Source organism: Pseudorca crassidens, chromosome 1 (genome assembly GCF_039906515.1).
Source record: "Pseudorca crassidens isolate mPseCra1 chromosome 1, mPseCra1.hap1, whole genome shotgun sequence".
Taxonomy (NCBI): Eukaryota; Metazoa; Chordata; class Mammalia; order Artiodactyla; family Delphinidae; genus Pseudorca; species Pseudorca crassidens.
Window position 1 is genome coordinate 144,176,575 of NC_090296.1, and position 141,702 is coordinate 144,318,276.

Sequence of the window (141,702 nt, forward strand, 5' to 3'; positions counted from 1 at the left end):
CTATCTTACATAGCGCAGGGGTGCTGTGGATGGTTAGGCCTTCTCCTATGACCTGGCTCTTGATCCCCACCTCCACTCCCCATTCCTGGCTCTTCCTAGGCCACAGTATTTCAACTCCTAGATTCTCACGGATGGACCCAGGCCAAGGCCCCATGGCTTCCCTGGACCAAAAATGAAGCAATTTGAGGCTTCTCAGGCCTTAGTCCCAGCACAAACCCTTGGATTTTGTTCTGTGTGCCTTGCCTAAGGAGACAGCTTGGAATCTCTTAGCCTATATCCTCCCCTTGTCCCAATAAGCCAGGAAGCTTCTCCCTCCTTTGCTGAGTGAGGAAGGGCAGGCTTCCTGGAGCCAGGGCCAAGCCGCGACTAGGAGAGCGGAGCCCTGTGGCTCCAGGTATGCCTCCCTGCATCCTTGCTGTCACTGCACAAGATGCTCCATTCTTTTCTTATAATCATTCCTTGTTTGTATCATTTTTAGGTGTCATCAGAGCTCCTCACTGACCAGTTGAGCAGGTAAGCCTGCAAGAGGTCCCCAAATGGGAATAGCCGGCAAGACCACAACCAACTCCAGTGATGCCTCCACCTTTTGGAGAGCCCAGTGGCCTCCAAGATCTGGTCCCAGAAGAAAAGGAAGAAAGCCATGGGGAAGGAAAGGGGCCTTCTGCAGAGCTAACAATTCTAGAGTGAAGAGGAGCCCTCACCCTGGCAAGCACACTGAACCCACCACCTTGTGTCAAAGACTTGAACACATCTTAAGTGGGGCCTCCAGGTCCCAAATGCCCAGGTAAGGAACACAAGGAGGAGGCTGCCCTCCTTTCTTTCCAGAAGAGTGGGTCTGGACCACAGGCAAATGGGCACTAAATGGGGTTCCACCAAATGTCCAAGACCCTTGTCAGAGTATGAAGGCTGTTCTGGCAACAAGGATCCAATAATGGAGCCATCCAGGCTGCACCCCCAGCCCCCCATGCATCATATCACCCTTACCTACTCTGGGAGATATTCTGACCCCTAAAGAAGGGATCCCAGGGACCAAAATAGCCATGTGGAACCCAAACCTTATTCGACCACTGAGATACTGACTAGAGACAGTAATCCATCAGCTGCTCCATCAGCCTGACCTGGAGGATAATGACCTGGTGCAAAGCTCCCAACTATCCACAGTGGACGTGGGCAAGAACTAAATCTTTGTTATTTCAACTCACTGAGATTTGGGGACTGTTGTTACTGAAGCATAACCCAGCCTATCCTGACTGAAACATGGGCCAAAGGCCAACCAGCACAGAACAAGTTCAATATCACTATTCCCAGTGACCCATGCTGCTTTGCTTCCCCATCATCCACTTTTAATTTGGGGTCCAAGTCAACACCTCAGTCCTAATACAATGAAAGAGTAAGGATTCCACATAATCCGGCCCAGCTCGAAGACTCCAAATCTATAATCTTCTCTGAGTCAAAGATGCCAACTCTTCCGGATTTGGTAGATTCTGGTTCAGTGTTAGAGTCAGGGTTAGGCAGCTACAGGTGGCAAACTTTAGGCTGCCAAGCAAATGCCAGAAGTCGAACCATGACATATGAACTGATGTCTGATGTCAGACTACGGAGCTCGAACACTTCTTGCCAGGTTTGACTAAAGAAAAACTAACTTTACATCTTCTGTGGTTTCATCTTGGAAAAGGAGAACTCCCGTCTGTGGGTCCTGACTTGACGGCCCTGCTGGGTCATCATCTTCAGCTTCACGTCCTAATGCATCTTAGCGGTACTCCTCTTCTCCCATCAATTTTCTAACTTGCTATCTCATGCGATTTGTAGCTTCTAGTTATTTTTGCTCCCCACCCTTGCCAGCTCAAGCCTCAGCCCACGGCCTTGGCCTGTCATCACCCTTCTCTCCTGTCATTTAGACTTCTCCTAACCCCACCATGCCCAGGAAATTCTCCTGGCTGATAGAGGCTGGCTGATCGGTACAGAGGCCTCACCCTACACACCCTTAGAGATTTTATACCTTACACATCTTTACTGTCTTATATAGCTCTAATTTGACCCTTTCAACCAAGTGGACAGGGAGGGGGAAAGGATAAATGAATGTTTATGAGTCCCTGCAATGAGCTAGTTGCTCTCCTTCACTCACTTCTCATTCAAGCAGGATGGTGAGAGGTTAAAGGCACAATCTCTGGGACCTAATTGTCTGGCATTGAATCTCTGCTCTGCCGTTCACTAGCAAGGGGCTTGACCTCTCCAGGCCTCAGTTTCTTTTTTTGTAAAACAGGAATAAGTTGTGAGGGCCATTAACAAACAGTAAGATTACTATGGTTACTAAATGAGTTACTAGACACAAAATGCTTAGAACAGTGCCTAATACAGAGTGCTCAACGCATGTGAGTTATTATGATTCACTTCTAGATTCTCTAAATGTGCCAGACACAGCAGATACAAAGGAGAGCAAACTAGACCTACTCATTCATTCAACAAATATCAATTGGGAGGCTGCAATGCCCCACACTGAGATGGGAGCTGACGATATTTGTCCCTACCCTCCTGAAGCTCAGAGTCTGGTGAGAGAGGGCGGTGGACACTACACAAGTAAACAGCTCAAAATACACACCAGCAAGGCGTGGTCTAGCCCGGGAAGGGAAGGAATGAGATGCCGTAATAGAAACTGGGGGAGGCAGAGAAGTTGGGTGGTCAGGCAAGGTCTCTCTGATATTTAAAGTACAATCTGAGGGACTTCCTTGGTGGCACAGTAGTTAAGAACCCGCCTACCAATGCAGGGGACATGGGTTCAAGCCCTGGTCTGGGAAGATCCCACATGCCGTGGAGCAACTAAGCCCGTGCACCACAACTATTGAGCCCACGCGCCACAACTACTGAGCCCACGCGCCACAACTACTGAGCCCACGCGCCACAACTACTGAAGCCCGCGTGCCTAGAGCCTGTGCTTGGCAACGAGAGAAGCCACTGCAATGAGAAGCCCGCACACGGCAACGACGAGGAGCCCCTGCTCACCGCAACTAGAGAAAGCTCACGTGCAGCAACGAAGACCCAACGTAGCCAAAAATAAATCTATAAAAAAAAATAATAAAGTACAATCTGAAGATGAAATGGAGCCAAAACACAGAGGGGAAGAGTAAGGTGACTCGTGGGGAGATGAGGTGAGAGAGGCAGGGGCCAGGTTGCTCAAGCTCTGTTGGCCGTGGTGTCCTGAATGCAACCAGAAACCACTGGATGGTTGTAAGCAGAGAAGCAGCAGGATCCCATCTGCATCTTTCTATGGGAATATTGAAATTCCTCTTTTACTAAGGAGGAAACTGAGGTTCAAAGTCACATCGTTGGTAAACGGTACAGTTGGACCTAGAACAGTTCACATAAGGCCAATCTCATGGAACTTGCCAGTTCGCCCTGCACTGCTCATTCACCCCTGTCCCATACAGAGGAACCAAGTGTACAAGGTAAGAGCTTATTACCTCTAAAAGCCCTTCACCTGCTCGTGGGGTCATGGTGCCTGCCTTGGGGGCCTGGTGACAGTTTTCACACCAGTGGCTTCTGCAAACGAGCTGCTTCCCCGCACTTCTTGCCACCACTTTTTCCATCCCCCACAGTCACCAGAGTTGACACCCAAGCCAATAACCACAGGTAAAGGTGTTTCTCCCTGGGACACAGAGTTAAACACACAACCACAGAGATGCATCTTGGGCCCAGAATGGAAGGGGCCAAGGTGCCAGGGATAACAAATCCCCCAAGAATCCAGCTCCAAGCTTCCCCGAGAGAAACCCCTTCCCAAAATAGGCAGAGGGGTCAGGAACACTCGTGCAGACAGCTGATCCACAAAACCCCACTGTGCCCACGGCTTTCCCCACCTCAGCCCCTTCTATTTTTATCAGGAGGGTGAGAGGGGGTTGCCAGGTGGGGCTACACAGCTGTTTATGTCTGAAATTTGAAAAGATGCACAGTGTACTTGGGAGAAGGCGTTTGCAGTTAAAGGAATTTCGGAGGAGAATTTCAAACCCAGCGGGGTGAATAGGGGCCTTGTGCTCTGGCTTTTGACTCTGGAAAAGCCACGTTTCCAACTATGGCATGCAGAGGGGCCAGTGATGGGGAGAAAATTTACGGGTGTGAGATTTGGACAGGCAGTGGGACCCAGCTCACCTGGGCACAGGCAACAACTGATCTGCAGACTGAGGGTACTTGGGGAGGAAGCCCTCTGCCCCTCCACTGTAATTTCTATTTATTTATCCCCCAGATATTCATAGAATTTCCTTGCCCTCTTAGTCTTCTCTGATTCACCCCACTCAATGCTAACCATTCTCTCCTCTGCATCTGTCATTTATCACCTCTCAATCAGGGAGTTTTACTGAGTATTAATTTTCTTATATATACATATTTGCTTGTTATGGCTTTAAGTCACTCTCATTTGTCAATTTTCTGTTTTTGAATTCAATTGTAAGTGTCCCTTTGGTAGCTGTATGGCTACTATTCCTTTGACACACACACACATACACACACACACACACACACACACACACACACACACACACACAACTTAGGACCTGGTCGACCATTTTACTCTGTAGGCACAATAGTGGGACTCAGTGGTCCTATTCCTTCAATTGTGGAAGATGGGAGGCAAGAAAGAACAACAATTAAACGACACCACCCCCTAAGCTGAATGAATTTTACCATGTCTCTTTTCTTCATCTCTCAAAGGTTAAACTGGCTCTGACACAACTCTGTGGAGAACTTCTAGCCTGAGCTATACATGCCCTTATTAAGCCAGGGATCCTCAGGAAGGCTGGGGTGACTTCTGCAGGGCTGGACTTCTGACTTGATCTGGGACCTAAGGTGGACTTGATGCCATGATTCCATGGTGAGATCTGGCCAGTGTATATAAGAAGGTCATAGCTGTTGATCTCATTTATTTGGGCCTAGGAGTAAGTGCCACGAAGCATCAGATTCATATTGTATTTGTGCTTATAGCTGCAAAAATGCAATGGTCATTCAAAAAATGAATTTAAAAATTCATTAGCTACAAGGTCCTAATAGCCACAAGATGCAGCTGTCATGCAATCAAACTCTAGTTTTGTCTACGGCCGATGGAAGCTCAACGTTTGATACTTGTCCACATTTCTTTTTCTCTAGAACCACCTTACATGCATCGCTTTTCCTTGGTGTGTCAGGGTCTCTGGCATTCCTTTCCTGTTTCTGCGCATCCTTGCATTTCTCTCCAGCAGCCTCTCTTCCTCCCCCTTTTCTGCCCTTCTACTCTCTCCCTTAATTAGTTACAGTATGAAATTAAAGTATATTTTAGCATTTGTCGACTGGAATTTAATGTTCCCTGATCTTATATTAAAAGCAGACGTGTGGAATCTCAGGCCGAGCATTTCCCCAAGCCCGAGCCCCACATTCCTCTCCGCCTGCTGGCCACCTCCTTCTGGATGTCCCTCCACCTCGGAAAACCCAACTTGGCTACAGAGGGGACTCCCTGTCTTTTCTCCGCAAGACAGCTGCCCTTCCAGACTGCCCGGCTCTTGACAGGGACTCCCCATTCCCAGTCATTCAGCTTCAGAAGGTTGAGGCCATTCTTTTTTTTTTTTTCTTTTTTCTTTTTTTTAAGTTCCCCATGGAGTCTTAACCACTGGACCACCAGGGAAGTCCCGAGGCCATTCTTCATTCTCGCTTCTCTCTCTCTCCCTCAAGGTCCAGTGTCTCTGATTCTTCCTTTCAGATGTCCTTTCCTGTCCATTCTCACTGCCATCACCATAGTATTCATCCAACCACTCATAGATGAATTTTGCTTATCCTTCAGTGTTTTGACATGTACTATAACTTCTCAAATTAATCATAATTTGATATTCCATAAAAATCTAGATATTTGGCTTCTCAAGGAAAACAACAATAATAACTACTATTACTACTACTACTACTACATGACCCAGCAACACTGAGCCTGAACTCCTGAATGGCAACATTTAGTTGGAGCTGGCTAGTGGCTCTCCCTTTGGGTGGGCCACACCCTCTCCAGTTTGCCTCTGGTTTGAGTGAAAGAAGCCTGACAAAAAAGAGTACTCGGGCTTCCCTGGTGGCGTAGTGGTTGAGGGTCCGCCTGCCGATGCAGGGGACGCGGATTCATGCCCCGGTCCGGGAAGATCCCACATGCCACGGAGCGGCTGGGCCCGTGAGCCGTGGCCGCTGGGCCTGCGCGTCCGGAGCCTGTGCTCTGCAATGGGAAAGGCCACAACAGTGAGAGGCCCGCGTTCCGCAAAAAAAAAAAAAAGAGAACTCATGTGAAGATCACATTTCTATCAAGTAAAAAATAGACAAAACTGGTCTGTCAGTGAGGTTAGAACAGTGATCTTCCTGGGGCGGGGGCCGAGGGGGGAAGCGGGCAGGAGACGGTGTACTCACTAGAACACGCACAAGGGAACCTTCTAAAGAGCTGAAAATGTTCTACATCCTGATTTGGTTGTGATTAGAGTGGTGTTTGTCGATGTAAAAAAATTACATAGAATAAAGTGCATACTTAAGATGTACTTTATTCTATGTAAATTATATATCAAAAGAAAGAAAGGGGGGGGGGAATGGTACAATGCCTAGCCTAGTACCAAGCACATAGGTGCTCAATAAATGACTGATATTGACATTTTCTTTAAGTATGAGAGCTCTGAAGCCAGGTGGCCTGGATTAGATGCCTGGTTCTACCATTTAGCAGCTACATGAACTTGAGCAGCTTACTAAACTTCCCTGTCCTCAGTTTCTTCATCAGTGAAATGCAGGCAACAAGACCTCACAGGATCATTGTGAGGTTTAACAAAGCCCTTAGCACAGGGCCTAGCATAGGGTAAGTACCCAGTAAAGATTACTGGGAAATAAAGAAAATTCTGACGCCTGCTACAACATGGATGAACCTTAAAGACATTAGGCTAAATGAACAAGCTGTCAGTAAAGGACTAATACTGTGTGATTACAGTTATACGAGGTACCTAGAGTAGTTAAACTCAGAGACAGAAAGTAGAGTGGTGGTTGCCAGGCGCGGGAAGGAGAGGGGGCATGGGGAGTTTACTATTTAATGGGTACAGAGTTTCAGTTTGTGAAGATGAAAGAGTTCTGGAGATGGAGGGTGGGGACGGATGCACAACAATGTGCATGTACTTAATACCACTGAACTAAACCCTTAAAACTGTTAAAATGATGAATTTTATGTTACTTATATTTTACCACAATAATAAATATTAAATATCATAAATAACAAATAAACAAACCAATAAATATTATCACGATGATGAGGCTGCGCTAGCCCATGAAGAAACTGAAATCGCATTTTTTTAAACTGGGGATTTTTGAGACCAGTCAGAGAACCCGCCAGCATTTTTAATGCCTATTTTTATGACTCTTTCAAGATTAAAATGTTAACAAGTAAATGTCCTAAGAATGAAAGATCATCTACTTAAATAAGACTTTTTCTCATATTCTGAGTTTTCTTATATATTCTGGTTTTCTCCTCTTGAAGGCATACACATTAAAAAACCAAATAGATCAGGAGAAACAACCAAAATGTCAAGATGACTATTCTCCAGCACCGTATATCAAATGAGTACCAAGTTTTGTGGTGAAAAGTCATGCCTGTCTTAGCAGATCATTTCCAAACTATGGAGTTGCTGTCTGTTCCTCTTATATTTCATTTCTAGCAAGCATTTGTTTGTGGGGTACCATATTTGTTCATTTTATACATATTTTGTATCTGTACTATTATGTGTAAAAATCTAGGAAAAATTTTCCAGAATGACACAATGTTTACCAGTGAAAGAAATGAAAACATCAAGCCCAGTGTGACAAGGGCTGGGCGGTCAGTCCCCAAAGACTCTGATGGCTGGAATAAAGGGAAAAGCAGAGAAGAGCCAGCTCAGCTCAGGCCCAGTTGTAGGACGTGCCCCATAGGATGCAGGGTGGGGAAAAGGAAAGATGGGGAGGCTTTCAGGAGCTTTGGGGCCTGGAGTTACCTAGGGAAGCATCCTTCTACACCTCTTCTTACCCCAGACCTGCTTGAAAAGTGTTTTTGTAATTGGTGACGATGATGATGAAGATGATGATGACAACTATGACGGTAGAAACCAACACGGTAACACCCCACTTCCCTCTGAGTTTGTCACTCGCACGGTGTTAAAGAAATAAAACGGCACTTTTCAAATGTTCCATTAGTTCTCAGAAGACTCCACTCCCCGGCCCAGTTCTGCAATAAGAACGCTTTTCTCTACCATGTTTCTATGGCCCTTTGCTTCCAGAAAGGATCACAGCGTTTTCTACACACATTACATATAGTATTAATCATTGCCACACTCCTATGAGGTGAGTATTTTTAGCTTCTTTTACAAACCCAGAAACCAGCATACAGAAGAGAATGCACTTATTCAGGGACATCAAACTGCAAAGAAGGGCAGCAGGGAAGAAAACTAACCACCTTGCACCTTGAGCCAGATCATTTGCTAGGTGCTGACATCCTAGCTCATTCTAATTCTCACAACAATTCCATAAGGTAGCTCCATTTTTCAGATGAGAACACCAAGACCCAGGCAGCTTACAAAACTTGCCCAAGATCTGTGTGCCAGACATGGGATTCACATCCAATGCTCTTGAACATACAGGGAACCTTCCCCTCCTCAACCCTGTTTTGTTGCTTGAGATACACAGGAAGCCCTTTCGTGGTGGCCAGCATGAAAACGGTTTGATGGTTTCAACTGTCCACAAGTTTCAATATCAACCAAAAGCATAAGCTCAAAGACTCACCAATCTTTGGTGGTGCCAGTAGGAGCAGAATGCCCAAACGGTGAGAGGGAAAGGTTGTCTTGGCTCTGCCCTGGTCAGTCCACAGCTGAGCTTGGGCATCCAATGCTGGGAATTACACATTTGAGGGGCATCCACAAACAGGAGTTTCCAGAGAGTGAGGAAGCCAGAGGAAACTCCTTTGGGAAATAGTTGAAGGACCTGAGGGCATTCTGCTGTGAGGAGAGACATAGAGGGATGATATGAAAACGCCCTTGGGCTAAATGAAGCCTGTCCTGCAGAAATTGAGACAGATGTGTTGTCCCAGAGAGCAGGCTAGACCCCTTACTCATACAGGGGTATTGGAAAGATGCTTCAGAGGAATTCTGAAAACACCTTACACTTGGACTTAGTGAGGCATTTACATGGTATCACCATGTAAGGGACAATAACATGATGATACAGTTAGATGGACTGGGAGACTGGCCATCTTCTAACAGTCAGTTTAATGGAGGGTAGAAGCCAGCCTCCAAGATGCCTCTCGGCGATCCCCATGCCCTGGTATTCACACCCTTGTGTGTCCCTTCCCACACTAATACAGGGTTGGCCTTATGTGACCAATAGACTACAGTGGACATGACCATGTGTGACTTCCAAAGCTAGGACAAAAAAGCATTGTGGCTTCGCCTTGTGCTCTTGTATCACTCACTGTGGTGGAAGCCAGGTGTCATGCCATGAGGCAGCTCCACCAGCAGGCCCTGTATGGGGAAGATCTGAAGCCTCCAGCCAACAGCAAACACCGACTCGCCAGCCATGTGAGTAAGCCACCTTTGACCTGGATCCTCAAGCCTCGGTCTAGCCTTCAGATGATGGGCCTGCAGCTGACATCTGACTGCAACCCCATGAGACAGCCCAAGCCGGAACTGCCTGGGCGAGCTTCTCCCAAATTCCTGACCCATAGAAACCATGAGGGATAGTAAATGAGTCTTAAGCCAGTAAGTTTTGGGGTGATGTGACACACAGCCATAATTACTGGGTTATGGAGCCATGGCATCCTAGGAGGGATGTCTCCAGTGCCCTGCCCTAGAACTCAGTCTCAGGCTGAGTGAAGATCCAGAAAAAGTTGTCTTCAACCTTCTCTAAGAGCCCTTCCTAGCTCAGAGATTCTCTTGTTCTGTAATGAGTAAACCTGCTGAACAATGCCAGCACAGTGCCTCTCAAACATCAGCAGGTATAGGAAACACCTGGGGGGGTCTCATTAAAATGCAGATTCTGAGTCTGGGGTGGGCATGAGTGTCTGCATTTCCAACAAGCTCCCAGCTGGCTGTGCTAGTCTGTAGACTACTCTGAGCAGTGAGAGGTTAGAACCTGCCTATGACAGCAGACCAGGTCAGGCAGCCTGGAAAAGGCAGCTACAAAGTATTTGAGCAGAGGAGAGATAACCAGGATCAGAAATACTACACAAGGAGTTCCCTTGTGTAGACTCCTGCATTGAATAGGGGAACGTCCATATGCCACCAAGGGCTTTCAGACACTCATGTCCTTTGATTCTCTCAACACGGTCTTTAAAGTATCCAAATGCTTTCCCATCATGCTGGGTTTTCTGCAGCCTGTAAAGGTAGGCAGTGTGGAGTCATGCCAACCTGCACTCATTCACTACCTGGGTGGCCTCTTAGTCTCAGCTTCTTAGTGTGTAAAATGGTAATAAGAGTCACCTGCCAGGCCGTGGTATCAAGCAGTGTCTGGCACACAAAAGGTGCCTATTATATGCTTCTTAGTTTCGTTACAAACTAGATGATCAATAAACATTCATTCCCTTCATTACAAAGATTAATTACCTAATTAATATTTTTCCTTGAATTGAATTGTCCTTCACTAACCCCATGTGTCCTGGGATATATGTCAGATATGGCCCCATTTCACAGATGAGGGTGCGGTTTGTTCTCACCAAGAGCATCTGATGAATGAATACTGACATGAGAATTCATGACCCTCCTGTTGGAATTTTAAAGTTTTTTTTTTTCTAGAAGGGTCATTTCCCCTGGTCCCGACATTAGGGCCAGTAACTAATAAGATTTCATCCCATTTCTTTGAAAGTTGCTGTTTCCACCTAAGGGGTTCTGGTCACTGTCCTGTCAGCAGTGCCCAAAGTGCTCTGCAACTTAGAGACCTGACTCGGAGAAGCCAACAGACTCAGGTAGAACACTGGTGAAGCCAGAATCGCCAACCAGTGGAACACCTTAACCCCAGCTCCCCGGACCAGCGGGTGGAGTGGGCACCACGCCCTCCCTAGGCTTCACTGTCCTGTGCAGGGAAGGGTTGGGGGCCAGCTCCAGAGAATGTGCTGGGCCAGGGCCAGTCCTGCCCCGCAGAAGAGATGGCCAGTAAAATACCCACACAATTCCAGAGGACTCACGCTGGGGAAAGTGAGGCACTCCGACTCCTTTTAGCCAAGGAAAAGCTGGGTCTGTTATCTCTGTAATGGGCAGCCCGCAAAGATCCCACTTCTTGTCTTTCTCCATTCAGTCCCTGCCCAATCAGGGGTCTAGCGGCTTCTACCACACTGACCAAGGCCACTAAATCTTAGTGTCAATCACCAGCAGCTTCCTCCATAAGGACCCTGAAGGCCACCAGCCAGCCTGGGTCCCCCAAAGTGCTAAGGTTGAACCAGCAGCTTGTGTAGCAGCAGAGAGTATGACCTTGGGTTTGAATTCAAACCCCACCTTGACTGGTAACTCCATTACCCTCTGAGCCTCAGTTTTCACATCTTTTTTTTTTTTTTTCTTTGCAAGGGGAGATTAGTTGTAATATTTACGTGTATTTACCTCATTGGGCTCTTTGAGAAAATTAAATGAGACATTAATGTGTATTAAACAACCAGCTCAGAAGGTCTTCAAAACCTGTTAGTTCTTTTATTCTTTTGCGTGGAAACAAAATTAAGGAGGGTGGTCTCTGCAGCTACTGGAGAATTCCTGCTTCATTTGAGATGTCCTTGGTCTCTCCTAGATTTTGAAAACCCTCAGCCTTTGGTCTTGAGGCTCCCAGCCCCAGCACGCCTCCCAGCTGTCCCCTAACTTCCTCCCCACCGCCACCACCATCCCCGCTCCGCACTCCCCTGCCATCTCGCCGCACCCCATCCCCAAAAACTTTCAGCCAGCTCTTCAGGAGGGCCCTTCCGAATTGTGGCCTGGGAGCAGGGGGCCACGCCCCTCCCTATCGCATCTTGAGGGGCGTCAGCTGCAGACCCCCGCGCGGGCGCCGGGGAGCCCTGTCCGGCCGCGGCGGCTGCAGAGCCGGGCCCGCAGGGGCTGCCAGTGCGGGGACAGCCCTCCCGGGCCCCTCCGACTGAGGAGCGGCCGACCGCATTGCAGACGCGGGCGCTCTAGCCCTTCCCGCGCCGCCGTCCTCCGGCGGGCGCCGGGGCCGCCGGGGCCGCGCCGCGGCGGGGAGCGCTCCTCTCGCGCCCTGCGCGCCCGGCGGCTTCCCTAACCGCGCGCCGGTCCGCGCCTCTGCCTTCCCCTCCCTTTGTCGGCCGCCCCTCGGGTCCCCCGGGGGTGGGGTTTCCCTTCGCGCTCGCCCCCTCCCGCCCCGCTCCTGGGCCTTCCCCTCCCCCGCCCGCCCCTATGTATGTGTCACCGCGCGCCGTGCCCGCCCGCCCACCTACCTTCCCGCTGCTCCAGAGGGGGCTCTCAGAGCTGAGGACGCGCGCGGCGCTGCTCAAGTCTCTCTCTCAGCACCCTCGCCGGCCGGCATCTGACACGGGTGCCAGGGAGCTCCGGGCGCCTTTCAGTGTCCCTTCCCTAGGCCGGCCGGGACTCCGCAACCCAGACGCTGCCGCTGCGGCCACCGCCCGAGGGGACCTGCGGACAGGACGCCGGCAGGAGGAGGAGTGCGCAGCGCCCTCCCAGAGCGTCTCCGCCTGTGCGCGGCGAGACCCGGGCTTCCTGGCCCCAGGAGACCCCGCTGCCTCGCCAAGTGTATGGGACTGAAGTTCTTGGAGAAGGGAGCCCAACTCTTCAAGGTAACCGTCTCCTGCCCTCCAGAGAGAGGCTCTCCCAGGGCGCCTGGCGAGTCGGGAGCGGTGCTGTGGCTGCCCCCTCTGTGCTGGAGGCTGTGCTGCCTCCGTCTCCCCCACCCCCCTGGGAGGTGTGTGCTGGGGGCCCCGACATCCACCGGCTGCGTCCGCAGTGGACTTGAGCAAACTTTCTGGCTGTTGCAGACTCAGAGTGAATGGGGCAAAGGGACACGTGAGGAGGGACTCTTGTCTCCTGGTCCCCAGAATTAAGGGACCCACTTTTCAAGCCCCAGGGTCTGGGAGGAGCCATAGTGGACAGAGTAGCAGCTCCAGAGTCAGGAAACTGTGGGTCCAAATCCCGCTGTGCTATTTTTGAGCTGGGGGAGTTGCTTCATCTTTCTGAGCCTTGGCCTGCCCTCTGTCAGTGGGGAAGGAGGAGGCCTCTTCAGCAGCAGAGTGGCTGAGGAATAAACGAAATGACACGGCAGTGTGTCAGATACCCAGCAGGTGCCTAAGTAGAGGCTGAGAGAACCCTTTGGTCCCACTTCCTTGGCCACTGGGCACCCGGAGGGGTGGGGGAAAGCCAGGAGGAATTGGCAGAGCCTGGGACAGGGCTCCTGAGCTGCCAGCAAGGGAGACAAGAGCAGCGCTCTGAACATGCCACCAAGAAGGGGCATTTCTCAAGGAAAAGGAGGGGAGGGGAGGACACATGGCCATGGGTTGCCTTTCCATCTCTGGATCCCTCTGCAGAAGAAGCCAGTGATGGTGGAGCAGGAACCCTTTCTACCCCTGGGGTTGGGTAGGCAGTTGTCAATGCCAATGGAAGCCACATTCTAGGCTACAGCAAACTGTAGGGGTGGGAGTCATCTCCTACTGGGGAACAAGATCCAACCCAAACTTCTTCATCATTCTCCTCCTTGCAGTCATAGCGGGGTTCTGATGGGGTTTTTCTAGGGTTTCACCACTAAGGAACCCAGGTCTCTGCATTTTGATTGATGTGTAAATTCCAGTTTTGTGGGGGGGGGGGGGAGGGTGGCTGGCTACCAGGAGGGAAGGGAGGAAGATGCAAAGCTGAATTGGGTTAGTGTGGCATTTTGGTTCCTGGATGCTGCGGTGGGCGGGTAGCTGACAATCTGAAACACACTCATCTCATCTCATGATAAGTGAAAGTGAACCTAGAAAGGTGTGATCATTCACTAAAGGTTGCACTGTGACTTAGGGGTAGGGGTAGGACTAGAATCTAGGTTTTCTGAGGCCATAGTTGATCACGAGTACTGATTGAAGGGTCCGGAGGTCTGGGATCAAATCCTCCTCTCTCTTCCTTGTCTTCTGGGCTGCCAGGGAGAAGGGGCAAAGGGGCTTAGGAGGCTCTGTGAAGATCCATGTTGGCGTGTTGGCCTGTCAGTCACTGAGCCAGGAAGAGACTACTCAGGAATGGAAAAGCAATGGGGGAGAAAACCCAAAAGCTCGTTAGGGGTGGGAGTGTGGGGCTGGGGAGACGCTTCTAACCTGAAAGAAAAAATTACAGAACAAAAGATCTCTCCAGTTTAAGAAGTTTTGGATGGAGGAATTATCAAAAGGAAGAAAATCTCTCTCAGAGAAATGCTGCAATTCCTCAGGTTACATCAAGTTGTGTTTAAATTCGATGTATTTCTGTGTAGTTTCTAGCTAAATGCCTGGTATATTCATTCATTCATTCTCTGACATCTGCTAAGCACCACCTAGGTGCCAGGCTCTGTGCTCAGTGCTGGCCCATAGCGGGTCCTCAATAAACAGAAGCTGTGATGTGACCCAAGCAAAGCTCTTAGCACAGTGCCTGCCACTGGACAAGTACTCAAAGCTGTTCGATATTATTATTATTACTGATTTTAATCTTAAGTAGAAGTTTTTCCTTCCTAGAATTTTCAGTGAAAATCATACTTAAATTGGCATTCTTCCTTTATTATTTGAAAGCCCTCTGATCAACACAAGAGCAAAGAAGCCAGAGGGGAAAACAACATATATTATTACTTCTTTGGAGGAAGTCTGTGCGCTTGAGGGGTGAGCTCCTGCGCTGTCTGGTGTGAGCCACACCTGTCCCCATGCCTTTCCTCACACCCAGGCACACATTTTGCCCCTGTCACCCTCTCACACACACACTCCTATCCCAGGCAGCCTGTACCCCCGCCTGCCAAGATGGGGCACTCTCCATCCTCACAGACCCAGAATGGCCTGTCAGACTCCCCAGTCTGAGAGGGAGTCCAAGAGAGAGCTCGCCTGCTGAGCTGGTGGGAAAGAGCCATGTGGGTGGGCAGGCAGCCTGCCGGCCAAGGCAGACCCGGGTTCAAATCCCGGCTCGGCCAACTACTAGCTACATGACTTTGTCAAGCAAGGTTTCCTTGACAAAGGAAACTCAGTTTCCTCTTCTCTAAAAAGGGGATGAAAACCTCCGATTGGGGATTTTTATGAGAATTAAAAGACCCAGTGTGGGTGCCTTGTTTGGCTCTCAGCAGGTACCACAAACCTGAATTCCTCTCCTCTAGTGGTTTCTAGGCCCCTTTGGGGTCCCAGTTCTGTCTTAGTAAAAGACCGTGTGTCCAACTTTTGGTGTGGATTTTTTTAATGATCCCTGCTAGAACCTGGTCCCCCCAAGGCCCTTCTTGTTGGATAGTAGGAAGACCTCAGCTGAGCCAGGGGAAGCCCGCAGGACCCTGTTCGGAGTGTCATTTTTAGTCCGCTCGCACATGAACATCTAGAACAGGAGTGGTCCAATTGCTGGTTTTGAAACCAATTTCGTGGAGGTTTAATGAAATAGGAAAGAATAATCTCATAGTGCCTCCCATGTCATAAAGGTAAGTATTGCTTCTGGAAACTTTTCTTTCTGATATATACTTATGCAGGTCTACATAAGTGTATATATGTTGATAATATATATGTATACACACAAATAGACACAAATTTGATATTTGTATAATGTATTTCTTACTGCGGGTTGTGATCAAAAGAATTTGGGAGACTCTGATCCTGATGATATTTCTGTCTCTGAGAAATTCCTGCCTCGTGGCTCCAGCTGGCAGGCGCTGGGGCATCCTTGCTGCCCCTATAGGAACAAAACCCTTAAGTATCATGGGAGTAGAGGCAGCGAGGGATGGAAGCTGGAGGTGGGAGTGAAGGGCAAGTTCAAGGAAGAGGACAAGCCTGCTTACAAGTGGAGCAGAAGAAGGGACAGGGCTAATGGACTGCCCTGGTAAAGAGGGTCTGTGGATGGGAACACATCTTGAAATGGGAGCCGGGAACCATCCTCTCCTGCTGTTACCAGGCTGCCTGTGGGCCATGCTTTGGGTCCTGATGGGAGCTTTACTACCACCCTCCTTCCTTAAGAAAGCCCTGTTGCAGGGGGCAAAGGTTGGGCTGTCCGTGTGGCATCTCCCCTGGGGAGGCTGCTCTCCTTCCCCTGACCTAACAGAACAGCCCCATCCCTGCCAGGGGGTCTGGGCCCCTGGGCACGGTGGGAGCTGGAGTGGTGACTGAAGAGGATGGGTTGCTGGGGGTGGGCAAGGGTAGGGGTAGAGGGAGGGAGCGGGATTGAGGCAAAGGGAGGACCAGAGAGACGGGAATTTGTAGGGAAACCGGTGAAACGGTTCCTTTTTTAAAAAGTTGAATCCAGGGCAAGAACGGAAACGGTAGAGTTTACTTTTAAAAACTCAGAGCCTTCTTGTAAGCGGCCGAGTATGTGTGTGTGTGTGAGTGTGTGTATGTGTGTGCTGGGAGGGCGGCCCTGTGGGCTGGCCTGGGCGTGTAAGAGGCGACTTTTCTCCCTCTCAATGGCCTTACAGTGTATCCTAAAGAAGCTTTTTGTTAAACTCATGAATAGGTGAATTTGGGGTGTGTGATGCTGGGCACCGTGATTTGGATATTTGGTTACCTTTGAGGTTACATGTTTTTCCTTTTAAGACACACACCCAAAAAGGGAGCCACCTCTGCTGCATATGGTCTTGGGGCGGGAGGGGGTGTACTTCCCGTCTCTCTGTAATTGATTTGACTTGGGGAGCAAGAGTAGGAAGGAGAAACTCAAGACTGGGCAGATCTTAATGTCCAGCCTGGGAGACAGCCCCTCTCCTCAACCCCTGGACTCCGGGCCTCTGAGGTGGAACATGGCAGTTCCCAGGCCACAGATGTCCAGGGCTTCAGGGCCAGTGAGGACCCTTATTAAGAGATGGCAAAGGGGACCAAGGCCTAGAGAGGAAAAGGTATTGTGCTCCAGGCCAGCCTAGTGCAGATCAGTGAGGATCTGGAAGGGAACCTAGGCCTTCAGGCCCTCATCCTGAAACATACCATGCCCGTGGAAACTACTCGTTCATTCATTCATTCATTCTTCTTTCAGCAGCACTTGTCACATGCTAGGCACAGCACTAGGTGTGGGTAACACAGCAGTGAATAAAACGATTCACTCTTCCTGCCCTCCAGCCACTCATGGTCTAAAGGGGAAGACAGGTTATAATCAACTTGACCCTGACCCCTCATTTCTATAAAGCAGTGGTTCTCAACTGGGGAGCTATTTTGCCCCCCAGAGAACATTTGGTCATGTCTGTAGACAATTTTTGTTGTCACGGTGGGAGAGGAGCGATACTACTGGCATCTAGTGGGTAGAGACCAGGGATGCTGCTAAACATTTACAATGCACAGGACAGTGCCTTCTCCTCAACAAGAGAGAATTATACAGCCCCAAATGTCCCTAGTGCCAAGATTAAGAAACTCTGCTCCAGATCTTCATTTAGTCATTGGGTCAGGCCATGCCCAACTGTGTGTAACAGCAGGAAGGTAAGCTGGGGGTAGGAGGGCAAGAAGGGAGAGTTTGGCAGGCAATAAAGAGGAGACAACAAATGAAAAAAGAGCCAGGGGCACAGAGGTAAAGTAGAGAGAACTTGGACTCTGGTGGCCCAGATATAGGTTGAAATCCGAACTATGAGCACTTAGACAAGTCATCGTCTCTGAGCCTCAGTTTCTGCACCTGTGAAATTGGGCTTGTGAGACAGCTGAGAGAATTCAAGATAAAGCAAATAAAGGACTTGACACAGAGTAGACCTACAATAAAATAGCAGCTGTTATGATTATCTGAGGTTTTTAAAGGTCCCACTATGGAAAGTTACAGTATCAGCAGGTACGGACATGTGATCATGAGGTCAAAGAAGGTTGCTGTTTGGGACACGGTTGCCACAATAATGCCTTCTGCTTCTGGGGGTGCAGGGTCAGCACCTCTTCACACACACAGCTCCCAGCAAGGGGTGAGAAGATGGGAGAATGGTTAGCTGCAGCAAGAAGCCCAATGTGTGCATCCTCCAGTGTGTGCAGGGGGAAGAGCACTGACTTGGAGTCACGTGAACTGGGCACTGACTGGCTGTGTGATGTGGGGAAATTTTTTCACCTCTCTGAGCCTCAGGTTCCTTATCTGTAAAATGGATATACTAAGCCCTGCCCTCATAGGTCGAGATCCAGTGAGAAATTACTGTCCAGGAAGGGGTGCCTGTGAAGCCCAAGCAGGACTCTTTTGTATCTGGTGTGCATTGTGCCCAAACCAGTGCTGGGCACAGTCTGAATGAATGAATGAACAAACCAGTGGACCACTGCACTATAAACTCCTCTCAATTCTTGACAAGGAAAGTGCCAGCAACACCCAAACAGGCATCCTCCACTTTGCCACTCTATCCCAAGAAAGCCAGAAGCCAGGACCTCTGGTTCCCGCCAGGTCAGGTTACCGCCCAGGCAGCAGCGCCCTCTAGAGGGAACTTCAGGTACAGCCTTTGAGCCATTGAGCTGTGACAGTCCCAAGAGCAGGATCCCCATGGGGGGAGGGAGGTAGGAATGGGACATCAGAACTGAGGAAGCTGCTGAATAGAGGAACAAATCAGGATCAGGAACTTGGAGACTTATCTCAGTGCAGGCACGTCATTGAATACCTCCATTTTCCTTTCTTTAAAATGGAACCATTACTCAACCACATGGAGTTGAAATCACAACAAATTAAGGCCTAACTGAAAGCCACTAGCCAAATGGGTGGATTTGGGAAATCAGCAAACTTCCCTGAGGCTTCTCAGAATCATGAAGCATTAGAGCACAGGGGGACTAAGGAGACATTTAAATCACCTGGCTCCTTCATCATGCAGGTGAAGAGACTGAGTCCCAGAGAGGGGAGGGCCTTGGACTGGGAGGGCACAGGCTGCTCTTGGCAGAGCCACGGCTTTAACCAGGCTTCTGAGGCTCCTCCCTCCACATCATATGTCACGTCCAAACCAGTAATAGGAGGTGCTAGGTCACATAAACACTGTGCCATCCCATCCAACTGTGGACACATTTTGTCCTGGGACCACCCATTACCCACCCTTGGGCCACCTTCTGACTCTGTCCTTCCAGGGTCCTTCCTGGCCCCAGGGTTGCTTTGGGGAAGAAAACCCTTTAGAAGAGAAATGTCCAAGGCAAGGGGGGAGCCCAGACTCCCGTCTCTCTCAAGAAACCTGGGCTTCCTTGTCCTGGCCACCACCCTGGGTCATATGTAGGGGTATTTTCCCCAACAAACCCTAGATCTTCCCTGACCTTCCCTCCACTACTTCCCTTCCCCATCAAGGGTGCTCCTTCCGCCTCCCGACCAAACCCCCTCACTTTGACATGCTTATTCAGATGGTTCAGGGGAACACCTCGATTTTAGGATGACTCAGGGATGTAGCAGATGTTTGCCAGTTTTACGAGGCACTGAAAAAGGGGTCTGGAAGGCTGTCACCAGAGGTAACCTCTGTCCCTAGAATCAGAAACATTTAAGGAGCTTTTGAGAAACAAGGGTTCCCAGGCCTCATGTGCCCCCAGAGATTGTTGATAGTGGGGGGCAGGTTAGTAATCTGCATTTTTCAAAATCTCCGCAGGTGATTCTAATGCAGTCCTGATTCTGAACCCCTAGTTTAAAGCCCAAAACAGTTCCTCCTGTTGTGTTTGGTTCTAAGCCCCTCCCTCTAGCCCTGCCTCTCAAGGTGACTTGTCCTACCTTCCCTGCAGACAGAACTACAGCCTCTGGCCTCACCTTTGTCCTTTAGGGGAGTGAGAAAGTGGAAGCCTGCCTCCCCTCTCCTGCCTGAGACAGGGGCCCTTCTTCCTTAACACAATTGTCCTTGACCCTGGATTAAAGTACCTTTGTCCCAAGGGGCAGAAAAAGCTAGGCCAGGGTTCCCCAAAGTAGAACATTCCTTCCAGGGATGTCAGTAGCATTGCATGTAAAAAGGATCTCATCCCTAAGGGTTAAACAGAATAAAAAGTGCCCTTTCTTGCAGGACTGCTCAATATGCTAAGGGGCATTGGAAATCTCCATCAAGTTCCTCACATTGAATGTGACCAGAGGACTCTTCTTCCCTAGAGCAGAGTGAGGGACTCAGTCTAGAGATGCTGATCTAGGCAGTCAGCCAGGTCTGATGCTGCAGCAGGAATGAGGCTGCTGCACCAGGGCCCCAGGGCCAACCCGGGACAAGGGAGACCCCACCAAGTAGAGCTTAAAACCCTAAACTTCAAATGCAGTCACTGACCCAACAAGCCCTCTCCACCCCCAGGGCAAGGCTGGACCCAACCTCTCCTTTTTCACCTCCTACCTGCTACCTTCCGTTTAAAGGGTGGTCATGTTGGAAGCTCATTTTAGTTCCTTTTTTTTCCTGGATTTAAAAGAAAAATGGGGAGAGAGGTAGAACATTCAGTGTGGTTTTCCGGAGGGTGGGGCCCTGGCTCCTTGACTGAGTCCTGCATCTGAACACTTTCTCTCTCCAGACCTGACTGCCCTTGCCTCCTACCCCATCCGCTGCAGGCCTAACCCTGTGTGCTCTACTGGCTGTCCGACTCCAGGGGGCACCAGTCTCCCAGAAGTCTCAGTGAGTAGCATCCCCAGGGGGGAATGGCAGCCCCAGAGCTGAGCAAAGAGGTGCCCTGTCTACCTACCTGTCTCTGTCTCCTGTCCTCACCACTCCGTCGGTGGGCTTCACCCCCACCCAGGCCCACACAGCCCAGCCAGGGGGCTTCTCCAGCCCTTTCCTCAGCCCTTAATTCCCCTTAGGGCAGCCTCATTCTGGGATTCCTACTTGCTTCCTAAGCCCAGCCTGCAGTGGCTTCTGCTGTAACTCGCTTTGGTGATGTTTTAAGAGACAGGGTCCCCCTGGTGTGAGGGAACCTGATTGCTTAGATTGTCTTCAAACCCATCCCTGAGGGAGAGGACTGCTATGTAGCTGGGTTGGGGATTGGAGTGGCTTTGTTAGTCAAGGAAGCTCCTAGCACTGACTCAGAGCCTTGGCCTCCTACTGCCCCCTCGACCCACCTCGGCCTCCATCGCTCGTCTCTCAGGAGCTCCCTCTGCCCTCTCAGTGCCTGGGAGCACCCGGGCTTTACCCACGGGGGTCAGCAAGACTCTTATATACACCAGATAAGGCTCAGGCAACTTCAATGGCTGGAAACTGGCAACTAGTCTGGACTACTCCTCAGTCACTGCAAGTACCCTGTGGGATGACCTACCCTTAGATGCAGGCAGCAATCACGCCTGCCTCAGCCCTCTGGGGATTGCAGAGGCCCTTAGAAGGCCGTAGAGATGTGGTCCTCTCACACTAAGAATAAAGCCCAATCCCCTTCTTTGGCCCAAGGCCCTCAGGAGCTGTCTCCCTGCCATCTCAGCATCCACGATTCACTCTCCCCTCATCCACCACCCTCCAGCCACTGGCCTCCCACTTCGTTCCCACCTCAGGGCCTTTGCCCACATGGTCTCCCCTGCCAGGATGCCCTTCCCACATCACTTTGCGTAGCTGGTTCATTCTGGTCATTCAGGTCCAAATGTCACCTCCTTGGTGAAGCCTTTAAGTTGGCCACCCAATTTCAAGAAGTTGAACACCTCTACCCCAACGCCCCAGCAATCCTTTGTTGCATTTTCTCTGTAGCTTATCACTATCTAAAAGTTGCTGCTTGGTTGTTTTCCTTGGTGGTTGTCTGCCCCCTTCCCAGCCCCTCCAACAACAAAAGCTGCATGGGACAGGAGCCCTGTCTGTCTTGATCATCTTCTGTCTCCAACACCTAGAAAATGCTTAGCATTCAGTAGGTGCTCAGTCAAAGTCTGCTGAGTGACTTCAATCCAGTAATTTTCAAACCATGCTCCACAAGGAGTCGGCATGGGGGCGGGTGTCTCTGACACCCCTCAGGGGCCACGGAAGTGAGTTGAGAGGGGCAGTGATTGTGAGGGTCTGTGTCAGGTTCTATGAGAACAACTCTGATTTTATGTCTTTTGAAAGCCATCGTGTGGTGCATCTTTCTCTTGTCATAGATATGAAAGCTGGGACCTAGAAAAGAGTATGTCCTGGCTAGAGGTGTGGCTGTCAGAGCTGGAACAAGGGCCCAGTCTCCCAGCTCCCAATGCTCTATCTCCAGAACATGGTGGCTGTCTAAGAACAGTCCCCACTGTCCCAGCCACCTTAGTAGCCCCATCCCACCCTGGCCAGGGCCCAGGGACTTTGCATAGTCACCTGGGCCAGCTGATGTTCTGCCATCAGCGGGACCCAGCTGAGGAGAGGAATGGCCACTCCCCTTCCAAGCTTTCCTTAGCAGTTCATGATGAATTGAATGTCTTGGGGAGCAGCTGCTTCTAGAAATAAATTTACATTTTTAGGTTCTACCACCTTTGGAGCTTCAAATTCTATCATTGGACCACCCAACATGGACCATGGGCTATCTTTCATCTCATTTCCTGTACATCTTTCAAGCTGCAGGGTCCCAGCACTACCCATGACATGGTAGGAGGTAGGCCAGGCACCAGGGAGAGCATAGAGAACAAGACGAGGTTTCCTTGGCCTCAGAGCTCAGCGTCTTCATGATTCTGAAGACCTCAGTGGGCAGCTCTTCTGCACCTTCACTGTCCACACTGAGCAACATTACCCCCGACCAGCTCTGCACCTGTCCTCTCAGGCCCCGCCCACTCTGGGCCTTCCTTGAACTCCAGCTCCACCTTGTCTTTCTTTTGTGGTGGAGAGTCCAGCACATTGTCACCTACATTTTATTCCCAGTTCCCTTCCTGATGACATCTAGCACTTGGACTCACCAAGAAATCCATCAGGCCACTGTCTTCCAGGGGTGGAGTCAGGTCAAAGGGCTCCAGGCCCAGTTTGGCCAATTCGCCAGCAGTGTGACCTTGCCAGAGTTGATTAGTCTTGCATGCCTCAGTTTCCTTATCTGCAAATTGGGTATAATGACTCTCCCCTCATAAGTTTATTGGGAGGATAAAGCAAGATAACATAGCTAAACCAAGGTACGTAGCACAGAGCAAGTGCTCTCGAAACACTCTCAAAGCTGTTCATCATGAATATCCCCGGACCCGTTCCTGGTGTCTCAGAACCTGACGTTTTGTAGCAGTGGGTTGGCTGATCATGTGACTGCCTCCTCTTGCCCAAACGGAAGTTCCTCAGTTGCTTTCCTGCCCACTTATGCTCTTAAGGTAGTCATACAAGCTTGGAGCAGGAAGGGACCTGAGGGATGCAACAAGAGCCTTATGTTCCCTGCCACCTTGAAGCTAGCACAAGTCTCCCGACACACCTGGAAACTGCAGCAAGCCTACTGTTCCATTGTAATGACCTCATCTTAACGATTATATCTGCAAAGATTCTATTTCCAGATAAGGTCACATTCACAGGTACTGGGGGTTAGAGCTTCAACATATCTTTTGGGGTGGGGGAGAGACAAAATTCAGCCTATGGCATCCTTTATTGACTTGCTGTTATATTTTAGATCTATGCTTCATTTGTAAGATACAAAGGAAGTTCTATCAGGGAAGGCAGATTAAATAAATGATATATCTTCCAATAGGTCAGTGCGTGTAAGCTAACCAGAGACTGGGCAAGTTGAGTACAAAGGATATAAATGCCTTCCCATGACCTGAACCAAACTCTCCACGTACGCACACTTCATGCTGCGTCAGCAGGAAGCTCTTTGAAGTAGGTCTAATTATCCCTATTTTATAGATAGTGAAACTGAGGCAAAGTTGTTAAGTGGTAGGGCCAGGACTTGCACTCATGACTCTCTGATTATAAAGTTCATGGTTTCCTGGCTATTCTGTGCACTGTGCCTCGAGAGAAGATGAATTTCCCAGACCAGACCCTGACATCTAGCATAAGAAAGAGAAGCACCAGGGCTTGTTACCCAGTCTGGGGCCTGTCCTTCAGGGGGTGTGTGTAAAGCCCTGTTTATTCCTGCACACTATGCCCTTGAACTTCATGGGGATTCCTTGGCTCAGAGTCAGGGCCACCTTCAGGAGAGGGAGCCATGAGCTGGAAAGACCTTGGGCCCAAAGTCTGTTGAACACTCACTGTGACAGAAGAAAATTCTGTTTCCCAGCAGGTTTCCAAGACTTCTAACACATAGACAACTGTCTCCCTCCTCCCTTCCTCCCTGAGACACTCCTCCCCACCTCCCCACACCAACCCTAATTGGCTGTCACCTTGGTCACTGGGGAGTCCATTGGCTTTGACCCACAAACTCCAGTTCTCCTAACGGCCTGGCAGGACTGGAGCTTATTTTCTACTGCGATTGGCCTGAATGTAGATTCTTTTTTTTTTTTTAGGAAGGACATAAGCTCAGCTTTTTATTTATTTTTTTGGCTGTGTTGGGTCTTCGTTTCTGTGTGTGGGCTTTCTCTAGTTGCGGCAAGTGGGGGCCACTCTTCATCGCGGTGCGCAGGCCTCTCACTATCAGGGCTTCTCTTGTTGCGGAGCACAGGCTCCAGACGTGCAGGCTCAGTAGTTGTGGCTCACGGGCCTAGTTGCTCCGCGGCATGTGGGATCTTCCCATACCAGGGCTCAAACCCGTGTCCTCTGCATTGGCAGGCAGATTCTCAACCACTGTGCCACCAGGGAAGCCCCTAGATTTTTTTAAAGGATATAAAATTTCATTTTATTTTTAGAAACATTTTTCCTTTAAAAAATAATAGAGAACAACATAGAAAGTTTAGGAAATAAAAATGCTCAAAATGGAAAAAATTAAAATCTACTGTAAACTCTCCCCCAACAATGACCAGAGTTAAATTTCTATTTATTTTTCTGGTCTTTTTTCTGTGAATAGGTATACATAAGTACAGAATGGAATTGCATTCTACATATTATTTTGCAACTTGATTTTTGAGCTTTATGATATAGTGTGAACATGTTTCCAAGTCAGTAAACAGTTTTCCATAATTGGACTATTCTACATGCCAGGCTCTCTACTGGACACAGTAGGGAATACAAAAGGAGAAATTAAAAGTTTTCCCTGACTTTCCGGAAAGCCCACAAGCTAGGTTGGAGAAAGTGATGTGTGCTCATCATGTGATGCAGAGAGCCCTAGTTCCTTGCCCTCGTACAGCTGATTGTGCAGCTGTGAGTGAATTTTTCCATCAAGGGAAATTGGCATCAGGCTATCCTGGGTTGGAGGCTCAGCTACAGTGCAGTGGTGGTCACTGGGAGAGAGCATGCTTTAGTAAGAAACCCTGCAGGCATTCCGCTGATGGGTCTGTGTTCCCAGTGAGCCAGAGACAAGGAGCTCAAATTTGCTGCTCCCAGAGTTGGCCTCCGTCCCCTCATTTCTCTGAGTGAGAGCATTTTGAGGCACCACACGTGTATCTAGTGTTTCATGACATGTATTTCTCATACAACATGGCCCTCCTAACAAGCAATTCATCTGCTGCTCAGATAAACAAACAACAGCCCCACCCAGTAATGGAAGAAAGATGATTGTGTTCAACTCTTTAGGAGAGAATGTGGGGGGCTCCGCCATGACACCTTCCTAAGAGATTTTCAAGGTGAATTTTGATCGTACCTGGTTTCCATCTTGTGTGTGGTTTTAGAGCCCAACCCCATGAAGGTACAGCTCCTCTCTGGGGTATGTGAAGACGTCCCAGGATGCTGGAGACCAGGTGGTACCCGGGAGAGCCCTGAGTATATGAAGGCCTCCTTGGATATAAAAAACAGTCCAGAAAAACATGGAACCTGTCCAATAGAAATAGCATGCAAAGATCTCTAGATGGTTCCAGTTACGGATATATATTTGCCTCCTCAAAAGGAAAGACAGTAGTCCAGTTCATAGAGACAGAAAGTAGAATGGTGGTTGCCAGGGGCTGGGCGAGAGGGGAGGAGGGGAAATGGGAGTTGTTGTTTAATGGGTACAGAATTTCAGTTTTGCAGGATGAAAGGTGTTCTAAAGATGGATAGTGGTGATGGTTAAGAAACAGGGCTTCCCTGGTGGTGCAGTGGTTGGGAGTCCGCCTGCTGATGCAGGGGACACGGGTTCGTGCCCGGTCTGGGAAGATCCCACATGCTGCGGAGCGGCTGGGCCCGTGAGCCATGGCCGCTGAGCCTGCGCGTCCGGAGTCTGTGCTCCGCAACGGGAGAGGCCACAACAGTGAGAGGTCCACAAAAAAAAAAAAGAAACAATGTGAATGCACTTAATGCCACTGAACTGTAAAATATATGAACTTGAAAATAGTTAAGATGGTAAATGTTATGTTATGTGTATTTTATCACAGCTTTTTTAAAAAGGAGGTCAATTTGTTAAAAAGGGAAAGGTAACTTTCTTGTGAGGACAATGTTGTTGAAGAAACCCTGACTGGGAGGCAGCAGATGGCATGAATCCCTAGAAGGTGCTTTCATGAAGCTCGCTGCTCTGGCATCCTGTCGGGAGGCTGTTGGGCACCATAATCCTGACAGCCTTGCAGGGCACAGTTACACAGCCAGGAACAGCTGGCAGAGAACGGGGGACACGCCAGGGACAGCTGGAAAGGGAGGAAACGGGAACGGGGTGGGGGCAACATCATCTCATGTCGATGTTTGCACCTCTTCGCCGACTATTCTTGAACAAGTCAAGAGTCAGAGAGGTCTGTGAGGGGCTCAGAGAGCAAGCTCCCTGCCTCTCGTGAGGTCTTATTCTACAGCACCGAAGCGCCTTGGTGCTTCGAGTCAAAATGCGAAGCCTCCCCGTGTAGGAGGCACACAACTAATGTCCGTTCTTTGAATCGTGCCTTTAAGCTGAGGCCACAGATTGTCAAAGGTCTTTGGGTGACAAGAACAAACTCGTGACAGTCTGCGTCCTCAGCACCTGCCCCCATCCCTGGCACGGGCATGGGAAGCAGAGAATTGGCTAGGAGCACTGGTTTTGGAGTCAGACTAATCTGGGTTTGAATTCTGGCTCGGCCGCTCCTTGGCTGTGGGATTTACGGTAAGTCATTTACCCACGCTGAGCCTCGGTATCCTCCTTTCTAAAAATGGGACTAGTAACGGTGCCCCTCCCAGGATGACTGTGAGCCTTGAATGACATTATTTGTTTGTTCACACTGCTGCTGCGCGCCGTGCCCGGCCTGGGCTCAACCTTCAACAGACAGCCATTTTTAGAGGAAGTAGTTATGGTAGGTGCTCGTGGGTGAGGGAGGCCCAAGGACGGGCAAGCCCAGTGGGTGAAATCTCCCTGCAGAGGCAGACAAATGCTCTAGGAGCATGTGCTCCTGCTGTAATGGAGGAGGTGAACCTGATCACCATGGGAACTTCACAGAGCAAGGATCAGCCAGCAGAGATAGTGGGGGCTGTGATTTCCTCCTGACACACACCTTAGATCAGGTCATTCCCCAAACCCCCGAGAGCCCCCCATCACCTACAGAATAAAGCCAAAGTCATTAGCCCAATCATGGAGGCTCCTCAGAATCTGGCCCAACTTTGTTTCTAACTTTATTTGATCCTTCACCAGTTGGATCCACTCCTTTCGCCATGCCTTTGTTCATGTGGTCCCTTCCTCCTAGAATGCCCTCTCCCTACCTCCACATGCCCAGAGTGTCCTCATCTTTCAAGGCTCAGCTCAAAAGCCACCTCTTCTTCAAAGCTCTCTCACGTCCTCCCAACAGGAGTGATTTCTGTATCGCAGCTTCTGGAGTCCTCTCATTGAGAGAGGCTCCCCTCTTGTATTGTAGGATTTATTCCCATATCTTATCTCCAGTCTCCCACAGTGAGCCCCAGGGGTGGATTCACACTGGTCCTTCCTTAAATCCCCCTCATCACCTGCTGCAGAGTTTTCCACATGGTGGGTGTTTGACAGAGGAAACGAGAGAAGGAGGAGGGCCAAGAAGTCCTTGGAACTTTTCCAGATGAAAGGCAATTATTCCTTCCACATGAGGGCCAAAAAAAGAATGCTCGGCTCTTCAGAGCACATGCACCAAGAAGGGAAAGCAGTGTCACTGACGGACGGCTGTGGGAAGAAGAGGGCTTGTCCACTGTCTCGTCCACTCAACCCACACTGAACCACCCTGGGCAGGACAAACTAACCTGATGTAGCAGAAAGGTGCAGTTTCAGGAGGTCTCCAAGACCTCCTCTTGGTCCAGTAATTCACTAGAAGGACTCAAAGAACTCAGCAAAGCTGCTATGCTCACAAGTTACGGTTTATTACAGCAGACGAATACAGATCAAAATCAGCAAAGGGAAGAGGCACGCAGGACAGGGTCCCAGAGAGACCGGGCATGAGCATCCAGATGTGCTCGCCCAGGGCATTCTGTGCACAATGCTTACTTCTCCCAGCAACAATGGGTTACAGCATGCATAGAGTGTTGCCAGCCAGGAAAGATCACTTGAGCCTGGCTGTCCAGGGTTTTCACTGGAGGTTGGTCATATAGACGTGGCTGACCACCCACATGGCTGACCTTAGTCTCCAGCCCCTCCAGAGGTCAAGTTGATATCACATGACCCAAGACCCCCACCGTAAATCACACTGTTAGTATAGACTATCCAGCATGGCCCAAGGCCCCCAGCTAAATAAGGGCTTAGAGATTACCTTCTGGGAGCCAGGTCTGCAGCTCCCATTGGCTCTCAAAGAGAAGCATGACCCAAAAGGAGCTAAGTGGATGTTCTCTATGAAGTCTTCCCAGTCCTGGAATCAGGGCATGCAAACTAGAGTCAAAAGAATGAGGTTTGATTCCAAATGACTAGACCCCAGGACTAAACTCCAAGAACGTGCATCCGCCCCTAGAGTTTAAGAGGTTGGGCTAGTTGCCCCTTGTTTCCTTTCAGCTGCATCTCAGGCACCTGGCCCTCGGCTTTGTTCAGGAATTTGGCTGTAACCCCAAATGCCTGGTGGCCCTTTCTGGCAAGGACCCTCGGCTTCTAGAAACCATTACTGAAGATCATTTTTGAAACCTGGGCTCAGTTTCTACCCAGAGAGGCCACCAAGGAGTCATGCTTGGTCCCCTAGCCCCTTCCCAAACTCCTGCAGGAAGGAGCATTCTGTCCTGCCAGGTTGGTGGTCAGCGCCAAGTTGAGGGAACTCAGTTCTTGGCCCAAGATTCCTGCCCCAAGAAAGGTGCTTGTGCCTGATGGAAAGTTTGGGCTGAAGGATACTCTTCCAAACTCCCAGGCCTGATATTTACACAACGTCTGAAATTAATGCAGAGAAAACCTCCAAAGTGCCCGGGCTGGAACGGAAGGCTGAGAACAGGAAGGGGCATGTCCCAAGTACCAGGTTTTTTTCCACAAAGAGAGCAGGGCAAAGCTCAGTGTCCCCGGGTGAGTGAATCAGGATCCATTAATCTTGCCGTGTACCACTCTCCACTTTAAACTGGTTTTACAAGGAAATTGCAACTGGGAGTGGGGAGAGGTGGGAATAACGGGGAAAGGTTGGTGGTGTTGAGCTGAATTCTTCCCTCTGGTGCCCACCCTGGTCCAGTCATAGGCTTCGGGGCCAGGTTTGGCTGCTTCCATCCCACCCTAGGAAGTTCCATCATGGCTGGCCTTCCTTCCCAGCTCTGGACTTGGCTCACTCCCGGCACCTTAGAAAAGCAGCCTTCATCAGGCTGCCAGCATGACTCTGAGTTCTGTTTTGTCCCTGGATGCTATCTCCTGGGTCACCCACCACTCCCTGCTTCGTGGTCCCTGGGCCCATCCTGACCACTCCTGGTCCCCTCTTAACAGGAGAGGAGGGTGGATGAATCTTTCCAGGGGCCATGGCATGCTCTAGGCTACCCCTGTTCGCCACATTTGGAGTTACCCTTCCTCCTAGAGCTTCCAACATATTCCAGGACTGCAGAGGCAAGAATGCTTTGAAATCACTTGCAACAGTTATGATCAGTCTTAAGCTTAACACTCCTTCCATTCCAGAACTTAATCCAGAAAGAACATTGCCCATTCATGAAGCACCATTCATTCATTTATTCAGCAAATATTTGTTGAACACCTGCTATGTGACAGGCACTGTTCCAGGCACCTGAAGTGTGTAGATTAGTAAGCGAAACAGACAAAAGTCCCTGCCCTCATGGAGTGTATATTCTAGGAGGGGAAACAAACAATAAACAAACAAACAGAAAATGGCAATAATTTCTAATAATGATAATGATATAAATAAACAGTAATAGGGTGACATGATAGGGAGGCACTGGGTAGGGGTGAGGGAACAAGGTGGTCAGGGAAGGGACCTTTGAACTGAGGCTGAAATGATGAAGAGTGGCCAACTAGGGAAAGATCCAGAAAAGTGTACCAGGAAGAAGGAAGTGCAGGTACAAAAGCCCTTAGAGGGAAACAAGTTTTTATGTTCAAGAAACAGCTAGGGGCTTCCCTGGTGGCGCAGTGGTTGAGAGTCCGCCTGCCGATGCAGGGGACACGGGTTCGTGCCCCGATCCGAGAAGATCCCACATGCACTGGGCCCGTGAGCCATGGCCGCTGAGCCTGCGCGTCCGGAGTCTGTGCTCCGCAACGGGAGAGGCCACAACAATGAGAGGCCCGCGTACGGCAAAAAAAAAAAAAGAAAAAAAGAAAAAAGAAGAAACAGCTAGAATGTGGCTGGGAATAGAGGTAGGATGAGGTGTGTGCAGGAGCGAGGGCGTATCATGTAGGATACTTACAGGCCATGGGGACAGGCTGGACTTCATTCTAAGGACATTCGTCCTGTTCTGCCATGAAATATAGGCCAAGATCCCTTTTTTTTTTTTTTTTTTTGCGGTACGCGGGCCTCTCACCGTTGTGGCCTCTCCCATTGCGGAGCACAGGCTCCGGACGCGCAGGCTCAGCGGCCATGGCTCACGGGCCCAGCCGCTCCACGGCATGTGGGATCTTCCCAGGCTGGGGCACGAACCCGTGTCTCCTGCGTCGGCAGGCAGACTCTCAACCACTGCGCCACCAGGGAAGCCCAGGCCAAGATCCCTTTTGCTTTAGCTGTCCCTCCTGACCTGAGCTCAGCATCCCTGACTCATTCAAGGTTCCAGTGCGATACAAGCTCCCTTCCTCTATCTCCTCCTGCCACACCACCCGACAGGACCAGACTACTCAGGGGACATAAAGACTTCTGTTTGATAATTTAAAGGAAATTAGAAGTTTAGAGCAATTTGTCATGGGAATCATCATTCCCTGCCTCTCCTCCTAACTGGAAATTAGCCATTTCCAGAGGCCTCATTCATGGATATTCTGGCCAGAGCTGCCAAGAGACTTCCCCAAGCTCACCCAGATAGCAAGTGATGAGTCAACGGTATGAATTCAGGTTGTATTTTTAAGGTACCCACCTTCTCCCAAACCATATTGTCTCCCTGGAAACTGAGAAGAGGCCATTTGAGGAAATTGCATGGGGTTTAAAGTAGACCCCAGAGAGAAGATGAAGAACAGAATATATCTTGTCACAATAGATCCAGGTCAGTTATTACTAGCAAGGACCTTTATTGGTGGGTGAAGGGAATCACGACAGAAAGGCCAGAGAGAGGAGAAATTGATGTTTTCTAAAGTCTTTTATGTGCTCTGTGCCCTGAACCAGGGTCTACTCCTTCCAATTTCCCATTGTGCACATCACCCACCTCCGCAGGGAGGGCCTTTACCTTCAAACCTACATAGACCTTCAGCAAGCCAAGGCCAGTGCTGTTTTTGTTGTGGGACCAGCATCCTCCTGGCCCCTGGTAAGGACAGGGAGTTTGGCCACAGATTGACGTTGGCAGAAATAGCTCATTGGGCTGATGTCTGAAGCTGAAATTCAGAAAGGGCTTCCTTCCCTTGAGTCGCCTCTCCCTGCAAGGAGTTGGCCAGTTCTTCTAGCTGGTGGAGGCAAGGGTCCTCACGTGGCAGGGTGGGACATTAGAAAGGTCCAGAACACCCAGCCCAAGGGAGGGCTCTACTGACTTTTCTGGTGAGTTGGCTGATAGGAGGCCAATTATTCATGAGCAAGTGATGTTCATGCCTTTGCAGACACTGGCTGAGACATGGCGCATTCAATCAAGAATGACTTGATTGGAGCTCTTTTAAAAACCAGCCCTGAAGACCCCTGGAAAGAAGTTAGCAAGGGCTGCCTGCAGCCCAGCAGAGCAGAATTGGATTTGTGCAGTGGCCATCTTTTTTTGGACCCCCTCAGGCAATTTGCCTGAAGGACTTTGGGGAAGAGCTGCCATGTTGGGCTGCAGGGGCCATTCCTCCATTGGACTTCTAGGCACAGAGGGAAAGACAGGACTCGGAGCTCTGGCTGGGGACCTCCCTGCTGATGGAAGGTCCAAGAGTGGGTCAGGACTCTCACTTGGGAATTCACCTTCTCCAGATTGGACCCTGTGTTAATCTTTGTCAAGATCCCCCCAGCCCTGCCCAATATTCCAGGTGCTCTGTAGTCCTGGGCAGAGCTGGAGTAAATGTGGATTTCCCTCTGATGAACTAATTAGGGACTCATTTTACGCTCTACCAATCCCTAAAACCCTCTGGATCTGAAATTCAATGAGAACATCCCCTATCTTCCCCTTAATTTAAATATGTTTGTTGACTGAAGAGTGAATGAATGAGTAAAACTAATGAATGTAGAGGGGCTGGGAATGTTGAGAAGAAACATGGAATTTATAGCCATAAGACATGGGTTCCAAGCCAAGTTCAGCCACGTACTATCTGTGTGACTTTTGGCAAGTTGTTTAACCTCTCTGAGCAGTCATCTCACAATCTGTAAAGTGAGGATAACAAAACCAACCTTTGAAAGGTTTTTTTAAGCATGGCGTTATGTACCATTATGGTCAGAGTATAGTTCCTGGCACATAGTAAGCCCTTCATAAAGGTAGTCTTCAGATGGTCCCTGAAACCACTGTATAAGCTGATTCTGACTGTAAGATACTCACTGTTGCTGGAGGGTGGAACCGGGAGGGCTGCCCTCAGTCAGTGAACATGGAGAAGCTCTGAGAGTGACCGGTCTTGTGTCACTGGATACGACCCCAGCAGCATTAGGATCTTACTTACAGTCCAGAATTTTACTCGAACCCACATCCTGTGCCCAGGCTTGGTGCGAATGCAGGAATGAGCCTAGGTTAACCTAGTTGGTGGGGGAGGGGGTCCCATGGTTTGTTATCATTGCAGATCAAAAGACCATCCTCATGGGGCATCATTTAAATTAGATCGAGGCATAAACTGTATTTGGGTGTAACTTCTTATCAAGTCAGCACGTGTTGGTTGTGGAGCTACTACATGCAGAGCCCTGTCCTCGGCGACCACGGCAGGTGCTCAGTGCGTCTATGCTAGACTGAATGCCGTGATGGGTGTGCATGATGCAGCTGTTCTCTTCTCCCTCCTCAGTGAGGGAGGATTCAGTTGGACAAGACTTAGGAAAGGAGACAAAATTTACTGAGAGCCACACAGTGTCTCTCATTTAATCCCCACGAAAGCCCTATGCGATAGATCCTATTTGATCAGCACTTTAGAAGTAAAGAAACCAATCCTTCAAGAGGTTAAATAATTGGACCAAGATTTTATGTTTCCATATAAGTATCAGGACTGTGAGTTAACAGCATCTCTGTGACTCCACAGCCATCTTCTCACTACACAGCCCTGCCCTCCACCCAAGCCATTCCACCCAGCCACCCACACACCCCCATAAGTGCTTGGTCTGGTAGTTTAAACCAGCAGTGGGAAAGAAGTCACAAGCTGGGATGTATTCGTTAATTAATTGGTGGTAACAACAAGGAATGACAAGAACATGGGCGGAAAGGAGATGGTTTCAGGCCAGGGTACCTGGAAGTTCCCAGGAGGCAGCATTTGCACTGCGTTCAGAGAAGGCTATGATTAGGTCAGATGTAGAGCTGTTCTACAGATGCAGAGTATTCTGGAAAGAACAAACTGTGTGAGCAAAAGGAAGGATGGGAAAGTGCAGGGCCAGACCCAAGCCAAGGGCACTGCTGGGAGATAAGCCCATGGCCACATTTGCAGAGATACCAGGTATGGACCTGTGTCGTTTCTTGATTTCTTTATTTTTTCTCCCAATTCCACCACTTGAGCCTTGCTCCTCTCCTTAGAGCCTCCCCTAATTCCTCTGAGACTTAGGCAGGACCCCCACAACCTCACAGCTCCCCTCTTTGCATCCTGCTGCCCCTCACTTCTTCCCCAGCACATTGAGGGCACAAGGGACATCTTTCCAAGTGGGCTTGAACTTTCCCAGATAATGCTGTTCTTGGTGCAGGGGCAAGTAACAGATGATCTGGTTCTTAACCATGGGGGAGGCTGTGATGTGACTGTGAGATGTGACTCACTCTGACCCCATATCAAATAGTCTCTCTTCTGAACTGTGTGGAGCTGGCATTTAGAATCTCAGAGAACTCCAGGGCCAATTTTCCCACTCTGCCCCATGTCAAAGATGGAAAAACTGACGCTCGGGGTCATACAGTCATTCTAGGCAGGGTCAAGGTTAGGATCCAGCGCCCACTCACTGATGTCTGCTATCTCTGGGTATAGGTTTGTCTCCATCCGCTAGGCTATAAGCAACTCAGAGGAAAACCCTTCCTCCCCACCTCATTGTGCCCTTCTGTCTAAGCACAATGCTGCTTGAGGCCAATCCTAGACAAAACTATGGGCTTGAAAGGTCGATCTACAGCCCCCCACCCACTGCCAGCAGCCTTTTTCAGAGGACCCACTTAATTGCCCAGAAAGCAGGAAAACATTTGCAGAATTTACTATGCTTTGGTGATGACCAAGCAAGTAACACAATAGGAATAAGGAAGTCAACTATATGGGAAAAGATATAGATGGAGAGAGAATACAGAAAAGGGAGAGAAGAGAAAGAGGAGGAAATACAAAAACAGTATTAGCATCCATGAAAATTACCTTCACAGTGTTCCTGGGGTGAAGCTTGCATTCTGATACCAGTTTGCAGTTAGGAAAACTGAGGGCTTGTATATGTTCTCCTGGAATCAGTTTCCTGGCTCCCCTTTTGCACACCACCCCCCACCATGTCTATTTAGAATATGTGGAAAATTAGCAGCTGCAGCTGGGGTCACTCTGGCCAGATGTGTCCTTGGTGTGGGAGCCCTACCACTTCCCCTATGCTGGGTTTAAAACTCCAATCTCAAGTGCATATGCCACCACTTGTATGCATGGATCCATGAGTGGTAAGAGAAGAGGCACCACTGGGAAGTTAGCCTGCAAATAAATGATGTGCTGGAGGCTGGTGGCTAGGGGAATGGCTGACCTTGGTCCTCTTGAATCTCTCCTCAGGACTTAAGTCACAGACACAGAGCTTCTTGGGTACTGACAAATCTTACTGGTCAACTAGTCTACTAAATTCCAGCATCCACCCATTCGTTTAACAAGTAGGTGTCAAAATACCATTTTTTGTTGTTCCCGACCCCCAACCCACTCCCCACCCGACCCGCACTGTGTGAATTAACACAGGAGGACTTTTTTTTTTTTCAGTTAAGGCTTGATTTTAACTTTAAGGAGGTCACAGTCTGCATGATGAGGCCAAGCTAACGTATGTAAAACAATAGAGAAAAATAAGTGCCAAAGTGGCTGTACAAGCAGTCACAGTTGGGAGAGCAGAACTGAGGGGCAGGGCCTGATGAGGCTTCACGGAGGACACAGGGGCCCTGCAGGGTCAGGGAAGGGGGAGTGAATACATTCACTTAACCAGCAAACATTTGCTGAGTTCACACTAATGTGGCTGTCAGGCTGGGCCTGAGAATATGACATGGAGATGACTGTGACCCCACCCGGCCCTCAGGCTGGCAAACTGGCCTTGGTTTCAGGGTCAGCTTCAGAACTCATGCAGGACAGCAAAACGAAGGACGAATAAGGCTTCATTAGAAAAGGAGAAGTGCTCATTACCCTTCTGCCGGCTGCCTTCTTTATTTAGTGTTAGTAACTTCCAGGAGTGTGCTGGTAAGCCCACTCTCAGAAAAGGAAAGAAGAAAAAGAAAAGCCCTTGTTTGTAGTGTTTCCTGATTTCCATGGTGTAAATACTCCCATCGTGACCAATTTCAAGCATTGGCTCTACCTGGAGCCCTGGGAAGGGAAGACCGTGGGGGGGTCACACTCCTGGGCTGCACCTGGACTATGACCTTCCCAAAGTCACACACTGTCACACACTGTACTGATGCACTAGCATTAATCATTACTGCTGTGCGCATCACAAGCAAGCAATGTATGTCTCTAGCTGAGATTTATTGACTGCAAAATAGTCTGCCTCAAAGGGCTGTGTCCCTCATGGGTGCTCAACAAATGTGGGCCTCCAGCCCAAGCCTCCTCCCTCAGAGGCCTGGGGTTGAAGGAGGTGACTTCTAAGGTTCTTGGGCCTCCATTTGTTCATTCATTCATTCATTCATTTGGTAGATATTTCCTAATTGCCCTCTCTCTTTGCTGGATATTCTGCTGGGGGCCAGGGAGACAGTGAGGAACAAGCAGACACAGTCGCCGCCTTGTGGAGCTCACAAACCTGGCATTAAGACAGCCAGTCCTGAGAACTCGGGACCAGAACGCTGGTCCTGGCTCCATCTCCAACTTACTGTGTGGCCTTGAGCAAATCACTTACCTCCTTTGGCCTCGGTTTCTTCACCTGTAAAATGGAAGAGTTGGACTTGATGTTCACTAAAGTCTATCCCAGCTTTGACCTTCTGTGGCTCCAGGGAGGGAGGAGAAGCCACATGAGGAACATTTGAAGGGACTAGGAATGTCTCCATAGGAGAACAGCAGATGGGAGAGCAGATTAGACCCCTGAAGATCTGGCATGAGTCCCATAAAAGAGGAGTGGGCTTGTTTAGTGTGGTCCCTGAGGGGAGAACTCATGGGTGGAAATTGTAATAGGGGTGGGTCACCTTGACTCCGTCTTGAAATATATTGAGCACAATTGGAGCTGTCCAGCCATGGGTGGGTCACCCCGTGAAGGAATGAGCACTTCCTGTTCGATTAGAGGCTGAAGACCACCTGTCCCGGCCACATAGAAAGGATTTCCGGCAGTGAGGTCATGATTGTAAAACCCCAAAGCCATCAGTTCTGAAGGAACCAAAAGCAGTCATTTGGTCCATCGTGCTATGTGGAAGAAGCAAATAGGATGCAAAAAGATTACAACTCCATGAAAAGCAAGTAGATGCCTAAGGAAAAAGACCAGAAGGAAAACTATCAAAACACGAATAATGGTTGGATTAGGATCGAGGATTATGGTGATTTATTTTCTCTAGTTTCTTATTTTCCAAAGTTTGGTAGGGTGGTGATGTTGTTTTTGAAGCAAATGCAGTTTTATTCTTTATAGAAAGTCATCTAGTCCAACCCTCATCCCAGGGCAAGAAGCCACCCTGTAACCGCTAAACGCTCTCCAGTCCCCACGTTCTGAGGGGCTCACCCGGGCCTGACGCTAGGGAGGTGGGAAGAGAGTGGTGCTGGTGGATGCCTGCTGAGTGCCAGACCCTGGGCTGGGTACCAAGCCAGAGACACAGCCCCCGCCCTCCAGAAGCAGGGCCTGCCTGGCACCTTATCCTACTCGGTCTCTGAAACAGCGGTGGAGGTGGGTCCTGTGTTATTAGAGCAGGAGGTGGCCGAGCCAGGACTGGGACCCAGGTCTGGGGGTCTCCACTGCACGTTGCTGGAATAGGAATTCAGGGCAAGCAGGCAAGCTGCCCATTCAATCCCATAATCTGATGGAATAAAGGTCAAAGGCCCAGCAGGGTTGGCAACCATGGGACAGAGTCTAGCTGAAGAGGAGGTGGGTTTTCCTGTGTTCAGCTATGGGTCTCTCTCTCTCTCTCTCTCTCTCTCTCTCTCTCACACACACACACACACACACACACACACACACATGCACACACACACACACACATGCACACACGCAGCCTCAGCTCAGGTTCAAAGCACTAGCAAGCTTATTTTCTCCCATCAAGCCTCCTAATAATTCTCTGCTAAAAAAGCCGATTCCTTGATGATGAACCCAAGCTCACACACATGGCTCCCACAGAAGCTCCATTCACACACCCCTGCCTTCACCCAGGATCCACTTCCCACTTTCCAGGCTCCTCTTTCCCTCCATTTCAGATGCCCCCTTACCCCTTCCTCAGTCCCAGCTACCCAATCCCCTCGCCACAACTAACTCTGCCTCCCATGGAGAAAGGCCTCCCTGTTGAAGGACTGGCAAAGTCCATCTCATCACATAAAGGCTCAGTGAGTCCTGGAGACACTTGGAACCCAGACAGAATGGAATTTCTCCCTATTTTCTTTACAGCTGAGAAAACACACGCAAACACAAGAGCATATTTATTGCGATATTTCTATCCCAAAGTTTGTCTTAAAAAAAAAGAAGAAGAAATAAAATTAGTTTCTCTGCCCACACTCCGCCTCCCCCATGCCCACTCCCTGCCCTTTTCATTCCTGGCCGAGGCCAGGGAGAAAAACAGAGCAGACCCAAGCCCCACAGAGAACCATTGCCTCCTGGACAATGTCAGGCTTGTTCAGAGAGTGAGAAAAGAAGCACAACTCCGAAAACATACACAGAACTTCTCCGTGAAGGGTGTTCCTGAGGGAAGAAGAACAGGCGGCCTTGTGTCTGGACACGGTTTCCCTGAGGCTCTGGGAAGAGGGGGGCCCGCAAGTCTAGCCCCCTCCTCACAGTGGAGGAGACACCTGACCGTTTTAGCCTCCGGGGGAATATTTCTTGGCCATGACGGATCACACTGGACCTGAGAGAGCCAGAACCTGGAGCCCCAGAGATTTTTCTTTTTGAAGACAGCCTCTAAGGAGAAACATCCCTGAGGAGAAGCAAGGAGCTGCTTCTTAAGCCTTTGGGATTTCCCAGACTTCCCACTCATTTTGTGCCTCATGGCTCCATCTCTGGGGCCCCAGCAGCACCCGTACAGACGGCCCTTCATCCCTCAGGTGCCCAATGTATGTGGAATGAATGAAGAATAGCAGTGGAAAGATCACTCAAATGACAGACTGGGGTCACCCAAGAGGGTCCCTAGAGTCCTGGGCCCTGCCCGCCCCTCCCACACAGATTCCAGAGATGGGGACCACGGGAGGCCCTCATCCTCACATCCATCCGGCCCCAGCTGATGGTGACTGAGCCAATAGCGACGCCTGCTGGGCCATCAGATGCTGACAGAGTCAAGGTCAGGGACACTGGCCGCAGCCTCAGTTGGGCATTACTCTTAGCCTCTGAAAGCTCCCTTCTTGTCTTTAGTTCCAGGCTTCCTCCCTCCTTCCAGCGGAGCATGCAAACTCTCATTAAACCAAGACTAAACGCTCACAGACTGAGAGGAGGGTAGGGAACGTGCCAATGCAGGTCCATCCAACAGAACAGCTCAGTAAACATCCTCGGGCACGTGTCATGGGGTGCGAGTCACAGGTGTCAGCAGTGTGACTGCCCACATCCTGGCTGCACGTTAGAACCTTCTGGGGAGATTTTAAAATGCCTGAGGACCAGGCTGAAGCCCAGGTGATCTCAACGTGCAGCCAAAGCTGAGAACCAGCTTTGATCTCTTGGAACTTCAGATGGGTTTTCTTGGGGTCTAACTGCACTCGCCCACTTGGAGTCAGGATCCCAGTAATGCAGGGGTTGCCCTTCAAAGATTAGTATACTTAGCATGACCGTTTTCCAGCAGATGGCAATAAGGGAAGTTTGTTTCTCTAATTCACATGAAATCATTGTTTGGGCCAGCAAGAGGGCTCCAGGGATCCTGGGCTCTCATTTCTCTCCTAAATTATTAACCTGTCCATCCCACAGAGCTCTCTGGGTGAGCATCCTTCCCCTGACTTGAACCAGGCCCCTGAATTGTGCCCCAAATCTTGGAGCATCCTCCATCCTAAAACGCACAAGATTCCTGAATTTGAAATCGGTGGCAGGTCCAGATTTCATCAGGGAGGTTGGGTAACTCATGTCACTTTTCTGGGCCTGGGGAATTGTGTTAGTCAGGGTTCTCCAGAGAGATAGAACCATTTGGATGTGTGTATACACATAGAAAGAGATTTATTCTAAGGAATTGGCTCACATGATTACTGAGGTTTTTGGCAAGCTAGAGACCCAGGAGAGCTAGGGTGTTGTTCCAGCCTGAGTCTGAAGCCTTGAGACCCAGGAAGAACCAATGTTTCAGTTCGAGTCTGAAGGCAGTTTGAAGGTCATCAGGCAGGAGAAATTATCTCTTATTCGGGGGAGGTTCAGCCGTTTTGTTTGACTCAGGCCTTCAACTGATTGGGCGAGGCTCACCCCCATTAGCTGGGCAATCTGCTCTACTCAGTCTGCCAATTTAAAAGTTAATCTCATCCTTGAGACTTCCCTCGCAGTCCAGTGGTTAAGACTTCGCCTTCCAATGCAGGGGGTGTGGGTTCGATCCCCGGTTGGGGAGCTAAGATCCCACATGCCTCACAGCCAAAAAACCAAAACATAAAAAGCAGAAGCAATATTGTAACAAATTCAGTAAAGACTAAAAAATGGTTCACATCAAAAAAAACGAAAAGTCTTTTAAAAAAATGTTAATCTCATCCCAAAACACCCTCATAAACCCACCCAGAATAACGTTTGACCAAATATTGGAGCCCAGTCAAGTTGACATAAAATCAACCATTGCAGGGATCCTTTAGGATGAGCCTTTGTTGGTCAGAAGGTGAGAGGTTCCCTAGAAAATGTAGGAGGAGGTTTCCAGCCTCACACCGGTAATTAAACTGAGAAATCCGTGAAGGTTTTGTGAGGAGGGGATTCTTGCAGAAGATATCTCTCGAGTCACAGGCAGCTTCCTTACCTTTTTTTTTTTTTTTCATTTTTATTGGAGTATAGTTGATTTACAATGTTGTGTTAGTTTCTGCTGTACAGCAAAGTGAATCAGTTATACGTATACATATATCCACTCTTTTTTTAGATTCTTTTCCCATATAGGTCATTACAGAGTACTGAGCAGAGTTCCCTGTGCTTATACAGTATAGCCTCCTTATCCCTATGCAATTTCAGATCCACAGGCCAGGACTTTATCACACTCGTCATGTGACACATGACCCTCAACCTCACTGTATCTGAACCTCCGAATAACTCCTCTCTTCCAGGTGAACTATGACCACTTTACTCTTCGTGTTTCTGACTCTGAGAGTCATCGCAGCAGCCATCTCAGTAGAAGTTTCAGGTGAGGACATTCCCACTCATGTCTCATCTCTCCAGCAGGCACTGAGGACTGGACCCTGGGGATGGGGGACCCGAACCTAGTCCTGCCAGTCCTGGTGCTTACTCTGGGCCATCACCCTAGAGGCCCCTCTTATCCTCCTCCAGCCCCAAAGCTCCCTAAAGAATGAGGAATCTGTAGGGCCAGTGAGATGTGTCCGCTCAGATCTGTGCTCCCTCTGGGTACCCAGAACGCCCAGAATTCCCTGTCCAGCTGGACCCAAGTCACTTCCAGGGCTGCATGGTTCGTTCCTCTGGGTCCATCCTCCCATGGAGGAACCACGCCTCCAGTCTGAGAGGTGAAGGGGTGGCTGTTTGAGTGTAGACAGGGCTGGGATGTGAGGACTGGGGTACACACAGACCCCTCAAAATGCAGAGCTGTGGTGGGAAGAGAAGGGGCCCTGATTTCCCCTCCTCCAGCTTAGCCAACACATCTCAATGCAAAACTCTAAGGAATCCAAGAATTCTAAATTTGAATCCGGCTTTTCATTTTGAAAAGTATCACTGTCAAATAAGAAGATAGAACATGTTTTACTTAACAATCTGTTGGCTTGATTTATAGCTTTTAAATATTTAGACATATGGTCCATGGGTCTCCATCTGTACTCTTGCTCTGGGACCCCTGGCTATAACCTGGGGTGGTTTGCCCACACAGCCCACCCAGTTCACGAGGGTTGGTTGAGAGCTTTCAAAACTGTAGAGCCAGGCGCTGCTGTCACTTCCAGCTGTCCCCAGACAACCACCATCACTAAAACCACACTGTGTCACGTGCTAGGGTTGAGTATCAGAGGGAGGTTTCTGTGAAGGGCCTGGTGGTGACCGGCCAGGACATCAGAAGGTTAGAGTTCACCCCAAACATTCCTGGCTCCCCTTTCCCTGCCTTGTTATGTATCTGCCACCCACAAATACCTGAAACATTTTTATTTTCAACCTCTAGATTCCTGGAAAAAAAAGATTCAATAAGTGTATGAATCTCCATGAAAGGTGCTATTTTTTCAAAGGCAACTTCTTGCCAATTCCAGGAAGATCTTTGACTTCTAACAGGATTTGGCAACACGCTGCATCTTCCCTATCAATGCTCTCCATGTGTTTTTGTGGAGTCTAATCATATCCCACCCCACCCCAGTCTGACCCTTTGCAGACTTAAATGTCTGATCCTCTCTGGTGCTTCTCCAGCTAGGCTCCCGATCCCCCAACAGCAGAAGAGAATGATTCATCCTTCTGCAAGGTCAGGATGGAGCCTGAGGCAGACCTCCTTATAGCAGGCCTCGCTATACTCCTTAAGTATTTGATATTTTTATATCTTAGCTTAAAAAGTTGTATGGATATTTTTTCCTCCCTATAATAATTTTTTCTATCTCCAGATAATTTTTTGCCAATTTTTGAGTCAAGCTGTCACTCCAGGAAGATGGGTTCTGTTTATCCTATGGCTTGGCATCACTTTGGGTACCCCAGTTTCAGAAACAGAGAAGTGGTCTCCCCTCTGAAGCTTCCCCTGCCCTCCTCTGCAGCCCTTTCTGGCTCCATAGTTCCTGTCTTGAGGCACAGAGACCAGAGGTCTTGAGAAAGCTGCTCTGGAAAGGGAATTCCCTATGGCGCAGGATAGACACCAGCACACTCGTGGGACTTTGTCATTTCCAGAAACACTGACAGGGAGGCTGGGTGGTCCTCTCTGGGCACTAACAGGTCTGTCTCCCACCCCCGTGTCTCCCGCACAGACCCTGACAACTCGCTGAGTGTCAGCATCCCTGAACCGTCCCCGCTGCGGGTCCTCCTGGGGAGCTCCCTCACCATCCCCTGCTACTTCATCGACCCCATGCACCCCGTGACCACCGCCCCCTCCACCGCCCCCCTCGCCCCAAGAATCAAGTGGAGCTGCATTTCCAAGGAGAAGGAGCTGGTGCTGCTGGTGGCGACTGAAGGGCAGGTGCGGGTTAACAGTGCCTACCGAGACAGGGTCACGCTGCCCAACTACCCGGCCATCCCCAGCGACGCCACCCTGGAAATCCAGAACCTGCGCTCCAATGACTCTGGGATCTATCGCTGCGAGGTGATGCACGGCATCGAGGACAGCAAGGCCACCGTGGAGGTCGTGGTGAAAGGTGAGAGCCTCCTCCCACAGGGGCCCTGCTTCACCTGCAGGAAGAACCAGAATGGCATCCTCTGTCGGGCCAGGCTGTCTGGCTTTCAAATCCCGGCTCCTCCCCCTGACGGTTTGCACCTCAGTCAAGTTACTTAACTTCTAACACAGAGCTGGTAACATCACTCTCTCTGGAATTTAAATGAATTAAATTCTTCAGGGCCACAGTCGCATGAAAATGACAGTCTATTCTTCCCATCAATCCTGTGATTCGGTTGCCTTGTGATCATCCCCATTTTACAGACAAGCAAACTGAGGTTAAGTGACTTGCCTGAATGAAGTTTCCCTGGAAGTGAGCCAGAGTAGTCTCCTGACTCTCTACCCAGGTGTCTTTTCCCTCCCCCATCTCCAGTTCCAGAAGCCAAAGAAAGGGATGAGGACACCCTGGTTCCCTTGCTCTCGATGGACCAAGGAATGTGGTTGTCCTTGGTTGGCTCTAGGACTTCAGTCGGCACCAGATTTTTTCTGCTGGGTGACTCTGCCAAAGACGGTCCACTCCTGCCTGTGCCTTAAACAGGATTCCCACTAGGATGCCCCTGGGCTGAGGGTGCATGGAGCTCTAAGTGTCTCTTTCTGCAAAGCAAATATAGGGACCTGGAATGACAAGAAAAAATTATAAGGAGGCAGATTTTAGTTCAAGTCAAAGAACTTTCTGATTATCAGAATTATCACAGGTTTCCAAAAAGATGCCTTGTGAGGTAGTGAGCTCCCCATTACCGGAGGTGTTTCAGGAAAGGCAGAAGGACCACATGCAAATGTGGAGACAGGAGCCACCCATCAGCTAGGGGCCCGACCAGATGTCTCTACATCCCCTTGACTCCTGCCCTAATTCTGCAAGGGCCTGGGTGACGGGAGGCTGTGCCTGACCTGCTCTCTTGCCGTCTCGTGTCTTGCAGGCATCGTGTTCCATTACAGAGCCATCTCCACACGCTACACCCTGGACTTCGACAGGGCGCAGCGAGCCTGCCTGCAGAACAGCGCCATCATCGCCACGCCCGAGCAGCTGCAGGCCGCCTATGAGGACGGCTTCCACCAGTGCGACGCCGGCTGGCTGGCAGACCAGACTGTCAGGTGAGCCCCAGGCTACCATAGGAGTAGGGTGGGTGATGGGCTGGAACGTTGAACAGTACTGAGCTGGTGCCGGCCAGACACAGAGCCCAACCTCAGCTGGGGCTGAAGGGATGCCTTGACCAGTTCTAGGTCAGGCCCCGATAACCTGTCCCAAATCCTTGGTCTTCTGTCCTGCGGTGGAGTGAGTGGCCACTAGCAACTTTGCGCTACACAAGCATTTTCTCCATGCAAATTACACATGATTATTTTTCCTACTCATTTTTCCCTTTGCCATGATTTCTTCACTTATATCTTTTTAAAACTTTGTTGTTTATACATTTTTGTAAACCACTTTACATTCAGTTTGTCTTTAATAAGGCAAGCCATATGTAAATTAAGCCTCTTGATGCATTTTTCCCTGAGCACAGCTGCTGAGGAATAGGTTGTGCAGCAGGACAGTCAGAGCCCTGCCTTCAAGGGACTGCAATTGTGTGATCAAGTCTGTAAAAGCAAGATGAGACACTTCTTTGGGGATGGATCAGAGCTCTAAATGCAAAAGCCAGAGCCACAAAGCCACAAGAAGAAAACAAAGGGAAATCCCTTTGTAATCTTGGGGTAGGCAAAAGATCTTAGGACACAAAACCCATTAGCCATTTTTTTTTAAAGCAAAATAAGACAACAGCCTAGCATAGTGCAAGAGCCCACACCTCAGCCTCAGAAAGAGCTGGGCTCAAATCCCAACTCTGACACTTGGAAGCTGTGTGACCTGGAACAAATTGCTTAACATCTCTGGGCCCCAGTTTCTTCCAGTTTAAAATAGAGTTGTAATAGCACCTCATTTGGTTGATGAGAGACTCAAATGTTACAGAGCAAGGGTCAGCACACTACGGCTCATGGGCCAAATCCAACCCACCCCTTGTTTCTGTAAACAAAGTTTTATGGGGACACAGCCACTCCTGTTATTTTGTCTGTGGTTGCTTCATTCACACTACAATGGCAAGGTCACAATGAAGACCCTATGGCCTGTAAGACCTAAAATATTTACTATGTGCCCTTTTACAGAAAAGATTTGCAAGCTCCTGATAGAACATGTTTGGTACCAATAAATATTCAGTAAAGGGGTCCGCCTTTAATCACCAGTAACGGTGAAAACATATCTTAATAAAGCTGGGGAAAAAGCTGTAGAAACAAGTAGCCCACAGATCTAGGCAGATCTCAGCAAACACATCAGTAAGTCACCGTTTCCTCCCACAAGGGAGGAGGATACAAGGGCACGGGCCACTGGCCCCCTCCATCCCCTGACTGTCACATCCCTACTTTGGGTTCCTGGTAGGTACCCCATCCACACTCCAAGGGAAGCCTGCTATGGGGACAAGGATGAGTTTCCCGGTGTAAGAACCTACGGCATCCGTGACACCAATGAAACCTATGACGTGTACTGCTTCGCAGAGGAGATGGAGGGTGAGGCCACCCCCCCCCCCGACCTCCCAAGAGCCGGCTCCCCAGTCCCTTCATCCTGCTGACCCTCAGGATCACAGGGGCCTCCTCCTGGGCAGGGCATTGATCCAGGACATCACACCCTCAACACCCCCTTCCTCCCCGCCCCTGCCCTGCCCCCCTGCCCTGCCCCCCTCCCTGGCCCCCAGCCTCATCATGCCCAGCGTGGGTGGGGGAGGGAAGACTTAAGGAAGGAAGGGTCTGGCCCCCTCACTCTCCACGTTGGGGGAGGGCCTCAGTGGCCCGAGGTACCTGCAAACTGGGCCATCACTAGGCCCAAGAATATTTATAACTGGTCTCTCACCTGTGACTGTTCCTCCCAGCCAGGACCCCCGCTGCTTGACCAGCCCATCGCTGTCCCAAGCTCCACTGCACAATTAAAGCCCAGCTCAGCCTTGTCACCCTCACAAAGGACCCCCTCCCACCCAGGCCACTCCAGGGAGAGCCTATCAGAAATGTCATTCCCAGGAGAGCTGGCCTCCCAGCCACCCTCTCAGCTTTTGTGCTGCCAGCCCCCAGCCCTATCCAGGCCACCCCAATGGGCTAGTTCTGGAGAGCACCAGGGGCAGCGAGAAGAAACCTATAGTCTTTCTCTGGTTTGTAAGGGGAGTTAAGTTTGGTCACAGTCAGAGCTGAGCAAGTTACCCAGGCAAGTGGATGACACCCCTTCCCCCATCAGCACTCATTCACACATTTTGACATTGCAAACTCTGCACCTCCACCCCTACCCCGAGATCACGGCTGCGCCCAGGAAGGAGAAGGGCTGACAACCTGGCCCACTGTGAGGCAGGGAACGTCCCCAGCTTCCTCACCACCGTGACCCCTTTCCTCATTCTCACCCCAGGGCCCAAGCTGGTAGATTAAGTAACGAATATTTGTGTTCCCACTTTGGGCTAATTAAAGACACTGATTAGGGCCAACCAGAGCTGCCACTGAACAGGGACAGACAGAACAACCCCCGGGAGCGATGCCCACCACCCTATCCCTCCCTGCAGCACAACCTTGTTAGGTTTTCAAAAACAGTAAAAAGAGCCCACAGTCCCCCACCATTGACCTTATGGACACTTTGGGGCCTAGAGACCCCAATTTGGGAAACACTGCTATTAGGGTCAAAGTCTGATGCCTGCTTTTCCCATCAGAATGTGGAATTGTAAAAAGGAGTGCTCCAGCAACTTCCCTGGTGGCCCAGTGGTTAAGACTCTGCACGCCAATGCAGGAGCTGTGGGTTCGATCCCCGGTCAGGGAACTAGATCCCACATGCCTCAACAAAGATCCCATGTGCCGCAACTAAGACCTGACGCAGCCGAATAAATAAACATTTTTTAAAAAATCAGTTTAAAAAAAGGATTGTTCCAGTGGGCAATGCTTGACTCATAGGAGAGATGCCCCGGTGATAGGAAGTTCCATAGAAAAGTGTGGGCGAAGATGCTTTCCGGCAGGAGTTTCCTCCCGGGCCTCACATTTGCTCTGCACTTTCCTCACTTCTTTGTCTTTTTGGCAGCTTCTTTATTGGTCCCTGTTTTAGGAAACTGACATCACCCCACCCAAAAGCCCATAGGAAGTGGAGGGCAGGATCTGAAATACAGACATGTGGGACCAGGGCTTTGAGAAGTTAGAAGCCAAACCCCAAGGAACCACATGGATCTCCCTGGGGACATGGGGCAGGCGTGGGAGGGAGCGCCTCACCCTGCCGGATGTATCTTTCGCAGGCGAGGTCTTTTATGCAACATCCCCGGAGAAGTTCACCTTCCAGGAGGCAGCCAATGAGTGCCGGCGGCTGGGCGCCCGGCTGGCCACCACGGGCCAGCTCTACCTGGCCTGGCAGAGTGGCATGGACATGTGCAGCGCTGGCTGGCTGGCCGACCGCAGCGTGCGCTACCCCATCTCCAAGGCCCGGCCCAACTGCGGGGGCAACCTCTTGGGCGTGAGGACTGTCTACCTGCATGCCAACCAGACGGGATACCCCGACCCCTCATCCCGCTACGACGCCATCTGCTACACAGGTGGGCTTGGGCTGGAGGCCGGAAAGAGGATCGTGCCACCGAAATTCGGGCCCAGAGGATGAGATCTTAGAGTGGGGGGCTGGTTTCTACCCCCTCCAAAGGACCACTGGGTACCTGAACCCCTTGTCTTAGCACCCCCTATTTTCACGGGTTCCTAGGGGAGCTAAGGTAGAAGCACTGAAGGCTGCAGCGTACCCAGCCTTAAAACTAAAACTAAACTAAAACTTTAAAAAATGTTTTTATCTTATATTTTACACAGTCTAGGTTATACTTACAATTAAGTGCTAATTATTGGAGGGGAAAAAAAACAATGAATAATTTGGAGTTGAGTAAATTTAATGACAAAACTGGTGCTAGCACAACAACATAGCTCATTTCATGTTTAACTTCCACAGCCTGATCTTACATGAAGAGGGTTACTTGTGCAAAAATAATTAGAATTTCCCGCAAAACTTCTCTTAACCTTTCAATATTCCTACCACTCTATTTGAAGTTCTAGCCTCCTCATGGTTGCTCTCTTTGTTAATTACTAAATGGCTTGTTTCTGCCAGACCCCCGTTTGTTCATGACTGAGGCAGGCAGTTCTCTCATGGCACCTTCATCAACTTCATGAGCTCCTGCATCCTTGGGAAGATTTTTCCATTTCTCTTTGTAGCGGATTTACATTGTCCGGTTGGCTAGTTATAACATCAGATGGTCAACAGGTACTCACAAGATAGGTAAGGAGACAACTGGCTGGCATTAATCAGGAAGGGATGTTGGAACAAGATGGCTTTACAAGCAGTGAGCTGATTGGTCAGTCTTGTGCTCTGGTGACTGCATTCTCTTACAGTCTGGAAATCGTGGGCACCCCTATAATAAATACTCAAATCGTTGAGGACCACTGCAATGGGCCTAGCCAGGTACCAGGCACACAGTAGGTGCTTTCCTTCCTTAGCAGAGGAGGAGGCAATCAGTGGCTCACCTCCCCCAAGCCAGCCCCAGGCTGAGCACTAATGCCTGTCTTTAACCCCCGGCCCCAGGTGAAGACTTTGTGGACATCCCAGAAGATTTCTTCGGGGTGGGTGGTGAGGAGGACATCACCATCCAGACGGTGACCTGGCCTGATGTGGAGCTGCCTTTGCCACGAAACATCACCGAGGGTGAAGCCCGAGGCAGCGTGATCCTCACAGTGAAACCCGTCTTTGACATCACCCCTACCGCCCTGGAGCCCAAGGAGCCCTTCACTTTTGCCCCCGAAGTAGGGGCCACCGCCTTCTCTGAGGCCGAGAACAGGACTGGAGAGGCTACCCGGCCCTGGGCCTTTCCCGAAGAGTCCACACCTGGCCTGGGCGCTCCAACGGCCTTCACCAGCGAGGACCTCGTTGTGCAGGTGACCGCAGCCCCAGGTGCAACCGAGGTCCCTGGGCAGCCACGACTGCCAGGGGGTAAGTGCCCGGCCCTCAGGGGGGCTGCATCGAGGGTAGGTGGAAAGAGCTTGGCCTGGGGGTCTTCTATACCTTTAGCTTAACCTGGGATGTGGGACAAGCCTCCCTCCTCTCAGACTTGACTCTCCTCATTTGTGAAACAAGGGGGATGGGCCAGACCAGTGATACCCACGCTCTTTTGTGTGTCTATGGCTCTTTTGCCACAAAGCATTTCCTTCCAATGAAGTCATAGGTGGTATATATCAACAGGTAGAGGTGAAGTGTGATGGAGAATGGGGGCTCTTTTTCCCAGGGGCCCTCCTAGCCCCATCAGGCACTTCCATAGAATAGAACCGCTTGAGGTCGGCTGCACTGGGTGACCCCTGGGCCTCTCACAGCACTGACCCTCCAGGACAGGGGTCAGCAAACTGGCCCGTGGACCAAATCCAGCCCATCCTCTGTTTTTATATGGCCCATGAACTAAGAGTTAAGAAACTTTTTAAATACTTGAGGGGGAAAGTCAAAAGAAGAAGAATATTTTGTGACATATAATGAAAATTATATAAAATTCAAACTTTAATGTCTACAAATAAAGTTTGATTGGAAAAAAAACCACACCCATTTGGTAACATGTTGTCTGTGGCCATTTAGGGCTATCATGGTAGGATTAAATAGTTGTGCAGAAACCATTTAGCCCACGAAGCCTAAAATGTGTTCTGTCTGGCCCTTTCCAGAAAACGTTTGCCACCCCAGTTCTGGGATGATGGTGTTTCAGGTGCTTAATAAGTGTCTGGATTATTGGAATGTCACATCACATAAAGCCCAGCTGGTCCCCAGACTCAAGTCCGTGATCAGGAAGGACGTAGTGGGGTGGCCTCCTTAAGGACCTTGGTGGTGTCCCCTCCTGGAGGAGGGGCAAATGGACACTGCCATCCACCATCACACCCACGATACCACCAAGTGAGATTTCAGCCTGAATTGCCCAGATTAATACAGTATGTTGAGAAGGAAGAATTGTTTAGAAGTTTTGGAGTAACACCAACCGTAGCTGAGTCCCAGGGTTGGCCCAGGGCTGGAGAGACCCTCACTGTCTCCACGTGGCCACCACATGGGAAGGTGCCAATGGACACATGAACAGCTAACCCAGAACAGGACAAGAACAGGGGCAGACTCAGATTGGGGATCCACAGCTGTGACATAAACTGGCCAGTCACCCAGGGGAGTGTCAAAAGCAAATGTGTGTCCAGCTGAATGCAATGGGGGAGGCAGAGTAAGTAGGGGCTCCAGGATAAGCTGTGTGGAGCCCAGACCCTTTGGGAATCTGGCAAAAGCTATGAGCTCACTCACCAGAAATACACCCGGTGCACCCACACAAACTCTTGCGGCCACTTTCAGGAGGACCACCCATCCCCTGAACCCTGGACCCTGGGCCAAGTGGAAGAAATGCAGTGGTTGTTTGATTTCTTCCTTATCCTTCTCTATATTTTCCAAATGCTCTGTAATGATTGTTTATTCTTTCCACAATAAGAGAAAATGCATTTGTTTTCAAGAGTAATAGGAAAAATGAGCAGCCTAGGAGTAGGGAGTCCAGAAAGGAGGGCTGGGAAGACTTACGGCAGAAGAGTCCTAGAAGGCTCTCTCAAGGAGGTGGCTTTCAGGAGTGGTTTGAACAAGCAGAGAGGACTAGCTTGACTAGGAATCAGATCGGGAGTAGGAAAGGAAGGAGGGGATGAAGGGAGGTCATTCCTCAAGGAGCCAGGGCTCCCTCCATACCTGCAGAGCCTTGAGAACCAGGCACCATGGTCACTGGCATTGTGGCACCTGGTCCATGCCTTGAGCCTGACCTGTTTCTCCTTCTCTCCCTCTCCTCCCCACCCAGGAGTTGTGTTCCACTACCGCCCGGGCTCCTCCCGCTACTCGCTGACCTTTGAGGAGGCCCAGCAGGCCTGCCTGCGCACCGGGGCCGTCATCGCCTCGCCCGAACAGCTCCAGGCCGCCTATGAAGCAGGCTACGAGCAGTGTGACGCTGGCTGGCTGCAGGACCAGACCGTCAGGTGACAGACTAGCTGGGTTCCCCTCTTAACCCAAACCCAACCATGAGAGGTCAGGCTTGGGGAGCCAGAGCGGGCACCCACCACACTGCATGCCCATTAATTAGTGGTTTCTGGCTAATCCCTTAACTTCTCCCTCAGAATCAAGGCATATTCTGAGACAGTGGGGATGGGCCTCAGGTGACATTAACTCCTTGGCCATTTCACCTCAAGAGACATAGAGAGAGCTCCTTGTCAAGCCCCGCAGTCTTCCCCAGCTTGGCCCTTCCATGCCGTGGGCTTTCTTCTGAAGCCAGGAATCCCCCAGCGGCCCCCAGACCCTTCCCCCAGCCACACAGGGAATGTGCTGACTGAGAAGTTCCTTCCTGGTTTGAATCCCACTGGACAGCAGAAGACACACCCTGCCCAAGTCCCCAAGTGACCTGCCATCCACACTCTGAGGCCCTGCATCCCCAGGCCCCGGAACAGGCCTTCATCCGCCCTTCCCATCCTCCTCTGCAGATACCCCATTGTGAGCCCACGGACCCCATGTGTGGGTGACAAGGACAGCAGCCCGGGGGTCCGGACCTATGGCGTGCGACCACCATCAGAAACCTACGATGTCTACTGCTACGTGGACAGACTCGATGGTACAGACCACGTTCTCACATTTTGGTCTCTAGACAGGCAGTGGGCTGATGGGGTGACACAGAGAAGAGGGAATTACCATCCACCTAATCCCATTCCCACCTGGGCAGGGAGCAGGGGAAGGATCCTGTTTAAGAAAGAAGGGCTTCCCAGCCGGTCTCTCAGGTCAGGCCCCTCCTCTCCCTCCCAGATGGTTCATGTGGATTCCCCAGCATTGCGGGGGAGCGTTGGTTTCTTGAAAAAGCAATAAGTTCTAAGGATAAATGAATTAATTTACTTATACCAAAAAGTATTACATACACCTTCTGCCTCATGGAGAATCCCAATGCCTATGAACAAATCAAAGGCTCTGACAAGTCCTGCAGTAAAAAATATCTCTTTAACTCTGCTTAACCAAGCATCGCCCAAGCTTAGTTAAACACGGACCCTTGGGGCTCCCCTGGTGGCACAGTGGTTGAGAGTCCACTTGCCGATGCAGGGGACACGGGTTCGTGCCCCGGTCCAGGAGGATCCCACATGTTGCGCAACGGCTGGGCCTGTGAGCCATGGCCGCTGAGCCTGCGCGTCCGGAGCCTGTGCTCCGCGATGGGAGGGGCCACAAGAGTGAGAGGCCCGTGTACCACAAAAAAACAAAAAACACAGACTCTTTGTTTGGTCTTATTTCATTTCTTTTCATTTCAATTAAAATCACCAAATTACCGTTCCAGTGAACCCAATTTTGGAAATGCTCGTATTCAGGAAAGATCTCAACATTGCCACTCACTTGTTTTGGGAACTGGACAAGTTACTTAACCTCCTAGGCCTCAGTTTCCTCATCTATAAAATGTGGTTGATTTATGCTTATGTCAGAGACTTTTTTGAGTATTAAATAAGACGTGTATGAAAAGTGCCTGGTATAAGCAGGTTTTCAGTAAATGTGAACTTCCTTCCCCAAAATCAGACAGAGACCCGGGTATTGTTCTGGGTATTGGGACCCCAACCCCCAACAGCGGCTACAGGCCCCACCTCCTGCCCTCGATGAGCTCACAGGGTGGGGATGACAGTGGGGCGGGTGGGTTGGCAGGTCCACAGCATTCAGTGCTCAGTGACTAAGTGCTGTGGTTAGGGGGAGCACGGGGTGCCCAAGGGAGTTCTTCTCTTAGCCAGAGGAGGGGGTGTCTAAGTGTGACTGGAGAATCCAGAAAGGCGGGAAGGTTCTTCCCATGGTGAGAAACCAACTCATCTTACTTTAGCTGCCCTGACCCTGGGTGAGCAGAGGCTGCTCTGGCCATGAGGGTGGAGGGTCACACCTGCCATCTGCCTCTGCCCCCAGGGGAGGTGTTCTTCGCCACACGCCCGGAGCAGTTCACCTTCCAGGAAGCACAGGAGTTCTGTGAAACCCAAAATGCCACACTGGCCACCACGGGCCAGCTCTATGCTGCCTGGAGCCAGGGCCTGGACAAGTGCTACGCTGGCTGGCTATCTGACGGCAGCCTCCGCTACCCCATCGTCACCCCAAGGCCTGCCTGCGGTGGGGACAAGCCAGGTGTGAGAACCGTCTATCTCTACCCCAACCAGACAGGCCTCCTGGACCCGCTGTCCCGGCACCACGCCTTCTGCTTCCGAGGTATGTGCCTTCACCTCTCCTCCGGCACCCCTTCTGTCTGGGGTGGTGACTCCCCCGGCTCATCCCCCCTGACCTCCGTCCATCCATCACAGCAAAGAGGAAAAAGGCAGTTTTTCTGGGCAGGGGCAGCTCTGGAGCTAGCACGACCCTAGACTTTGACCCCAAGGCAAGCACATCCTTCTAAAATGCTCCCAGAGACACATAGAGAGAAATGAGTAAGAACTTGGGCTCTAAGATCAGGCAGACCCGAATTTTAATCATGGCTCTGCTGCTTAGTAGCTATGTGACCTTGTGCAAGTCACTTAACCTCTCTGTTCCTCTGCTTCCTCTATAAAATAGTGATACAATAGTTTCTACCTCAAAGGGTTGCTGGAAGGATTAACAAGGGTAGTGCACACAGTATGCTTGGCATAGTGCCTAGGACATAGTAAGTGCTCAATAAATGTTACCTTTATTATTATAAGTAAATAACACACACACATATATATTCATATACTGTTTTAATTTGTACACCTTTGTGAAATTTTCACCTTCTAAATATTTCTGTGATGAATTTAGTCAAATTATTATTCTTCACCAAGCACCAAAAATTCACATTTTAAATTGACCCATGCTGGGTACTCGATGCCATGTTACCAGCGTTCTGAGAGTGACGTCATCAAACAACTCAGTGGGCATGGCCAGGGCATGGCCAAGGCCTTGCTGGGTTCTGATTGGATGAGTTCTCACAAGGTCCATGGGTCTAGATGCACTGCCTAGAATGTAGATTGTGGTAATGGCTTGTGCCATATTTTACATATTATACATCAAAACTCAGTATAGTTGTAACTGCCCATGAATCTGTAATTATTTCAAAATAAAGTTAATTTTAAAAAAACCCTGAGAACCCCAAAGTTTCCCAGACTTTCAGGTCCCCTATTAAAACCTAATTCAAAGAAAGTTCAGTCCCACTCTGCCAGCCTAAGAAAGCCAGTCCCCTCCCAGAGGATTTGATGAGGATCTTGCCCCAGTACCCTTCTCCCTGCTCTGGGAATTAGAAGCCAAGCCAGTTAGCCTCCCAGTAAATTCCTCCCATGCATCTCCACCATCCATGCCCAACCCTCTGTAAACTCAGCCTCTTATATAACTGCCAAGAAGTTTGGCTTCCTTCCCAATCGAGCCCACTAAACCAGAACAATTACCCCCAGTCAATGAATCCTGCCTTCAGCCATCAGTGCCAGGATGGCTTCATGCATTTTAAATAGCACTCTCCTGATTTTGATCCAGACACACTTGGAATATAATTTCTGTCCCCAAGAAAAGCAGCATCATTGCAGTACTTGAGAGCAGAGAGTCTGGCACCAGATACTTGGGTCCAAAGACTAGATCTATCACTTAGAAGCCACTGACACTGGACAAGTCACTTACCTCTGTGCCTTAGTTTCCCTATCTGTAAATGAGATAATAGTATCTGTTTCACATGGCCATTGTGAGATAAAATGATTTTATATGCATAACACCTTTAAACAACGCCTGGCAGGTATAATAGATTCTGTAGAAGAGGTGCCCCAGACCACTCTGAAATAAAGTGCTGATGGTGTGTGCATATCGATATAGCTGATGCAAACGGCTCTTATTAATTGAGGACAAGAGCCATCCTACTGGACTGGGTGGGGTGGTGGGAGGCCAAGGACCAGTAAGGTTTGTGCACTGGCCTGGCCCACCTCAGGATCCCCTAGTTGCCCTCAAGAAGGGCCAGCCTGGATTGGGTCACTGGTAAGAAGGAACCCTCACCACCCACGTGCCCTTTAGGCATCCCAGCGGCGCCCTCTCCAGGAGAAGAGGAGGGTAGGACACCCACAGAGCGCCCTGAGGTGGAAGCCTGGATCACTACTGAAGTGGGGCCCAGCGTGGCTGCTGTCCCTGTTGGGGAGGAGACGACTGCAATCCCAGAGTTCACCACTGAGCCAGAAAACCAGACGGAATGGGAGCCCGCCTACACGCCAGCGGGCACTTCCCCACTGCCAGGTCTGTGTGGCTCGGGCTCCGGGCCACGTCCCGATGCGTCACACGCCTGGCAGCCTAGGGTGTGCCCCGGTGGGGGGAGGGCAGGGTGGTCTCCCCCTGGGACTTGTGCTCTGTTTCCCCAGCCCTTACACTAGCTAAATGTGCCGCTGTGGGCAACTTCGGCCACCTCAGCGGGCCTCTAGGACAAACCCCAAGGGAGAGAAAGGGCAGCTTTGTTCATAAAACACACCTCTTTCCCTCTCTCTCTGTCTCTCTCTTTCTCTCTCTCTGTCTCTCTCTCTCTCCGCACTGTCTTCCAGCTACACACCCCCAAATGCCCAGCACTGTGTCAATCAGAGGGCTCTCACTCTGTGCTCCTGCATTTACACCCCTACTCTCTAACCTCTTAAAAACTCTCTTGCAGGGGGAGCTCCAGTAGAGGGGAAAGGGCCTGGGAGGGGGTGGCTGTGGGCAGTCTGACTGTGACCTGTCTCCTTGCCCCACTTCTCCTTCCGTGTCCCTCTTCTGGGCCAGGCGTCCCCAGTCAGAACTTGCTGAGCAACATCTGGTATGATTAAATCAGATGGGATTTGATGGGATGAAATCGGAAGACCCCCAAACCCTATTGGAAAAAGTGTTTTCTAGCCATAAGGTTTGGGAAATCCTGGCTTACAGGAAGATACAGATTTCCCCCACTGCAGACCTTCTCAGAGCCTTGGATATGCTAATATGCACTGTAAGGCAGAGGGGGACAATGTATTCAGTGTGTGCCAAATGAATCTGACCAGAGGGTCTTTTTTTATCATGGAGCGTTTTCATTTTTTTTAATTAATTAATTAATTTATTTATTTATTTAGGCTGCGTTGGGTCTTCGTTGCTGCACGTGGCCTTTCTCTAGTTGTGGCGAATGGGGGCTGCTCTTTGTTGCAGTGTGTGGTCTTCTCAGGGCTTCTCATTGCAGTGGCTTCTCTTGTTGCAGAGCACGGGCTCTAGGTGCACAGGCTTCAGTAGTTGTGGCTCGTGGGCTCTAGAGCGCAGGCTCAGTAGTTGTGGTGCACAGGCTTAGTTGCTATGCAGTGTGTGGGATCTGCCCGGACCAGGGCTCGAACCCGTGTCCCCTACATTGGCAGGTAGATTCTTAATCACTGTGCCACCAGGGAAGCCCCTTCACGGAGCATTTTTAACATGGCCCACTTTGGGTAAGGCTGAATTAGAGCAATGCACAGTAACCTGTGTGCACCTTTTAGAGTCAGCTCGCCCAGGGGTACATGCATTTGAAGAAAGGAATATATCAAAGCTTCCCACTAATTTATCCAGTCATTCAGTGCACAGTTCCCAAGCAATTTGGCCACACCAAGTGCTCCTCTGGGTGCTGGAAATGCAAAACCAGAAGGTAAAGGTGCATCAGTGGAGCAGGTGGGATTCTAACCCCAAGACCTCACCCAGCAGCCATACCTGCTTGAGGCCCTTTCCTTGACCTTCACAAGGACAAGAATAACCAAGGCCTCTTTGGCATGAGTGTGTGGCTTGGCACAGGACTCGGGCAGCCACTAACGGGAGTTATCCATGGGAGGGGACTCCAGTGGCCCCATAGAAATGTTTTCCAATATTTCTTCAGTTCCCCACCACCTCGCTGATTTGAGCCTTACCGGGGAACCATCTCTACTGCTATTAACTCTGTATCTTTTTCTTCAAATTGACCTCCTTTTGAAAAGAAATGTAGATGTATTTCAAAGAGAAACGTTATATCATATCTGTAAGTGTCTATTTTCTGATATGTGGTATATATATATATATATATATATATATATATAGGGTTGCCCAAAAAGTTCATTCGGGTTTTTCCATAGCCTCTTACCGAAAAACCCAAACAAACTTTTGGCCAACCCAATACGTGTATGTGTGTGTGTGTGTGTATATATCCATTTAAAATCGTCTTACATGTCACCACTGCTATATCGAACTCCCCACCCCCCCTCCAGGATTCTCCTTTAAGTGAGAGTAGGCTGTAAACCTGCCCACTGGGACCCAGTACCCTCTGTGCTCATGTTCTCTGCCTGGGAAATTAGCCCAAAAATACATGCAAGGTATAATCCCAGCTAGTTATTTTTAAATGCCAAAGGAAACAAGACAGAAAGAAAATAATGTAACCATGATTATTTAGGATGGTGGGGTTTTCTTTTCTGTTCTTTTCTTTTTTTTCTATATTTTCCAAGTCCTCTGTAATAGGGCTCTCAGAATTGAAAAAGTTCACGTATTTTTGCAAACATCACCTGGCCCTCTCAGCCTCAGAGGGATGGGTCCGGATGAACAATTCCCACTTTCAAGGAGTATCAGCATGATAGGGAGAGCTTATTAAAACACATAGTATGGGCTTCCCTGGTGGCGCAGTGGTTGAGAGTCTGCCTGCCACAGCAGGGGACACGGGTTCGCGCCCCGCTCCGGGAAGATCCCACATGCTGCGGAGCGGCTGGGCCTGTGAGCCATGGCCGCTGAGCCCACGCTTCTGGAGCCTGTGCTCCGCAACGGGAGAGGCCACAGCAGTAAGAGGCCCGCGTACCGCAAAAAAAAAGAAAAACAAAACACATAGTGCCATGTCCCGCCCCAGAATTCCTAAGTCAATGGGGCTGGGGTAGGATCTGAGAATTTGCTTTTCTGCCAAGTTCCCAGGTGAAGGTTGGTGCTGATGGTCTGGAGACCACACTTTAAAAATCATGGTTTTAGATAAATGAGGTAATAATGTGGAAGTACTTGAAAGGTGACCTTGACTGTCTTCAGTGGCAGCCAGTCCCCCACATTCTGTAACTAGTGTGAATGGCGCCCCCTAGGGTCTCACAAAGCGTAGCCTGAGGGTGGCGGGGAGTTTCTGGTCCCCATCCTTCCCAAGAGGCTGTGCGAGGTTCCATTAGAAAATGTCTGGACACATCTCTGAGCTCTTGAGAGAAAAGTTTTACTGTGGAAGGAATGGAGTTCAGCTTCTCTGCATGAGCTTAAAATGGGGCAGAGTTACTAAATCCACACCTCATCTTTCTTCTTCCTTTCCTCCAGGGGTCCCTCCTACATGGCTTCCCACTAGCACAGCAACAGAGGAGAGCACAGAAGCCCCTTCTGCAACGGAAGTGCCCTCAGCCTCGGAGGAGCCATTGCCCTCAGAAAAGCCGTTGCCCTCAGAAGAACCATTCCCCTCAGAGGAGCCATTCCCCTCAGAGGAACCGTTCCCCTCAGAGAAACCGTTCCCCTCAGAGGAGCTGTTCCCCTCAGAGGAGCCATCCACACTTTCAGCCCCAGTACCCAGCAGGACTGAGCTGCCAGGCTCTGGGGAGGTATCTGGGGTGCCTGAAGTCAGTGGTGACTTCACAGGCAGTGGCGAAATTTCAGGACACCTAGACTCCGGTGGGCAGCCTTCAGGGGAAATTGCAAGTGGACTGCCCTCTGAAGACCTTGACTTCAGTGGGCTCACCTCTACAGTGGGCTCAGGCCTGCCTGTGGAAAGTGGACTGGCTTCAGGAGATGAAGATAGAATTACGTGGACCACCACTCCTGAAGTTGACAGGTTGCCCTCTGGAGGTGAGGTCCCAGAGGGCTCTGTCTCTGGAGTAGGGGACCTCAGTGGACTTCCTTCTGTAGGTGAGGATCATCTAGAGACCTCTGCTTCTGGAGTAGGGGACCTTAGTGGACTTCCTTCTGGAAGAGAGGACCTAGAGACCTCTGTCTCTGGAGTAGAGGACCTCAGTGGACTTCCTTCTGGAGAAGGTCCAGAAACCTCTGCCTCTGGAATAGAGGATCTCAGCAGACTTCCTTCTGGAGAAGGTCCAGAAGCCTCTGCCTCTGGAGTAGAGGACCTTAGTGGACTTCCTTCTGGAGGAGAGGGTCTAGAGACCTCTGTCTCTGGAGTAGAGGACCTCAGTGGACTTCCTTCTGTAGGTGAGGATCATCTAGAGACCTCTGCTTCTGGAGTAGGGGACCTTAGTGGACTTCCTTCTGGAAGGGAAAGTCTGGAGATCTCTGCTTCTGGAGCTGAGGATCTTAGTGGGTTGACTTCTGGAAAAGAAGACTTGATTGGGTCAGCTTCTGGAGTCTTGGACCTTGGCAGAATACCTTCTGGAACTCTAGGAAGTGGGCAAGCTCCAGAAGCAGGTGGCCTTCCCTCTGGATTTAGTGGTGAGTATTCTGGGGTGGACCTTGGAAGTGGCCCATCTTCTGGCCTTCCTGACTTCAGTGGACTTCCATCTGGGTTCCCAACTGTCTCCCTAGTGGATACTACATTGGTGGAAGTGGTCACAGCCACCACTGCAGGTGAACTAGAAGGAAGGGGAACCATTGGCATCAGTGGTGCTGGAGAAACATCTGGGCTGCCCTTCAGTGAGTTGGACATTAGTGGAGGAGCAAGCAGACTCTCTTCAGGAGCTGAACTCAGTGGCCAGGCATCTGGGACTCCTGACATCAGTGGGGAAACATCTGGACTCTTTGGTGTCAGTGGACAGCCATCAGGGTTTCCTGACATTAGTGGGGGAACATCTGGACTTTTTGAGGTCAGTGGGCAGCCATCAGGGTTTTCTGGGGAAACATCTGGTGTGACTGAGCTTAGTGGACTGTCCTCCGGACAACCAGAAATCAGTGGAGAAGCTTCTGGAGTTCTTTCTGGCATTGGTCCACCATTTGGCATAACCGACATGAGTGGAGAAACGTCCGGGATCCCTGATCTCAGTGGGCAGCCATCAGGGTTACCAGGGTTCAGTGGGACAACATCCGGAATCCCTGACCTGGTTTCCAGTGCCGTGAGTGGCAGTGGTGAATCTTCTGGCATTACATTCGTGGACACCAGTTTGGTTGAAGTGACCCCAACTACATTTAAAGAAGAAGAAGGTTTAGGGTCCGTGGAACTCAGTGGCCTCCCTTCAGGAGAGGCAGATCTCTCAGGCACATCTGGGATTGTGGATGTCAGTGGACTCTCTTCTGGAGTAATTGACTCCAGTGGGTTTACACCCCAGCCTCCAGAATTCAGTGGCCTGCCAAGCAGAGTAGCTGAGGTCAGTGGAGAGTCCTCTGGAGCTGAGAGTGGGAGCAGCCAGCCCTCTGGAGCATATGACGGCCGTGGACTTCCATCTGGTTTCTCCACTGTCTCTCTTGTAGACAGAACTTTGGTGGAATCTGTAACCCAGGTTCCCACAGCCCAAGAAGCAGGAGAAGGGCCTTCGGGCATTTTGGAACTTAGTGGTGCCCCGTCTGGAGCGCCAGACATGTCTGGAGACCATTCAGGACTTTTGGACCTAAGTGGACTTCAGTCTGGACTGGTAGAGCCCAGTGGAGAGCCATCAAGTACTCCATATTTTAGTGGGGACTTTTCTGGCACCACTGATGTAAGCGGAGAATCCTCTGCACCCACGAGCACCAGTGGGGAGGCCTCAGGACTTCCAGAAGTTACTTTAATCATTTCTGAGTTCGTGGAGGGTGTTACTGAGCCTACTGTTTCCCAGGAACTGGGCCAAAGACCCCCTGTAACATACACCCCCCAGCGTTTTGAGTCCAGTGGAGAAACCTCTGCATCTGGGGATACACCAAAGTTCCCCGGGTCTGGGGTAGAAGCATCATCAGTCCCAGAATCTAGCAGCGAGACGTCTGCCTATCCTGAGGCTGAGGTGGGAGCATCTGCTGTCCCCGAGGCCAGCGGAGGCACTTCCAGGTCCCCTGATCTGAGTGGAACCACCTCCACCTTCCATGAAGCTGATCTGGAGGGAGCCTCAGGCCTGGGAGTGACAGGTAGCACCTCAGCCTTTCAGGAAGGCCCCAGGGAGGGCTCGGCTGCCCCGGAAGTGAGCGGAGAGTCAACCACCACCTATGATGTGGGCACAGAGGCATCAGGCTCACCTTCGGCCACTCCCATGGCTTCTGGAGACAGGACTGAAATCAGCAGAGACCTGTCTGGTCACACCTCGGGGTTGGATGTTGTCATCAGCACCACCATCCTGGAATCCAAGTGGACTCAGCAGACCCAGAGCCCTGCAGAGGCGCATCTAGAAATGGAGTCCTCAAGCCCCGAGCACTCAGGAGAAGAGACCCAAACAGCCGAAACACCCACCTCCCCAACTGATGCTTCCATCCCAAACTCTCCAGGAGGGACAGATGAATCAGAGGCAACCATGGCAGGTATTGTTGGGATTATTTTCCTTTAAATGGGTTTGGGTAGTTCAAACTGTAGCCGTGTAGATTCAAGTTCTGAGCACAGATGAGCTGTGCAGCCTCAAGCAAGTTTCTTAACCTCTCTGAGCGTCATCTGTAGAACGGGAATAGTACCAAGAAAGATTAAGCAAGATATAAATATGTAGAGAACAAGCGTCATACTTTGCACACAGTGCACACTTGTAGATTCGTGATTATTATTGTTACAGTGGAGTTACATGACACAAACATTTATATGTGAATTCAACTGTCTGTACTTGGCATGGGAAGCACTATTTAGATAGTGCTGGAAATTCTGCTTATGCCCGTTTCCCATGGAGTGAGTGTGAGATGAGAGAATGAATCTGCTGATGACATTTATGCCCCAGTATTTGCTTTGTGCAGGGTGAAAACCTGCACAGTTCAAGGAACTATGAAGTGTCATTTTGGCTGTGTCCTGCCTTTAGACCCTGACTCCCCACCCTCAACCTGTGCAGGTGAATCCTCTGCACTATAGTGATGGCCTCACCTTGACACAAACCTGGCACTGGGCACCAGAGGCTGATGATTTTCCTTTGCTTTTTGCGTTGGGATCCCTTGCCTCCCCCTGTGTACTGAGAGACCTTCCCCAGTCAGAGAGCCCCCAACCACTCCCAGATGCTGGGACTCAGGAGGGACAGGGTCCTCAGAAGCGTGTTGACCCAGAACCAGCCTTGTGGGCTTCTGGGGCCTCAGGCCCCACCCTCGAGGTCGTAGAGGCTGCACTGTACCCCAGGCATCTACATTCTTGATGCTCAGCCTCTCCCCGGGGGTTGCAGACCCCACCACCTGTGCCAAGGAGCCCTGCGGTGCAGGGACCTGCCGGGAGACAGAGGGACACATCATATGCCTGTGTCCCCCTGGCCACACTGGCAAGCACTGAGACATAGGTAAGAGCCTCATCGGCCATGGGGGGTACAGGCAGAGGGGTTGGGAGGAGGCAACCAAGGTCAGTTGGGGCTCAGGCTTCTCACACCGGGAAGGAGAGTACACAGTGACGTGCTGGGTAGCAGGCACAGGGTAAACATGGCACGTCTTTCTAGAGTGTCCGGTCTACGTGCGGTTTAGGAGAAAAAAGTCAAGTAATTAAACTGAGAAATAGTTCGGTTTTTTTTGTCAAGCCAATGATTGTTTTATGAGTAGAATGCAAAACGTGCTGGAATTTTGAAGATAAAACTTGAGATTTCAAAGAAATGTTGAGCTAGGGTGTGTGTTGAGGAGACCCCGTCATGCCCCACAGCTCCTGGGAGGGGATCTCCATGGAGGCTGTCTTGCATCATGCAGAGTGGAGCCCTCCAGGAAAGACCCTATGGTCCCCTCCATGCTTGCATCTGGGCGGGGTTTGGGTCTCCTTCTGGCCCTGAAGGAGATGACACAGACAGAGCTTGTCACTCCCAGCTCCAGGGTTCATGGCTGCAGGTCAGCTGTGACCCAGCAGTGCCCCACCCCTGGGCACCCACCACCCTGGGACCCCTGTTTGCCCAAGCAGCTTGTGGGATGAGTGAGGAGTCTGGGGGATCCTCTGATTGAAGGTGGCCCTGAAAACAAGATGATTAGAATCTACCTGTCGCTCCCTGAGCACCCTGAGGCCTGTGGCCATGAGGACATCTCAGCTCATGAACATCACCACCCTTGAGAAAAGAAACTCCCGGTCCCCTCCAAGCTCAGATTCTTGGGTTAGCTCTCTGCGCTGCTCCCAGGCCCTTAGCCCAGCCCTGTCTGAAGTCAGGCATCAGAGACCCAAGGCCTTCCCTAAAAGGGCTTCATACCTAGGACACATGCAAAATACCTTTACATCATACACAAAGAAGCATTCTGTGTTTATAGACATTAATATATATGCAGAATAACACCTCATAATACATTATATACTCATAATATAAAGATGCTGTATCCTTGGCACTTAGACAGGAAATATATATGTTTATATAAACAGGCACTAAGGTGAATACCTATTCACTCTCTCCTGATTTGGGGTCAGCCTGTGCCCACGTGTGGGGGGCCGTGACTGAGAACACTATGGGCCTCCGTGGCCAGAGAAGGTAGGCTCTCCTAGGAAGGTCCTGGCCTTTCTACCGAGGGGACAGTGTTTCCACTGAGCCATAGTGACCCCAGGGGCTATAGACATACCCCTCTGTCATCCACCCCCAAGGGAAGGCAGAGCACTGCCTCTGTCCTGGGAGAGCCCGCCCCTGATGAAAACTTGGGGAGACCTTGTGCGCTTTCCAGCACACAAAATCTTCAGTCGGCAGTGGGAGTGGCTCTGTCTCCCCCGTGAGCAGTGCCCCTGGAGGGCATCGTGCCAGGTGTGCAGACACGTCCCCCCCTGGGTCTGGGTGTGCAGATGGAGAGCAGCAGGGGGCCCATCTTGGGTGAAGTGCTGTGGAGCTCAGCTCCGTCAGCCAGCTCATCCTGGGTCAGGGAGGAACAGACTCAGAGCCCGACAGGACTTCCGGGGTGGGGACAGCCGCCAGGACCAGAACCCCTTTGCCCTCTTTTGGTATCTTTTGACACCTCTCTCCATTCTTAACAACTGCTTCCCCAATCTGATGCTTGAAGCAAAAATGTGACGCTGGTATCAGAAGTCACACAGCAAGACTCATGTCCTGGCACCTCTGAAATTAGAAGTAGGTGACAATGGCCCTTAACTAATCTGCTATAAGGACAGCTTTTCTCTAATGGTGTATATTTCCAAAGGGCTTTCTTTCCCACAGTTTCTTCCTAGGCAGCTCTGAGAGCTTGGTAATCATCCCCATTTGAAACTGCAGCACAGAGAGGTTAAGTGATTTGCTTAACTTCACTGAGCAAGTCCAATCAAGAATTGAGGTGTTCGCTGTTTAACACACTCGGTTAAATAAGAAGCCTTCTCTTGAACATAACAACCGGTTGTCGGTCTTAAAGAGCTAGAAGCCAGACTTCAGGGGAACCAGAATGAAGAATAGCTGTAGAATTGGAGTTGGTCCAACTAGACACTCACAGACAAGCCCTCACTACCTCATTTGTAAATAGGGTCAAAGGTAGCGGTTCTCAGCTTCAAAAAAATTCTGATGCCTGGGTCCCACCCCTGCAGATTCTGATTGGAGTGTTTCTGTGGCCTTGGCACTGGGTATCATCCCCGCAGATTCTGATTGGAATGGTCCTGTGGCCTTGGCACTGGGGGTTTTTTTTGTTTTTGGGTTTTTTTTTTGCGGTACGCGGGCCTCTCACTGTTGTGGCCTCTCCCGTTGCGGAGCACAGGCTCCGGACGCCCAGGCTCAGCGGCCATGGCTCACGGGCCCAGCCGCTCCGCAGCATGTGGGATCTTCCCAGACTGGGGCACGAACCCGCGTCCCCTGCATCGGCAGGCGGACTCTCAACCACTGCGGCACCAGGGAAGCCCAGCACTGGGGGTTTTTAAACTCCCAAGTGACTCCAGTGTGCAGTCAGAGCTGAGAAACACTGCTATGAGGATTAAGACCATCTGTGTACATCTGACCAGTTCCCCTTCCCCATCTCTCAAGCCACTGATTACAAAAAGCTTTGTCATCTCTAAAGGGCAAGTGGTAAGAGTCATCCACATGCAAAATCTGGGGTCTCATTGTCCATGACTCTACCCGTGGGGTCCCAAGTCGCTCCTGTTCAATTCAGGCTCAAGATCTGGTGCTTCCAAAAGGACTGCAGAAAGTGTCCAGTATCCACAGATCACCCACCTGTCATCTGGCTCTAGAACTGAGAACCACAGGTTGTTGAAAGACCGTATAGATCAGTGTCATCTTGTTTAGTCAGCATTCCACAAATAAGTTCTTGATGAATTATTAATCTCTACTCTTTACATCAAAATAAATATGTTTAATGAATACTTAGATTCTTTAGCAATTAAAAGTGGGACTGGGGACTTCCCTGGCGGTCCAGTGGTTAAGACTCTGCGCTTCCCACTGCAGGGGGTGCGGGTTTGGTCCCTGGTCAGGGAACTAAGATTCCGCATGCCTAGCAATGTGGCCAAAAAAGAAAAGCAGGACTATCCTATTCGGATCCACTTAAAAAGCAGAAGCATCCTCCCCACCTCCATTGCTAATACAGTATTTCCTGTGGGGATTAGATTTCTGATTCTGAGGCTTCAATCCTGGCTACTCCTTAGAATCAGAATAGCTGGGCCCCGCCCTGAGCTATTCTGATTCACTTGGTCGGGGTGGGGGGGGGACGGGGCGGGGACGGGGACTCTGGTGCTGGCGGTAATTCTTTTTAATCTAAAGATTAACTACCACAGTGATTCTAATGGGCAGCTAAATTTGAGAAATCAGATCTCACATCCAGTTTCCCAGGAATCACTGGCATTGCCTGGATTTCTCTAAACTCCTTGGTTAGAAGGGCGTGAAATTAAAATTTAATCAGCCTCTTTTCTGTTTAACTGACATCTTTTACTTTGTGGACTTGGGGTTCTGATCTATGACCTGACCCTGTCTCTCCCCCTAGTGGGGTGATGTTTGAATTCCAGTGACACCTTATCCCTGGGAGGTGGGGGGAAGTGCTTTCCAAGCAAGTGAAAATACAGGGTTACAAGTGAAAATACAAATTACACCTTCTTGACTTAACCAAGAAGTCCATGGGCAGATTTTAGCAGGCAACTAATTGAATTTAGCAGGATATTAAAGTTACATTCAAGATCAAACTTTAAAAATATAAACAACTTGATAGTATAAATAACTATAACATACTTTTAATCTAATCATGTTTGTTTTTAAAGCAAATTGGAACTGATAAATATGCTCTTGTAATCCTTCTGCCGATTGTGATACACCAGAAAGTGAGTGTACGTATTCAATTCTGTTCATCCTGATTAATCCTAGGTCTTTGCAGGGTGCAGAGCATCTGTTGAGCTAAGAAATTGTCTCTGTGCTTCTTGAGGAGATTTTCCCCCTATCCTTGTCCAGGAAAGTCATGTCCAGGGTCAGCACATACAGCTGCACAGGTTGTACACAGAACAACTTGAGGGGTACAATTCATACCATGCTATTTACGAGTGGCAACCCCTTTGGTTGGGTATCACTTGAGTAAAAGCGCCTGCTGTCACTTCATTCAACCTTTTCTATGAACAAAATAAGCTCTGACTTGGAAATCCTGGGCTCTGACCCAGGCAACAGCTGGACAAGACCCCTTCAGGGTGGAGACCTGTGGTCTCCAACTCAGAACCCTCACCTTTACCAGGGTTCTCAGTTATTTTCTCCCTTAAGTTAGAGATATCACTAGAGGGCCTTGTTCAGGAACAAACCATCCCGTTTGGTTAGAGTAGAGAGAAGAGGACTCAAAGTCCCTGCTGCTTAGTGATGACCGGTGAGCCCTTGGCTGGGGCAGCAGAAATGGTAATGAGATGCTGAGATTCAGGAGTCCAGTGTCTCTCTCTCTCTCTCCATGTGGAACAGAGGCCCAGCTTTCATCCTCATGGTCTAATTCTCTCCTCCATCTTCTCCAGTCTGTCTCCCTCACTTACCAGCATGGGCAGGTCACTTCATTTGTTTTCTTATCTGTAAAATGGCCCAGCGACATCCATGCCATAGGGCCGCTGGGAGGATAAGTGTGTGTGAGACATAGTGTCTGGCTCAGAGAAGATTTTGGGGAGATATTGGCTCCTTCTCTTTCCTCTCTTCTTTCATACAGTCTGCCCATTGCCCAAAGCCCTTCCTGTCCTCCATCTGCTGTCACCTTGTCTGGGGTACCCAAAGTACAGCAGGGCCCAGCCCAACTCTTCTCATGGTTCCAGAAGACAAGCAATGTTCCAATTGCCTTCACAGAAAGAGGTGGGCAAATCAGGGCCAGAGTGGCTCTTCCAGCCAGTGGAAGGGGAGAGGATGCACCACAGGCCTGAGAAGGCCCCACGCAGGATGCTCAGCCCTCTCCGTACTGTTGAAGGCCTCTCTAAGCTGCTCCAGAGCCACTCACAGGCTCTCTGGTCTTCAGGATTATGGCCCTTCCTTTCCTCCTCATCTGTGAATCCAGGGCCCTGCATAAAACAGCTTCTGAGCCCGGGAACCTGGTTCCTTGAGTTTCAGTCCCTGCAGCCTTCTCAGATCCTGTGCCCTGGCCAAACACCAAAGGAAAACTGTCCTAGTCCTCAGGCCACCTTGTGGGGGCGAGTGATGTGAAATAAGCTTCTGGGACCACTGGAAGCTACCTGGCCTGACCTCCCTTGGGGCCTCCGCCCTCCCGCCCTCTCCCGCATGGGTTGGCCGGAGGCCCCAGGGTTGATGTCTGGCTCTTCTCCCCACGGGCCACTCCTGTCCCCTGCTCTGTACAACTGCTTTAGCGCCTACATTTGCTTAATACCCCCTTGCCCAGTGCTTCCCATCTTCCATAATGACGCTAATGGATGAAAGACAACAGTAGCTTTTCTGAAGCAGGAGAACCTCCCCCAGCTTCCGCCCACCGGCCTGACCTATTGCTGCTACTGCTGCTGCTGGGAATCCTGGTGCATGCTGGGAATCCAAGTGCATGCTGGGATTTCAGTCCATTCCTCCATGCATTTTGGTTTTGCTTGGAACAGTTTCAAACTTGGAACTGTTGGTTTCTAGCCCATGGTGTACACTCCGTGAAATAAAGTCAAGAACTTCGCGGGAAGAGAGACATACCTGAGGACTTGAGATTTTCAGGCCTCCCATTGCACAAACCCAGCTCTGGTCTAGATAACATCGGCTATGCACTAGTGAAAAGGATCCAGAAGAAAGTGCTTTTATCTTCTTATCAGAGGATTGACGTTAAGATCTAGTCAGTTCTTACGAGAGGTAAGAACTAAGTCCTGGAACATATTTAGGGAGCTGCCTACATGGAGACCACCCACAGACACGCCAGGTCCTGAAGGTTGTATGAACATAGCTGTACATATCATGCTGCCCCCATAAGCCAGTGGAACCCTTTCATTCCAGAATTTTATTAATCCCCTGGGAAGAGGAGCTTCACAATACCTTTTATAATGTTCCCAGAGGAAGTAACCCAGCCGGTGTTTTTGGAGAACGAATACAAAGAGAGTAGAAGGATCCTCTAGGTCTCTGGCTTCTCTGAAAGTGCAGAAAGACCAGATTAGGAGTTTCAGTTCTCACCTTGGCTAATGGATGAAAATTTGAGGCAAAGGCCAATGACTTACCAATGTAAGCCCCACAAAGAAGTTGGATCACAAAGAACATCCTGGACCAGAAGAACAGACGGAAAGAAGAGTCTTCTGGGGAACAGAGGCTGATGGGGACCTGACAGTATCCCAAGCTGGTGCTGGTGGGTGGCCACTTACTAAGTGCCTCACTGGCTTCAAACACTGGTCTCCCACTGGCCAGGATGCAGCCCTTCTAGAAATCATGACTCATTGGAGAGGTCCATGTTCTGAGGCCTTAAACTGGAAGGAGATTACATGGGGAAATATTAGGCTGGGTCTCTGTCCCTCCCCCCAAGATAACAATGTTGGCTTCATCTTTATAAGATACTCTAGAATCTAATTTACTGAAGACAAAGAAGGTGTCTGCAACCAAAAAAAAAAAAAAAATCTAACAATCTCATGCGGATATCCCACACTGCCATTTTCTCACGATCCTATACTCCGTGAACCACTTCTAGCTTGTTTGTTCTAGTACTGCACGGCCTTGTCCTCTTTCCTTGGTTCATAACTACAGAAGAAGCTAGGAAAAGAAAGAGCTCTAACCAAGCTTCAAGAACTGGAATTCCAGTGTCCTTGCGCAGCGCCACGTTTGAGAGCCAATTCAGACCTCAAGGCCTCTTGAAATATTCACAAGAGAAGCCGTCCTGGAGGAACTCCAAGCTCACTCTCACAGTAGGCATTTGCCCTCAGAAGCAGCAGATCCCTTCACCCACTGGGAAACCTGGCTCCAATGCTCCAAGCTTGCCCATCCAGAGCCACACACATCCAAGAAAACCCTTGTTGGATCTTTGGCTCAGCACTCCAAGATGGCGGCAGCAGCAGCAGCAGCAACAGTTCTTAGAAAATCCAGGGCTCTGGAGAGCAGCAGGGCTGGCCACCCATAAAGAAGCTGCAGTGCAATTGTGAAGCTGGAGTTGCCGGCAGGAGTCCTAATGGTGGCCCTTGGTTTCTTGCAGACATTGACGAGTGCCTCTCAAGCCCTTGTCTGAATGGAGCCACCTGCGTGGACGCCATCGACTCTTTCACATGCTTATGCCTTCCCAGCTACCAAGGGGACCTGTGTGAGATCGGTACGACCGTCTCGGCTTCAGCTAATGATACTAACTGCTACACCCCCTCTTCCTCCCTCATCCTTCCCTGCTAACCACAGGTTCTAGGCCCTGTGGGGCCCCCAAGATCCATCCAGACAGCCACTTCAGGGGCCACAAGTGAGAAGTCGGCCCCACTCACTCTCACTCCTTCTCTTGCTGTTCCCTGCGGAAACCCTCCTCTGGGGCACTGGCTGATCTGACTGCAGAAGAGACATGCAGGCCGGGCCAGCCTGCACTTTGGAAGGTGGGGCTCTGGGGGACCTTTCAAACACTAACCTGCTCCGGGGCTTCCAGATGCCACCAGCAAAGTTGGTGCATGCATCAGACTAAGAAGACAGGGCCAATTCCATGCATTTGTCTTGAAGGACACTATGGGTGGGAGTCATTGGTTCTTGCTCCGGATGAGAGCCCCGGATCTTCCCAGCGTGGCCATGGGCATGTGTCTGCCTGCCGTATTGCCCACAGGACCTCTGTGGCCCCTCCATGGCCTTGGGAGCCACCGTGCCACACTGGTCAAGCTGCCTTCCTCTTCTTCTCTGGCAAGAGCTATGGTCTGTCTGAGAGCTCCCGTGTCACCAGCATGCTCAAGTCATGCATGCACAAGGACAGCTGCATGTCACCTTGTCCTCATTGCCACCGTGACAGCTGCCACATCAGTGCCACTCCGGTCCACGCTTCCTTGCTCCCTCCCTTGTGCAAGGCAAAAGGCTGGCCAGAGAGAACAGAGCCTCGCTGCAAGGGCTCTGAGCTTCCTCTCTTGGGCCTTGCCAACCCCTCAGTTTCTGCACCTGGGCCAGGCCCTGCCAAGGGGAGCTGTGGGCCAGGAACTTCCTGAGGCCAGACTGAGCCCACAGCCCTCTCACCTTCAGTGTTTCCTAGTCTCCCCATCTCAGGGCCACCCCGTCTCAGAAATGGGGAGGTGGAGCTTGCAGTTGCTAGTAGCAATGGTCCATGCAGAACTGGAAGTGTTTAGGGGCTCAAAACCATTTTCAATGAACTCTCAATTTAGACATCCCAGAAACTTCCAGACAGCAACTGAAACTCCTAATCAGAGTGGGAAGGTAGTTTTGGATTGCATGTTCCTTGGAGGCACTGCCAAGGTTACAGACTGGTGGAGGAACTTCTGGAAGAAAAGACTTGGCCTGGACCCTCCTTCCCTGCAGCCTCCCATTCTCCACCTTCACCCCAAGACTCCAAGAAACTGGTGCATGGGGTCTTGTCTGGGGTGGGAGTGGAGAGTTACAAGGATTCCAGGGTGCCAGAATATTTGCCACAGGGAGAAGGGCACGGAATGTCCACGCAGACAACAGCTCTTGGGTGTCAGACTGGGAGAGGAAGTGCCCTGCTGGAGTGGAGGCCAGGCCCGCAGAGGGCTCTGCACTCTGATGGAGCAGAGAGAGGGTGCCAGAGCCCCCGAACCGGTCCCTGGGCCTGGGCGCCCAACCGAGCAGGGCTGCATCTCTTCTCCTACTCCAATCCTGAGCGCTCACCACCCCAAGGGTGCTTCAAGCCTTGGCTCTGGCCCTGCTCCTTTTTGCAGCCTTCCTGGAATTGTGTTGCTGTTTCCCCAGAGCCTCCATCCTGCATGGCCCTGGCCCCTCCCAGCACAGCTGCTGCCTCCAGCTTTGCCCACCCAACTCAGCCCTCAGGCACTCAGGTGGCCCCAAAATGGACCCACAGTCAGCCCTGGGATGACATGTCTCTGGCCTCCTCAGGTGCTCAGCTACCTCTGAAGTCTCTCTGCCTTTCTTTCCAAACCCTTGGGGAAGGCATTGGCAGCATCCTCCCAAGCCTTCCTGCTGCTCTGCCTCTTTCTTCAAAGGCTGCTGGCCTCAAACTCTTCTCTCTCTCTGCTCTTCCCAAGCGTCCGTCTTCCAACCCTGCCAAGCATCCACCCCTTCAGCTTAAGCATCCTTCCCTTCAGGTACTGGTCCTTTCTTCCCGGAACAGCCAGACCAGGGAGGCTGCCATACAGCCTGTGGGGTTCATGGCCCTACACTCATCTCCGGGGCCCTAGGGACAGCCCTTCACCTGTGAGGCACCAGGGGAAGAAAGAAAAGAGGGTCTTGGAATTCCCTCTGTCCCGTACTGTGCTGGCAGGTGTTTAACAACTGACTCTCAGAGAGGAAGGGGGATCCCTGATTTGTAGCATCTGCCAATTTCTGGGGTATAACACTCTCACGAGGGCCAGTTAAAGCTACCCATGTAATGTCACTAGAGGCCGAGTTGGGGACTTCCCTGGCGGTCCAGTGGTTAAGACTCCACGCTTCCACTGCAGGGGGCGCGAGTTCAGTCCCTGGTCAGGGAACTAAGATCCCGCATGCCGCACAGAGCGGCCAAAAATAGTTAAATAAATAAATTAATAAAATAAAATTAAAAAATAAAGGCCGAGTTGGGAAGACACACTCCTAATGGCTTTCCCAAGCCTGAAGGGGCCAGTTCCAGCACCACCTGCCTCTGTCTGTCCCTCTAGGCTCTGCTCCAAGAGCTCCACATCAGTGCCTTCTGCTGGACTCAGAATCCATTACCAATGTAGGCTTGGGAGGAGAGAAGCCCTTCCCCTCTTCCCATCTGCCACCAAGAAATAGAATGAAAAGCCAGGGTCCCTGGGTCGTGGACCCTGAGGCAGTATCGTGTGCTCTGATAGGATAGACTTAGAGCTCTGTGTCTTCTTTGGACCCAAAGCAGACATTTCTGCTCCTCTGTCCCCACCCAAGTTTCCATTTCATGCCCCCAGCACCGCCTGCTGCTGCCCCCTTCACACACTTCCCCACAGCTCCCTCTCTCCCTGGAGCCCCTCACAGCCTCTGAGCCATGTTTTTCCCTAAGCCTCAACACCTCCTACCTTCCCATCTCTTTTTACCTGGCTGCTGAGCTCTGCCAGCCCTGCAGCGCAGACTTCAACAGGAGAAAAGCTTTGTGGGTGGGAGGCAATATCAGGAAAAGAAAGGGTCCCTGGCATTTCCCAGAGGCTCCTGGGGAGGAGGGGGCAGGGCCAGGCCTCTTGGCTTCCAACTTGAGCCCCGATCCAGTCGGGCCTCTCCCTTCCTTTGGGGAGTGACACGGAAGGCAGGGTGAACGCAGGAATCCCTGCCCTGAGACTGGCAGCAGACGCCATCCCCAGTCGGCCTCCAGGCCCTCTCCTCAAGCCCCTGACCTGTGTTGCAGACCAGAAGCTGTGTGAGAAGGGCTGGACCAAGTTCCAGGGCCACTGTTACCGCCACTTCCCCGACCGGGCGACCTGGGTGGACGCCGAGGGCCAGTGCCGGAAGCAGCAGTCACACCTGAGCAGCATCGTCACCCCTGAGGAGCAGGAATTTGTCAACAGTGAGTGCGCCGGGCCTCAGGGGCCCAAACGGATAACGGTCACGTGGGCGAAGGATCTCCCTTGACAGCAGTCAGCGGACTTGAGCCCAGTGAGGCAGCAGGGGTCGGGGGCAGGGAGGGAGGGAAGGGCATTTCCGCCGCCTGAGGGGCCAACAGGCTCTGGCTGCACCCAGGACAGCCCACTGTCTGTCAGAGTCAGCCCTGGATTAACCCCGAGTCTGTCACCAGTCCATGTCAGCTCAGGGAGATGGTCCAAATGCACTCCAAACATGCAGGTGCTAAGACCCTTGTCAGGACCCTGGAGGCAGGTGTCACGCTCCTAGGAGCCCACCCAGCTCCTGCCACCCCTCCATCCCCTCTGTCTCTACGAGCTCAAGTTTCTCAGACACCTTCAGGGCGCCCCATACCCATGTCCTCTCTCCAGACAATGCTCAGGACTATCAGTGGATCGGCCTGAATGACAAGACCATCGAAGGAGACTTCCGCTGGTCAGATGGACACTCCTTGGTGAGTTCTGCTGGGGGCACCCGGGATAGTTGGCGGCCCAGAGGAAATGAATAAAGACCCCCGGAGAGAGACACATTCAAATCACATGCAGACATTCACTGAGCAGCTGCTGGACTGGGAGCCCTGAGATCCGAGATTGTGTCTCGTTCTTGTCCCTTTAGAGACCAGGCCAGGGCTGCACAACTGAATAATGGCCTGAAAGGAAGGGTGAGGGATGAGGAGGGCAATGAATGAATGAAGGCAAACCACCGAGAGGGAACGTGGAAGCTTTAGAGTGGTTCCTTGCCCACAGAGGACTCGAGTCCACTCAAGGAGACAGACAGACAGATAGAAAGCAACATGGTTGCCAGCTGAACAGTACACATAGTAAATGATGGAGGTCAGCAAAGGACCTCAGGGAAGGCTCCCTGGAAGAGGCGAAGATGAACAGGGTCATGGGGGAGGGGAGCAGTTACATTAGAGGAAAGGGGACTTGTTTGTCCCTGAGTCAGGCTAGAGGGAGAAGCCTGGGATGGCAGAGTCTGGACTTGCGAGCCATATCTCTACCTCCCAGTCCTGCCCAAGCAGGCAGCCTGGGTGACCAGCCCCGTTGGCCCATATGGAAGAGGAGAGTGTTGTCAGCTCATTAACAGGGACTGTGAGTCCTGGGGGCTCTGAGTTCCTGGCAAGGACCACAGCCAGATGGTGTGAGCAGTTCTTTGGAGGGCCCGTGGGTTCCGTGGCACCTGGGACAGCCCTGACCAGACTCCCAGCAGTCTTTGCGCCCCCGCCCGGAAGGGGCTTGATGCAGAGGGAGAGCAGGGGTCCGGCCAAGCTGTACTGCGGCTGCCCCCTCCTCACCCCTTCCCCACTCCCACCCACAGCAATTTGAGAACTGGCGCCCCAACCAGCCGGACAACTTCTTTGCCACTGGGGAGGACTGCGTGGTGATGATCTGGCATGAGAAGGGCGAGTGGAATGACGTTCCCTGCAATTACCAGCTGCCCTTCACGTGTAAAAAGGGCACAGGTAAACAGCAGCCTGGGAGGGATAAGCAGCGTGGAGAGAATCAAGACTCCAGGCTCCTGCTGTGTGACCTGGGGCGAGTCACCCGGACTTCTGGCTGTTGAGGTCACCTCACCCGCCCAACCAGCAGATTGGAGCTGACCTGGGGGGCCACTCCCAATGCCAGCATCCCAGAGCTGATGGAAAGGGCCAGCCCACTAGGGACAGGAAGAGGGTGAAGGTCACAGGAGGACAGACCCCCTCCACACATACGGTGCCTTGGATATCAGCACAGAAAGTCACCCACAATCACACATAGGTTGGGAGCCTCCCTCTCTGGGGTTCCCAAGCCCGTCAGTCGCAGAGTCTGAGTTGTCAGCCTTGATCATCAGCTTTAAGTCTGTGGACACCTAGGTGCGGGTAGGACACTCCCCACCTGTTCCCGCTCCTGGCCGCGTTCCCCTCCCTTGCCCCCGAGGCCTCCTTTAGTTCCCACTTTCCCCTGCATCACTGTTTTCATAGAGAAGTCACAGACAGTCTGCCCGGCTCTCACCCTCTTTCCCCACCTTTCTCCCTTTTATTCCCTTACTGCTGCTCTAAATCATCGAGGAACCCAAATGTTAGAACCAGTGTTTTCCAGATTCTTAGTGCGGCATGAAAGCACCCCTTCCCCAGCAGTCAGGGCTCACTGCTGGGTGTTCAGGCTCCGTGCCCCTTCCTTGGGCTCTGAGCCCATCTCCTCACAGCCAGAGGGGGCCATACTGGCTCATGACCAGCATGGGGCATCACGGGAGACCCTCTCAGAGCCCTTTCTGAAGGGTGTTTGCCCCTCAGTGGCCTGCGGAGAGCCCCCCATGGTGGAGCACGCCAGGATCTTCGGGCAGAAGAAGGACCGGTACGAGATCAATTCCCTGGTGCGGTACCAGTGCACCGAGGGCTTTGTCCAGCGCCATGTGCCCACCATCCGGTGCCAGCCCAGCGGGCACTGGGAGGACCCTCGGATCACCTGCACAGACCGTGAGCATCGCCCCACACAGCGTTAGATACCGCCAACACATCCTCCTCCCTGCCCCCCGCTGTCTGCACCGTCCATGGGCTCAATCACAGATGTCCGCTGCCCCCAGGGAGGGCTCACTTGCACTGAGAAGGTGAAGATGAAAGCAGGTGGCCCACTTTCCTTTTCAACACCAGCCCCAAAGCCCCGAAGCCCAAGGTGGTTCCAAGAAAAGTCAAAACCAGGAAGTGGGTAAAGCCTCAGGCTGCCTTCCAGAGCCCATGGTTTCTGCAGGGAGGGGAGCCAGCGGAGAAGGGTCAGGACGGGGAGAGGCTGGGTTGGCCCACTTTCTTCCCAGGGTTCACCCAGATGTTTCCATCTCCCTTTCACCCCAGCCTCTACCTACAAGCGCAGACTACAGAAGCGGAGCTCACAGCCCCTGCGGAGGAGCCGCCCCAGCACGGCCCACTGAGAGGAGCTTCCAGGATGTGCCCAGGATGCTGAGCCCAGGAGCCTTGCCAGGCTGACATCCCACAGGGATGGTGTCCTCTCCTTGTCGCTTTCTGTCATATAAGGAATTCCATTAAAGAAGGAAAAAAAATAAATCCCACATTGTGTATGCACCCCCCCACCCCCCCAAATCGCCAAACTGCATCTAATTTTCCTCCCAAATGCCAAAGCAAAGCAAACGTATTGTAACCCGTGGACTGAGTTTAGAGACGTTTCTTCAATCTCCCGTTGTGCCTTTCCAGGGACCAGCGCAGGGACAGGGGGAGAAGGGGAGGAGTTAAGTTAAATAAAGAAGGTAATTTTTTGTTTCCTGACTTTATCCAAGAGCAGTGCAATCGTTGGTTCTTTCACCTCCAGGGAGAGCTAGGGAGGAGGGAGGAAGGGGCAGAGGCCTGAGGGCATGAAGAGTGCGGAACCGCAGCTGAATGTATGGGATGAGACGGAGTCTGAGGGCTGCACCATCTGTGCGGGGGAGAAGCCTGGGGGAGACGGGGTGGCTTCCGGCCGCAGGTGAGCGGGCAGGAGAGAGCAATCGAGGGATCTTCCGAGGCGTGGGGGTCGGGTTCCTTCCGAGGGACCCTTTTCCAGAGTCGTCTCACCCAGGTCTGCCACCCCAGCAGGTGTCGATCTCGATCTCTGGCAGGGCTGGGCGGGGGGCATTTCCTTCCCAGTGGGAGTGCCGCCCAACCCTCCTCCCTCCCTCCCCCACCCCCCGGGACCGTGCAGGCACCAGGGTTCCGTGCACCTATTTATATTTTTGAAAACTAAAGATTATGATAATTATAATGATAATAAAGACATTGGAAGAGATCTATTTCTTTTCTTTTCCCTTCTTTTCTTAATTTAAAGAGAAGGTGACCATGGTCCAGGGTCAACTGAAGGGGCTCTTAGGTATGGGGGCAGTGGGGACACATTTTGATCAAATGACCCCGAATTCTTGCAAATCCTGCCTGATCAGAAAGCCTGGGACAGTCACACTTGTGGTGCTTTATTTTCGCAAGTGTACCTGTGCGGATGATGGATTGTGTGTGTGTGTGGGTGTGGGTGTGGGTGTGTGTGTGTGTGTGAGAGAGAGACCGCCAACGGGTGCTGTGTATGGATTTGCCAGTTGGCATGCTGTCAAAGAACAACTCAAGTGAGACATCTGGCCACTATCCGGAGTTTGGTCCTTTGATTTACACTGTTTGCTCACATAGGAAGAGTCGATTGGTAGAGAGAGTCCAAGAACAGAAGCAAAATCAGGATTTATAAGAGGGAAGAAAAAAATTGCAGACAGCCTAGGAACAGTGAATCTTGCTTATACATTTTTGAGGTCAAATGGTTAGCTAGCCGCTAGCACAAAGGTCCGGGCATCCTGCCCTTAAGTAGGCTGTAGGATACCAACGAAAACGATTTTGACTGTTTATGGATTTCCCTCAACAGACCTTGAGTCGAGCTGGAGTGTGCACTCCAGGCAGTGACCCTCCGCCAGCCTCCTCCTTAGAAGGCCAGGTCGGCGCCACCCTCTCATCACACTTGCTCAGCGGGCACTGATTCTGTGTTTATGAAGGTGTCTGGGTGTTGGTTAGTGTGTGCCAGTGTGAGTCTGCTAGTGTCTCTTTGGGTGTGTACGTGTGTGGTTGAGTATTTGTTGGTGAATATTTTTGTGTACCCAGGTTACCTACAGATCTGGAAAGGATCAGTGGACAAAAGCAGAGGATGCAGCAATGGTCACATAGGAGGAACGCAATAATCATGCAGTTTATTGATTAATTAACTGATTCATTGGGAACACGACTGTGTCAGTAGTTTTCAACCTTGAGCCTGCATCAGCAACGAGAGGGCTTGTGCTGGGTCCCACTCCAGAGTTTCTGACTCAGCAGGTCAGGGGTGGGGTCCAGAAATTTGCATTTCGAACACGTTCCCAGGTGAAGCTGGTGGTGCTGGCCACACTTTGAGAAGAACTGGGCTACGTGAAGGATAGAGTGAGTTACTGATTGTGGGTGACAGAGGTGTGCCTGTGCAGAGGCAAATGGTCTGGTTTCCTGAGGCTGACATGGGGGGCGGTGGGGACAGAAGGTGAGGCACAGAGAGGGCTGGTCTCCAAGATCCTCTGCAGGGCACAGCTTCCTCTGGTCTCCCGAGAGGTACCTCCCACTCTTGTGCTGTGTCCGCACAGACTCACAGCCGGGAGTGGGATGGTGGGAGAGCGAGCCAGCACCTCCAGCTGCTAGGCCAGCCCCCGAGGCAGGGTGTCCCCAGGGCAGGCAAGGCCAGACCACGGCAGCCCAAAGGTGCAGCCCATGGTGTTTCCCACCCACTCCAGTGGACAGACCCAGTCGACCTTTGAAGTCTGGGACAGAATGGTCCCCCATTCCCACCGGGCAGGGAGCTGGGCCCTAAGACTGAATGAGATAAAGAGTGAGACCCAGAGCAGGGACTCGGGGTGGAGGAAGGGGTCACAGCACCATTTATTGTCCAAAAAAAGTACACACACCTGAGGGCTGCTCCCCAAATAGGGAAAAATGAGAACAAAATATGGACTATTTGGAACTAAGAAAAGGAAAAGATGGGGAGGAAAGTCTCTCTCTTCCCTGGGATGTCACACAGAAGCCCAGGGACCCACTTCCAGCCCTAGCTCCTCCGCCATGCTGATGTGGGCCAACTGCTTGCCAAAGAAGTACGAGGGGGCAGGAGGCTGCAAGGCCCAAAGCCCAGCTCCACAGCCGCCCTGGATGCCCTCTCCTCCCTCAGGCTGAGGCGGAGGGAGGATTGCAGCCAACACGCCCTGGCATCTCATGCCACTGCCAGCTCTGGGCGCCAGCCTCCCAGGGGCAGGGAAAAGGGGCTGGACTCAGCAATGGCAGAGAGCACCCTCATGAGCCCATGAACCTCAAGTGTCCTGGAGGAGAGGGGCAGGAGGATTCGTGGAGGGGGAGAGCCTTGGAGTGTCTACCTGAGTAAAGGGAAGATCTAGGATCTGTGGGATTTACAAAAAAAAATAGTATTTAAAAAAATTTTAAGTTGAAAAGTATAAAAACAAAATGAAAATTGCCCCAACCTGCAAGGGAAAATGAACTACTCAATAAATACAGCCCATGAGGGGATGGGGTAGGTGTGAGTACAGAGCTGGAGCCCGGCGCTAGCGTGGCCGGTAGCAATAGACGCCATACTTGCGGCTGTGTGGGTCTGGGAAACCGAAGCTTCGGACCCCAGGCTCCAGGGACCCACAGTTGCGACGTGGGTGAGCCACAGGGTAGCGGGCACTGCCATCTGCCAGCCAACCAGCGTCGCAACGGTCCAGACCGTGGAACTTCCAGGCGGCAAAGAGCTGGCCCACCTTGGCAATCTGGGCACCGTCTTCCTGGCAGGCCTCCTTTGCCTCTGCCAGTGTCAGCTTCTCAGGGTGCTCCAGGTAGTACACCTGCCCTGTGGGATGTGGGGCGTGAGAGCTGCGCAGTGGAGTGGGCAGCCAGAGAAGACAACAGGGCCTGGAGCAATGCCAGCCCATCCAGACCCCACCAACCAGCCCCCAAAGACCTGACAGCTCTCTGAGCCTAGGGAGATGCCAGGCTATGGGCATCAGCAGTGGATACTGTTGGGGGATAACTTCCCTCTCTGAGAGTGCCATCCTACCTGCCATGGGGCTGGGGTTCCTCCAGTCATATCGGTACACCACCCCAGCCTTCCCTAATTGCACCCTGGGTTGGTGCCCCACCTCTGCTGGACCAATCAGAGTCTCTCATTCACTCAGACATTTACTGAGCACCTACTATGTGCCAGGCAATTTTCTAAGTGCTTGGGATATGGCACGGAACCAATTTGTTTTTATTCATTTCTCTTCCCATGAAATGAACTCCTTTGTGAGGGCGGGCTGTGTTTTATTTGTCTATGATGACCAGTGCCTAGCCTTGGCCCCAGCACATAGTAGGCACTCAGGAAATGTTTGATGAATGACTAAACCAATGATTGGTGTGAAGCAAGAGCAGCAAAGCACTCCAAACTCAGCTGGGGGACTTCCCTGCTGGTCCAGTGGTTAAGACTCCACACTCCCAATGCAGGGGGCATGGGTTCAATCCCTGGTTGGGGAGCTAAGATCCCGCACGCTGCAAGGCGCGGCCAAAATAAATAAATAAAATAAAGAGCATCCCTAATGAACACCAGGAAACTTAAAAAAAAAAAAAAACTCAGCTGGACATGGCTTCAACATGTGCGGGTGCTCCAGACCTCCAGGTGAAGGTGCCAGCAGGGTGGGGAGAGAGGTCTGAAAGCTCCCCAGACACTGCCCTTCCACCCGCAGGCCTGTGCTCAGCCATTCCACTCACCCCTGAGGGCAGCAGCAAAGCAGAACACATCATAGCGGTGCAGGCGGCGGTGGCGTGGGCCGTAGCTGCGCACACCAGGTGCCAGGCCCACGCCACCGCAGGGGTGTCGGGCCTGCGTGATGGGGTACTGCACAGAGGCGTCCTGCAGCCAGCCTGCGTTGCACCAGTCCAGGCCTTCCTCCCAGGCCCGGAACAGCTGCTCAAAGGAGGCCACCACCGCGTCCTGTTCCTCGCAGGCCCACTGGGCCTCGTGGAAGTTGAACTGGTAGCGCCCTTGGGGGTGCTGGTAAGGGAAGACCACACCTGGGGAGGGAGGAAAAAGCAGCTTGAATGGGTGGGCCGGGCCCAGCTGATTGGAGACCCAAATCTACTGGGACAGATGCTCCCCTCAACACACACACACACACACACACACACACACACAAAATCCCTCAGAAAAACTCTGTAAACCTGTCATCTCTTGTCCAATATCCAAATCTGAGGCAGAGCCTATATCTGCTTTACACCTCCCTCCCAGAGCTAGACTGGCACACAGCAGTACTCAGAAAACTATTAGCTTGTTAAGGTAATGAATTAATCAGCTAACTAATATCCCCAACTACAGAATAATATCCCCAACTACAGAATAAGACTAAGGCCTAATTCACAGGGCTGTTGCAAGAACCCCAGTGCTATGGTCTCAATGTGTTCCCCCAAATTCAGATGTTTAAATCTTAACACCCAATGTGATGGTATTAGGAGGTGGGGTCTTTGGGAGGTGATTAGGTCAGGAGGGTGGCGTCCTCATGAATGGGGTTAGTGCCCTTTTAAAAGAGACTCCAGAGACCACCCCCCACCCCCAGCCCCTTCCACCGTGTGAGGACACAGCGAGAAGTCTGCAGTCTAGCAGAGGGCCCTCACTTGACCATGCTGGCACTCTGATCTGGGACTTCCAGCCTCCAGAACTGCGAGAAATGAATTGCTGCTGTTGTTTATGTTGCCCACACTGCGGTATTTTATTACAGCAGCCTGAGCCAAGACACCAGTGAGGAGGTACTGCCATCTACAGGAGAGGGTGCACTGTTGGGCTCTGGCTCTCCCTGTCGGTAGCTGAGACCTCATCATCTACATTAACACTAACATTAATGTGGAAGCTTCTTAGGAGAATACAAGTTTCCATGTGGGACAGACGGAATTCAGGGGAAGAGGAGGGATGGTAAAAGGTCTTAATAAAGGGGAGGCTCAAGGTCAGGGAGGTCCTGGGCAGGGGGCTTCCCTTTCTGGTGCCAGAGGCTTATAGGTACCATAGGCTCCCTCAAAAGTCACCATTCATGTTTGAAACTTTACCATAATAAAAAAAAAATTAAACACCCTAGATCCAGTCTCTACCAAGTCAGATGAAACCTTAAGGAGAGGCGGTGTCCCTAGTGCCTCGGACTGACGTTGTTTAGAAGCAGGGCCTGGAGTCCTTAGAATCTCCTTCCTGTGGCCAGGGGCCTGGGAACATCTGGGCCCCACACCCCCAATATCACCTGGGGCAGGAAGCCAGGCCCCTGGGCAGAGCCAGGTTGAAGAGGCAGAGAGGCCCCAGGGCCTTGACAATCAGCATACAACCTCCATGTGTGTTTGCAGGGGGCTTATTTCATGCCTGGTTCCGTCCCAAATTCCCAGCCCTTCCAGCAGCAGGAACACGGTGAGGGCTCCCTGTTTCTCTAGGCTGCTTCTGTGGTCCCCAGACAAATGGCTCTCACAGGCTCCCTCCCATCCCCAACGTCATAGGCCACCTCTGGGCCACCATCTAAGCCACGTGGACTGGGGATGCGGCTGCTGATGGCAAAGAGCTGCACTGATTGATAGGCCCTTGACTCACATTTATCCTCATCTCCTCGAAGGAAGTAAAGGAGGAACTGCCCTTGTTCTTCATTTTACATGTGAGGGGCCTGCAGCTCTGGGAGTGAAGCACTGACCCAGGGTACCATAGCTGGGATGGGATGGACATGGAGTCAGGTCACCCTTCTCTACATACCCCCCGGCTGCCTCCCTAACAGGTAGGAGATATATGAGGACACAGAGCCCCATCCTAGGGACAGAGAAGGTAGGAGTCATGTAGAGATCACAACAGGGACCCATACATAAGATCTAGTGTGTAGAGTTTGGCTGGCTTGCACAGCACTGGTTTGATTTTTTTTTTAGTTAGATTTCACATAAAAATATAAGCTTCTCTTTTCAAATCAGAAAATCTGGCTGCACTAGGCCTGCTTCTGATGTAGCATCATCGGCTGGGCTTGAATAGAGCAGCTCCTTTCGGATGGATGAGGGCTCAGGAGTGTGCCCCAGTCCCCACCACTCCCTATCACTCACCCTGGGCTGCCTCATTTGCTTGTGTTGCCTGCCAACCCTGCTTGAATCTCAGCTCTGTCTCCATCAGCTGGGTGCCCCGCTCTTGTCCCCCTCTCTCTGAACAGGATGTGAGCAAGAGGGAGTAGAGAGTAGTGGATTCTGGAGCCTGACTGCCTGAGGTCAAACCCCTACTCGGCCATTTATGAGCTGTGTGACCTTAGGTAAGTGACTTGACCTCTCTGTGCCTCAGTTTTTTCAGCTGTACAATGGGGGTAAGAATAAGAGCAGCTTCCTCCTGAGGTTGTTCTGAGGATTAAATGTTTATCTGCCAAAAGCACAGAGGTTTGGATGCTTTCTCAGAGCCCTCTCCCTGTAGTTCCCAGGACCCAGCCCCCATTGGGGTCTCACCCCGCAGCTCCAGCTCCACCAGGCCACTTTCATCCTCCAGCCCATCAATGACCTCGCAGCGGTAGCGCCCATAGTCCTCCAGCCTCAGGTCCCGGATCTCCAGTGACACTTCACGCTCCCTCTCCTGCCACAGATGCACCCGGCCTCGGTAGTCTCCGAAGGCGCGGTGCCTCAGCCCAATAGCCACCAGCACGTCCTGCTCCGGGGCCCCATTCTCCGACAGTTTCCACCATTTGATGCGTACGGGCCGAGGAGAGAGCACGGCCGGCTCGTAGTGGTAGCGGCAGGGCAGGGTCACGTTGGCCCCACGGTAGGAGAACAGGATCTCCTCAGGCGTCTCTACCACCAGCTTCACTCCATTGAAGATGCCTGGGGGGAAAGGCGGGTGCAGATGGGGACCCGCTGCAGCACATCTGTACCCCTGCAAAGGCCAACCCACCCTCACTCTCAGCTCCCGCTAGGCCCAGGAGTTCTAGATTGCAAGAATGGCTGCAGTGCTGCACCCCTCCCTGCATCCACACGCTCTGCAACGCAACTTTACATCTCCTTCCATCAGGAGGTGACTCTATGCCCCGCCCCCCTGTGACCTTGAATCCTTGCTAGCCCTGCCACTTGCTTTGACCAAATGAATATGATGGAAGTGACTGTTCTGTGGTGCTTGCTCTGAGCCGAGGCTCCAGGAGGCCCTGCTGAGGCTACTCTTTCTCCCGGAACCTTGCCAACCACCATCAGAACAAGACTGGGCTCATCTGCTGGGTGAGAACACGCAGAGAGCAGAGACAAGCCATCCCAGCTGAGGCCATCCTAGACCAACCAGCCCCTGGCTGATCTGCCTGCCAACCGCAGGCACGATCAATTAAGTGAGCACAGCCAAGACTGAGGAGATGGAGCCCAGCCCAAAATGCTGACCAAAATGGAATCATGAGCAAAATACATGGCTGTTGTCTTAAGCCACTAGGTTTGTTAGGTATAAGAAGCAAACTGGTTATAAAGCAGAAACTAACACACCATTGTAAAGCAATTATACTCCAATAAAGATGTAAAAAAAAAAAAAGAAGCAAACTGGGGGACTTCCCTGGTGGTCCAGCGGTAAAGAATCCTCCTTCCAATGCCGGGGACAGCGGTTCGATCCCTGGTCGGGCAACTAAGATCCCACATGCCGTGGGGCAACTAAGCCCGCACACCACAGCTACAGAGCCCACGTGCTCTGGAGCCCACGCGCCACAACTAGAGAGAAAAAACCTGCACACCACAACTAGAGAGAAGCCCGTGCACTGCAAGGAAGATCCCACGTGCCACAACTAAGACCCGACGCAGCCAAAAATAAAAAAAGATAAAATAGAAAATATTTTTTTTAAAAAAAAGAAGCAAACTGGTGTAGCAGGCAGCAAGAGCACCCCCAGATGGGTGGATGGCTGGGACTCTAATCTCCCTGAGTCTCCTTCCCGAACACACTGGCCACAGGAGACCACAGCCTGCCCTTCACTCTCTGTCCACTGTCCACCACGACTCTTCCCAAACACCCGGAAACACAAGTGAGATGAGGCCAGGACTTCTAGAGATTATAGTCAGGACTAGGGGGACAAACAAACACAGAGCCTCCCATGCACCACAAGAACCAGGTTTATGGGCTAAGGCTGGCCCATCTCTAACTTGAGCCCCTCTATAGGGGCCTCATGGTCTCAGGACCTTGGGTCTGGACTTGAGACCTTGGAGGTACACAGGGTGGGGGCAGGGGGTAGCCTCGGAGGTGAGCAGGAGACAGACAGGGAGGCTCCCTGCAAAGGAACTCATGCTGAAAAACAGCTACACCTAACAAGGCCTCGCCTATGTCAGGGTTTCTGTGAGGATCATACCAGGTAACATATGTAAGGCACCTAGAAGCATGCCTGACACATAGTAGGTGTGTAAAACCACTGATAAAGAGTCACCTGCCCAAAGCCACGTAGCCAGGAAGTGGCAAAATTGAGATTCAGACTCACATCTCCCTAACCCCAAACCCCCTTTCCAATGGGGAGACCTGGGGAGGTCACGTTTAAGCAGAATCTTGGAAAATTCGGCAGGATTTTGGGGAAAGTATAAAAAGCAAAAATGACTGTCCTACAGTGCACTTGGCTCCACATCTGAGGGGCCAGCAAACACGGAGTAACAGAACCACACCTCTTCTGCTTATCTTAGAAACGAGGCTGGACCACTGCACAGCTGGGAGAGGGGCTGCTGGCTTCATACCCTCGCCCCTGTCCCAGCCTGGAACCTGCACAACACAGCAGAGGCCAGGACAGGTCTTCGTCACCTGGCCAAGCCAGAAGTCGACCCAGGAGGCCACCCACCTTCGCCGTGGCCCTTGCCCGGGTTCCAGCCGTGGGGACTATTGGAGTAGTAGAAGCCGTTGTAGAAGGGCAGGCCCGAGACGCAGCACAGCGAGAGCAGCAGGCCCAGCGGCGGCAGGCCCATGGCGTCCCGCACGTGGCAGCGCCCAGGCGTCGGGGAAGGCTGGGGGCTGGGGCAAACTGGGAAGAGGAGAAAAACAAGCCAGTGAGAGAAGCCCTGAGGCAGGAGGCCGGGGACCCCTGGGTTCCAGCACCCACTCATTCACTCGATCGACAGGAAATTGTAGAGCATCTTCTGTGTGCCAGGCACCCTTCTCGAGGCCAAGGAGACAGTGGTGATGAGCTAGACAAGGTCCCTGCTCTCAGGGGACTGCACCCTGCAGGCAAGATGGGCAACAAGCAAGCCAACAAGTCCTAAACAGGAGTTAGGAGGCAGCAAAAAGACCATGGAGAAAATTAAGCAGGAAGATATGACAGTATCACCATTTTTCAAACACCGGGATTGAATTGGAAAAGTTGTGAGCAGCATTTTTTAATGACAACCAAGAGACTAGATTAGACTAGAAAACATCAGGTTGCATTCATGGTTAGTGAAGATGAGTCCTGCATTGCAGAGCTTTTGTTTCAGTCCAGAAATATCTGTGGGGATGAGGTCGTGGGGGGGGGGGGGGTCACAGTGTGAAATTATTTCTTATCCTGGGTCAAGGTAAAAAAAAAAAAAATTTAATACCATGCTAGAGTACTTCTGGGGGGCTATTCCAGGTTCAGTGGACATGCAAATGAAATAGGCAGCTGGCCCATGGGCTGTAGTTTGTTGATTCTATTTTTTTGTATTGCATCAAAATACTATATCTTTTTAAATTTTACTTTTGGCTGCGTTGGGCCTTTGTTGCTGCGCACAGGCTTTCTCTAGTTGTGGCGAGTGGGGGCTACTCTTCGTTGCAATGTGCAGGTTTCTCATTGCAGTGGCTTCTCTTGTTGCGGAGCACAGGCTCTAGGCGTGTGGACTTCAGTAGTTGTGACTCGTGGGCTCTAGAGCTCAGGCTCAGTAGTTGTGGTGCACAGACTGAGTTGCTCCGCAGCACGTGGGATCTTCCCGGACCAGGGCTCGAACTCGTGTCCCCTGCATTGGCAGGCGGATTCTTAACAACTGCACCACCAGGGAAGTCCCAAAATATTATTTCTTGATTATTGAGTTTTTTTGCACACACACTCCCCTCCCTTAAATTTGCACATGAAGCTAGTGACTCACTCACCTTCCCCCATCCCTGCCCTGCTCATTGCCATTTACTGAGTACTCTCAACAATTAAAAGGCTGGGTCACACCTTGCAGGAGCCCCGTCCAGGGAAGGGGCAGAGCCATAGGCAGGAGATATCGTGTGGTGAGTACAAAGATAAGGTACAGAAAACTAGACTTGAAGACACAGGAGGTAGCCAGGTGGAAAAGGACAGCAGGGTTTGCCCAGGAGGGGGCGCAGCAAGTGCAAAGGTTCAGAGGCCAGAGAGCACGTGGAGGGCTGGGGTGTGCTGCCAGGTGTCCATTTGTGCCCCCCCCCCCCAACTCCCTGGTCCATCTCTGCTCTTTTCTGCCCTGCACTGATCACTCCTCCCAGGCCCCCAGGCCCTCTGGCTTCCAGCTGGATTCAGCCAACAGGAGGCACACACAGGAGATGGGCAGGAGGGGAGAGAGGTTGTGTCTCTGCAGTACCCGTGTCCCGTCAGGATCACAACTCCGCCGGGCGGCTCCTCTCCCCAATACCACTCTCATGGCTTTGTAACACTCTTTCCTCCCCTTTCTCCTCGAGGCCAGGGGGGCACCGACTGCCATTGCTTGTCTCTGCGCCCCAACTCCCTAGCTTGTTGCCTTTACTCTCCTCTCTAAATGTCATCGCATCATTAGAATCTCTTGTTGGAAACATCTAGGGTGAATTCTGCTTCCTGCCAAGGCCCTGGCTGATATAGGGGAAAGGAGGGGAGAGGGCACGGCAGGACCAGAGTCTAGATGCCCTTGTGTGTCAGACCCAGCAGCCTGTCCTTTGTCCCCAAAGCCCTAGGGTGCCAGTAATGGCTTTAAGCAGGGGAGCCACAGGATCAGACCTACATCTTAGAAACATCCCTCTGGGGGCTGAGTGGAAAGTAGGGCAGCAAGACCAGAGTTGACAGCAGGCATTTGGAAGCGTGACTGTGATTATCATGCAGCAACGTGGAAAGTGCTTAGGGTATCATTTAGAATAGACAAGGCAGAACATAGACTTGCCACTCTGCTCTGATTGTAAGTGTGTGGCCCTAAGAATGCCTGTGAACAGGAACCAGAAGGGGAGGGAGCAGCAAAAGGAGAGAAAGGGAGAGGAAGGGAGGGAGGAAAAAGAAAAGAAATGCATTGGCCTGTAAGGGTGGTGGGATTGTGGGGGAAACATTCTTGTTTCCAGAACAGTTAGGAGCTCTTGCTGGAGAGGAAGGAATGGATGTGAAGGAAGTTGAGGGGTAGAATCCACTGTTCCCTTAGGCCTCTTTGCAGAGAGCCCAAGGCCCAGACTTGCCCTCTGTGCCTTGCACAACAGGAGGACACCATGAGTCTTGCTTCTTGTCCAAGAGGAATCCCCAGGTGACACCCACAAATCCTCTTGGTGACTTGGATCTAGGCAGCCTAAGCACAAACAACCCAATACAGAAGTTTGGACCCCTGATAATGCACTTTTCTGTTATATGTATGCTGTGCAGCTAATGTGCTCACAGTTAATATGCTTGTGAGCAAAAATAATACATGCCACATGCAGGTCTTACACTGAAAACGATCTGGGATGCCTTTCCTTGGTATTCTTTCCCCCAACCTGTTGGCAGCCAGAGTAGCCACCTTAGACTCAGAGATGGAAACCACAGGCTTAATGACAGAGCCACCCCACCAGCCCTGGATCTCCCCCACCTACACTGTGTCATGAGAGAAAAAGAAAGTCCTATTGTATCTAAGCCACCACATTTGAGTCTCTTCATGAACGTAGCTTAGCCACACTTGGCCTAAAAAATAACTCCACAGGGTTGCTATGATCAGCATAAAAATATTAACAGCTGACTTTAATGAGCACTTACTATCTCACTTAATTCTCACCACAACCTCTAGAGAGGGACCTATTGGTATCCCCATTTTACAGATGGGAAAATCAAGGCACAAAAAGATTAAATAATCTGCCCAAGGTCATCCAGCTAGGAAGCAGCAAAGCCAGGATTTGAACGCACTCCAGCTCCAAAGCCTGGAACCACAATATCAAACTAGGGAAAGTGACATGTATAAAGCACATAGTCCACTGCCTGGCACACAGCAGGTCCTCGTAGGAGTTAGTTTCCTTTCCCTTCCTTGGGTTTCCATGTTTAGAATGCAAAGAAAAGTGGAATGAGGTTGGAGAGGCTGGATGTCCCAGGGTCCGCCCTGTCCCTGGGCACCCAGAGCCTCCTGGAGCAGAGGGGCTCCCCAGCCTCCGCCTGCAACGTTTCCAGCCTCTTTCCAGCACCTCATCTAGTACAGATGCTCCCCAGTGAGAAATGGCTTCCCCAGGATGAGCAAATGCAGGCATTTCTGCCACAAAGTGATCTTTGTCTGCCTGGAAAAAAAATGTGTATTTTTGTAAAATCATGTATTAAAAAGTAACAAGGTTAGGGGAAAAATAAGTTTGGGGCAAACTACTCGAAACATATGCAACTTTATAACCAGAGCACTAACAAAAACAAGAGCAATTCTAAAAAAAAAAACAAAAAAACACCAGCATCGTTAACACTCCACTGACACTGGCACCCACGTCCCATCAATCAGTCCTTTGCAGACTTCACCCACCACTGGGGCAAGTGCTTCTTTCTTCAACATGTAGGTCCTTGGGGACATTGGATTCCAATTTTGGTAAATTCCAATGGATTTACCAAAATTAAAAATCTGCCACAGGGTGAAGTCACCTTCTTCAATGTTCTGTTTTGTTTTAACACAGAGGAAATGTCTTTGCAACTTCTTCAGCTGGTTCCAACTTTTATCAGAAAACTTTACGCCAAGTTCTGTTAAGCAGCTAAACCAGCTGTACAGGCATTCCTCCCTCACCAAATCTATTGCATCCTTGAGTTGGGATGGCAAGAGTTTGGATATTGAGAATTCGGGGGATCCAGATAGGGAGGGATGCTGTGTTATTCAAATCTATTTGGTTTCTGTGTTGGACAGTGAATAGCAAGCATTTGGATAGCGAGGGACATGTGTATTAAAGAAAAGCACTTTCTGCAGGACTGGCAGCATTTATCTTAAGGAATTCATACATTGCTAAGGTTTTCTCTTTAATTGTGAGAACGCTTGTTTCAGTCACTCCAATACACTAGCGAGCTGGAAAAAAAATCACCACCAGACCAATGCGATTCCATGTTTTACTGACATTGTTCCCCCAGGGTTCTTACCAACCATGGATGAGGTAATTCACAGTTCAGAAATATGAGCTGAGGCAGAACAGACCGTTGCACCTTCTGGTGTCTCCAGAACCAGAGTTCTGCCCTCCAGAACTGCAGAGTGTAAGTCTCCGAGGCACCCTTTCCCAGCCTCAGAGACCCCGGCACACACTCACAACCTTGAGCCTGGGCACCACACTTTCTCCCTGGCTTTTAAAGGGCTTCCACATCCAACAGCTCCCTTGATCCTCCCAAGAGCTCCCCACCCCCACCCTGATCAGCAAGGAGAATTTCATTCTCCCCAATTAATCCACAAGTGAACAGAGACACCGAGGCATGAAGCAACTGTCTAAAGGTGACACAGCCTGGAGGTGGTAGAGGCAGGACTCTGTTGAACTCTTTTTAGCCAATCTCCATAACAATCTCTCATACTGAAGGGCTGCCTTCTACTTGTCAGCACACTTTCATGAACATCATTGCTTATAGGCCTCACAATGTCAGAATTATCCCCATTGTACAGACCAGGAAACTGAGGTTCAGAAATGCTAGGTTGCTTGGCTAAGGTTACTCAGGTAATAGATGAAGGAGCTGGGACTTGACTGCATTCACTCAATAGATATTTATCATGCATTTACCATGTGCCAGGCATGGTTCTAGGCACTGGGATTACAAACCAGGGGTCCTTGTGGGGTTTACACTCTAGTCAGGGAGACGGACAATAAACACCATGTGGGATAATGTGATGTTAATGAACATGTGGCTCGTGACAGAAGAGGATGAAGCAGGGGGTGGGGGGGGTCCTGTCAACAGGATGGGTCAGGAAGGCCTCCCTGAGAAGCGGATGGGCAGTGAAGGCATGAGCTTTGAAAAATCCCAGGGAAAAGTTTTGCAGGAAGAGGGAACAGCAAGGGCAAAAGCCTATGGCAGGAGCAGCTTGAAGGCCAGTAAGGTTGGAGCCCAGAGATAGAGAAAGGGAGGGTGGCAGGAAATGAGGTCCAAGTAGCAGTCACAGGCCCCGGGCTGTAGCCCTGAAGGGAAGTTATGGAAGAGTTTTCCACAGAGGAGTGTCATGAATCTGATTTACATTCTAAAAGGATCATTCTGGCTATCTTTCTACCTCAGTCAAGTGCATGTCCTCATCCTGGCTCTTTCTTTCCAGCTACAAACAGCCCTAGTGCTCTCCATTACTCCCCCGGTCTGAGCACCCACCTTGGTTCACTCCCTGGCTTATTAACACAGCTGCAAATGGAGAGGTGTGATCTGGTTAACATCCCTCTGGGATGTCAACCCAGCAGTCAAGCAACCTTAGAATAGGTGTGGGGATGCCAGGAAAAACAAAATGAGTCTGAAGAAAAGGTCAGCCTGTGTCCAGGAGCTACGACCCTCCTTAGGAGTACTGACCCTGGGCAAGTCATTTGACTCATCTGCACAGAAGTTTCCTTGTCTCCAGAGAATACTAACAGAATACTAACAGGCTCAGGGCCTGAGGACAAGGACCACCCTGAATGTCAAGGCTAAAACACAGAACAGAGTCCTGGGTGTGAATCAGGGGTGGCAACTGCTGCCTAGTTGCTGCCCTGCCCTGGGCCAATCCCCAACCACAACCACCAAGGGGAGCGATGGACGGCCTCTGCTCCCTGAGGCTGGCTACCCCGCCATCAGCCCCTCAGGACCACCACAGAGATGTCACCAGCTGGAAGGCCCATGTTCAAGTCCAGCCCAGTCACCTTGGCAGTGAGTGGCTCCAGCTGATTTGGGGCACCCAGACTTGGGCACACAGGTCTGGGCCCAGCATTAGGGCTGGACACACCTGCATCCTGCTGTGTGACCTTGGGCAAGTTACTCAACCTCTCTGGGCCTCCACTTCCTCCCCTGTAAAAAATAATAATAGTAGCACCTCCCTATGGGTCTGTGGTGAGAATTATAAAGATGAATTTTGTTCAGCCCCTGACACACAGCAGGCGCTCAACAAATAGTAGCTAATACATATTGGCGGAAGACACAGTGACAGGCTTCAGGCTCTAGAATCAGATTGGCCACCTGGAATCAGTTCTGGTTCCACCCACTTACTAACAGTCTGTCGCCGGGCAAGTCACGGAGCCTCAGTTTCCTCATCTGTAAAGTGGTAGTCAACAATAATACCAACCAGAAAACCTTTTTGTGAAGATTAAGGAAGAGAATGGCTACTGAGTACTTTGAAAACTGCCTGGAGGGGGCAAGCACTCAAAAAATATTAGCTACGATTACTACTGTTAACAGTTTACAAAGTCTCACAAGATTTCAGTAGATTGTTCTCTCTCATCATCTAGAAGAGAAGCCGCCACTGTTGGGAAACTGAGGCCAAGGGAGGTGAAGACCCAAGGCTTTATCTTCGGAAAACAGGTTAGAGAAAATTCAGGTCTCCTGACGGCCCATCCCCTTGCTTTTCCTAGCACCACTTGCCTTGGGACCCCTCCACACACCCGAGTAAGCTGAACCCTGACTTGGAAGGAAGATGGAGCTCCACCGGACCACCCCGACTACACAGCTGTGGAGTACAGGTCTCCCAGACACCAGCAGAGGGCAGCATTGCCCTCCAGGTCTGCAGCAGCCCCGGCTCCCCGAGAGGAATTTGACTTCGGTGCCCCCTGTTTGGGCAAGGCTTACAAGGGCCTTTGAAACCTGCGGTTCCCGGAAAGTGGAAGCTGGAGGTGTTTCCTACCAGCATTCCCAGCCCACTGGCCCATGCAAGGCCGCGGGAAAGGGGTCAGGGCCCCTCTCAATCACCTCCCCTCGTTGCAGAGGGCAAAGGCACTCCGGAGGTCGGCGCTGGACGCCAAGGTCCAGACCGGGTCACAGGCTCCTGGAGGCCACCCAGCGAGCTGGTGACAGAGCTGGGTCCAAGTGCCCGGAGCTGTTTCTTTCCTGTCTGCTCAAAAGCCCTAAATTCCTCCCTGAGCGATCCCATCTCCCACCCAGGGCTCTACCCTCAGCCCTCCCTGCCCCTCTGCTGTTCCTAAGACAGAAACCCCAGTGAACCCAGGCCTGAAACCGACGGGCATCCATTGCGTTTGCCCTGGGATGGCCAGAGCAGGCCGTAAGAGGCCGAGAGGCGCAGGTCCGCCTGCCCGCTGCCTCACGAGTTGTCCCCAGCCCGTGCCAGGTTTCCCGCGGCCCCCGGAAGCATCGGACAGATGCCCCGGGGCAGAGCCTGGCGGGCGTTGCGCTGTGCTGGAGGCTGCAGGACCGCGACAGGACGAGACGGGAAGGGACCCGGTGGCTCCCGGTGGGAAAGAGGGGACCCGGGTAGTGGTCTCGGAGGCCACTGGTTTCCCTCGGCATTTGCCTCCTCGCGAACAAGGGTCTATGCACAAGGGTCCCAGGCAAGTCAGCCCGCGCCCCGCGCTGCTCTCAACCCACTGGCGCCGGGGGAGCCCCCCCACCGGCGCTGGCGATCACAACCCAGCTCCGCTCTGGCCCCACGGTGCCCAGCTCACTCCTCCGGCCGGTTCCCCAACCCTGCCCCGGGAGGCGTGGGGCCTGCAGGAGACCCAAAGCGGGGAAAGAGGAACCGGCCCACAGGGGGCCCCAGGAGCCCGGCCACCTCTGAGCCACGTACCGTCCCCAGGTGGCTCCTCGACGGCTCGAGCGCTCCAGGCTGCGGGCTGACAGGGTCCGAGGAAGCAGGCGGATTTGGGGATCTTGAATGGCCAGAAAGGAAGCGGCAGCGGACAAATCCCCGCGCTCCCGGCGGGCCAGCCCCTTAAAGGAACACACGCCCCTTTCCCTCCCTCGGGCTGGGCCCAAAGGGAGGAGGTGCTACAGACTTGGGCTGTCTCCAGACTCGGCTGGAAACCACCCAACCCGCAGAGCTGCTGGCCGCGATGTGAAGGGAGTATCCAGGAGTTGAGGCTGTCACATCTGGGGGAAGGAAGTGGGGGAGGATGGAAGCGGAGCGTTTGTAGAGGGAGGGTCTCATTAGCACGCTCCGGTTTACCAAAAGCATTGGGACTAAGCAGGTGGAGCCCCTCTCCACACTGCAGGTGGACTATGGCTGCCCCCCACCTTCAGGAGAGGGAGGGGTGAGCGTTCTGTATACCCGCCTTTCCCCCTATAGAAGGCAAGGGGGCGCTGACATCCCTCCTGCCTCTGAGTTTGACCGTCAGGAAATCACCAGTCCGCCTCTTAACTCGATGTCAGGCACCGGGATGCTGCCCCTAGTAGGTGGGGCTTGAATGAGCCCTGGGAGGAGAGGGAGCACAGGATGGGGGATGGTGATCCCAGCAGCCCACAGGGGCGGTCGGAAGCCTTTCTGACTGGTCCTCCAACAGGGGTGACCCTACCTTAGAATCCTGACATCTGTCAGCACAGCCATCAAGCAGCCACCTCCCAGGATGCCTCTGTTTGGACAGGGTGTTTTCTTTCCCCTCCAGACAAACAGGAGGCCTGGCCTGGACAGCCCCTTCGTTTCCTCAGCAGCAAAGCCTAAGGAGGTCCTTCAGCCTTGGCCAAGTGGTCACTGAACCCAGAGCCTCTTCCTAAATACACCTTGACAGCGTGTGTGTGTGTGTGTGTGTGTGTGTGCGCGCACACACACGCACGCATTACATACCCACAGCCAGGAGCAAATCAGAGCACAAAGAGCTGTGGTGGACAAGGCTAAATTGCACAAAGTGACTCCCAGCTTGATGAGCAAAAGGGAGCCAATGAAAGTTCCTCCATAAGTAAGAGAGAGACCAGTCCGTGCACTGGATGCAGGATGGATTGGAGGGGGAAATAAATAGGACACGAGTTCCAATTAGGAAAGTTGCAAGCTTTTCTAACAACAATGACCAAAGTTTTTGAGGCCTCTGATGGGCCAGGCTTTACATCAGTGCTTATGTACATTCTCTCCATCAGTCTCAAGGCCATGGAGTTGGTTCTATTATTTCCACCTTACAGATAGGGAACTGAGACCCAGAGAGATTTAAGTAAATTGCCCAAGGTCACTCAGAGCCAAGATTTGAACCCAGGTTCTCCAACTTGAGGCCTTGCACTCCCAATCACTCCACTATATTTAAACCAGGAACGGAAAGCAATCTAGACTCCTGGGAGAGGCGGGTCAACAGATGCCAGTGCTGACAGCCACACGTGTAGGGAGAGGGATGGACAGCAGAGGTCAGTTTTGTAACAGCTAAGCAAGCTTAATGTCCCAGCCAGTGGCAGGGCTGGCCAGCAGGTGGAATCTCAGAGCTGGCTCTCGGGACTGCAGTCAGGAATAAAAAAGTAAATTTGTGGAGGTGATAGTGAACACTGTGGAAGTGGAGGGGGCTGTTCAGGGAGAGAAGCCAAAGACAGAAGGGGTCAGGAGGGAGGGGCCCCAGGTCCAGGGTCCCAGGAAGGGGACTTTCAGAAGGCTGTGGCCAACACATCCAAGGCTGCAAAGATGAGCAGGAAGAAGGGACTGAGAAGTGGCTTAGGCAATTCCATAGTCACCTTGGATCTCCTGGTCCAGGTGGGGGCTTGTGACACCAGCCCACCCAGCCAACCAGCCAATGAGACTGGCCCACAGAAAATATTCAACGCCACAAAGAGGGACAAATTGACAGATGGGAGTGATGCTTGGTTTCCCCTTCTGCAAGTGGGACATTCTAACAAGGCTCGACTGCAGTTACTTATTGAGGAGGCATCCAAGAGTTCCCAGGAGAGGCCTGAACAGGTTGGGTGGTAGGAAATGCTCCCAGGAGGGAGTCCTAAAGCCAGCAACCACCCAGAAAGACTGACTTCAAACCCAACCCATGCAACTCCACAGAGGAGAGCTCTGAGACAGGAAGGAGTGAGCCAATAGACCCCCAGGGGTGGGGAGCCCCACAAACCCAGTTCATTCAGAGACCACAGCCTGGGCCTTTTATTCCATCCCTGCCCAGCCAAGAAGCCCTGGCAACAGGAGTTCTTGGGGGGGGGGAGCCACTTCCAGACTAACATCTCTGATGAACTTCCAACAAAGCCACACCCTCCCTTTGGCAGCCACGTGGCCAGATCTGCTGCCTAGAGGTGCCTATGTGTACAAAGGCATGGCTCCCAACGTCTGTTCTGGAAAATCCATCTTGTGTCCCAAGGCACTGAATACTAGGGTGGTTTCATATGCCCTTTCCCAGCTAGTCAGTCCCTCTTTTATCTGCAAGCCCCACTTCCAGATCACTGGCCTGCACTGCCTCCCACTGGCCACCTCCTGATGGCCCCTGCATGGTGTGAGGGGGTGGGGGGAGAGGGGTACCCCTGGAGCTCTCCTCCCAGCCCTGGAGTGGAGTTGCCAGTGGCCTCTCAGGAACCAGTGTGCTGGGCCAGGAACGCCCCACCTACTTGGCAGAGCCCTGGCCCCTCCCATCCCACGCTGTACCCCGTCCTGGGGCTCCTGCAGCTCTGAAAGCAGCCCAGGTTCACTGAGTTTCTAATAGTTTCTCCAGCCCACCGCTCCAGTTGCAGAGAAAATGGCAATTGCCGCAGGGGAAAACCAGCAGCCTCTGCCTGTCTTCCTGGCGTGGGAAGGGAGCAAAGGCATTTGTGAAGACAGCCTCTGCATAGGCCCCGCCCCAGGCACTCACCTGGCAGCAGCGATGGCCCTGGGGCTGCATGGGTCTGGAGGAGGAGAATTGAGGGGAAGAGTCCTGGCCCCTCCAGTGGGCCCCCCCCCCCCAGTAGTCTCCTCCCTCTCTATAGTCGGGCAGGTGACACAAGAATGCTGGGACCCGGGGAGGACTCAGGGTGGGGACACCAGCCCAAGTCAAAGCCCATTTTGACGGAGCAACGATGAACCACAGCGAGAGTTCAGGGGGTGATATAAATATATTTTGAAAGCTGCCTGTGTACTCGGGGGTGAAGAACCAGCACAGAGGGCCGCCCAGGCCCAGCCACCTCCTCCCCCATCTCTCCACAGACCCACCCCACCCGCTTCTGTCTCCCTCTAGGCTTCAGGAGGAGGGTCAAGAGGGGTCTCCAGGGAGATGAGGGGGAAGTGTCGGGGGGGCTAGGTGGAAGCAGCAGAGTGGCAGCATCATGCCCCAGGGCTGAGGGGCAGGAGACCAGCACTCTCCAGCTTGGGGCCTCAGGGCCTATTCCTCCAGGGCCTTGGGAATGGGGGGTGTGGGAGAGGTGCTACGGAGGACCCACGCGCCCTACTTCGCCCTTCCCTGTCCATCCCAGACCTACTCAACTCCCACCGTGCCTAAGAAAATGGGATGGCATGAGGGGTAGGCACCACGGGCACGTGGGAGGGGGAGGGAGGGAGGGAGGGAGAGACGACTGAAACCCCCGCCCCCAGGTCAGCTACAATCAGGAGGACGGGTGGAAAAGGCAGCAGGTCCCCAGAAGGCCAGGAGAACCAGGAAAGGGGCAGGTGCCCCCACGGCCCTTGCGGTCACTGCAGCTGGGCCTACCACTAACAGCCCAGCAGCTCCACGCGAAGGGTGATGCGGTTGTGCCAGGCCACAGGCAGGATGCGCACAAAGCGAGCCAGGAAAGGCGCCTCAAACATGTTCTTCTTGTGGGAATTATTGTCCATGTTGCCAGGGAAGATCTAGAGACACAGAGGGGGTCAGGAGGGCCCCAGAGCCAGCTTTCCTCCCCTTAGGGCCCCAGATCCCACTCGCAGGGCATCCCTGGAGTGGGGAGGGAAGGACAGCTGGACACACACTCACCTTGCTTTCCACGGCCCCCTGGTCCCTGTACTCAGTCCAGTTCACACCATCGTCACCATAGGCCACCTTGTAGGCTGCCACATATTGGATGTGGCCAAAGTCTCGTGCCCCCTGGGTGATGATGCCAGTCACTCGCTTCTGAGAACCCAGGTCAATCTACAGGAAAAAAAAAAAAAATCCACCCCATCTCTTTGCTTGGACCATCTCCAGTAAGGTGGGAAAAGGCAGACACACTGGGGCATACAATCTAGTTCTGGAAAAACTACTTCACTTGGCAGAGCCTCAGTTTTCCATCTATAAAATGGGCATAAATAATTCCACTTACTTTGTCAGACACTGTTAAGCACTTTGATGCAATGAAGCTCAGATTTCAGAGCCTGGGCTCCAGCCAACTCACTGCCAACCCCTCATAGGATAGGAACAGGGACAGGGGAGGCCATAGCCTACAGGGACATGAACTGCTCCTGAGGCCCCTGCAGGGCTGTCCACAGCCTGACATTGGTCCTGAGGGACTCCAAAGGCAGGCAGCTCCTCACGGAACCCAGCCCCACAGGCTAATGTGCTTGTTGGGGCCTAGAGATGCCCCTCCTGCCCCCCAGTTCCCTGCCCATCCCAGGGAGCCTGCCAGCTGCCCCTGGGCAGGCAGTGCGAAGACCCAGGCTGCAAACCCAACTCACTGCCAACAAGCGGGTGAGCCCCAGGCAAATCCTCACCCTGCTGGGACCCAGTTTCCTCATCTATAAAGTGAGTGGGTGCTCTGGTTTTCCATGACTCTCCTGTGCTTCCCAATTTCAATGAAATCCAAGGGCTGTCACACGGTGTGTTCTCAGACAGCAAGTTAGAGAGCATCCTCTGAGTGCAGGCAGAGAAATCCTGAGGTGTCCCTCCTCCATCCCGCCCTGCTGTACGTGGGCTCAGCCTTATCACCCTGTGGCAGCCAATGGAGGTGGCCCTACCCCTACACACACACACACACACACACACACACACACACACACACACACACACACACTCACCACCTGGGACTGGGGGCCTTGGTGGAAGCAGCACTGAGCTCCCCCACCATCCCCCCCTCTGGAGTTACAGAATCAGGAGAAAGGTGGGGATATGAGAGGAAGAAGGAGCAAAGCCGAACACAAACAAGGCCGTGCAGAAACTCCCTCTTGGGGAGCAGAAGCCTGGGTTGGGCCAGGGTCATAGATCCAACAGCCCCACCCAAACCCACCCAATGCCAGCCTACCCCAGCCCTGCACCCGAGGGGGAGCCTGACCCACCTGAAGCCACTCAGAGGCACTGTTGGTCTGGGCGGTCCAGGCGTTGAACTTGCCCTGATTATCCAGCCGGGCATAGGAGGGATACCAGCTAAAGGCACTGAGGCCCCAGGTTTTGTAGAAGCTGGAGGCTGTGATCTGCTTGCTGGGGATGGTGTTGTCCTTCAGGCCTAGGGGTTCGGCGCATCCTGCCAACAAGGGGGGTGCTGTCACCCAGATCTGGGGTCCACAGCCTCCCAGGGGTGTGAGCATGAGGTGGTGAAGGGGAAAGAACTCTGTGGCTCCTGACCGACCTCTGGCATCCTCTTAGACAACAGACGGAAGATCCTTCCACTTTTAGGGCCAACCATTCTATTTGCTTACTGACAGCCCCACCCACTCCTCAGCTCAGCTCCCACCCAGCGCCCCTCACTTGCTCTACACAGATCACCCACCACTCTTCTCCCTCTGCACCACGGCAGGCCCTGATCCACCACCTCCACCCTCCTTCAAGGCCTGACTCATGGGACACCTCCTCCAAGAAGCCTGCCCTGACCACCTCACTTGGGTGGGACTTCTCCCTTCTCTGGACTCACAGCACTTCCTCTCTGTCACTCCTACAGTACAGCTGCTATTCACACCGCTGAGTCCTGGGATAACCGTCAAGAGTGCTAATAACAATCATCTCACTGACTCAGTGCTGACTTCAGTTATTTAATCTACCACACAAAAACCGGAACGAAGAGGATATTAATAACCCCATTCCACAGATGAGAAAACTGAGGCTGAGAGACATTAAGCATTGTGCCCAAGTCTCACACACACACACACACTCCTAATCACCATGTCACACTGTGACACTATCTCCACCACTCCTGCACCAACCCAGAGCCGTGAAGGCCTGCCTGGTGGTGACCCAGCGATGAGCAGGACAATATTCCTGCTCTCTAGCAGGTGGAAGCAGAAAAGTCAGAATTCCTGGGGCTCAGGAACAACCCTGTATCCCTGCCCCACAGCCCCTCCCAGAGGGCCTTCACACACTCACTACCTGGCATGCTGTCAGAGAGGCCTGGGAGGGCTACCTGAGAAGCTGGCCTTGGTTTCACTCAGGCCTGCTCCAAACACTCAGGAATGTGCTGGCTGTTCCGCACCTGCAGGTGGCCAGAACAGTCGGGAACAGGCAGGAGATAAAACTCCCAAAAGAACGATGGGCGTGTCTCACACGTGGCAGAATCACCACTGTACAACTGCCTGTCCCTTTGCAAAGTCAGGAGTGGGAGAGTGGGCTTGGAAAGTCATGGCTCCATCTGGGAGCTGACTATAGAACCCAGTGCTTTACCTCACTGTCTCCCCACACGCTCACTCCCCTGCCAGTAAAGACATTTGCCTCCAGAGTGTGCTGATGCCGACCAATCGTACCATCTCCTCGTGACGGTGGTGCACCAGGTAACCTCTACCCTGCTCCCACAAAGAGAGGCTGCTGGGCTGGGAGGTGGCTCATCCCATGGCTCCAGACCTGGAGGGCCATGAGACCGGCCCAAGGCTGGAACACTCTGCAGAGGACACCAAGGCATCATTTGCCCACGGTGGACCCTTCTACAGATCATCTGCTTCCAGCAGTTCATGCCCCCATTGCTTACGGCATGTCAGACAGCCTTCCACATAAAATGCCCTGGGCAGGGTGCCAAGCCGAGAGCAGGACTGTCAGCTCCACCACTCGCTATGCGACCCTGGGAAGTCCCTCCCCTCTCTGGTCCTCAGACTCCCCATCTATAAAATGGGGTACCAGAGCAGTGCTTCTCACAGATCACCTGGGGACCTTGTTAATATGAGGATTCTGTCTCAGAAAGTCAAGGGTGGGGCTGGGAGTTTGCATTTCTACAAGCTCCCAGGTGATGCTCATCCTGCTGGTCCATGGAGCTCACTTTAGTAGAAGGCTCTAATCTGCCCAATCCATTGACTCCACCACCCTGATCCAAGCCACCTTACCTTCCCACATGTCTCTCCCCTCACTCACAGTGGCCCTCTGCCCCCAATCTCCCTATACAGCCTAAGGGAGCTCTTCTAGACCCAACTCTAACCGTGTCCTATTAGCACTCCCTCCACAATGGCTGCCCCTTGTTCTCAGGATAAAGACCTGAATCCTTAAAATGGTCTACGTGGCCCCTGCCTGGTCCGTCTCTGCCTACCTCTCCAGCCTCATCACCCACCAAGCTACCCCTCATTCTCTAGGCTCCAGCTCCATTGGCCTCCCTTCTATCCTTCACATGCCCCAGGGCCTTCGCATGTGTCAATTCCTTGCCTGGGATGCCCTTTCCAAGTTCTTCACGCGGCTTGATCTCCATCATTCAAGCCTCTACTCAAACGCCATCCAACACAGCAGTCCCCATGCCGTTCCCTCTCTTCACCCCAAGTCACCCTCATCACATCTCCCTCTAATGTTTCCTTCATAGTTCTTGCTGCTATCTGACCTTTCTTTTATTTGATCCTTGTTTCACATCAGCCTCCCTCATTAGAATGCAATTCCATGAGGTCAGGGATCTCACCAATATTGCTCCCTAGAGCCAGGCACTCAGAAGGAGCTTAATAAATATCTTAATAAATGTCTATCTACTAAGTTAAATAACTAATCAATTCACCAAGGACACCTTGCCCGCTGGTGAAGAGGAATCCTGGTGCAGGGCATGCCCAGAAACGCCCAGACCTCAGCCCCACGCATGTGCACACAGGCACACACCAACACTCTCTCCAGGTGACCGGAATGCCTACAAGGGAAAGGAGATGGTCCAGTCCTTGAGGGGAGCAAACAGAAAAACTTCACTTCCTCGGCTTGCCAGACTCACCCTCTCTTGGCCTTGGAGGTAACCGGCTGTGACAGGCCTAGGCTGGAAATTAGCCAAAGGATTCAGACTATGACAGTGAGTAGTGAGGGACTCCAGGGAGAGGAGCCTAGGGTGGGGGGCCCCAGACCTGTCTATGTCCTTTACCAATCACCTGAATTTCCTTTTAGCAAAAGGCAAAGTCTTTAACTCCCCACTTAAAACAGTTAGGCTTGGGGGACTTCCCTGGTGGTCCAGTAGTTAAGACTCCATGCTCCCCATGCAGGGGGCCTGAGTTCGATTCCTGGTCAGGGAACTAGATCCCACATGCATGCCGCAACTAAGACCTGGTGCAGCCAAAATAAATAAATATTTTTTAAAAAAAGAACAGTTAGGCTCAAAAAGCAGTGACCCTGGGAGCAAGAATATGCTGGCTCAAGTACATACTTAAAAAAAAAGACTAAACCCAGACAGTCACTGAACTGAGCTCTGAGTGGTATTGGGACGTAACTAAAACGGGATAACAGAAAGAGGTGCCACAGGGGGTGGAAGGGGGAGCAGAGGGTGGGTCTTGGGTTAAGATGAGAAAGACAGAGAGCACCTCTGCTCTGCAGCTCTGCCTAGTGAGCCGTACAGTTCTGCCGGTGGCCAGCAGGTGGCACTGTGGCTGCAAAAAGAGGGAACTATCCAGGCCTCAGAGAAGGCAAGGCTGGGCTGAGCTGGGCAGAGACAAGGCCCTCAGCCCAACCTCTGCACCCTGACCTCTCCAGTGGTGAGATTTTTTATGACTCAGCAGAAACCTATCCCCTTCTGGTCCCCCATCCCTCCATCTGAACCTCTCCGGAAAGAGCAACAAGAATCACCATCCCCGGGCTTCCCTGGTGGCGCAGTGGTTGAGCGTCCGCCTGCCAATGCAGGGGACACGGGTTCGTGCCCCGGTCCGGGAGGATCCCACATGCCGCGGAGCGGCTGGGCCCGTGAGCCATGGCCGCTGAGCCTGCGCGTCCAGAACCTGTGCCCCGCAACGGGAGAGGCCGCAACACTGAGAGGCCCGCGTACCCCAAAAAAAAAAAAAAAAACAATCACCATCCCCAGGGGACTTCCCTGGAGGTCCAGTGGTTAAGACTTCACCTTCCAATGCAGGGGGTGCAGGTTCGAACCCTGGTCAGGGAGCTAAGATCACATATGCCTCTCAGCCAAAAAACCAAAACATAAAACAGAAGCAATATAGTAACAAAATCAATAAAAACTTTAAAAATTGTCCTCATCAAAAAAAAAATCTTTAAAAAAAAAGCACCATCTCCAGCCCTATGACCCTAGAAGTCCCCATGTTTCTCTTGAATGCAGGCTACAGGTTTGGGGGAAGAAACAGTGGATGGGTAGGTGTCAGAAGCCCAGGAATTCAGACCAACTTTTAATACCTACCAGCTGTGTGCCCCTGATAAACAATTTATCTGGGCCTCATTTTCCTCATTCATTCATTCACTCACTCATCCATCAATATTTACTGAGTGCCTATGAGCCAGGCTCTGTTCTAGGCACTGGGAACGCAGCAGTGAACAAAACAAACTCCTTGCCCTCGTGGAACTGACATCTGCAAAACAGAACGAATGCTACATGTTCTAGAAGCTCAAGGAACCAATCAGAGTTAAGTGAAAATATTTTGAAAATTGAGGTGGTGTCTTTTTTCCTCTACCAACCAGCAAAGAGCAAACACCTGGGCAGGACTGCTGATGGCCAGATGATCCCTCTTGTGGCCATCTCCTGTGACAGCCCAGGTTCCCGGGCCTTGCTGCCACCCTACTCAGCTCAGCTTGGCTGAGAAAAGAGCGGGCAGGGAAAGCCATCTCCGAGGATAACAGAGCCTCCAGCACTCACCATTCAACTCACAGCCAAGGAGCTCAAAGCGAAGGGTGCAGCCTCGGTGGCAGATCATGGGCACCAGTCTCACATACTGCACCTCCAGAGGGGTTTCAAACAGGTTGACCTTCAGGCCGCTGTTGTCCACATTACCCATAAATATCTAGGAGAGAAGAGGCAGACTGGAGGAGTGGGTCAGTGTGGGCAGTCCCACTTCCTGGGGTGGTCTCCCCTTCCTCTTTGGGCCCGGAGGCAGAGGTGGGCTTAGCAGAGCCAGGAGGGGCTCAGCCCTTCCTCTGGCCACCTCACAGCCCTCAACACAGATTCCCTTTTTCAGATCTTCCTTGGTCACCATGGGGCCTGGGCATAAAGCCCCCGTCTTTCGCACAGGGCCACCTATGATCTATAGGGTGCCTCTGTGCAAATTAGGAAAAGGTACTCCTTTCTCAAAAGACGTTTTTATAACAATTTTCCCACAGATAGAAGTACACAAACATGACGCGAATGGTGCTGACTTAGTAATGACACCAGTATACAACCTGTATGACTGTACATGGTATCCCTGACGGCTCTGAATGCATCCCATATCCACCACTACCGCCACCCTCAACGAGTCACTGAACCTTTTTGAGTCTCACTATTCTTATCTATAAAGTGGGGCTATTACTTTTAACCACAGAGCACGGGCACAATCTGGGTTTCCCAAATTCTTCAAACCAAGAAACACCTGAAAACCCACCTCAAGGCCAATCACCCAGGGCACTCTCACCTCATTGGGGGCCCTCAAACGGCGCTGGAGCCCCAGGGGTTGCTGACCACAGCCCTTCTTTAGGGCTCACAACAAACCTCACCTTATCTCCTGACTCCCCTGCGCCCTGGATGAACTGGAACTTGCGCCCATTGGTGCTGTAGGCCACCTTGAAAGTCTTCAGGTACTCGGCACTGCCTGCGCGGCTAGCACCCTGCGTCACCACACCCGTCACCCGCATCTTCCGCATCAGGTTCACCTGGACCAGGACAGGAAGGACAGAACCCCTATCTCCCAGGTTCTTTTCACCGCCATCACTCCCCCAGCCCAGAAGGAGAACAACCCAAGCAGGACAAATAAGGGCGGCTTTCTCATCTGGCCCTCTCCAGGCTTTGGGCCCAGTGCTCAGGGAAGCACACAAGGACAAGCTTCCAGAGGCCTCGTACAGTGCAAAGAGCCCCTCTACAGCCTAGCGTTCACTCCCCCTCATCCTGCCCACGCACTCCAGGCCCCCCAAAGCTGCCCTCTACTTAAAGATACTTCACCCGTGGGAACCTGCTACCATGCTACCTAGATCCCGGTTATGAATCCTCCCGTGGTGACCCCCAAATGCAGGTGCACTCATCCCATCTTCTTCATTCCCCTCACGCTACGCACCCCTGAGCCGTCCCTTCCATACCTGGATCCAGGGGCTTCTGTCGTAGTTGCTGGATGTCCATGCGTTGACAATGCCCGTGAGGTGCAGGCGGGCCAGATACGGGGCCCAGCGCTGCAAACCCATGAAACCCAAGTGCATGGACGAGGCGGAGATCTGGGAGTCGGCGATAGCGCCCGTCTCCATGCCCAGCGGCGAGGTGCAGACTGAGGGGGGAGGGGGCAGTCAGAGGGCCACCCGAGCATGCGGGGCCCAGAGGACACAAGAACAAGACAGTGTGGCCTCTGCCGGGGACCCAGAGCAGACACCATGAAGGGACAATGAAGGCCAAGGAGATACCAAGACAAGGTGCACAGTGAGGAAGAGAGGGGCCGGGCAGAGTCACTGGGGGTTGGGACCCTGGGCTGCCAGAAGGTTCTAGGGCAGGCCGGCACTCATGGTACTGCCATGACTGGCAGCTGGTGTCCCCCACCAGGCTGCAGGAGGTGGTCTCGTTCTTACAGGATATGGAGCAGCAATTATTCGAGGGAGGAGTGGGCTGCTGAGTGAATAGCAGCGTGGCCTCCTCTTCCTTCGTGCCCCCGCCCCATCAGGAGGACCGCCACACCCAGCCCGGTCCCTGGTTCCCCCAGGAGGATGGCTTCAGAAGAAGCGACGCCTCAGACAGCAGTGAACATTACTCGTACTGCACATAAAGCAAGAAGCACATCTGCCTGGAGGTTTCTAGAATCCCACTGGCAGGAGTTTTCTGGATGGGGTGTGAGTGCCATTCTGTTTTCCCTCATACCCTTTGCCCCTTCTAGCTACTGGTCCTGACCCAGCCATCTGGGAAGCTGCCCCTGGCCAAGCGATGTGGTCCTTGGGGGCCGAGCCTGTGTGCCTGGGGCTCAGCTCCCAAGCAGAGAACCCGGGACAGATCCACTCTTATTCCAAAATCCCAGGCTCACACGAAGCTCGGTGTCTGACATTCTCGCAGGGAGAATGAGGCACAAGGGAGGCCATACACCCGAGATCAGAGCGGGCCACTGGCTGAGCAGAGACCTGAAGCCAGGTCTGCTCTGCTCTGTCCTCGCAGCCCCCATGCCCACACCCAGAGGGCCCCAAACGTGCATTCTTTGGGCCTGTGGGGTCCTGGTGGCTCCAAGGAAACACACCATGTAACAGATAAGGAGGGGCTGCAAAGGTCTCTCTGGGGGTGTTCCTCCAGCTTTGTGGTCGCCTCCTGCCTTCTGCCCCAGGTGCTGGACAGACCCCAGGCCGAGAAGCAGAAGGAGGCTAGATGAGTAATCCCCACTCAGGCACACCCAGGGTTACCTGGGCTCCTAGCAGCGTAATTAGTGGGCCCACCTGGCCCCACCCAGGGCTCTGTCAGCTTTGGTGACCCCGCACCCCCGCATTCCTCCACCCAGTATCTCAGACACGTGGGCCTCAGCCCAGGGCCCAGGGCCCAGGCCCTCGGGGCTGTCTCCTCTAACATGAAGGGTGACACAGGCACTTCATCTGCTCTCCCAAGGAGCCAGCTCCCACCGGGCTGGCCCTGCCCTCCCTCCTCCTCCCAGAGCCCAGCCCCACATCTGCCTACAGCAGGAGCACCTGCCCCCTGCCCGCAGGGCTCAGTGACACAGCCACCGGACTGCAGACGTCTGGCACCGCCACCCCTACTCCCCCTACCCCTGCACCTAGACATGACCTTGCCGCCCCACAGCAAGTGAGGAAGAGTCCTGGGTTGTGGGAGGGACCCCAGCCAGGCCAGGAGGGAGACGGCGTGCACAGACAATGCTGGCCAGGTCTGCCAGGTACCCGCCCAGCACCGGTCTGTGGCCACGTGGATGACCAAGCAGGCCAGGCGGGTCAGCCCCTCTGCACACGCAGGGCCTCTGAGCGCCTGACCGTGAGGGGATGACCCAGCCTGCCCAGGCCTCTCCCTCTTCCCAGAGCTCTGTGATGAAGCCAGAGATCAGACCTGGGCCAGAACTGTCAGACCCTGAGGCTCAAACCTTATTAACTAACCTCCTGGGCCCCAAAAGATTAAGAATCTGTTGGTTTTCCCCTCTTGGTAGAGAAATGTCAAGACTTTACCCTAATGCTGTGTGTCTGATTCATGGTGACATAAAATAACACTCCCACGACCTCTGGGGTTACCACCAGCCCTCACTCCCCTGCAGAGACATCAGGCCTGGCCTGCAGTCCCAGAAGAGAGGGCCAGGCAGGAAGAAGCCTGGGGAGGGACAACAGGGTCCCCTGCCCCTCCCCCACACACCACCCCGGCCTAACTGAGGCTCTGTCCACTTCCTCAATGCACCCTGACCCAGGAATAAGGCCAGCACACTGCCTGGGCTGCCAGGACTGTGGCTCAGGGTCTGCCCCCTGGAACAGGCACCCCCAGATACTCACCAATCTCACAGTGGATGCCTGTGTAGCCATGAGGGCACTCGCAGATGTACTGGGTGAAGACATCCCCTCGGTGGAAGTCATCAATCACCTGGCATTCGGCATCATTGTGGCAGGGATTTGGGAAACAGGGACCTGGGGAGAGGGAGGCAGGTGAGATGGGCAGGTGATCAGGAAGGAGCTGGGGACAGGCAGAAGCAGATGGGCCAAGCCCAAAAGGACCCTCCGCCCAAACTTGGCCCACTGCCCGCTTCCCCCAACCATCTCGTCCCTCCCCCCTCCCAATCTGCCCGATGGGGCCTGGGCCAGCCTGGAGCCAAGAAGGGTCACGGGTAGGTGAGTCAGCCCAAGTGAAGGAAGCACCCAGCTTTCCAAGTGGCCTGGGAGCTTCCAGGGAAAAGCTGGCGGGCAACAGGAGGGGTGCTGGGGACCAGTGTCCACTTCGGGAGGAGCTCAGCCCAGCAGCCTGGGCTGCAACTGGGAGCCAGTGGGAAGTGGCAGGTATGTCCCAGGGCGGGTACCTCTCTCAGTCTCGTTGCATATGAGGCCCGTGAAGCCTTCAGGGCAGAGGCAGTGGAAGGGGGGTTTTCTGTCCTGGTCCAACAAGCAGGTCCCACCATGCAGGCACTGGCTGGAGTCACAGAAGTCACCTGCAATAACAGTTCTGAGTCAGGAACAAGTCGTTCATTGAGTAAATATCTGGGGGGCCAACTACCATGTACATCCCGGGCCCCTGAGACAGAGAAATCAGATGCAGTCTAGGCCTCAAGAAGCCAGAGGAAAGCGGCAGACAAGTCACCACATAATGAAGAGGGGCCATGAGCTCTGACGGAAGCCTGCATGAGGGGCCAGCGGAGGATGGTTTCTGCCAGGGAGCAGGAAGTTTCAGAGGTGGGGACATTTGAGCTAGTTTAAAAGTCAGAGAGGGAGGGACTTCCCTGGTGGTCCAGTGGTTAAGACTCTGTGCTTCCAATGCAGGAGGCACAGGTTCGATCCCTGGTCAGGGAACTAAGATCCCACATGCCCTGTGGCATGGCCAAAAAAAAAAAAAAGAAAGTCAGAGTGGGAGGGTGTCAGGCTGGGGAATGAGGAAAGAACTTTCTTCAGAAAAGCAGAAGCACAGAGGACATGGTATGCTGGAGAACAGTAAGACATCCCTGAAAAGGGAGACTGGTAGGGACTCTTAAGAATGACAAGTTTAGACTTTTCAGCCTGCAGAACAAGGGCTCTTAACCTTCCTTTAGTCTCCCCACCATTGTCCACCAGGAAAAAAAAGTCAGAGATTCTCAAGCATGAGGTGGGAGTGGGCAAGCCATTTCTTAGTTGGGGATGGAGAATGTCAAGCAAAGGTCATCTGCAGAGATGTGGATGCGCTGCCCAGGGTGGGGAGGCATCCTGTAGCTACACAAAGATCCCTCTGGCTCTGTGTGGAAACAGGACGGGAGCAGGTGAGGTAGGAAACCAGGAGAGCATCGAGAGCATCAGGGAGGCTGTCACAGGCCTCCTGGTAAGACAGGAAGTCAGGCGAAGGGGTGAGGAAGAAGGACAGATTTGAGAAAAACTGGACAACGAGTAGAGGTGGGAAGAGGGCTAGAGAGGACATCACAGCTTCCGGCTGGGGCCCTGGCTGACAGATGTGCACTGTTAGCCTGTCCCCAATCCCTTGACTCGAGTGAACTTCAGCCCACTAGGTCAGCCAGGCCTGCAGAGCACCTTCTAGCTGACCTTAGCATCCCAGAAGGGCTGCCTCAGACCCCACACCCAAACCCGTCATTTGGGGTAAAACATGAGACATCTTTTTTCCTCACTGCAGAGTCAAGCCATCCCAGGCTGGAGGGCCTCCTGAGATCCCAAAGCTCCAGAGACCAGGGCGGGGGCTCCAGGGAAGGGAACACTGTCAATGAGCAATGGAGGCCTCAGAGCTCCACCTCAGCGTGGGCCTCGGGAGCTTAAGGAGGCTCCCAATGAGCTATTAGTCACTGGCTTTAAATAGCAAGTTAATTCTCTCCCTGACCTGACAGGCTGGTGGGCACTGCCACGGCAGAGGCTTGAGAATGGCCAGAGCCCTGGGCTCCCGACCAGGCAAGGTCCAACTCCCCTCCCTCCCCCTCCCAAAGTGCCCTCTCCCTGTACTGCTCCAGGGCAAAGCAGGTGAGTGGGCAAAAGGGAAAGGGAAAGGTCTCCCCTATCTGGCAGGCCCTTGACTGACTCACCTGTGCACTGCAGCTGTGGTACTTCCCCCTTCCCACAAAGCCAGGTCACCCTCCACAAAACCGCCTTTGGGATTTCAGTGTCCTACCCTCTTTGGGAGATTTCCCCAGGGACATTTTGCCAGGGCTCAGGCTCTGGGGCCAGAGAGGAGTGGCAAGGGACTTTTAAGACCCAGCCAGCTCTCCATGTCTCAGGGGAGCTTGGAGAGGCCTTAGGCTTCCACTCCAAGCCTGGGGGTCAGACTGGCACCGGATGGCACAGCCAGGGCTCATCTGGGACCCACCCACCCACCCCCAACTTGCTTCAGCCAATCTTATTTCTATGAGAAAATGATGGAGGGGGTGCCTGAAGAGTCTTTGCCATCGCCCCCCACCCCGTGGGCACCCTTTCCTCAGCCCACTGTGAAGCGAATAGGGCATCCCCATGACCACCCTGCTGGAGGCCCAGCTGCTAGCACGATGCATCCTAGGCGGGGGAGGAGGACCAAGGAAGATAAAGCAGCAGCCCAAGGCCGCAGGGGGAGGGGGGTAGTCAGGCGCCGTCACCTCAGGAGGGAGCCCTTTTCCAAGTCCCTCCCCAGGCTCCTTGCCCCCTCTTGGGTCCCAGCTGGAGGCCCTTCCATTCCACCGACTCCCCAGCCCTTCGCTTATCTGACCAGACACCTACTTTGAAGCAGAGGATAAAATTCCAGTGAACTGACCAGCCGCCAGGGCTGGGAAGGGAGTTACCAGGGAAAGCTGGCTGGAGAAGACTTATCAATACAAGAGTCCTAGAAACTTCCTGGTGGAAGGAGCGCGCAAGTCAGACACAGTTCAATGGCCTCATTTTACAGATGGGAAAAGAGAGGCCCAACACAGCGGATTCCTTTGTTCTGTGTAAGCCTCATCCCTGGGGGAGGCTGGGCTGTCACCCAGTGTCCCGAGTCCCCGCCCAGCGCTCAAGCCTCTATCACCGGCCAAAAGCCCTCCGGCGCGGAGACAGCAGGAGAGGCCGAGGGCATCCCCGCCTCCCTCCGGGGCGCAGCCGGAGAGGTCGCCCCTCCGCTTGGCGCCGGCTCTTTGACCAAGTTTGTAAACAGTGGAAGTAGAGGGAGGGCGCGGCGGCGAACTTCCGAGCGGCGCGGAGAGGAGGGGCGAGAGCGAGAGGGCGGCGCGATCGACTCACCGGAGAAGGCGAAGAGCCCCGAGGCGCAGAGGAGCGCGCCGCAGAGCGCGGCCAGCACACGGGGGCACGGCATGGTGTAGAGATGCGGGCCCGAGACCCGGCGCTCGGGCTGTTCAGACCCGGCGGTTCTCACTCCTTCTCCTGGACGGGAATAAATCAGGCAGCGCAGCACCTCCCACTGGGCCACGTGCTCCGCCCAGGCCCGCCAGAGGCGGACTCGGGGCGGGGCTCCGCGGCTGGGAGGGGATGGGGGGGAACCGAGGGCTCCGCGGCCACCCACTCCAGCTCCGGCCACGCCCGGCATCCCGCGTAGTGTTGGTGGTGACCAGGCCCTGAGTCCAGAGTCGACTGGGCTAGAAAGGGCTCAGAAGGAATTGTTTGTTCTTTGCTTTTTGATTTTTTAACTGTTGGCTTCAGAAAATATGCTAAACCTTATTCATAATAAGAAAAATGCAAATTACGAGTACCATGTTTCAGTTATCAGATTGGCAGGTATCAAATTATTAGCGCACTGTTAGTGCGAGGCTACGGGAACAGGCTCAAGGGAGAAAATGTAAACTGGTTCAAGTTATCAAGAGAGCTGTGTGGTAGTATCTATGAAAATGACAAATGCTGAGACAGTAAGACCTAGCAATTCCACTTACAGGAATTCACTCTACCAAAACTCACACGTATAAAATGACATACACAACGATATCATAGTATATCATAGCGGCATCCTTTGAAATGGTAAGAGACTAAAAAAAAAAAGGAATCAGCATACTTTTTCTGTAAAGGGCCACATAGAAAATACTTGAGGATTTTCAGGCCATAAAGTCTCTGGGGCAACTATTCACCTCGGCCCTTGTAGCAGGAAAGCACCTCAATATTCCAGGAAATGAGCATAGCAGTTGCTAAAGGGGAAGGTAAGCAGGGTGTCAGGGTGGGAAGAGACTTGCTTGTCATGGTTGACTCTTTCCTAAATGATTCTTTTTTATCGTGTGCAGGTATTACATATTTACAAAAAATAATAATAATTTTAATAATAGTGTTCTAGTCAGACTAGACACAGGAAAAAAAAAAAAAAGAGCAGCCAGATATCCCCCCTACCAGGTATGTTGATACCTAAGTTGGGACTAGAGTCAGACATAACTACTGGCAGGAGGCCCTTCTTAAAACTATTCAGAAGGAAAATCACTACCTATGATCAACTCAATAGCCACAGAAAACGCATTTGGTAAAAAACCCCTTCATGGTAAAACAATCAACAAACCAGGAGTAAAAGGGAGCTTTCTCACCTGATATAGAATATCTATGAAAAACTCACAACTAATATCATGCTTAATGGTGAAAGACTGAATGTTTCCCCTACAATCAGCAGCAAGATAAAGAGATCTGCTCTCACCCTTTCTATTCAACACTGCAATGAACGTTCTAGCCAGGACAATTAGGCAAGAAGTAGAAATAAAAGACATCGAGGTTGGAAAGGAAGAAGTAACACTATCTCTGTCTCTATTCACAGATGACACACTCATATATAGAAAAATCTAAAGAATCCACACACCAAAAAAAAAAGTCTATTAAAACCAATAAATGAGTTGAGCGAGGTCACAGGATACAAGGTTAATGTACAAAAATCTTGTGTAGTTTTTACACGGGAAATGAACAATACAAAAATGTGATTAGAGTTCAGTGGGATGGTACCTCCTTGGCCTGAATACTTTCTTACCCAGTACTAGATAATTTCAGGTCTTAGTTAGTGCTGCAAAGACAACACAACAATATGATGTGATTTGAATAAGGAGGAGGAAAGGGGGACATGTTTAAACAGGGTAGCCCAGAAAGGCCTCTTTAAAAAGGTAATTTTCACACTGACCCTGAATAAGAAGCCAGCCTTAGAAGGATCTGAGGAAGCAAAAGCTCTGAGAAAGGAACAGAACAGAGAGCTCAGAAATTGACCACAATATATACACCGACATGGTCAACTGAATTTTGACAAAGGTGCCATGGCAATACAATGGAAAAAGGATGGTTCTTTCAATTAATGGTACTGGAAGAATCAGATGTCTATATGCCAAAAACATAATAAAAACAAAGTTAAACTTCACATCTTATACAAAATTTAACTCAAAATGGATCATCGACCTAACTCCAAAACAGAAAACTATAAAACTTCTAGAAGAAAGTCTGCATGACTTCTGTTTGGGTGATGAGCTTGAAATGCAATACTAAAAGCAGGATCCATGAAAGAAAAATTGATAAGTTGGACTTTATCAAAAGTAAACAGTTTGCTCTGTGAAAACACTGTTAAGAGAATTAAAGACAAGCCTCACACTAAGAAAACATTTGCAAATCACATATGTTGTAAAGAACATGTATCCAGAATAAAGAACTGTTAAAACTCAAAAATAAGAAAACGCACAATCCAGCTTTTTAAATGGGCAAAAAATCTAAACTGACAAAGGAGGTAAATGGATGGTAAATAAGCATATGAAGAGATGCTCAACGTAATTTTTCACTAAGAAAATAAAAATGCAAACAACCATTTAATACCACTGCAGACCTACTGGAATGGCTAAAATCCAACAAAACTTCATCATACCAAATGCTGACAATGATGCAGAGCAATAGGAACTCTCATTCACTGCCCATGAGGATGCAAGATGGTACAGCCATTTTGGAAGACAGTTTGGTGGTTTCTTATAAAGTTTAATATAGACTTACCATATGACCCAGGAGCAGTTACACTCTAGATGCTTACCCAAGTGAATTAAAACATATGTCAACATGAAAACCTGTACACAAATGTTTACAGCAGCTTCATTCATAGTCATCAAAAACTGGAAGCAACCAAGATGTCCTTCAATAGGTGAATTGGCAAACTGTGGTGTAACCATATGATGGAATAGTATCTGTGATAAAAAGTACTGAGATATTGATTCACACGACAACACGGGTGAATCTTAAACGCATTTTGCTAAGATAGAGAAGACAGACCAAAAAAGCTAAATGTTATATGATTTCATTCACATAACGTTCTGGGAAAAGTAAAACTATAGGGATGAAAAATGGATGAGTGGTTGCCAGGGGTTTGGGGAAGCAGGAGTGGTTAACCGCAAAAGGGAAGTATGGGGGAGTTTTTAGGTGATGGAATATTCTGTATAATACTAGGATGGTAGATACATGATGCTACCCAACTGCCAAATCCATAGACACTATAGCACAAAGAGTGAAATTTAACATATGCAAATTTTAAAAAATCAACCGGGATGCTGGGGGGCACCAGATTGTGACAAAAGAATCTAACTTTATTGCAAATGTATGACAAAACGTCAGTGCGAGTTGTTGTTATATGAGGAGAGAAGTGGAGTGGAGAGGAACTGACCTAAGTAACTTTGGAAAACAGTGTTTTGACTGGAAACTATAAGGCTAAAGACAAACGGAACTGTACATAATCCCTGAAACCTAGTCAGTAAAGTCAATAAAAGTCACTAAAATTGTTTTTCATGGGGATTCTGGTTAACACGCACATGTATGCTGGGGCTTAAACAAGTAAGTAAATGGATGGTTGATGGTAGGAGTCAGACTTCTCACTGTTGGAGAAGGAAGTTATAGATAAGCAAGGGAGGAGGCTGGAATAATCCACATGGTACTACATTAATCAGAGATACCAGTAGGACTTCGTGTTTAACTTAACCTAGATACAGACGGGTAGGTACAGAAATTATTATAGATATGTGTGTATACAAGGGTTATAATACATATGTTTATTTCCTAGCTCTGTCTGCTGAGAGGGACTAGAAACAGTGACACCCCAGTAGCAATGAGCACCTCAGTGTTCAGACCTTGGTCTCCAATACCATTCGCCAATAAAAGGGATGAGAGTTCCTTGGAGAAATGGCTGTTTCTAGGACAGGGAGAATGTAAGATGAGCCTGGAGCATCCAGAAAGTGCTCAAATGCTCTCCAATGACAGCAGCTATGTATGCATTGGGAGACAGATTGGTGTTGTAGGCAGTGGGCTCCCTGTGACTGGAGAGATTTAAGCAAAGGGCATGTGTCAGGGGGACAGTGTTTGAGAGGCACAGTGAGGACAGGTGATCTCTGAGGTCTACGTTCTCTCAGAGATGCTGGTTTACAATTACGTATTTGTCAACACTGCCCAACTCCATCCAGGTGGAGAGGAAGGAAGAGTTTGCCTGGTCCAGCCCCTCTTCTTCTGCTCTCCAGCTTCTGTGAATGCAGGCATCACATGGGCTGGAGCAGAATAGCACAGCAGTCCCATCCTCACACTCTCCAAATGCACACCCCCTTTCCAAGACCACATGCTCAAAGCACACATCATGATCTATGAGCAAATATCTCAGCCCAGGGAATGAACAACCTCCTTTTGTTTTTAAGCCAAAGGCCAAGGGCCAGAGGCCAGCGCTGGAGAATAAATATGCTTTCAGTTTAAAAATGTAAAAGTGTTTTCTCTCTGAAACCAAATGGGTGGGCCAAATTCTGAGGTTCCTTTATGTGATTTTCCTCAATTCTGTTGGGACTTCTGTTGACCACTGTGCTCACTAATTTCCCTGGTGACTTCCTCCACCCTAACTAATTTCCCCTTCTCTGAACTCCTGAAGCTCTGACGCTCAGAGCAGCCAATGGTCTCCTGTGCACAGTTGAGTGGCGCCCTGTGATGCCTCCCCACCTGGTTTGTCTGCTCCTCTGAGACGGGCAGTTGGGTGTTTTACAGAAGATTTAGACCTGGGACCTGGATTTGAGCCCCAGCTTCCCATCTTAGCTGCCTGGTAACTCTACCAAGCTGCTAATCAGGCACATTTATTTTCTTCATTCAAAGTTTGCTTCCTTTCCTCCTTCCCAGGAGGTCAGTGGCATGAAAGGAAGTTGCCTTGCTGGTCCAGAGCAGTTCTACGAGTGAGCATCTTGTGTGGAAAAGAAATACACCCACACCGGGGTTGGGGATTTGGTCTGCAGAGCAGAAAGGACGTGGAAGAAATGCCTTGGAAAGATCTATTTTTAAAGGGCTTTGCTCAAAGCCAGCCGGACATCTGGACAACCCATCTCTTGCCTGCGTCCAGAGCAAGGCCATTTCCGGAAGAATATCAAGTCCTTTCTTGGAAATCAACCTAGGGATGGTTGGGCAGATGGTTGGCAGAGCCCCAGGTTGGGCAGGGTCAAGGGGTGGTTAGTAAAGCACAGGCCCAGGAGGGTTTGTCACAGGCTAACCTCACCCCCCCACCCCCAAGCAACACTCTCTCATCCTGCAGCTGAAAGGACCTCCCTTTAAGGGTAGGGGTTCCTTGTCTCTGACCTGTCTTCTTTCTCCTACTGCTGCCCCATTTTCAAGTCAGCAGCCCCAGGAGAATTTGTCAGACACTCATTTTGCCATTTCTTCCAAGAAAAAGTCAACCCTCTTGTTAAAAAAAATGAGACAACAGGTCCAAAATGGAATCACTTGTGTTAAAGCCCCATTTTAGCAAACCAAGACTTAATACCTAACCCAATTGCAGTTACAACCTCCCCCAGGAATGTAATCTTTAACCAACCTGAAATTACCTGGTCAGCACTAATGAGATATTCCGTTCCCCTTAGGAGGGCAACCTTGCCTGAAACAATGCATTTTTTGCTAATAATTTCCTTTTTCTGCCCCCTCTCTGCCTTTAAAAATCTTTCCTTTTCTCCAGCTCAGCAGAGCTCCTTTCTACTTGCTACCTGGGATGCTGCCCAATTTATGAATCGTTCAATAAAGCTAATTAGATCTTTAAAATTTACTTGGTTGAGTTTTGTTATTTAACTCTCAATGAACTGAGTAGCAGACTTAAAATTTCTGATTGCTTGCTCCAAACCTACTACTCTGTAGCTCTGGCCCCAAAACCTCTTAGCACTCAACTCCCAAGTCCTAGCAGATGTCAGATGAACTTTTGTAAAGTTGCCAAGTGAAGAAGTTGGTCTACCCAGTCTTTGCCAGATTCTAAGTATGCTGCTGAGCCCAGAGGGACCCCAGCTTGGCTGTATGGGGCAACCTTCTCACCAGAGAGAGGAATTTGGACCACACCTCCTGCCCCAATCCCCGGTGTCACACGTGCTTTGCCATCAATCAACATCCTCCCTACCTAATCCCTACTGTGTTCATTCAGTCATTCAAAAATATTTATTGAGCAACTGCGAAGCCAGGTGGTGTGAGGGCCCATTCAGAACCTCAGAGTTGGTATAGAGATTATTTTAAGCTGAAGACATCTGAAACTCAGTAGATGCAGAAAGAAGCCTTCTTGGAGCTTCCCGATATGACTAAAAGCAGAAAATTTTGAGAAATGAGGATTGCCATAAATGCCCTCTTTGGGGTGGGTCTGCTCCCAGGAAGAGACCAAGAGTAAACCTACCATAAACCCCTCTCTGGAGGAGTTTTAGGGCTCTGAAGAAGACAGAAAGACCACTCACACCTTTTCAGACAGTATTATCACCAACATTCTTATGTCCCCTTAGTTCTCCTAGAGAAACCTATTCCTTCCATAGAAGCCTTTTCTCCCTCTACCCTTTCCCTTGCTAAGTTAATACACAACCCCTAATTGTAACCCCCCTTTGAGTTACTCACCACTGAGCACTCCTGTGTGTAAATAAATTCTTGTTAATCTGTCTTTTGTCAGTTTAATTCACAGGTCCTCAGAAACAGATCATAAGAGGATAGAGGAAAAGTTTTTTTCCTTGTCATCAATGGTTTGTAATGAATCTTGTTTTACCCTCCAGTTCTCAACAAGACCTAGAGCTCCTAAAGCCCTTACCTAGCACTGCCAATCTCTTGATCCTAAAACATTAAATCCTTCTCAGGGGACCCTTGTGGGGGGGTGTGTGTGTGCCAGTTCCTAGCCTTGCACCCCTCCCACCCTCACTCTCCAAGTGTTTGCTAACCTCAGCTGAGGAACTCCCTGAGACACAGGCCTGGAGCCGGAATCTACTCCTTCCCCAGCATTTCCACAGGTCTAAGCTATTTGTCTTTCTAGAATTAAGATTCTAGAGTCTATTTGTCTTTCTAGAATCTAGAATACTGATTAATGCCCTGGGGACTCCTGACAGTGTGGTGGCCTTTGGCTGGGGAAGATTTGGCCCACCAAGCCCAGACCCCTTCAAGGTCTCACGAGCAAGGCGACTTGCAGAAAAGCCTCTTCATTTTCCCATTAATTCAGTGCATCATTGCTGAATCAGACACTCCCAGGTTTCCAAAGGGCAAACATTCGTTCTCAGAAATAGCACCACCCAACCCTTAAGGAGGACAAAACAATGTCCCTGAGGACCCTCAGATACTGAGTTAGAACTTCACACCACCCCGCCCCCAGCCCCTTGGGCTGCCAGGATGCGAAAGCAAGCGTCCCAGCCAGAACAGACTCCTTAAAGGCTGCACTCAGCTACACACACAAAGAGCCGGCTGGAGCTCTGAAGTGACCGCTTGTAAAGGCGCAATTGCATCCTTAACGGAGGGTGGCCCTCCTCCTCCTTCGCCCCTCTATCTCGGGGGTGGAGCGGGGGGGGTAGGGGGGAGATCGTTCTTCCGGTGATCTTTGTGTTTGGGAATGTAAAGCTGAGATGTCCTAAGGCATCCAGGAAGTTGGCAATAAAGCTCCTGAGAGCCATTTGATCCATACAGATAGATGTGAAAATCATCAGCTCTAAGGTGGCAACCCAGGATGTGAAAATGTGGACGTTCACTTGGGGGCAGATGCAGGAAGAAGGCAGAACCTGCGTGCTTTCACCTGCCCAGCTCTGCAAAGATGCTCTCCCTCACCTCAGCCCAGCTTCCCCAGATACTTGGAGAAGAAGGGGCAGGAGGAAATTAAGAGGTTTTGAGTGCCTGCTGGCCTCAAGGCAACATTAGCACACGAGAAGGCCATGGAATTCTGAGTCCTCCAAAGTGAGATGGAACCTGTGGCTCTGCCATTTTTGTGGTGGGGTAACCAGGACCAGCTACATGATGCACGGGGTCTAGTAGCCTGCAGGAGGCCCCGTCAGATTCATCAAGGTGAGAGTCAGCTGTTTAGGCAGACCTTTCACATCACCTCTAAACTTGACTTTGCTGCCTTATTATATTTACTAAAAGAACTCTTTTCTACTAGGAGGGGAGGGACTCCTCAAATTACTAGCCACAGTTGATCCAGATTACTTATCCACCCTTGCAAAGTGACCCTGGAAAGTTACAGATGATTCACTGAATTCTCCACCCTCACGCTGAGCATTTAGTAACTGCCAGGCTGGTGCTGAGTGCCAAAGGGACATAACGGTGACCAGGAGGGGCTCAAAGCCAAGTGGGAAAGCAAGCTTATCCAAGGCTAACAAGGCAGATGGAGACAGGGACCCCGTGACACACTCTAGCAAAGACCACGGTGGCTCTCAGAGACCGGACAAACAGCTGGAATCGCACACCGCACACTCCATGCCTGTCTCCATAAGGCCTCCCGGCTGCAGCTCTAAAGCCTTTCAACGCCAGGGATCTCAGCAGAACTCTGAGAACCCATTTCCTCTTTGAAGTAGCAAGTGGATGCCCACTAGTTGCCAGACCTCCCTGATGAATGTGGAGGGAGGAGTGTCTCAAAGCCCTCCCCCTTCAGCCTTAGCACTGGCACCTGGCTCCTGTGTCCTCAGAGTGACAGTCCCCAGATGGCTTCTCCAGCACTTCCGAGAGAATTCTTGCAAACCTGCTGTCCTGCCATCCCCCCTCCCCGCACCAGAGAATCGACAGGCTCTTTCTTGCCCACACCAATCACCCTGACCATTTTCCCCACTGCAGCTACTGAAATCTCCCGCCTGCGTGACCTCAAGCTGCCACCAGCAGCCCCTTGAAGTGGGCTCGGACCACATCGTGCTGCTCAGTTGTCAGGGGGCAGGTCCTATACTCCAAACACTGGATGCCCCTCCTTGCCATCCCTCAAAGGACAGACTCACTGCTGAAGACGCCTAGGGGTATGTCTCCCTAATGCCAGTTTAAGGACTCGCTTCCTCCGGGGGCAAGTGTGGGCCCCAGGCAACACAAAGCCCTCTCCTCTCCCCACCCTCCAGCAGGCCCCCTATTTCTGCTCTTCCAGCCAAACTTCCCCCACAGAGACTCAGGCTGTGGCCTGCCCCCGTCCCCGCTTCATCTGGCCTCCCCCGCAGCCATCAGATCTCCTCATTGTGCCCATTTCACAGTTGGGAGGACAACCCAGACAGACCTCCCACCTGCTGTTTTCTTGGGCACACAGCTGCGGGTGTTTTGCTTGGAAGCCCAGGCTCTGAGGGCAAAACGAATAGATCCTGGTTTGCGACATTGGCTCTCCTGGGAAGAAACCTCATCAGAACCGTCAGCGGTGGGCAGCTCCCAGCCTCCAGCCCGGCCACCCTCCCTCAGCCAGCGAGCTTGGACGGGAGCAGGCTCCCTGGGAAGCAAGTGCACCGGAAGGAAGCCGCCTGCAGCCTCCCAGGGGACCTTTCAGACTGAGTGTTGTTGAGGAGCAGAGAGCCTGGGGGACAGCAGGTGACAGAGAGGCCACCAATGGGGCTCTTTGTAGGGAAAAGCAGAGAAACACACTTAACTACCAATGACATTTCCTCATCAGCCAGGCTAGCCAGCTCTCTCTGGCCTCCTACCCCCATGCCAACCCCAGAAGTCCGCTTGGCGCAGACCATGGGCACGGAGAGTTCCTTCCCAGCACAGCAATTAGATCCAGACATGGAGCAGATGCACATTCCCAGGGAGGCCAGGTCCCCAGGCCTTGGCAGGGATCCCCGTGGCTGCCCATCGCCGGCAAGGCCATCAAAAGGAGGTAAGGCGTGGGAGCCGGGCCCTTGGAGGGACCACCACAGGACCCGCCGAACTGCCATCAGGTCTTGGCAGGAAGAGAAAACGTTTTTGCTCTTATAGAGAGCAGAGAGAAAGGCAGCGTGGCCGGACAGGCCAACTTCTGCCAGTCTTCAGGGGGAGGAGAACAAAACCCTTTTATCTCCAGGTCCTAGAACCTTCTGCCAGGCTGGGCCACTGGTTGGTTCTTTCCCAGCTCTCTTGGCACCGGGACGTATGGCAATCAGAGCTGCCCAGGCCCATTGAGGAAAAGCCCTGAATAGGCACACCCAGGAGGCCCAGGCCAGTGGATGCTCCCTCCCAGAATCAGCACAGGCTTTGCATTCAAAGAGACCTGATTAGCCATCCAGGCTCCGTAACCCCGGGAATCTCAGGGTCCTCTCATTTAAAATAATGAGGGGAGGGTATATTGCAAAGTAAAGGAGGCGAGGTGCAGACTGCATGGCTAGTGTGACACCACTGGAGAAGGCGGGGGAGGGGACATGATATTTACACACGTTTGCTTGTGTGTGCATGAAGCGACTCTGGAAGGATAAACAAAAAGTTGCCGCCAGGAAAGGAAATTGGGTGGCTGAGGATCAGGGGAGGGAGGGAGACTTTTCAGAGTGTACTTTTTGGAACTTTAAAGTTTTGAATTGTTTCAATTACTATATATTAAAAAATAGAATTTGAATTAGAAAACAACACCCAAGGGTAGCAGTGAGTACCTCGCTGGATTGCTGTGAGGATAAAGTGAGTTAACATAAATAAAATGCCAGCAGGATGCCCAGTGCGTGACAGGAAGTGGTGTTAAGAGTGTGGGGTTTACAAAGCACACGCACGCACACACACACTCATGTGCACTGGCTCGCACTGCTGAACAAGGAACGGTGCAGAGCAGGCACGGGTGGGACCCTGAGGTCCAGAAGGGACCTGTCCAAGGTCTCACAGCTAAAAGTGATGGATGGCAGTTCTTGGACTGGAATCCTGTTCCCAGGGGCCTTGGGAACCTTCGTAGAAACTAGAAAAACTATTAAGATCTTTGGAGACACCGGCACCAAGTAAAAGTCAGACCCTTCCATGATGACCTGGCTTTCAAGGTCGGCCTTCAGAAGAGCAAGGGGCCCAGACCCTGGCTGAACAAGGCAGGACTTTGGGCTGGGCCCTAACGGCAATGAGGTTGGATCCAGAATCTAGCCTCCTGACAGACCAGGTTCACCCCAGAGGCCCATTTGCAGAGGGAACACATTTCTATCTGTGGTTTCTCCTCCCAACTCCAAGCTCGGCATCAGCTGGAGATGAACCTTTTCAAAATGCCCACACTCCCTTCCCCACTTCTCCACTGACATTGCATGCCCAGTTAGTTCTAGCCATTCAGCTGTGCCTTGGGGACATCAAGAGGTCTAAGGCACCTCTTAGAGCTTCTAGCTTAATCTGAAGATAGGTCAGGAACAAAGAGGTTAAACGCAGACTAGTATATGTTCTTGGAGTCCTGGCCCTGCCGCTTCCCAGCTATGTGGCCTCAAGTCAGATACTACACTGCATTCAGCTTCCACTTCCTTGTCTGGAAAATGGATTTGATAAAAGCAGCTGCCTGGCTTGTTTTGAGGATTAAATGAGATAATCCATAGAAGGCATGTAAACTGTCCAGAGGAAGCACCTGACCCATAGCTCTATCAGCTACTATTGTTTTGCAAGAGAGAAGGGGAGAAGAGGCATTTCAAGACAGAGAGGACAAAAGGTTGGATGAGTGGTGTAAGTGTACACTGTACAGTTGGGATTCCCAGGGGTGATCTAGCCCCATGAGGAAGTAGATCTTAAATTGAGCCTTGAAGCAGAGAAAAAAAGGAGAGGGCCTTCCACAAAGGAGGATCAGTGACAGCAAAGATATGAGTTGAGAATGAGTTTGGTGTATTCGGCTGGGGAGACCAAGGCAGCAGGCTCTGTCTTTGGGGAATTGGCCCCTCATCCTCCAGATGAGAGTACTGGGGTCTAAAGCCAGCCTCTGCAGTCCTCCCCTAGCAGCATCCAGGATGGGCCAGAGGTCACCCAGAATTCTTGCTCGCAACTCATTGGTGTCAGTTTACCTCTTCCCTTTGGGTCCAGCTGCTCAAATTCAGAGTCAGGATATTCCATTCCCACTCCTGGGCAAGACCAAGGCAATGGGTTCAGGTGGCCTGATCCTGTGCCCACTGCCCTTGCATTGACTCTACCCTACACAGGAGCATGGCTTCACAGTGGTCAGACTCTTCCCTGGTTGGGCAGTCAATAAAACTGAGCAACATCTTTTCACAAGAATTACATGCTCCTTGTCAGGACTTTAGAAAATATGGAAGCATTTTAAGAAGGAAAGAAACAATATCTTAATCCTCTAACCCAGAAAGAACCACATCATCATTCGGCCACCTGTGTTCTTTTTATCTTTGTCCTATGGCTGCAATTTTGACAAAGTTAAAAATTGTGCCCTGTGTGATAGGCAGCCTTCTAAAATGGCCCTCATTGACCCCCACCTCTGGGTGGTCACACCCTTGTGTAATCTCCTCCGCTTGGGTGTGCACTGGATCTGGTGACTTGCTTATAATGAATATAGTATGACAAAAGGGATAGAATGTCATTTTCTTTTTGTTTATTTATTTATTTTACTTTAGCCGCACCACTCGGCTTGTGGGATCTCAGCTCCCCAACCAGGGATTGAACCCACACCTCAGCAGTGAAAGCATGGAGTCCTAACCACTGGACCGCCAGGGAATTCCCAGAATGTCATTTTCAAGATTAGGTTATAAAGGACTGAATTGCATTTTGCTGGCATTCTCTCTCTCTGGCTCTTCTCATATGCTTGCCCTGATAGAGAGGGCCACCCAGCAAGGAACTGAGGGCAGCCTCATCCCAACAGCCTTGAGGTCCTGAATCCTGCCGACAGCCATGTGAGTGAGCTTGGAAGCAGATCCTGCCACAGTTGAGTCTTTGGATGAGACCACAACCCTGATTGACACTTTGTAGCTTCTTAAGAAACTCAGAAGCAGAGGACACAGCTAAGCTGTGCTCAGATTCCCAACCCACACAAACTGTGGGATAATAAATGTTTGTGTTGTTTTAAGCCACAATGTTTTATAATAATGTGTTATGCCTTGATACGTAACTAATAAACTACATATATAATTTTATAAACTATTTTTAAAGCCTAAACTAATGATGTAAGTATTCTCCTATGTTATCATAACTCTGTAAACATCACATCTGCTTGTTGTCCAATTCTTCATCCATGATTTGTTTAACCATTCTGCTATTGTGGAACATTTGAATTATTTTCCAGTTTTTACTCTGTAGTTGACATTTTTATGCATAAAGCATCATCCTTAAGATGATTTCTTCAGAGCAAATTACCGTAAGAATGATTGGGTCAAAGAGTATGACACAGGGGCTTCCCTGGTGGCGCAGTGGTTGAGAGTCCGCCTGCCGATGCAGGGGACACGGGTTCGTGCCCTGGTCCGGGAAGGTCGCACATGCTGCGGAACGGCTGGGCCCGCGAGCCATGGCCGCTGAGCCTACGCATCCGGAGCCTGTGCTCCGCAACAGGAGAGGCCGCAACAGTGAGAGGCCTGCGTACCGCAAAAAAAAAAAAAAGAGTATGACACAAGGACTTCCCTGACGGTCCAGTGGTTAAGACTTCATCTTCCAGTGCAGTGGGTGATGGTTCGATCTCTGGTTGGGGAGCTAAGATCCGACATACCTCATGCCCAAAAAAGAAAAATAAAACATAAAACAGAAGCAATATTGTAACAAATTCAATAAAGACTTTAAAAATGGTCCACATCAAAAAAAAAATCTTAAAAACTAAAAAGAATATGATACATATCGTTTAACAAGATGAGTTCTGATAAACTCACCACCCTATCTCTTTAAGGTACAGTTTATTCTCTTTTAAACCCTGGATCTTGACAAAGTTGCCGTAAGTTCAGACTGAGACCCAAGGTTTTGGCTGGGGTTACAAGTTAAGGTCTTAGAGAAGCCATAAAACAAGAGGTTCAGGTTCAGTTGTTGTTTTGTTTTGTTTTTCAAGAGCACTTGGTACTGAAGATGACCCAAGGTCACCTTCTAGGTTCTGTTTACCACAAACTCCTGCTGTATGTCTCAGCAAACCAGTGTCTTAGGGTTCCCATCTACTGCTGTGTGACCTCGGGCAAATTACTTAACCTCTCTGTGCCTCAATGTCAGATACAAAAGTGGGGAGTAAAAATAACTTGTACATCACAGAGTTGTTGTGAGAATTAAATGATTTAAAATATGTAAAGTGCTTAGAACAGTACTGGCACATACTCAATGCACATACTCGATGCTACGTGTGTGTGTTCTCATTTGCAGGGAAGCGCAGTGTGATGGTGAAGAGTCAGGCAGAGCTGGCTTTATATTCCCCCTTTGCTGATTACAGGCTGTGTGACCTTGGGCAAATAGCCTCTTGTAGATTTAATTTCTGCATTTGCAAAGCTAACAAAACTTTGCAACCCTTCATTTGTCAAGGTTCTGGACCTAATTTTGTATTTATTATTATATAATTGCAATTTAATTTTTTAAAGAGGGCCCCCCAAATTTATAAGCTTCAGAGCCTCACAAACCTGGATCCATGCCTAAGAAGAGCAACAAAGTAATAGCTCGCACAGCATGGGGTGTTCGTAAAGATTAACAAGGTAATGTGTTAAATGACTTAAAATCAAGTCTGACAATAGAAAGCCCTGACTGTGTGTAGCAGCTGCTTCCAATTTCCATTTGGAAATTCCTTGAATTTCAGCCTCGTCCTCCCCCAAGAACAAAGCCACCACAACTGAACACAGCTGGAGGCCGCATTTCCGGCCAGGGCCTCGTGCAGTGGCCTGCCAAGGAGATGAGCAGACAAGAGTGAGGTCCCTGAATCAGCCGGCCTCGGGCGTACCAGGTCAGAACTCACCCTCTGTCCCTGGGCAGTGTGGGCTGAATGTCCTCACCGTCCCAAAGGCCCTCAAAGCAGCAGCCCCAGACCTGGGCCCTGATAGAAGAGCTCCTCGGAGCATCTCCCTGTGACCAGATGTTCCATGATGCTGGGGGACCTGACCTGAGTCCAGAGGTCGACTGAAATTCTGGGTCAATCCCTGGTTCCCTGGGAAGGGGTGTCCTCTGGGGATAGAAGCGTGGGCCACCACATCCTTTCCAAAGCTGCAGAGCCCTCCCTAGTCTCAAAGTAAGGCCCGAAGGGGTCTGTGGCCCAGCACACCCTGGACTGCAGTTCACACCACCTAGCAAACAAGATCATAGCTAACCCTTATATAATAGTCGCTAACTCACTGAGCACTTGGCAAGAGTTCTGTTTTTTAAGTGTGGTATTAGTTTCCTGTGACTGCACAAATAAATAAATAAATAAATATAAATAACAAGCCACAAACTTGGTGGTTTAAAACAACAGAAATTTATTCTCTCACAGTTCTGGAAGCCACAATGCAAAATCAAGGTGTTGGTTGGGCCACGCTCCCTCCAAAGGCTCAAGGTTGAGAGTGCATCCTCGCCTCTCCCGGCTTCTGGTGGCTCCAGGCATTCCTTGGGTTGTGGCTGCATCACTGCAAGCTCTGCCTCCATGTTCACATGGCTTTTTCCCTGTGTGTTGCTGCCTCTTCTGTCTCTTATAAGGACACTTGTTATTGGATTTAGGGCCCCTGTGGATAATCAGGGATGATCTCATCTTAAGATCCTTACCTTAAATACATCTGCAAAGACCCTTTTTCCAAATAAGGTCACATTCACAGGTTCTGGGGGTTAGGACGTGCACATGTATATTACATGTATTAAGGCTTATCAACCTCACGACAACCCTGTGAAGATGTGCTTATTTTTCTAGATGGAGAACACAGGCACAGACAGTTTAAGGAAGCTGACCCAGATCACACAGCTAGGAGGTGGTGCAGACCACATTTGAACCCAGATGTTAGCAATCACTATACTATGTTACCTCTCCTGTAGGTCCCAGGACCTCAGACACATGATCCTCCGACAGTGATTGAGGGGCAGGACATAGTAAGCCAAAGCTTGTGAAATAACCTCGCAACCCCATACACACCTAGCCATTTTTATTGAACAACTGAAGTCATATTAAAATGGACAATGTAGGTAGCCATGGGCAGGGGTTCAAATAAAAGGGTAAGTGTCCTTTCATTCACATTTTTTATCCAGAACAGTGCCTAGAATATAATAAGCACTAAATGCATGCTAGCTGTTACCATTATTGTTGTCCAAACTCCCAGGAGCAAGAGGCAGGCCCATGGGGGAGATAGTCTCTTACTGGCCTGTGACTGCACAAATAAATAAATAATAAAAATAACAAGCCACAAACTTGGTGGTTTAAAACAACAGAAATTTATGCATACTGCATACTCTGCTAGCAGTATGACCTGGCACCCCTGTCCTGACACGTGGCTTGGTATCACTCCACATGTATTCTATGGGGAACTGACATTAAAATTAGGATTCGAACTACATATCAAAAATCAAACCAGGATTCTTCAATAAGTTAAGCCGAGAAATATCATACAATCCAGCAATCCCACTCCTAGATATATTCCCCAAAGAATGGAAAACAGGGATTCAAACAAAGACACGTACACAGATGTTCATAGCAGCACTATTCACCATAGAGGTGGAATACAGCCCAAATGTTTATCACCTGATAAATGGATAAACAAAATGTGGTATATTCACGCAATGGAATATTATTCAGCGATAAAAGGAAGTGTAGTACTGATACACGCTGAAACATAGATGACCCTTAGAAATACTATGCTAAGTGAAAGAAGCCAGTCGCGAGTAGCCACGTATTGTATGAGTCTGTTTATATGAAATATCCAGAACAGGAAAATCCACAGAGAAAAAAAGCAGATGAGTGGTTGTCAGGGACTAGGGGACAGGGGAATGAGGAGTGGCTCCTTAAGAGATAAAATGTTTCCATTTGGAGTGAAGAAATGTTCTGGAACTAGACAGTGGTGATGGTTGAACAACATTGTGAATGTACTAACTCCTACCGAGCTGAACACCTTAAAATAGTGAATCTTATGTTATGCATATTTTACCAAAACAAACAAAAAATATCAAACCAGAATCACAATTCTGCTCCTTCAACTCAGAAGTGTAATTGGTGGCTATGCCTTTCCAAGCCTAGATGACAGGACCCTACCTTGCTTTTCTTTTTTGTAAACATCCAAATGACTTATTTTTCTTTTCTTTTTCTTTCTTTTCTTTTTTAAGAAAGTCATGGAATGAAGAACCAAAGAAGGTCAGCGTCACTCATAGTAAAACCCCTGGTGATAACACAAGACAATAATGAGGAGGTTTGAGAGCAGAAGTAAACAACAGTAAAAGGAACAATGGCTGATGGAATGTGGGAGGGGAGGACGCAGGAGAGGGGCGGCCCAACAGCGAGTCAGCCTGGAGGCTCAGCATCCCTCCACCCGCCGGCCCCTAGTGGAGGCTGGGCTCACAAGAGGGACACGCCTGGTAAACTGGTCAGGATCCAAGGGTCCCTGGAATCCCTTCCTGCACCTGTTCTCTCCCTCCCTATGGCTCCTCCTCCACTTCCAGCCTCCCTTGCTCAAGAATCCAGCCTCTTGCCATCCTAAGCCAGAGCCTGCATGAAGAACCCATCTCTCCCGAAGTCAGGCATTTCACACCCAGCTCTGTCCACCCCTCCTGCTTGTGTGGTCCCTTCCAAGCATGCCCACCTGATCTCCAGCTGCACCCACACTTTCTAGACCAAAGAGATCCCCCAAAAGTAAAGATTCCAACCCAGCGATGCTGGGTGAGACACTGGGCACTGACACCTGGGCTCACATCCCCCTCTCCCTTGTGTGACCTTGGTGAGTCACATACATTTCTCTCTCAGCGCCATAAAATGGAGGAAGTGACACCACCTGGCCCACCTTACCTGAGTGCCATGAAGATGAAGTGAGTTGCTGTGTGGGAAAGTGTCTTGCAAATGAAAAGGTGTGTGACAAAGACACATTGTGGTAATAGATTCCCAGCCTGACGTGACACATCCACCTCCCGCAGTGACCTGGAAATACTCGGGGACCCTCTCCTGTACCCCGGTGTGTCTGTACATCCCAGACCACGGCTCAGCGAGGCTTCCTCAGTGCCTGGTTGGACAGTGTCTGGAGCACATCCTCTGACAGCCAGCTCCATGGGACCCAGCTCCCCCACTCCTCCTGGCTTCCTGCTGATACCCAGCCCCAGGACCAGAGCCACCCAGGAGGCAGCTCTCTGATGGCACAGACCCAGGCAGGGCTGAGTGTCCCCACAGAGAGAGAGATCCGCTTCCCAAAGAAAGGGCTCAGAATCGCTGTCTTGGGACTTCCCTGGTGGCACAGTGGTTAAGAGTCCACCTGCCAATGCAGGGGGCACAAGTTCAAGCCCTGGTCCGGGAAGACCCCACATGCCGCGAAGTAACTAAGCCTGTGCACCACAACTACGGAGCCCGTGCGCCACAACTACTGAAGCCCTCGTGCTCTAGGGCCCGCATGCTGCAACTACTGAGCCCACGTACTGCAACTACTGGAGCCCGTGCTCTGCAACAAAAGAAGCCACCGCAATGAGAAGCCTGCACATGGCACGCAGAGTAGCTCCGCTCGCCATAACTAGAGAAAGCCTGCATACAGCCACGAAGATCCAAAGCAGCCAAAAATAAATAAAAAATTTTTTTAATTCTTAAAAAACAAAAGAATCCCTGTCTCACACAATGCTTCAAAGAATAAAAAAAGGGGTTCTATGGTTGGAAAAGAAATTCTGCCGACCCAGGTCTAAACTTCCCCTCTTTCCCTTCCTGACCCATCAAGGAAACACACCAAAACCTGTGGAATTTGGACAACACAGTGGCTAAGGGCATAGTTGGTGGTGTTTTTTTTTTTTTCGGTACGCGGGCCTCTCACTGTTGTGGCCTCTCCTGTTGCAGAGCGCAGGCTCCGGACGCGCAGGCTCAGTGGCCACGGCTCACGGGCCCAGCCGCTCCGTGGCATTTGGGATCTTCCCGGAATGGGGCACAAACCCATGTCCTCTGCATCGGCAGGCGGACTCTCAACCACTGCGCCACCAGGGAAGCCCGGTGTTGGGTTTTTTAAAGGCAATTTTCATATACACACAGTGAAGTGAATAGTAAAATTAAATCCTTTGGATATATCATCCACTTTCAACAATTATCAACATTTAAGAACCTGGGAAAGCAGGGATCTGGGAATCAAGTCGATGTTGGAATCCCAGTCTAACCACAAATTAATGCTGGGACCCTGGGCGAGTTGTTCAATCTCTCTGAGGCTGTTTCTTCATGCATTAAGTGGAACTATTACCTCACACCTAAAGGGATTGTTCCGGAGTAAATGAAATAAGGTAGCTCTAAGGCACTAGCCGAATGCTCCCCCACTCCCACTCCCAAGGTAAGCGCTCAATCAATAGTGATAATCATTGCTAGAGGTAATGTGATATAGGCTGAGTGTGGGTTCTGGAGCCTGACTGTCAGGGTTCAAATCTCAACTCTCACTGCCTTCTAGCTGTGTGACCTTAGACAAGTTCCTGACCCTCTCTGTGCCCCAGTGTTTTCATAGCAGTATCTACGTTATGGGCGTTTTGTTAGGTAAGTACATTTAGAGCATTGGGAATAGTGCTTGGTAGGTAGTAAGGGCTCAATAAAGATAGACTTTGTTACTGTTAACACAACCTGTTGAATTTTATTTAATTTGGCATTTCCTACATTCCATTCCCACCTGTATGCATTCACCTTCTGAAGTGGAATCTCAGAGCACCAGCTTTGGGAAAGTCTGGATGAAGGAAATAGAAGTAAAGTCTCAGAGTCTCACTTCCCCCAGACCACAACATTGACACTTCTGCCATTTCCCCACCAGAAATGCCAGACCCATAGGCCCAAGAGTTAGTGTGCTGATTTGCTTTTTGGGTATGTGGGTCACAGATTATTCACAGGACATCCAAAAATGCTTTTCCATTGAGTTGACACAATCTTGAAAAGCTGGAGTCACAAATCAGGAGAGGCATCACGGTGCCCTTCCCCACCACTAAGTAAACAAGAGGAGGACTCTCAGATCTTGAAGACCTCTACACTGCTGCCTGGTCCTTCACTGGGAGCCCTGTCGCCTGGAAGTCCTGGAGTGGGATCCATGGGTGAGTCCACCTTGTTATTCTTCTCTCATTGAGCAAACACAGACCCAGTACCCACTGGATGCTGGGTCCCCAGGGTGACGGGATGCAGCATGCTCAGTTTTCCCTGGGAGACCTCAGGCTGGTCATGTACCATATCTGGGCTTTCTTTTTTCAATAGGCTGCACCCAGATGATACCCAGCGTCCCTTCCAATCTTACTTTTTATGATGATATAATTCTACTTTTGATCTGAAATTCTATTCTAACAATCTGATTCTTTTACCAAAATAAGGGGCAGGGGTGAGGGGGAAACGATAGAGAAATCGGGGCCTGTGGCTTCCAAAGAGTGCGGTTCTCCTCTCCATCTGCGTCTGCCCATAGCACCAACTGCATCCAGATGTTTACAGCAGTCCAAACCACAGCACTTCCTGAGGTTTCAGACAGTGTGGCCAGCTCATCCTTTCTGTCCTCTCACTTTGTTTATCAGGGAAAAAAACACCCAAAAGGATCCTACCACCAGGGTCCCAGACAGACTGAACCCATAACCCCAGGGAGGGCAGTGCCCTAAGCCCAGGCCAGAGGGAAATCCCAGTAGCCCCAGGAGGGCTGGGCCTCCTTCTGACACCCTGGCCAGAATATCAGGAACTGGAAAGAGAGCCCTCTGCCCAAGTTCTGACCCTTTCACCCAGTGCCTGTGAGTTAGGCTGGGACCTGGGACCTGGGACCCTTCGCTGCAGTGCTAGCACCTGGACAAACATCTCCTTGAGCAACAAAACACAAAGAACTATAAGGGGCTAAAAATCACAGTATACATGCACAGTTAGGGCAAATTATGAACGAGATACGGAAAGGCCAAAACCCAGCTGCCATTTGTGAGGTGCTGAGAGCAAAAGCTGGGTCCTGTGCGTGATCCCTGCACACAGCACCACAAAGAGGGTGGGCAGACCCCCTAAGCTGTCCCTCCAGCCAGACCCACTGATCCGCCTCTACCGTCACCCCATTTAAGGGACCAGCTCATCCTCCTCCCTCCAGGGAGCAAGCAAGGGTCCTGTTGCTTGTTTTCTCTCCCTCGTGCTGCAGCCAGAGTCCCAGTAAAGACTTGCCTAAATTTCTCATCTGGCTTATCAATTTCTATTGGTTAAAGAGTCCAAGGACCCGGGTCAGTAACACCTGGTTTTATTACTGTGCTCCCTCCCACGGACTCCCTGGCGTAAAACGATTTTCTTCACTGTCAGCTGTGTTGGTTAAATTATGCTGTTAAAGAGGCCAGTTGTAACTCTGAGAAGCAAGAGGACTGGGCCTGGGATACTGTGCTGCGGTTCCCATTATCTACTGCCCTCCCTTCCTGTGAAAGGATTGTTATCCCCACCGTGAAGGGAAGAGGATACCTTCCCCACCACAGTGTCAGACGCGGCCTTGTGACTTAGCACCGCCCGTGAGATGGGAGTGCAAGTGGCTGATGCCACCTCCGAGCAGGGCCCTGAAGGGCCATTGCATGTTTTTTGCAGCAACCTTGCTCTTTTTTTTTTTTGTCGTGGGAATACCAGCTTCCAGATAGGAGATCCTCCTTCAGCGTGGGTCCTGGAATGAGCAGTCACATGGACAGAGCTGTAGCCACGGACATGTAACGTGAGTGAGGATCAAGCCATGGCTGTTCCAAGCCACTGAGATCTGGGTGTGGTTTGTTACTGCATCATAACCCAGTGGAAGCTGACTAACCCAGCAGTGTTCCCCCAAGGTGGTGTTATGGCTTGCCTATTGGCCTATCCTTCCTACTCCTATTAAAATTCAAACACCGGAAATAATCTGAGTCTCCATTCCATCATTATCCAACATCCAGTTGGAAAGCACTGGTGCTGGAAAAGCATCAGGGCTTCTGTGAAACCAACTAACCGGCGTTCAAATCAACAGGAGCTAAACCTCAGGAAACTGCTTGACTATCATTCAAAATGGTGAGTCATGTGAAGACACTGCTGTTTTCCACTCCACGTGATTCTCTGCTGCCTTAAAATAGAAACACAAAATCTGCTTGTTCTATTCCCCTTCTTACCTACAATGATGGTTAATTTTATGTGTCTACCTGGCTAGGGTAGAGTATCCAGTATTTAATCAGACATGAATCTAGGAGTTGCTGTGAAGCTATCGGCTTGGCCAAAAAGTTCGTTTGGGTTTCCGTAACGACGTATGGCAAACCCGAACGAACTTTTTGGCCAGCCCAATATTTTGTAGACATGATTAACTAGAGTCAGTTGACTTTTAGTAAAGGAGATGATCCTCCATCCTGTGAGTCAGCTCCAGTCAATCAGTTGAATGTCGTAGGAGCAAAATCTGTTTCCTGGGTAAGAAAAACTTCTGCGGCACCAGTTTCCAGCCTGCCAGCTGTCCTAGAAATTTCAGACCCATCAACCCATTCCTTAAAAGAAATCCCGGGCTTCCCTGGTGGCACAGTGGTTGAGAGTCTGCCTGCCGTTGCAGGGGACACGGGTTTGTGCCCCGGTCCGGAAAGATCCCAAATGCCGCGGAGCGGCTGGGCCCGTGAGCCATGGCCGCTGAGCCTGCGCGTCCAGAGCCTGTGCTCCGCAATGGGAAAGGCCACAGCAGTGAGAGGCCCGCGTACCCCCCCCAAAAAAAAAAGAAATCCCTCTCTCTGCCACCCTGTTCCTGTCCAACCAGAACCAATCCAGGTTCTCCTGGATTCCCAGATCTGAGCCATCCTCACTATCTGTGGGGCTGCTGGGACTGAGGCCCCTGGTTCACATTAGGGATGGGAGGGGGGTTTCGAGAAGAAGGAAGGGCTCCCCTCCCCCCCCAACTTGTTCTAAAACGCCCTGCACAGAGTGAGCTGGAGAACTCTTTCCCTTCTTCCAGAACCTCCTCTCCCGGACCTCTCTATGTCCCCCTTCCACATTCACCCCTCAGCATGCCTGTCGCCCTTTGCTGACCTCTTTTCCCCTTTAAGGCTATCCGTGAGAATGATTTTATCCTCATTCCAGCAGTATAAAAACAAGTGTATGGATCCAAGTCCCATCGACAGCCTTCCCCCTTCAGGAATGACCCACCCCTCCAGCCTCTAATCTTTCCTCCCTTCCTACTTCCTTCTCCTCCTCGCTCCTCCCTCCCCATCTTTTCTCTCATTTCCACAAAAGTGCGGACAATGGAAATAGTGGGACAGAGAAAGGGAGCCCTGGAGGAGGTGATAGTAAAGAACCAGGGCAGGAACAGAGCCAGACTCCGTGGCACGGAAAGGGAGGGACAGGTGCTGTGGGTGTAGGAGACTCCCCCGAGGCCTAGGGGACAGAAGCAGGTGTCTGCCAGTGTCTGAGAGGCTGGGTGGGCGGTGAAGCCATTAACTGACACAGGGGACAAAGGATGTGGAGAGAGTTGGCGAAAGGATAGTGTGATATTGTGATTTATGGTAAGAATATATATTTGGTCTTCCCCCATTTCTGGCACAGGGTTCCTAAAACTCCTGGAATTTCCTAAGTGATAAGACCAATCAAGATGCCTTTTGTTATTCATAACAAGCCCCTTTCAATCACACCAGAGTTTATATTAATGAGGAGACTTTTGGAAAGCCCCTAGGATGGGCTGGTTGGCAGGGGAACGAACCCTGTGATCAGAGGATTGGAGCTTTCAGCCCCACCCCCAACCTCTGCAGAGGGGAGAGGAGTTGCAAAGTGCGTTCCATTGCCCATGGCCAGTGATTTAATCAATTGTGTCTAAGTAATAAAACCTCCATTAAAAAGCCAAAAGGATGGGTTGATGAACAGGAGTGCATCTACATGCCAGGATGGTGGCACACTCCAAACTCCACGGGGTCAGAGACGCCCGCGTTCAGGATGCTTCTGCACCTCGCCCTATGAGTCTCTTCATCTGGCTGTTCCTTTACCCTTTGTAATAAACAAATAACTAGTAGGTAAACTGTTTTCCTGAGTTCTATGAGCTGCTCTAACGAATGAATCAAACTCGAGGAAGGGGTGGCGAGAACCTCCAATTTATAGCTGGTTGGTCAGAAGCCCAGGTGACCACCTGGACATGTGACTGGCAATGGGTGTCTAAAGGGGGGGGCGGTGCTTCACCTGTGGATGTGATGTTATCTCCAGGTAGATAGTGTCAGAATTGAGTTAATTGTAGGACATCTGGCTGGTGTCACAGAATTGTTTAATATGAGAACCTCCCACCCCAATAACACAAACACACATATGGTGACCGGAAGTGTCAGAAGTGTTGTAGTAGCAAACTGAGAGTAAAGGAGACACACAGGAGTGTGTTGTTTTTCTTTACAAGTGGGAAGGAAGTGATTTTCGTTAGGATTTTAAGTTACCTGTGAAATACCGTGTGGACTGAGCAGGTAGAAGGAAATTTGTGTCTGAACTCCTGAGACTTATGGCACCATAGTTTGGACAGGCCTCAAAATACAGGAGGGAGGTAAGCTATGGGAGTAGATGTAATCATCCCGAGAGGAAGTGGTGAGTGACAAGAGACCCTTTGGCTGGTCGCTGGGGAAACTCCAGCACTTGAAGGGCTAGCCAATAAAGAAATTCCGAAACAGGGAAAAAAAAAAGTAAGGGACAGGAGAGTAGTCCATATGAAAATTCCAGAGAAAAAGGAGAAAGGAAGGAAGGAGACAGAGAGGATGGAAATAATAGAAGAAAATATCCATAAATTGAAGAAAGGCATGAATCTTCAGCTTGCAAAGACTCATGTGTCAAGCAAGATAAACAAAGGAACAAAACAAAACCCCAACAAAACTCCTAGACACAGCCTTGATGATATTACAGCACTCTAAGGATAATGAAAAAAAAAAAAAAAGGAAGAAATCCTAAGTTTCTGGAGAGGGAAAAACAGGTTACCTGCAAAAGAATAAATATCCAACTAGCCTCAAACATCTCATCAGCAATATTGGATTCTAGAAGATTGAAACAATGCCTTCCAAGTCCTCAGGGAATGTTGTTTTGATTCTGTAATTGTATGCCCAGCCAAAAGATCAAATAATTTTTTTTTTTTTTTGCTGTACGTGGGCCTCTCACTGTTGTGGCCTCTCCCGTTGTGGAGCACAGGCTCCGGACGTGCAGGCTCAGCGGCCATGGCTCACAGGCCCAGCCGCTCCGCGACATGTGGGATCCTCCCGGACCGGGGCACAAACCCATGTCCCCTGCATCAGCAGGCAGACTCTCAACCACTGCGCCACCAGGGAAGCCCCAAATAAAATTTTTTTTCAGATATGGAAGGACTCAGACTATTGACTTCCCATGCACCTTTTCTGGAAAAAAGAAAAAAAAAATTCAAACACAAACTCTAGCAAAATGAAAAAGGAATTCAGGAAAAAGAAATGCACAATGGGGGAAAAAAAATCCCAGAATGACAGTTGTCCACAGACCTGTAAATTAGTGGCTCAGTTAGAGCAAGACGTCCAGGAGTTACATGAAGAATGCTTTCAAGGAGAAAGTAGATTTCAACCAACAGATAATGTTTATGAAAGAGTTGCTCTTTGCTCCCCATCAATGAAAAAAAAGGGGAAGCAATTTTTAAAACTCTAGGGAAAACAAAAAGTGGTATAAGACAGTCGTGATCTATATATAAAGTGCTGGGGAGGAAAAAATTTCCCTCTGCCTTTCTAGGTTCTTCTGGCTGGTCTAATAATTAAATTAACATGTGACATTAACAGGAAAAAATCTAATTTTAATCTGGTATGTATGGGAGTTCATAGAAATATAAGACTCAAAGAAATGACCAAAGCAGGTCAGCTTTTATATCTTTTAGACAAAGAGACAATAAATTTGTGAAGAACTGACAAGACAAAGGAATTTAGGCTTGGGTACTAATTAGTGAAGAAACAAAGTAGAGTTTGTTTACACAGCCTTCTGGGCGCTGAATTCCTTATCTCTGGCGACAAGGGTGTCTCTTAACCTCCTGGTGCAGGGAAGGGACCTTTTGTGTGGGAGATTTATTTCCTGCTTTCAGGGGCACAGAGAGGAGGGTCAGAGTGTCCTTGCACCTGCTGTTTCTCAAGTAACTTTAACTCAGTCAACATGCCACAGTGGCATATTTTGGGGCACCCTGCCCTGAACCCCATCAGAAGCTGTTTATTTGTTTGTTTCATTTAAAATTGAGGTATAATATACATTTGGAAAAGTACTCAGATCTTAACAGTACCACTCAATCAGCTGCCACAAATGTGTAATCTCATTTAACATCACTTATTTACACCACTGTCATGATAAAGTACATTTCTATCACTCCAGAAAATTCCCTCGTGTCCCAGTCAGTCCTCTCTGACCAAAAGCAACCACTGATCTGAAACAAGCTCATTTTGAGAAATAGATGGAGTGTCATAAACAAGAATCCATTTGACCTTGATTCTTAGAACATCTCCTTCAAGCAGCACAAGTGTAGTACAAAGAATTACATTTATTTCTTTATGGATCCAATCATAATTTTGTGTCCTAATACTGTAAATGATATTTATTGATGTATTGGCTTCCTAGCACTACTGTAACAAATTACCACAAACTTGGTGGCTTAAAACAACAGAAATTTGTTCTCTCACAGTTCTGGTAGCCAGAAGTCTGAAATCAAGGTGTAAGCAAAGGCCCGAGAGGATAATCTTTCCTTGTGTCTTTCAGCCTCTGGTGGCTCCAGGCACGCGTTGGCTTGTGTCTGCATGACTCCAATCTCTGGATCCATGGGTAACATTGTCTCCTCCTCTCCTCTGTGTCTTCTCATCTGTGGGTCTTTTATAAGGATGCCTGTCATTGGAAATAGGGCTCATCCAGATAATCCAGGATGATATCCTCCTCTCAAGATCCTTAGCTTAACTACATCTGTGAGGCAGTTTTTTCCAAGTAAAGTCACATTCACAGGTTTTGGACATGGACATATCTGGGTGGGTGCGTTGACCATTCAGCCCACTATAATTTTTTTTTTAAACCCAATATCTAGTCCAGTGCTGCCAATAGAAATATAGTGTGGGGCTTCCCTGGTGGCACAGTGGTTGAGAGTCCACTTGCCGATGTAGGGGACACGGGTTCGTGTCCCGGTCCAGGAGGATCCCACGTGCCGCGGAGCGGCTGGGCCCGTGAGCCATGGACGCTGAGCCTGCGCGTCCAGAGCCTGTGCTCCGCAACGGGAGAGGCCACAACAGTGAGAGGCCCGCGTACCACAAAAAAAAAAAAAAAAAAGAAAAAAAAAGAAATATAGTGTGAACAACATTTGTAATTTTAAATATTCTAGTAGCCATATTACAAAAGTAAAAAGAAATGGGTGATATTATGGGCTGAATGCTTGTGTTCCCCAAAACTCATATGTTAAAGCCCTAACCCTCAGTGTGGCTGTGTTTAGAGATGGGGCCTCTAAGGAAGTAATTGAAGTTAAATAAAGTCATAAGGGTGAGGCGCTAGTTTGATAGGATTGATGTCCTTACAAGAGGATGAGATACCAGTGCACTTTTGGTTAGAATGTAAATTAGTGCAGCCACTATTGAAAATAGTATGGAGGTTTCTCAAAAAGTTTAAAGTAAAACTACCTTACAAACCATCAATCCCACTTCTAGGTATAATATTTATCCAAAGGAAATGAAATCACTATCTCAGAGAGATATCTGCCCTCCCATGTTCACTGAAGCATTATTCAGAATAGCCAAGACATGGAAACAGCCTAAGTGTCCATCAACAGATGAATGGATAAAGAAAATGTGGTTTATATATACAATGGAAGATTATTAGACCATGGAAAAGAAGGAAATCTTGCAATTTGCAACAACATGGATGAACCTTGAGGGCATGATGCTAAATGAAATAAGTCAGACAGAGAAAGGCAAATTCTGTATGTAGAATCTAATAAAAGCTGAACTCATAGAAACAGAGAGTAGATCAGTTGTTGCCAGGGGCTGGGGATGGGGGAAATGAGTGATGGTGGTCAAAGGGTACAAACTTCCAGTTATAAGATGGATAAGTTCTGGGGATAATGTACAGCATGTTGACTAGTAAACAATACTGTATCACATACTTGAAAGTTGCTGAAAGAGTCAATCTTAAGTGTTCGCACATTGAAAAAAAAAAGTAATTATGTGACATGATAAAAGTTTTAACTAAACTTTTTGTGGTAATCATTTCACAATATATTTGTGTATCAAATCATGACATTGATTATTTGATGATAAGGTGATCATCACACCTTAAACTTATAGTGTTGTATGTAAATTATATCTCAGTAAAAGGAGGGTGTGGGGAGGAGATACCAGAGCTCTCTGTCTCTCTCTCTATTCACTCACACAAAGAAGAGGTCATGTGGGACTTCCCTGGTGGTCCAGTGGTTAAGACACTGCTTAACCAAGCGGTGTCTTACAGTGCTTCCACTGTAGGGGGTGTGGGTTCGATCCCTGGTCGGGGAGCTAAGATCCCACATGTCGATGATGCAGCCAAAAAAAGTAAATAAATTTTTAAATTTAAAATAAAGAAAAAAAGAAAAGGTCATATGAGCACACAGAGAGATGGCAGCCACCTACAAACCAAGAGAAGAGGCCTCAGAATGAACCTTGCTGATACCTTGATCTTGGACTTGCCAGCCTCCAGAAGTGTGAAAAAATAAATACCTGTTGTTTAAGCCATTCATCCAGTCTGTTAGTATTTTGTTATAGCAGCCCAAACTGCTTAATACAGGTAAAATTAATTTTAATAATCTATTTCATTTAATCAAACATACTCAAAATACCATTTCAACATTTAATCAATATTAAAATTATTAATGAGGTATTTTACTTTTCTGTTTTTAGCTCTAAATCTTAGAAATCTGGTGTGTTTTTACAATATAGCACAAATCAATTCAGACTGGCCACATTTCAAGTGCTCAATAGCCACGTGTGACTCATGGCTACCATGTTTGACAGAGCAAAGCTAAATAATGCAGAGAATACACTGCACAGAGTAGGTTTGTATGCACAGAATAGTTTATCATAATTATAAAATAGAACGTACCTTTTTTAAACATTGACAAAGTAGAAATAATGATACAGTCACAGAGGTTGGGAAATGCAGGGGAAAGATCAGTGTCTGAAAAAAAAGTGCACAACTTAAACTTACTGAGGACTTTAGCCTGGGATATAGCGTTTCAGATAGCTTTGAGGGACAATTCCAAAGAGGTAAGGGAAGAGCCAGGATATATAGCAGTTTTTCTGAAAAACAAACAAAAAAACCCCAACCATGTTGTGGAACATCAAAAGATTACCGCTAATCATAAAAACAGACATCTCAGGTTAATGACTTTGGTGCTTTTCTATTTATGGAAACATGCAAGAGTCTGGGCTTATTGAAATCATTCTTTTGACATGCATCTTAACTATCTAGAGCCAGTATCCTGTTTTTCTCCAGCCTGAATCCCCTCAGACTATACCCTTGGGAGCAGCTGCAGTGGCTGCTGGCTTGATGGCCACAATATCCTTTGTTTAATGAAATGGCAGGCGACATTCTTTGTCCACAACAGGATGAACAAATTTTATGTAGTGGGAAGTGAATCGATAAATAGAAGTTTAAGGATAGAATTTAAAATTATAAATTAACCATGTCTTTCAGTTACCTATTGCTGTATAACAAACGGCTGCAACATTTAGTGGCTGAAAACAACAATCATTTTATTTGCTCATGATTCTATGGGTCATGAATTCAAGCAAAGCGAGGTTGGGCGGCTCTGCTTCCCATGGCATTAGCTGAGGAGCTGGGATAGCTTGGTGCTCCAAAATAGCCTCCCTCACATGACTAGCAGTGGGCGCTCATTGCCAGCTTAAAGCTCAGCCGGGGGCCCCGGCCAGGGGCCCCTCTTCTCCATGTCAGCCTCTCTAACATCTGCTTTGGCTTCCTCACAGGATGACGGCTGTGTTCCAAGAAGGAACATTTCAAGAGGTGAAGACAGATGTTACAGATCTCTTAATGTCCAGCCTTGGAAGATACACATTATCACTTTGCTTGCATTTTATAGGTCGAGATAGGTCCCAAGGCCAGCCAAACTTCAAAGGAAGGGAAAAATAGACTCCATCTCTTTATGGAAGAAAGGTAAATTAATATTGCCAGAGAGCATGTGGGATGGGAGATATTGTTGCAATCAACTTTGAAAACACAATCTATCATACCACTAGGAGAAAACAAATAGATAATCAACACTGGGGAGAGGAAAGGTGGGAAGGGAGCTGAGAGTGTGAGCTTGAAAAGTACGTACCCTATATATAGTCAAACGTTGATAAATCAAGAAATATGAAATGGTGGACACATGTCATTATAAATATGTCTAAACCCATAGAAAGTCCAACACCACAAGTGAACCCTAATGTAAACTGTGGACTTTGGGTGATTATGATGTCAGTGTAGGTTCATCAATTGTAACAAATGTACCACTCTGGTGGGAGATGTTGATAATAGGGGAGCCTATGCATGTGCAGGATGTGAGAGTATGTGGAAAATCTCTGTACCTTCTGCCCAGTATTGCTGTGAACCTAAAACTGCTCTAAAAAAACCCAAAAAAAACAAAGGCCCCAAGACAGAGCCACAAAACAGAGATGTCAAAATGATTACCTCTGGGGTGTGGGTTGGGGAACATAAAGCAGAAGACATTGATATTTCATGTTATAATTTGTTATACTGAAAGAATTACTATTTCTGTATTGTATACATGAATTATTGTTATGATGTAAGTACATTTTAAGAAGCTGGGTAAAAACTAATCTATGAAAAAAGTAGGTATATGACCTAAAATAGAAAAAAAGAATGCATAGAATCTAGCAACGTACAAAAAGGATTACCCAATATGACCAAGTAGGATTTACCCCAGGAATGAAAAACTCGTTTAACAATGAAAATCAATCAACATAATGCACCATATCAATAGAATAAAGGACAAAAAAAAACACACAATAATTTCAACCGGTGCAGAAAAAGCATTGGACAAAATCTAATACCCTTTCATGATAAAAATACTCACCAAAGTAGGAATAGAAGTGAACTTTCTCAACC

General features: G+C 50.6%; 3 protein-coding genes across 7 annotated transcripts; 1 reads left to right on the plus strand and 2 right to left on the minus strand.

Annotated features, from left to right (window-relative positions):
- Positions 1 to 12,384: 12,384 nt before the first annotated feature.
- On the plus strand, positions 12,385 to 76,551 carry ACAN (aggrecan). 3 transcript variants are annotated; one of them, XM_067696393.1, is made up of 19 exons: positions 12,385 to 12,769; positions 35,228 to 35,322; positions 41,027 to 41,103; positions 42,857 to 43,240; positions 44,175 to 44,349; positions 45,662 to 45,789; positions 47,535 to 47,828; positions 48,851 to 49,255; positions 51,114 to 51,288; positions 51,787 to 51,914; positions 53,225 to 53,518; positions 55,310 to 55,525; positions 58,553 to 61,651; positions 69,776 to 69,889; positions 73,079 to 73,237; positions 73,662 to 73,744; positions 74,608 to 74,752; positions 75,563 to 75,745; positions 76,118 to 76,551. In XM_067696393.1, exons 3-19 carry the CDS (start codon positions 41,034 to 41,036, stop codon positions 76,192 to 76,194), a joined length of 6,129 nt encoding a protein of 2,042 aa, XP_067552494.1. In that variant the 5' UTR covers positions 12,385 to 12,769; positions 35,228 to 35,322; positions 41,027 to 41,033; the 3' UTR covers positions 76,195 to 76,551. The 3 variants fall into 3 exon arrangements, with proteins under 3 accessions (XP_067552494.1, XP_067552485.1, XP_067552504.1); XM_067696384.1 differs by lacking the exon at positions 35,228 to 35,322; XM_067696403.1 differs by lacking the exons at positions 35,228 to 35,322; positions 69,776 to 69,889 and having other exon boundaries at positions 12,387 to 12,769.
- Positions 76,552 to 77,947: 1,396 nt separating this feature from the next.
- HAPLN3 (hyaluronan and proteoglycan link protein 3) lies at positions 77,948 to 96,659 on the minus strand. Of its 3 annotated transcripts, XM_067696416.1 has the most exons (7): positions 94,329 to 96,659; positions 93,605 to 93,906; positions 85,594 to 85,773; positions 83,264 to 83,632; positions 80,537 to 80,839; positions 79,385 to 79,640; positions 77,948 to 78,180 (listed from the first exon to the last, which is right to left on the minus strand). In XM_067696416.1, exons 1-7 carry the CDS (start codon positions 94,358 to 94,360, stop codon positions 78,096 to 78,098), a joined length of 1,527 nt encoding a protein of 508 aa, XP_067552517.1. In that variant the 5' UTR covers positions 94,361 to 96,659; the 3' UTR covers positions 77,948 to 78,095. The 3 variants fall into 3 exon arrangements, with proteins under 3 accessions (XP_067552517.1, XP_067552531.1, XP_067552522.1); XM_067696430.1 differs by lacking the exon at positions 85,594 to 85,773; XM_067696421.1 differs by having other exon boundaries at positions 77,948 to 79,640.
- A 132-nt stretch (positions 96,660 to 96,791) lies between these two features.
- Positions 96,792 to 110,925, minus strand: MFGE8 (milk fat globule EGF and factor V/VIII domain containing). Its single transcript, XM_067696443.1, has 9 exons — positions 110,760 to 110,925; positions 107,906 to 108,034; positions 107,388 to 107,519; positions 105,018 to 105,199; positions 104,442 to 104,597; positions 103,609 to 103,753; positions 98,936 to 99,120; positions 97,662 to 97,817; positions 96,792 to 97,540 (listed from the first exon to the last, which is right to left on the minus strand). The coding sequence occupies exons 1-9, from the start codon at positions 110,830 to 110,832 to the stop codon at positions 97,403 to 97,405; spliced, it is 1,296 nt and encodes a 431-aa protein (XP_067552544.1). The 5' UTR covers positions 110,833 to 110,925; the 3' UTR covers positions 96,792 to 97,402.
- Positions 110,926 to 141,702: the final 30,777 nt, after the last annotated feature.

Excerpts from the sequence above, each read along its gene's own strand:
- HAPLN3 (XM_067696416.1), bottom strand. The coding sequence starts at position 94,360 with ATGGCTGTGCTGACAGATGTCAGGATTCTAAG. Across the intron at positions 85,774-93,604 it reads CGAGGAGCCACCTGGGGACG|TTTGCCCCAGCCCCCAGCCT; the intron begins GTACGTGGCTCA and ends TCCTCTTCCCAG. Across the intron at positions 78,181-79,384 it reads CCAGACCCACACAGCCGCAA|CCCAGTTCTTCTCAAAGTGT; the intron begins GTATGGCGTCTA and ends TCCTTCACGTAG.
- ACAN (XM_067696393.1), top strand. The coding sequence starts at position 41,034 with ATGACCACTTTACTCTTCGTGTTTCTGACTCTGAGAGTCATCGCAGCA. Across the intron at positions 45,790-47,534 it reads CTTCGCAGAGGAGATGGAGG|GCGAGGTCTTTTATGCAACA; the intron begins GTGAGGCCACCC and ends TATCTTTCGCAG. Across the intron at positions 49,256-51,113 it reads GCAGCCACGACTGCCAGGGG|GAGTTGTGTTCCACTACCGC; the intron begins GTAAGTGCCCGG and ends CTCCCCACCCAG.
- MFGE8 (XM_067696443.1), bottom strand. The coding sequence starts at position 110,832 with ATGCCGTGCCCCCGTGTGCTGGCCGCGCTCTGCGGCGCGCTCCTCTGC. Across the intron at positions 105,200-107,387 it reads AGGCATCCACTGTGAGATTG|TCTGCACCTCGCCGCTGGGC; the intron begins GTGAGTATCTGG and ends CTCCCCCCTCAG. Across the intron at positions 99,121-103,608 it reads CCTTGGCTGTGAGTTGAATG|GATGCGCCGAACCCCTAGGC; the intron begins GTGAGTGCTGGA and ends CCTTGTTGGCAG.